The sequence below is a fragment of the Pezoporus wallicus genome, unplaced genomic scaffold (assembly GCF_028554395.1).
Source record: "Pezoporus wallicus isolate ANWC-B61680 ecotype Strahan unplaced genomic scaffold, APGP_CSIRO_Pwel_v1 contig_5696, whole genome shotgun sequence".
In the NCBI taxonomy this organism is placed as follows: domain Eukaryota; kingdom Metazoa; phylum Chordata; class Aves; order Psittaciformes; family Psittacidae; genus Pezoporus; species Pezoporus wallicus.
The window spans coordinates 198,746-342,924 of NW_026642402.1; the positions used below are offsets into that span (position 1 = coordinate 198,746).

The following is a 144,179-nucleotide window of genomic DNA, read 5'->3' on the forward strand; positions in this document are numbered from 1 at the left end:
GCCTTCAGCTGGCTGCTGGTTCAGAAATCTGTTTTATATGCAGCATCTCTGGCAAAGAACACTCAAGATTGTCCCTGTCCATGGCAGGGGTTTGGAACTAGATGATCTTAAGGTCTTCCAACGAAAACCATGCTATGATTCTACGATTAATAAGAAATTAAAAATAAAGGATTCCACCCCTGACAGTGCTCAAGGCAAAGCTGGATGGGGCTTACGGCAACCTGGTCTAGTGGAAGGTGTCCCTGCCTGTGGCAGGGGGTTGGAACTGCTTTAAGCTTTAAGGTCCCTTCCAACCTAAGCTATTCTATGATACCATGAGGTTGCTGGTTGCATCTCTTTGGAGGGGTGAGTGACTGGCTGAGCAGGCAAGTTGAGAATCGGATGCTGGTGAGAAGGTGTTTAGAGGGGGGTAGGGCTGAAGCTGCCTGCTCCCCCAGAGAACGAAAAGCTCATAAAGCCACCGGTTTTGTTACGGTGGAACGACATACTCCCACAATGTCCCCATCAATTCTGCCAACGGCCATGCCGGGGCCTTCCTGCTCCCCCGCTGACTGCCCCACGCGTGGGCCTCACTCCGCTGCCCCGCATTGACACCGGCTACCGGGACCCCGCCGCAGCCCCGCGCCCGGGCGGAGGGCTGGCGCCGTGAATCCGGGTCAGGCGCGGCCGCCGCCTGCCGGGGAGGTACCTTCGGCGAGAGGGCTGCAGGGCCGCCATTGCCCAAATCGCGGGTGGCCGCCACCACACCGCTGGGGCGGGTGAGGGACGCGGGAGGCGGTCCGAGCCCGCCCGGGCCCGGCCCCCGCCCCAAGCGCCGCCGCTGACGGTCGGAGAGGGCCGCGCCGCGCCGCGCAAATCGCGGCGGAGGGTGAGGGGCTGTCGCTTTAGCACGGCCCGCGCCCGCTCAGCGGCAGGACGGCAGCGACGGCCGCCGCGTTCCCGAGATTCCATGGCGGGGCCCGCGCCCCGTGGGCGCCTCTCGCCGTTGCTGCTGCTGCCGGTGCTGCTGCTGCCGTCGGTGCCCGCCGCTGCTTCCCCAGCCCCGGAGGGTCCGTCGTGCCAGGGCGCGTTCGACATGTACTTCGTGCTGGACAAGTACGGGGTGCTCGCGGGGATGGGGTTGGGGTCGCGGTCGCCGCCGCCATCGCTTTTGTTCGCGCCGCGCGACGCTGAGGGGGAAAGCGCGGGATCTGTGGGGAGAGGGAGGGGGGGCATGCCCCGTGCCGGCCGTAAAAACGGGCTAACGGCCGCCACGGGATAACTAACGGGGAACCGGGCGGCTGAGTCACTCAGAAAGTTTGTGTTGTCGGTGGTGTGTGTGTGTCTGTGTGTCTGTGTCTGTGTGTGTCTGAGGTAACTCCACCCGACGCCCAAGGAGATGGTGAAGCTCGCAGCAAGTAGGTTATGTTTTTTGTCCGAAAGTACGCGGGTGGATGTCTGATTTTTGAGTCAGGCCGCATCTGCCACCCTTCCCCCTCCGCAGCTGTTGTGTTACCGTGTTCTTGTGGTGAAGTTCGCGCATAGCGGATCGCCAGCAGCGCGGGGACCCCGGCTGGCCGCAGAAGCTGTGCTGACGGGCCTCACGCGGCTCCTGAGGCTTTCAGTTCTTAATGTACACGTTTTGCAAGACAAACCGCGACAGAAATACGCTGGTGTGGTGCTCACGTACTTGGGAACTGGGGTTTGTGGTAACTAGAAATAATTAGAAAAGCAAATAGCCCCTTATGGTGTAATCTCTCACTGAAATCGTCACGCGTCCTTGCCTGGTTACCTTGAACAAGGCATTACTGATGTGCTTTTTGTTTTCTCTTCAGGTCTGGGAGTGTAGCACAGAACTGGCATGAAATATTTGATTTCGTAAATCAGCTGACAGAAAGATTTGTGAGGTGCGTTTTGTTACTTGTGACATCTGTAGTACAGGCGTATGTTGGGAAAGCCCCTATGGTTTTGTAGTCTCTCACAAACATCCTAAGATTTTGGCTTCTAGCACCCATGTTGCTCAAAATAATGGGAACTTCATTTTCTCATGTTTGGAGCTCAGTATAAAGGTGGTAAATGGGCATCTTTAAATACTTAATCTCTAACATTACTCTCAGATGTGTTGTTTTTTTAAAAACTTTTTCCATGAATTTTTATATAGGTAAATATATGGTACTGGTCAAAAGTGAGTATCATTCAAGCTCCAAGTACAGGATGTTTACGCCATGTTAACCAAATATTTGTTGTATGTATATGTAACCAGCTTTGTACCCCAGTAGCAGTGTTGTCTTGCTGTTGTGAATACTGGCCAACTGCACTCTGTAAAAACAGCTGACGAGTACTGTGACGCAGCATTTTGCTTTAAACACTCCCTCCTCCCCCCAAAATACCCAGATAAAACAAAGGAAGCCCCCCAAAGACAGACTCTGTGGTAGGTTTTCTAAGGAAAATGAAGTGCAGTCGGCAGTTATTATCTTGGCTTGCTAACAAAGAGATACAGTTAGGCTTGCATAATTAAATATTGCTTACATTCATCTTATAAAAAGCAAATCTTCTGTAAACTAAGTGGGTGACTCAAAGTTTTGAAAAGTATTTTGTAAGTTCTATCATAATAATAATAAGAAAGAGCATGAGGATGCCTGAGTCCCTACAGAAAGGGTGGAGCTTGTTAAGTGTAAATCTTTAAGTTCATCATCTTTTATAGCCAGTTGATGCTCTCTTTTGCCCCAGTTGTTGTGTGGTGTTCTGGGGGCATTACCTGAAATAAAGCTATTGAGTTGGCAAGTTAACTTAGCTGACCTGTCACACCAGAGGAGTATCAGAGAGCCAGACAGTCCAACCTACCAGCATCCCGCTTTGCACAACCCCTTCACAGCACAATGGCTCCTGGGCTCTTGTGGGAGCCTGAACTGTTCATCTCCCCCAGTGTTTCCCTCATGGGGCTGCAGTGCTGCTGGAGGCTGAAGAGGCTTTGTCCTGCCTTCAGGCCTTAGTATGCTTCTGGAATTGGGTGTGATATTGTTTGACCTTGCCCTTTCTTAAACTGAAAAGAGGAGTTGCAAGAAGGCGGCCAAGAACCAACTGGTAGCAGTTGCCTTGAGTCCTCACCTAAAGAATTAATGCATGGCAGTGCATCTGCTCTGCAGGTCAACTTGTCTGTAACATGGTTGCAGCAATAGCACTGCATGCCCATCACCTGGGTTCTGAAAGGCCTGTGTTTGGCAGCGCTCTTGGGTCTAATGGGTGTGTTCATAGGATTCTCCTCCATCCTCACAGTGTCTGAGTGCTTGGAGAAGGGGACAGAAATTGGGTGTCTTCTGAAGAGGACTGTTTATTGGTTGCTGCTAAAGATAGATTAGCTAAATGGTAACTTTGAGGTTATTACACAGGGAGAGTTGCATAAGAGAGAGGTAGGGAAGTCTTATGTTACGTGGACTAGGCAGTGATGTAATTGCCAGAGACTGGGTTTTGTTTAGCAATGGCTTGCAGCAACTAAGATACCATTATCAATTTACATTATCATTTAATTTAGAACATCTCAGAGGTTTCTATTCAGAGCTTTAACAGATAGACTGCAAGGCTGGATCTTAAATCCAGCACATGTGCAGTCCTGTGCAGACCTGCCCAGTACTGATATTTCCATGATGTCAATACTTTTAAGTTGCATCATTGACATAAGTCATAATATATTGGAATTGTCATGAATAAAAATTAAAAGTGGGTAGTAGAGATGTTGTTATATCTTACCTTAGGAAAGTTACTGTCTTGGGCTTCTAGAGTATCAGTTCTTGGGCATTTTCCATTGATAGTTGGATACGACTCCTTGTCATCTCATTGGAAGAGACAGGTGGGCTTCTTCAAAAAAAGGTTGAACTCCTTAATAAAATCATTTCATACTGTTTTTCTTTTTATAGTGACTTTTCCCCTGATACTTTTAAGGAAGATGGTCCAAATGTCACAACTGAAGTCAGGCAGAAAGGAATAACAACTCTGCTACTTCATTCTCAAAGCATCTGGGTGAGGGATAGAGGGCAGAAATCCTTTAATTCCTCTCTCCCTTTGGGTTTGCAGTTCAAAAGTATGTTCTTTAGAAGCTGGAGGATAAAGATAATACTAATGTAGCATGAATAAGTGAATGAAATGCTACGCATCTGTACATTTCTTTTCGTTTTCCTAAAATGTATTTTTTTTTTTCTCTTTACCTTTTTTAAAAGCCCCAAGATGAGATTATCATTTATCGTGTTTTCCACCCAGGCGCACGTCATTATGCCATTAACTGGAGACAGGTCAGTACACTGCTTTTTTAATTCTCCCTCTCTCTCCTCCCCCACCAAGAACTCTTATGAAATCAGAGAGACAGTAGAAGATACTGAACAATAACTGATACCTTTAACTGGTGGCCAGCTGTGAAGCCTTTGTTCAGAGCTGGATTTAATTTTGTGAACAAAGCAATGGATAGCCTAGTAATAAAGGAAAGAGAAGAATGACAGGAAATAAACTCTTGATATGAGCTCTGCCACTGATTTGCAGAACAACTGCAAGTAGTGCTTTCATCTCTGTATGACTCCCCATCTTCCTTGGCACAGCAGGAGAAATTATTCTTGCTTTTACTTTCGTAAAGCCCCATCTCTATGTAGGTATTCAGCATTTTTTTGTGTCTAGGTAAAGCACGCAATGGTAAATTAATGTTTCCCAAAGTCTCATATGAGGTAGGTATTTAGTTTTTAACGAATGGTACATAATAGCTAGTACAAGACTTACTGAAGAGACCCGTCTTTGGGAACAGACAAATGCCTCAGGCTACAGAAGTGAAATAGGATGTCTAAAACTCCAATTCTAAGCCCTTCCTGTTTTAACATTTAAAAAAGTGGTCTGATTTAGGAAAAGCCAAGTGTTCACTTCCCCCCATGTGGGCTTGGATACTGACAAGATCATAAGCCATTTTTCTTAATGGCTTGAGAGAGGTCAGGAGAGGACACTAAGCCTGTTCTGAGGACTGCTGAAGTCAATGAGATCCTTTCTCTCCATTTCATTAGGCCTTTAATCCATGTCAGAGGCCTACTCCCTATCAGGACCGAAGAGTAAGCACAGATAGGACACAGACTGCTTGAAATGCATGGGCAGAACTCTGGAGCCCAGTCACAGAAACACAAGCGCTTTTTTCATTGCGTGTCTGTGGCACACTTGAAGCTATTGAGAGGAAAATGTTTTTCTCGGAAGCCTTTTTTAAAGCATAGGGAGAACCTTCTTCAGCTCTAGTGAGTTCCTTTGTGGGACTTTTCTTTAATACAAAGTTTGCCAATGCTTTTGTGAGTGTGGTAGGGAAAGGAAATTACTATTAAGGAGGAATTATAAGGAGAATAAAGAACGAAACATTAGCAATTGTGACCATACATGTGTAGGTAAGAATGGATATGGTAGGAACAGCTGTCCTTCTAAATATTAATGAACTTAACAGGAAAATTTGTTAGAATGTCTAACTCCCATTGTTCCAAACAGAAGACAAGGATGTGAAGTACAGTGCAGTTTTGGGGATGGGTGTGTGTATGTGTGATTATGGGATATTATGGCTTAGGGGTTTTTATGTGCATTTTGGACTTGCAGGGATGTTTTTCCCCTTGACTACTCGCTAATTTCCAGAAGGCAGGAAACCACAATTCATTCCCAGCAGTTAGTTCAAAGTAGGGATCTCTTGTTTTGAAAGCCTTAGGCTTCTGATTGTTTCCACAAAGCTCTTGCTGGTTTTTACTGCGCAATAAAGCTGTGGACATAAAGAAGCTCGCACCATAGAGCCGAAGCACCCAGATTACCAAATATGTTGTGACTGTGAGCAGTGCTATGTGAATAACTCTGGAAACAGAAGACACTGCTAACCACAGTACACACAATGCTATAATAAATACATAGAAAAAAAAAAAACCAACATCCAGAGGACAACACTTCTCACAATGGTTATATTCTATTTTAGAGGTACATGTTTCCCCTGTCAAGTTCAGCTGTAAGCTGTAAACTAAGTGCTAAACAAAGATCAGAGCATTCATATTTGGGGCTCAGTTTTGCTACTAGTTCTGAAAAGCAAGTTGTTTGGAAAAGTGGATACTCTTACAAATGTCATCCAGATGGCACAATGAGGTCTGTGTTCTTTTCTGGCCAGCTGTATGCTGGCCAGCAGAATTCCAGGTGTCTGTAAATCCATTTCTGCAGTGTTTCACTGACATCCCTGGCCAGGAGCAGCCTTGCTGACTTTGCTTCAGTGAAACTCCTGTTGGAGCTAAAGAAAGATTGTATTAATGAGGGTGGAAAAATAGGACACTTGAGTATCTTGCTGTGCTTGTCTGTAGTCTGGTTAGAGATGACTATTCCTCTGTTGTACAGACACATGCGATCTAGCAAGACATGTATTTGAGCCTCAGTCACATGAGCTAACCCTATGCTTCGGTTCAAGAAACTTGCCAAAACACAGCCATCTGCAGAGCGCATGTTCTGCTGAGCGTATGAAGTACAGCAGAGTCAACCACTTAATGTGTTTTCCATCTGGAGCCCATGCAGGAGGCCTAAAGTTTGAAGCAGAATATTTATTATAATGGTACTGAGCCCTGTGTAGTATTTGAGAGATGCAGAAAGCAGGAGCCTCCTCCAAATTCTGCATTTGAGGATGCCAGTGTGCAGAGTTTACTTTCACCAGTACAACAGCTCTGTTGGTCAGGGAAGTAAGCATCCCTCTTTCTGATAAAGAACACCCCCTCCTGATTTATTTCACTAACAACTTTGTGTGTTTTCCTGTTGTGATACTTAGCAGCAAAACCCTAGTACTTGTTTTGTTTGCCTTGGTTAGAGATGAAGTGTGTTGCCTCACAGGCACACAGCCGCATTCCTGACAATAAATATGTGCTCATGGGAATCACAGTTTCCCTGCTAGCACTTATACTCCCAGCACAATGAAAAATGAGTCAAGATTCCAGCACTTCAATAGGTAGAATGCAACATGGAAAAGAAATACAAGACACTGTTCCCCATCCAGAAGAGCTGAGAACACCACTACTTAAAGCTGCATAGATACTGGTGGAGACTCAGTGTTCCATACAAAGCTAAACCTTTACCCAGCTAAGTCAGCATGACTCAAGGCCTATGCAACAACTGGAGCTGGTTCTAACCTCTGCAGCACTAATGTACAAGCACAATTTTTTTTTTTTTTTTTTTAAGAATCAGTCCTCCAGCATGCTTTGCTTTCTAGCAAGTATAAGACTTTCTTTTTACACATTGAAGCTGCATATATTTCCTTTAAGGCAAATGATTGTCCGTTTTTGTTAAGTGTTCTTACTCTCAAAGACAGTATCATGTCACTGAGAAACTAAGGTGGCTTGTGCTGTGTACCTAATCTGCAGTCCTCTTAAATGGAGTGGGATCTACATCCTGCTGTAGTAGAAAGAAGTATTTATTGCCTATCTTCCACTGCCAGCAAGTGCTGGCTGTGGCCCTTTCTACACAAGGAGACAAGGCAATGCCTTAATCAGTAGTTTGACCACTTGGCTGCTGACAGCACTGGTTTTGGGATTGTGTCAATTAAACTTACTTGAAGCGAAAGATAAGACTAAACAATAATGAAAACAGTACCTGTTGAGTTGCTTGCAGCCTGGTGTGACCGAATTTATGCGGAGAAACCTCTCCTGCAAACTGTTGAATAGTTTCCTTGGTGTTAATTCAAACTTGGAAAGGCAAATGGTTACGTTTAGACCTGAAAGCAAATCTGAATTGTGGAGCATGCTCAGGTAAGGAGCATGTTTAATTGCAACAGTTTAATTGGTGTTAAATCGAATTCTTCAGTCGTTTGCAGAGCTGGGCTGCTTTGTTATGTCTCTTTACTAAATGGTCTGTTTACAACTCTAAGTTTAGTTCCACAGTGCCCTGCCTTGAGGAGGCACTGAAGATGTAAGACAAGCTCATTACAGACTTTGGCCTGAGCAGGGTTGGCACAGCCTCCCTGACAGCAAACAGCCTCTGCATCTGTGGTGCAGCAAGGTAGAGCACAGCAGAGTTCCCCAGACAGGTGAGAGCAGTGGGTGCTGCTAGACCTGCCACCAGAACCCCTCCTGACCTCAGCCAGGCCGGGATTACTCCTGCAGCCCCTGCTTATGATCTAGCCAAAAAGAAACCATAGAAGCAAAATGACAGAGAGCTTGTAGCTGTCATTGTGTTTGGCTGGCTGCTGCTGGAAGAAATATCTGAAGTAGCTAGAAAGCTCCATAAAAGAGAGAACAAACAGGGTAGCTATTAAAAATTAGATGCGCCTTTTCTGAAAAGCGAAGATGTGATGCAGCACATATGCTGAGTAGGGAAGAGATATTAAATTTGTACTCCTTCAGCCCAAACACAGACAGGCTGTGAGTTGCTGATTTTGTTTTGCTTTTTCCACCTCCTTCCTTTGTTTGACTTAAACCATGAAGCCAGTGGTCCTTCAGCCTGTATCACTGTTACTAAACTGTATTGCATCCAGACACCCAGACTGAGGTCATGGCTCTGTTATTTCAAGTGGAAAACAGACCTTCTCTGTGGATTTTTGTGGCTACAAAAAATTATTACAGAAACAGGAAAAGGAGACTTTTGAGAGTACTGAAGAGCAGGAACAGGGGCTTCAAAATGCTATAGCTGGTTGATTAAAGAGTCCCATTATCAGAATGATTTAGGCAGACACGACCTCATGTGCCCACCTTCCAAATTGGCTGGGTGTGAGCTTCAGCGTGATTGAACCAGCCTCTCTTGCTGTCTGGTAGGGGTTTTTTGCTGGGGCCCTAAGTCACACACCCACACTGGCGTTGTGACATCCAGACCAGGACTTGCTCGTACTTGACCAGCTTGGAGCTTGGTCGCATCTGGCTGGGCTTATCCAGCCCTAAGGGAAAGAGGTAGTGACTGATTAAACGCAGCTAAAAAATCTTAATGCTGCCAAAGATTTTCCTGGAACCCCTTGTAGGCAGAGGCTTGGAAACACCAGAGATTTCTCTGTGACCAGGTTGCAAGACATTTTAGATAAATAAAACTGAACTGATTGTACAAAAGCTATTTTTGCAAAATGAAATCTGTTTCAGAAAACTGGGACTTCAGTTGCTGCTTGTTTCTTGGCAGCAGAACACTTAACGCCTGTGATGTGCTGCCACTCATTTCTGGCAAGCACTAAGTATGTGATTTATAATCTGTGTTCATACATGATCAGTTTCAAGTTGTTTCTATAGATGCTGAATGTAAAATATTTGGATCAAGCAGATTGTATTATCTTACATAACTTCTTCCCTTCCATATATTCAACACCGTATTTCTCTCTTCCCCTCCCCTCTTGTATCGGTTGATCCTGTGACTGGGAGCTCATTCCAGCTACGGGTCATACTTTGAAACAGAGCTTCTAAACATAGAGGAAGCCTATCAGTGGAACAAATGACTAGTGGGTGGCATTCAGGCCGAGAGGCATATGCATTCTTTCTCATTTTGTATGCCCTAAGGAAAGCTTTCACGCATCCTACAATGTATTTTCCCCTCCTTTTCCTCAACCCTGCTGGTTTACTCTTTATTGCCTATGTTTGTTAGAGTGTTCTATATATTCTGGCCCATTTTTTGTCCCTACTTTGTTTTTACTTATCCTTTACTAGCACAACTTGCTGTGGGCTTCACTGGAAATTTGCTTGCATGAGAACTTGCAGATTTGATTCTTCAGTAAAGTCTCTCTGCCTTTCTCTCCCTGCTTATGCTGATTTCACTTGAAAGAATTCCTTTTGTGCTTCCTTCCAGCTTCTCCAGTCTTAACATCATAGTTCGGTGAGCGGCTTGCAGTCCAAGATGGATTTTTTAAAGGCCTGTGAGAGGTCACGCCACAACCTTATCCTTAAATATAAATGACCTGTGTAAGTGTGACGTCTTGTCAGAGGTCACACAGAAACAGCCAAAAATGTTGACCCCCCCCCCCCCCCCAACGTGTTCATAATCCTGGTCCCTTCCTTAGATACAAGAGGGGTCTTGCAAACGCTGCATCTGCCTGTCGATACTTATTTTGCTAGACTAATTACTGCAATTCTGTGCTACTCCATTGAATACCTGCATATTGACCCAGAAGATTTCTCTAGAAACAGAACTGCTGTTTTAGGGGATTTCTTTTTTAATTGCAGCATGATTGGAAGTGAAGTTGGTTTAATTGAGCAAAGTAGACTTACTACAACAGCATTTCCACTGGGTTATTTAATGCTGAGGCTTTGTCACTTCTTGGCAATACCTACTCTGTCTGAATCAATTTTACTTGATTCTAGCTCTTTGACTCACTGAGGCATACTGTGTTAGTTAGGTCTAAAATATCTGTTACCACAGTGCTGCTTCCGTTGTGAATACAAAATCTGCCTCCACATGGTATCGCAGCTAAATGCTATATTTGCAGAATTGAATTTCGCATCTCCTCTATGACAAAGGCTAATTTTCGCATCAATAAACTAACCTCTTTCCCCACTTCAGATCATGCTAACAATCTCCTACCTTTTTGTTTTCAGGGAGAGAATCAAGAAAGGTCTTAAGGATTTGGAGGAGGTAAAACCAGCAGGTGACACATACATACATGAAGGTTTAAAACAGGTAGGTTTTACTCATCTTCTTGCAATCAGAATATCCCATGTTCTTACCCTTTGGACAGCAGCAGCTATAACCTGTAGCATAAATGGGTTGATTGTATGCCTCAGTCTGTTACACTCAAATCTTTTTGGTTTCCTATGTGGTCCCAAGATTACTCAGATACTATGCAAATCCCATGCAGAAGATTAGCCATCATAGAAAATGGCCATATGGAATTTCTTTGACTTGATCCTTCACAGAGAGAGCAGTTCTTTGTCGTGAATTTAACAGCTAACGCAGCATACCAATTACATGGTAAATAGTCACAGACAGCTTTGTAGGGCTGTGAGCCTTAAAGAGCCTTCTAGAACATGTACTTATGGAGAGTTGACTGCACAGATAAGCGTTTTCAAGACAAATAGTCTTACTTTTAGACTATATTAATTATGGAGTTCCCAACTGCTTGTATTTTATTGAGAATGTACAGTTAAAGGATGCTTTGTGATTTTGCTGAACCACTCAGGCCCTGAAGGTGACGATCTAAGTATTACTGATAAAAAATTAGTTTCTTCCTTTGGCCTATGAAGCCAAATTTGTACCTGTGATATAGGGGCTGAAAAACCAGACAAACACAAGTTGTTGCCGTGTAAAAAAAAACAAACAAACTTAGTTTTAAGCCATTCTTTTTATGTCCTGGAAGCTAATGCCTGGCATTTGAACTCTGGGGAGTAGCACAGGAAACCTTATGGTGGATCTAAAGAGAGGTGATCTTCACAACTCAGAGAGCATCTGTCCTGAAAAAATCAAGTGTTTCCAGGTGTTGATCAGTTGGTGACCCTGGCACTTTGGAAATGGGTTCATGATTTCCTTGTTAGTAGTGAGTTAAAGAGGGGCAGAAGATTGTCACAAGATGGGTTTGAAGATGGGGCTGAGTGTGGTTTCAGATGCTGCACTCATGTAGAAGATGAATCTTGGTTAAAAGCTTAGGTGTAATTTTCAGCTGGATAAATATTTTTTGTTTTCAGGCCAACATGCAAATTGCAAAGCAAGGAGCCTCAAGGTTTTCTAGTATCATCATTGCACTGACAGATGGCAAGCTAGATGGTCTGATTCCCTTGCATGCAGAGAAAGAGGTGAGCACTAGGTGAAAATGCATGTTATATTCTGAAGAGTTTGGGTGTTGCGTCTTGAATGAAAAATTGCTTATTCCTCTGTTTTATTTTGGGACAGGCAAAGAAATCCAGAGAGCTGGGAGCTAGAGTTTACTGTGTTGGTGTCCTTGATTTCATACAAGAACAGGTAAGAGCATTACTAATGTAGATTACTAGGCAGTACCTTGTCACAAGGTTGTATACATCAAAATCAAGTAATTTTACTTGCATTAGGCAGTATAATATCTTCTCTGGCTCAGGAAGCAGACACTCGGATGTGTACCTAGACATAAATAGAATGTGTGGGTGTTGTTTTCATTGCTGAGAAGACCTGTCGGAAATACCCTTGCTAACTAGTAGCTGCCAGCAGGAAAGGATGCTGGCAGAACCCCTTTCATTAAGATGGCAAGTAGATTAAGCTACAAGTGGCATGAACAGAGTAGCTATAGACAAGCTGCAAGCAGTATGTATAACAACAAGGATGAGAAAAAGGAAGAAGGATCCATGTCCTTCATTGATTGAAAGCTCTTCCAGAGTTGCTATGTCCTGATGAAGGCTATAGCTACTCTTGTGAAAGTGACTTGAATGGAGAAGTGTACAAAAGACTTTACTGTAGAAGCTACGTAGAAAGGCTTTTTAATGGAAGATGGAGCAAACAGGGAAGGTAATTCTGGAAAGTTACAAAATCACTGCCAAGGTACAGCTCTAAAAGGTTTCCTTAGTGTGGTGGTTTTGTTAGTTGCAGTATGTTGTAGTAAGTTCTCCCATTTAGAAAAATCAGCTGTGAGGGAGCTCAAAATTTTCTTTCTCTTTGCAGAGTGGATGAGAGTTTGTTTTAGACATTTACATTTTAAGGGTGAAAAGCAGTGGGACAAATTTTATTTGCCAAATGATTCACGTGTTTGAACATGTTTTCTCTCAAAAGCTTGAAAAGATTGCTGACACAAAAGAGCAAGTCTTCCCTGTCACTGGAGGATTCCAGGCACTCAAAGGGATAATCAATTCTGTGAGTATCAGGCAACAAGCTTACCACTTCCTCAAGATTACAGCTTACTCTCCTATTCCACTTACTTTTTCAAGCAGAACTGGTTCATAAAAAGTAATTGAAATATGTTAAGTTCTCTCTTCCTTATCTTAGACATGCAGTTCTGTAAATTAACATTGCCTGCCACCCCTGCACTTACTCATGCTCAGACCTTGCAAGGAGTTTGGGGCTCCATACAAGTGTGGTGAGTTTGAGGGGGATGCATTGAGGAATGACTGGTACAGGTTTAGTCTGAAAAATATCAAGCCTGTTAGGAGAGTTGAGAGCAACAGGTTAAAATCGTTAGGGATGAGAGCACTTCCGGAATTGCCCAAATCTTCATATACAGAGGAGCATTTTAAATACATCCTTCAGTCTTGACTTTAACCACTTGTTTTCCCAGTATGCAGTAGGACTTTCAGTTCCCTTTTTACAACTTGCCATGAGAAACTCCCATGACCATCAAACTGGTTACCCTGATTTGCAAAAAGGGATCAAAACAAAAGGAACATTTTGGTTAGGATCAGTGGCTTGATAGTATTTTAGATAGGTGTCAAGAAGACACCTTTAGTTGTGGGGAGGCAATTTATTTGCCTCATCTTAAACTAAAGATGCGTGTTTTATGCAAGGTTAACAGTGCTCCTGCTGCTGTGTGTAGGCAACATGATGGAATAAAACTTATTGTCAAAAGTCAAGTCAAAAGCAATAATTAAATCCTTTTTCTGAGAGAGATCCCACTATAATTCATTTCTTTTTTTTCTTTTAATAAAGGATATTACTCACATACAGGATATTATACAGTCATGAATTGATCACTTCCCTTGAATAGTGTGGTTTTTTTTGTGGAAGTTAATGTCATAGTGAAACAGCTTATTTTCCTTCTTGTTGCTTGAAATAAATGTAATTTTAGAATCCTCCTTGCACATTCTAAAGGAATATAATCAACCTTTTCATGCAGTGACATTTATTTTCTTGAAAAGAGGGTGCATCCCATGTGGTACTGTCTTTAAAAATCTCTTTCTGTGCCAATTTAAAGGTTTAGAAGTTACTCTGCTAGTGTGAAGTGAAGCAACATTGAAGCCACTAATGATAGATTTATTTATAAGAGCTGAATGTTTAACCTTGATTGATTATGTTATGTTTCCATGGAGACTGCATTTCAAAATGTGTGTGTCAAGACAGAACTAGATAAAGGGCTAAAGACATTTGTGTTCAGAGTTTCCCTTCCAACGGGGGTCACTGACCTGCATATTGGACCTTTCCAAGGTGTCAGGGTTCTCCATTCTGGTTGCTCCAAGAAGAAGCAGCAGGAGTATAATCGCTTAAGGTTTCTGAAGAGCTCAGCTTGAGGAGTCTTAATTCAAACATGCAGAAGATTAGCATAACCTGTGGGTTGTCTTGTTAGCCCCTCATCCAAGGTATTCTAGGGCAGCGTTTGGCTAGTAGCAGTTCCACTCTGACTCTTTTAGACCTCCCAGGAGCTTTCAAGCATCTTCACCTTTTTGTGGAGAGAGTGAGGGAAGCTTTTCTGGTAAGATTTGGCAGATGGTGTTTGCCCAAGCCTCAATCCAGCTTCTTCTGGCTCTTTTGAAAATTCCAAGTGTAAAACTCCAAGATTTGTGGATATTCTAGCTGTACAGCAAGAAAAGACACATAATGGCAGCATTATATAACAGCTTAGCGCTGACATGGACTGTAATGAAAAAGCATACTTCAAATACACTATTCTCTGTGTATTTCTATTGTCTGTTCCTTTAAACTGTGACTGAACTCCTGAATTGTTCAGGGTTTTATTTAATAGAATACAGCTGGAACACATATTCAGCACTTGGCTTACTGCAGATTTCTGTCCATAAAAAGATGTTGTGGCTGTCTTGGGGGTGGGAGGGGAAAGCAGTGGAAAATACTATTTCTGATAAAGGAGAATGAGAAGGCCTTTCTGATAGGAAACATATAAACTGAATTCAGTCTTACATGCATCAGTCTCGTTTGTGGGGATAAAGGATCAAACAAAACCAGTTAGTGCTAGTGACTGAATAGCTCCCAAGAGCTTTTAGAGGCTTGAATACTGTTTACAGCTTTCTGAAAAGCACTGAATCTAAATAGAGTTTCATTTAGCTGTCAAAGCATTTGGAGCAATCCTTTTACTCTTTTCTGGTAAGCACATTAAATGTATTTGTTTGAAGTAGTGAGAAAATGTACCCTGACAATGTCCCTGTTTTACCACAGAATGTGGATAGAAGTATCTATAGATGAAGTTATTTTGCTTGATGGTTGGATTTTTTTTTGTGTCTGTGTGTTTTATGTGTGCTGGCTGTATCACCAACATGAGGTTTTGGTATGCTGTACTTTTAAGTCAATTCTTTTTGAAGGGGTTCTTAGCAATTGTGATGGTTCATTCTCATTTCACTATAAAATTTATAAGCAGGTTTAACTGAACATGAAATACTAGTTTTTCCTTTTTATTCACAATTATAAATCCATTTCAGTTTATAAGTTAGCTAGAGAATACAGGTTTAAAGAGACACTTCATCATAAAAGGGAAAGCTAATTTCAAAAGAGATGAAAATGAAATACATCACAAACATGCAGAAGTATTGCTCAAAGTGTGGTGTCTAAGGCGCAGTTGTGAAACCCTCCATGAACATTTATTGAACATTTCTTGTTCAGAAAAAAATACACCATTTACAGAAATGGAAGCAACCCAACAGTTAAAACCCTCTAGCAAAACTACAACCCATAACTTTTCAGCAGGAATGACTGGAGGAGCTGCTGTAAGCATTTACTTAAGTTTGTCTCTCCTAAACTCAGATAGGAAATCTTCTGGCTGCTGTGTAGTTAATACTTGTAGCAAATTCCAGAAGAGCTGATCAGTTACTTTGTTGATGGAGAAAAACAGTGGGAAGCATAACCATAGAGTATCTGTTAGTACCTGCTTCTGCAGTGTTTAAAGTCTAAGCAATTATTCTGATTTATATTAAACAAAACATATTTAATTGTGGCAGGGGATTAACACTCAGGACAGCTGAGATTAGCAATTAGAGAAAACCTAGCTCAGATGTTGAAAAGCTTACACTGTGTTTTGACCACCTTCTTAGTTCAGATAAAATCCCAGTGAAGCAAGTAAGGATTTAAGCACCACCATGCTGTGTTGTGTTTCTGTTGAGTAACATCAACACATGATTCAAGACTCTGCAGATTTCTGTAAAGAGATGACTGCTTTGTGAAGTTTCGAGCTCTTCTGGCATTACTAATACCTAACTTTATGAAGTAGTAACTAAACAGCAGTGTCAGGGTAAATAAATCTAAGTAGAAGTCTAGAGCTTGGAAGAAAAATGCTGAAGGCAAGTTATTATGCCATGAAGAACAGTTTACTGATGTAGTTTGGCTGATAATTATGGGCAGTATGGCCTCATGAGCAACCCATAGCATTGTGAACTGTAAGGGTTCTGGAATGCATAGTTTTTATCACAGTGTGGCAGTTTAGGGCTATATAAAGAAATGAAACCCATTCTTTTTACCCTTCCTTTTCTATATAAGGTTTATGTTAACTTTTTTTTTAATTTTTATTTTTAAACCCATTTGCTAAAGAACCATTTGGGAATTTGTTGTTTACATTGTTAGTTCCTAGTCCATCTGTCATAACCAAAATAGCACCTTCCTACCTGGCTCTGGGGGATTGTTGGTGAGGCTGCACATCTCTCAATACAAGGATGCTGAGCTGTAAGCAAGCTAAATCAAGAGAACCTCTCTTGCATCTCGCCAGATACCGTCCTAAACCAGTGCTGTAACCAGGAGAAACTGTGAAGACTTTGTGCTTATTAAATAGCTCAGTCAGACTCACTGTTTCCCTAAGGGGTCAGTTTCTGCAGGGCAACTAGAGACTGTAGAGCCAACAGCCTTGAGAGAATTGGGTAATAGCTCAGGCGTTGGGTAACTCTTTCCTATAACTCAGAAACCAGCATAGGACTCCCTGGTGAGGGGAGCAGAAGGTGTTTGTCTTCATAGAAGCAAGAAATGTTGGTATTCCAAACACTGCTCATTTGAACTGTTTCATCACCTGTGAAATAGTGACTGGGAGAATAACAAGAAGCAGCAGCAGTTAAATTAAGGACTGGGAGCCAAGGTGCTGCTACTGCTTGAATCAAACACATGGAGTCTTAAGACATGTACCTTTCCTAAGGCTGAAGTTTCTGTAAAGTTCCTGTAACACTTCACTGCAAATCAGTATGGTGTTTTGTTTCCATTTTTTTCTGCAGTTTTCTCCTGTTTCACCCTCTTCTGTGGCACATTTCTGTGCACGTGGTTTGCACAGCTCAGCAAATCTGAATTGTTTTTATGTGCCACATTCTGAGACACAAAAGCAGTGAAGGATCCCCACTTCCCTTTTGCTTAAGCAAATGCAAGATCTACCGATTTGTGAGTGCCTGGTTGTCTCTGCAGGCAGAATTGGACAAGACTTGCGCCTTTAAAAGTTACACTAATGGAACTCATTTGTATCTAATAATATTATTAGAGTGTGACAGTTCTAAGTAGACTTAAAAACATTTACATGCTGAAGTGAGTTGGCAGAGCTTAATACAGGAAGTTAAAATACATTTTGTACTTAAGAAACCCCACAAAAATCTATCAGATAAGATTACAGGAACTGAATAGATGCAGAACTTGAGAGAGTATGTAGTCAGTTTTAAAAAGTTCAGTCTAGAAGTGTTATATCTTTAAGAAGAATTCTACCTGAGAAGGATTAGAAATAGTATTGCTAAGCTCCCTTTGCTTATTCAGTTTGCAGGTGCTCAGTTTTGAATTGTTCATTCTATTTAAACATACTGGACAAACCCCCCCCCCCCAACACTGATAAAGATGTGCAAGCTGAGCAGTTGCATCACCTAGAGCATTTTAAACTGAAGGTAAATTGTTTCCAAGATGGGGGAGCCCCTCAGGGAAAAACCCTAACCCTTAGCGTAAAGTTGTAGGTTTGGCCAAGAGAAGTTGCAAATTTGTAGATAAGATTGCAACTATCAGAGAATCTTAGTCTCAAACCTTTAGCATAGGTATGGAGAGGCAAGATGCCATAGAACAAGCTACTGATGGTGTGCAGATAGCCCCCCTGCAGCTCTAACTGGGTTGCTGCCTTCAGTGCTGCAGATCTCACTGCAGCAGCAGTGGTCACAACAACTGGAGGAAGAGTGACAGGGTAACTGCAAGGGAAGACATGATGGCAGGAAGGAGCACAGTAATAACACATCAGTAGTTCCTCCCTCAGGCAGAGCTTTTCTCTGACAATGCCTGCACTGAACTGGGTAGCACCCATGGCTGTGTGATACCTTACCCCCCATGATGAGATGTCTCAGTACTTACTCAAGTATCCACCTTCTCTGACCTGGGGAAAAGACACCGCAGTGTTTGCAGGATGTCAGCTCCAATGCTGAAGTGCAGCTACTTAGAACTATCAAATGAGTGTACTTAGAAGCAGCAAAGTTAAACAAAGAATTAAAAGGTTTTAAATTGAAATAGGGGAAGTTCAGGTTAGATACAAGGAAGAAGTTAACTTATGTGAGGGTGGTGAGGCGCTGGCATAGGTTGCCCAAAGAAATGGTGAATGCTCCATCCCTGGCAGTGTTCAAGGCCAGGTTGGACAGAGCCTTGAGCATAAAGAGAGGCTGAGAAAATTTGGGCCGTTCAGCCTGGAGAAGAGAAGCTGCATGGAGACCTCAGAGCAGCCTCCCAGTATCTGAAGGAGGCCTAGAAGGATGCTGGAGAGGGACTCTTCATCAGGGACTGTAGCATAGGACAAGGGGTGATGGGTTTAAAATGAAACAGCGGAAGTTGAAGTTAGATCTAAGGAAGTTCTTTACTGTGAGGGTGATGAGGCACTGACGTAGGTTGCCCAAAGAAGTAAATGCTCCATCCCTGGCAGTTTTCAAGGCCAGGATGGACAGAGCCGTGGGTGACATGGTTTAGTGTGAGGTGTCCCTGCCCATGGCAGGGGGTTGGAGCTGGATGATCTTAAGGTCCTTGCCAACCCAAACCATTCTATGATAAATGCATCCAGGGTTCTTTAAAGAAAATACATTCATAGCATAGCCAGTGGCAGACTTCTGGTAAAGCAGTGTAAGCAGGTAGTGCTGTAAAAATCTTACTGCCTAATTATAAGAATTCTTTCTAGTAAAACTCATGTTGATAGAGGGAAATCTGCTCCGGTTGTAAAGAACAGTCAGGAAATCCTTCTCATATTCAGATTGATTTGTGCAACAGTGAAGGGTATCTACTGAATATCCAGGGGGTTTCTGTGTCAGTTAGATGGTTCCTGTATCAGGCACCATGCATGACAGTGCGTTCCTACCTTTAAGTTATGTGGATGACAACCAGATCATCAGGGACATGTAAAATGTGTGGGGGCAGTGACACACACAGCAGCTCTCAATACCTGACTGGTCACTTCTCATCTCAAATGTGGTGCACGACATTTATACCCTAGTACCTAGCAGACAGAGGGGCCACACAGCTTGTTGATGAGACTGGGTGAAAAGCAGACCTGTACCTGCATGTATTACAGTCTAATAAAGCTCAGCAAGGAGAGGGAATTGACCTGTGTTGGACAGTGAGCTGGTGCCAGAAGAGGGGGAAAAGAACAGAACGTACTGAGTAGTAGTCAGTTATGTTCAGGTAGACAAGAGCTGCCTTCTCTCAAGTGAAGAGGAATTTTAGCCTCAAGGTTTGTAAAACTTACTGCAGGACTTTACAAAAGTGTGTTCCAGCCTTGCTGTCGGTCTGGTGCCTGCTGCATCGGGTAAGCTGTCAGCAGCACTTTTTCAGAAGCAGCAGCACTTCACCCTAGCTTTTGCACTAGGGCGATAAGAGTGAATTATTAAACTCATGAGTCAGTCAACATCTCCAGCTGTTACCTGCTGTAAGCAGCAAGACAGGTCAGCAGAGTTCATAGAGATGGGCTTAACAATGGCAAGTTAGTGCTCCAAGGTTAGACGTTCTGGCAAATGTGCAGTATGTCTAACCAGGAGCGTTTCCTGAGCCTCTTCTAAACTGCTTGTGTGTCAGTGGCCAAGTTGCAAGCAACTTGGTTAATGAGTTGTAACTGGGAACTGTGTTATTTTGAAGTTGTCAACAGGTCTGCCCTGAGCTAGCTCAACTAATGAGAGCTGACTACCTCCCTAGACTACCTTGCTGAGAGTGTGCAGCATCTGCTTCCCCCTTTTTTCTTAAACAGTGTCCCTCGGCTGCAGATTGAGGAAGAGGGTCAGCCAGCTGACTGCACGCTCTTAAGATTTTTCAAGACCAAAATGGGTTTAAACAGTTCATTATCAATTATGCATCAGCTTAATTGGATCATTTCCTGTAGGAAGAAAATATGCTCAGTTTGTGCACTGGGAATCCAGGAAGCAAACTGTTAAACATTTAAGGAGGCTGGGGGAGGAGAAATGCAACAAGTTACCATTAAATGAATTACTCTGTTTAAATCAGTCATCTTCTTTAATCCCCTTGGACGGTCTGATACTCAAGCTGTACTGGGTGCAAGGCTTAGAACGAACGCTGTGCTGTTTTCCGTGTGATTGAGACTGAGTAGGTAGTTTTGGGAATTACTGCATGTAGTTGTTAAAAGGAATCAATGGCCTGGAATAGAATGCTTTCTGCTCTATCCTTCACTGCTGTGCAGCCCTTAATTTGACATTCTCTGACATACTACAAACTATATAATGTTCTCCTGGAGAGCAGAGAGCTTGATAAGCCAGCAACATAACTGACATGGTTCGAGTTTGTGTGAGCATGCATTTACTTGGGGATTTGGATTTGACTTGTCAGGTATCCCTGCATGGCTATCAGTTCTGTTACATAAGGGATGCTCCAAAAGTTGCTTAAAAAGAAGCACTCGCAGCTCCAAATGAAATTTAGTGTTACCTTAGTGATAAGTTTCTTCAAGATGGATTTTCCTTACTAGTAAAAAAAAGAAAAAAAATGTATGAAAGAAAAGAAAGAAAAGAAAGAAAGAAAGAGAGAAAGAAAAGAAAGGAAAGAAAGAAAGGAAAGAAAGAAAGAAAGAAAAGAAAGAAAGGAAAGAAAGAAAGAAAAGAATGATAAATAGCCTAAACAACTTCTGTTAAGGAAAGTAACTGTCTGGATTCCTATTTACATTACTTGATAAGTAATGGGCTTCAAGTTGTTTTTGGTAATTTGGGGGTAAAGGTTCTCATGCTTTTAAAATACACATCTTTGATGATCCACAGTTTTGTCATCTACATTTGTTTTACTCAGTGACTACAAATGAAGTACTGCTCAGACATTGCATAATTATAATATTCCCACTAATCTGACACTGCACCCAGCTTCTCTCTGATGGTTATTTTATTCGAGACCATATGTCTCAGGGATTCTTTCTTTTCATTTAGCTAGGGGACAGGACAGCAACCTTCTCCCCATCCCCTCCCCCCTTGCTCTTTGTGCAAGGCACTGCTGAGCAGCGTCAGGAAGTAGGCTGGACTTGGCAGTAAGTTGCAGTTAAGAGCACAGATGTTTGGCAGCAGAGGTAGCTATTAACTGCTGTAGTTCCCTTGCTGTAACTTTGCTGGAGAGAATCACTGACATGGTGTTTCCTATGAAAGCACATGTTTCATTGCAAGTTATCTTGGTTTGATTGTCTTCTGTCTAGTGTGAGGTGGTTTGTTGCCTCATTGCTTTCTGCACAGATCAGCACTGGGGGAAAAAAATGGAAAAAGGTAGGGGTTGCTTTCACATGAGACACATGATGTGAGACCAGTCCATATATACAGCATGGAATTTAATTTTGCACATGGATCCCATGGGTTTTGTGTTTTGGGATTTTTGTTGTTTTGTTTTTTTTTTTCATACTTTTCTTTTTCATTAAGTTCAGATCCTAATGAGATGGACCTTGGGATACTATCCAAAAGAATGCAAGATTTCACTTTGGAAATAAGTAGTTCACTTCAGGGAGTTTAAACATTGGTTGCTTCATGGAGAAGCTGGCCTGTCTAGAGCCTAAGGGGTGCTTTTGACTTAAAAATCCTGAGTATGATTAAGGGCACAAAAGTGTAAACGCTGAAAACAAGGGCTCTGCTTAGATTAACTTTCTCCTGTAACCTATGCCAGGTTTAAAGTTTACTCTTATCACAATATAAGGGGGCACAGCTCCCACTCAAATAGAAAAACACAGCTCTTGAATGAGAGAAACCTGTAATAATACTAACATACAGATAGCCACAGTTTTTCACCATCACATACTCACTTTCACATGCTGTAACATTCAGCAAATTCAGTGTGAAAAATACTGATCTATTGACAGTGAGCATTTCATTCTCTAAAACAAAATTAGCAAATGAGTTCATTTTAATTAAACACCTCCTCCTTTACTTGCATTTCCTGTTTACTGTCTCAGCAACAATGTGTGTGTATGAAGTTCTGAGTTACAGAAAAAAACCCAACCAAAAATGAGGACTGCAGCTGCCAGTAGTACTTTGAAATGACTGATAGAAAAATAAAAGCACATGGAAACATGGGTTCAGTCCATTCCTAGTTCAGCCAGTTATCACAAAAGAATCATAGAAGCAAAATCATTTCCAGAACTAAACTAACCATCTGTGTGAACTGAGCTTTGATAGGCCCTGCTTGACTTGGGCTGGCCAGACAGGCCACCAGCCCAACCTAGCTCAAAGCTACTAAACAAACACAACTAGAACGCTATTTTCAGTATTCATTCCTCTGAGGAGTTTCACAACTCCATGCTAGGACAAATCTCAAGAATGTATTAATTTACCAGAGAAGGGACTAACTCAAGAGCATTGTTCCACATCCTCCAACAACTCCACACAACCCCAGCCCAGAAACCCTAAACTCCACTTACAACTTCACAGCAACTGTGGTCCACCTAAATAGATTATACAGGTGTGTGGCATTCCCTGATCAGCACTTACTGGGAGGCAAAAGGTGTAGGCAATCCCAGTCAGTAAAGAACCCAGTAAACTTGAGCATCACACTTGGCAATTGCAACAGGTTTTGTCTATGTGCACAGATCCCACTGAGGCTAGTAATGGTAATATAAAGTGCTGTTATGTGATGAGGGCCCTCTCAGACATTGCTTTGAGTTAGCTGTTGCCTGTGCCATTGTCCCTTCCTGCAGCCCTTTTTTCAGTACATTTTATCAAATGAAGTAGCTGTGTTTGGTGGTAACAATTACAAGATTGTGGGTGACTAACTGCAGCATGGTTGCCAGTATGTCTTGATCGAGGGTGAAAGCGAGGAAGATGCAGCATTTTGTGATGCAGGTTTCATGGTTAACTGAGAGGTCCTTGGCACAGTACATGAGGAGAACCACATTCTCTTCACATGTCGCAATATGAACAGTTTTAATTATGTTTGCAGTTTACCGTAGTTCCTGTCTGCTTTCCTCATGGCTGCATTTTGCTCACTAGATGTTGTGTTTAGAGCATCCCTAGAGAAAAGGATGAACCCCACATTTGGAAGGAAGAGAAGAAAGAAAATGGGATGGAAATCCCCATAGAATTTACTGTTAGACTACCATTTAAGGATTTTATTTTAGTGCTGTTTTGCCATCTTTCTGAATTGAGAAGCGCACATTTTGCAGCGAATGTACACATGAATGGCTGGCAATGTATCAATAGGCCATGCTCCAGGCACAAGCCCCTCTGCACTGAGCAGGAGCTACTACTGCTGTGAATGTAGTTTTGCACACAGACTGTCCAAAAAGTGATTATATTGCGCTGACAGCATGATTTGCACATGTCTTGCCATATGTGGGTATAGCAAGTATTTTGTTTTAAAGGTGAACAGGGAAAGGGAAAGGTTCTGGAAAGAGCAAGTTAGAGGCATTTATTTTCTTACAATACATGCACTTCTGTTCACAGAACCACACGCCTTCCTCTGTAAAGAGCCAAGCTGGCCTGATGTGGGATTGGCAGCAGTTCACTGTTATGCTGGTGTTTTTCCTGGGAATCAAACACCTTACATCCAAATATCATTTTCTAGTGTCACAACAGTAGACTTACAAATTGTGATAGTGGTTCAATAGTGAATTCAGCTGTGCTGACGACCAGTCCCAAATCCTGACCTCAGTGTGCAGTTCCGGGGAGGACCAGATGCCACGTGAGTTATGATTTATAGTGCTGACCGCTGCCAAAACCTTCCTAACTGCATACTGGGGCTAAGCAAAACCAAATGGTGCTGGGAAATAACTTGACACTTAGCGTATTTTGTTAATTGTCGATGTACAGTTGGGTTGCTCCATGGCTTGTTGCTGCTGCATTGTTCTCACCGTTTCTTGGAACATGAAATTCATTAAAGTGCTGGAAGGGAAAGTTATTTCAGCCTGCATGTAATGCTGTACCGCATGTACAGCTCTGTTCCACAGTATGTTCTGAGTGCATGGTAGTCAAAATACTTACAAAGCTGCAGTGCTGCTTTACTGTTTCTAGTCCAAGAACCTTTAAGAGGCAGTAGCCAAGGTGAAAAGTGAGTCCACGCAGAGCTGGGCCCAGTGTGTGACAGTTTTAAGAGGTACTGGAAGATGCAGAAGCCATATGTTTTCAATGGGAAGAAATGTTTGCATAAAGCAGGGGCAACATTTATGACAAGGCAAAATTTATAAACAGAGGTGGAGCTTGCAAAGCCTGTAAGCACTAGTGTGCCTTGTATCATCTTGTGGTTTGGCTGCCTTTTTGCTGTTTATTGCAGGGACATCTGCCTTTTCTATGCTAGTGTAATTATTTGTGTAGGTGTATTGTTTCTGAAGCTTAAATCTGACAAAACATGATCCTGTTTTTCAGTTCAGACACATACAGGTCAGAAACCGACAGCATTTCTGTAAAACATCTCTAATAGAATTAAATGTTTTATTAATGACAAAAATGCTAAACCACTTCTTTAGGAAGGGTAGTCAGGCACTGCAGCTCAAGTCAGTGAGTCTACAGCAAGGGAGAATTTGGTTTTGAGTGCCCATGTCTCAGATGCCTTTATTCTGGTAACTTCTGTTTTCAGAAGTATTCCTGAGTGAATAACTTGCATTACTGAGAAGTGCTATGGAAATTGTACAGTATCCATTTGTTTAATAGCTGTAAGATGTGATTTCACCAAAAGCCTTAGAGGCTTCTCTGTCTTCCAGCAGTCCTCAGGAGCTGTGCTGAGCAGTGTGTTCAGCACAGAACATAAGCTGCCTTCGTGTGCTTGTTACTGAGGTAGCTGTTGTAATAACTGTGGAAAACAGCATGACGTTTTTAATCTTAGCTGCTCGGCTGGTGCTACTGCAATATGGCAGTGAAGTAACAAATCCTGTATATGGAGGAGCTACAGAAAAGGGTTTCCTCAGCAGTCTGTTGTTTTGTTGTTTGCTGTTAAACAAGAGGAAGTTTGGGACCTGAATTTCATGTCTCTTTTTTTTTGTTTTTTTTGAGTACAAGAGACTACCTTGAAGAGCAGAACTCTATTTCCTTCTCTTTCCAGCAGCCCCACATAGAATCACAGAATGGTTTGGGTTGGAAAGGACCTTAAGATCACCTAGTTCCAACCCCCAAACGTGTTTCCTAATGTGTTAAACTGACAAGCTTACAGCTGTGTTCATTATGGTTGGACTTGATCTTAAAGGTCTTTTCCAACCTAGTTGATTCTGTGATGTGACCCTCTCCACTTTGATTAGCCTCTGTGTGTAGAACTGGTGTTCTGCACAGCACAGTTCAGTCTCACACTTTGAGGAACTACTCAGAAGATCCGTGTTGTGGTTTAAGCCCCGCTGGTAACTCAGAACCACACAGCTGCTCGCTCACTCCCCCACCTTCTTCCTCCCACTACTCCCAGAGGGATGGGGAGGAGAATTGAAAGAATGTAACTCCCATGGGTTGAGATAAGAACAGTCCAGTAACGAAGGTATAACACAAAACCACTACTGCTGCCACCCATAATAATAATAAGGGAAATAACAAGTGAAGAGAATACAGCTGCTCACCACCCGCTGACTGATACCCAGCCTGACCTGAGCAGCGATGTAGCCCTTCTGGGTAACTGCCCCCAGTTTATGTACTGGGCATGATGTGCTGTGGTATGGAATACCCCTTTGGCTAGTTTGGGTCAGGTGTCTTGTCTCTGCTTCCTCCCGGCTTCTTGTGCCCCTCTCCCTGGCAGAGCATGAGACTCAGTCCTTGGTCAGAGTAAACATTACTTAGCAACAACTAAAAACATTGGTGTTACCAACGTTGTTCCCAGGCTGAAAGTCAAAAACACAGCACTGCACCAGCTACAAAGAAGGAGAAAAATGACTGCTACTGGTGAAAGCAGGACAGTTCTCCACACTTCTTCATTTCTGAAGCTGTAAGAAAACTGAGCACAGGCTAACTGGTTTCAATTCTGTTTTGTACTTGGGTTTTTGGGGAAATGTTTCTTTCTGGGATGGCTAGTGGTTGAGGCTAGAAGAAAAGTCTTTGCGAGCCTGGGAGAGGAGAGCCGTGTATTTGGTGTGGAGCTCTGGTAACAAAATGGATGACACGAACTCTCAGTGCATACTGTTAAACTAAGTGTCTTGGTTTAAGCCCAACTGGTAACTCAGAGCCGCACAGCCGCTTGCTCTCTCTCCCCCACCCCAACTTCTGGAGGACTGGGGAGAAGAATTGAAAGAATGCAAATCCGATGGGTTAAGAACAGTCCAATAACTAAAGTATAATACAAAACTACTACTACTACCACTAATAATTATCATGATAAGGAAAATAACAAGGGGAGAGAATATAAAAATAAGAGGGGAAAGGAAAAAAAAACAATAAACAGAAGTGATGCACAATACCATTGCTCACCACCCGATGACTATCAGCGTGACCTGAGCAGCGATCCAGGCGTTCTGGGTGACTCCCTCCAGTTTACATACTGGGCATGATGTGCTGTGGTATGGAATACCCCTTTGGCTAGTTTGGGTCAGGTGTCCTGTCTCTGCTTCCTCCCGGCTTCTTGTGCCCCTCCTCACTGGCAGAGCATGAGAGACTGAAAAGTCCTGAATTGGGGCAAGCATTACTTAGCAACAACTAAAACACTGGTATGTTACCAGCATTGTTCTCAGAGTAAAGTAAAAAATGCAGCTCTGCACCAGCTACTAAGAAGGAGAAAAATGGCTGCTATCACTGAGCCCAGGGCACTAAGGCAATTTATAGCCTTATTTAAATCTATTTTCTGTCAGCAGACCTGTTTAACTAGCCTATCCAAGGATGGTCTTACATAGTGATCATTCCAACTTGCCTTGTGGGCAGCAGGTTTCTAAATAACGAATTTGCATTTGATTATCCTGAAATGGGAAAGAAAGAGTGTCATACAGTTTTTCATAGAGTTGATTTTGATCTTGCTGACTCTTCAGCCCAAGTTTCCACAGCAAAATAAAGTTTTTAAAAGGAGTGGGAGGGGCTGGTGTGGAGGAGGGAGGTGAAGTTATATACATGTTTTGGTTTCTATGTTGCCATTGTTAAATGTGCTTCTGTCACACAACTGGAGCTCCCTTAAAAGCTGTTACTGTTGGGATGGGTCAGATCCCCCATCTTGGGCTGCAGAAGTGGCAAGGGTACTAGATTTCAGCTGTGCATACATACTGTGTATGAGCCCTGGGCTTACCCCTTTAACTTTGTGGTGAAACACCAGCATCTTGAAAAGGAGAACTTGGATAACTTACATGCAACTTGGAAAATCCTTCATGAGCTGTTGCTAAAAGGTGATTTCAGTGTGGTACTAGAAGGGGTGAAACAGGAACAGCCCTGATCTAGAGATGAGGGCTTACTGAATAATGAAGATGGGTCATGAGGCAACATGGCTAAGATGCTTTCACTTCATTCCTAAAGGGAAGAGATTAGCTTTTTATTGGAATGCAGTGTGCTAGCTTGGAAGAAACAGCTTGCATGGAAAGAGTGAGAAAAAAAAAGAAGATTAAAACAGATAGATAGAAAAAAGTGAGAGCCAGAGCAGGAAAAGAAGAAAGACTCCAAGTTTCTATATATCATTTCAAGATGCAAAAATATGTTCTCCTCTCCCACCTGTGACAGGACAAGTGGTGATTGCTTGGAAAATATTTTCACGTTTGGCATTATGAAAGCTAAATACAAGTTACCATATTGTTGTGAGCCAAATCATTAAGAGTGGTGGCATGTGGTACAGTTAATGGGTTTTGACCCTTTGCACCAATGCTCTGATTTCAAAATCAGAAAAAAATAATCAGTAAATCAGTATTTTATTTTGCACATAATAGTCCTCCTCCCCCTCCCAACCTCTGCCCCAAACTGCATAACATTTCCTCTCTCTACACTGAGCTAAGAATCAAAAAGCTAAGTCCCTTTTAGGAATTGCGATGAGAGCCTCAGCTAATATAAACCGGCCAACTTGGACCTACATTCTTTCCAAAGTTCTCTCTCGCTGTGTCTCATCCAGATGTGTGTGCCTGCAAGGGCTCTCTTTTAAAATACTCCTTAATGTTTATAAATGGGGTTTTAAGGGCTAAAAAAGATGATTTGTGCACAACAGTTTGTGGGGAAACAGGTGATATGGGGAGTGATAAATGAGGCAGGCTATTCTTTTCCTTGGAGCTTGGCATGCTTTTTGTCAGCATAATGACAAATATATTGTTTCTGCTGGGCCTGGATTTCTAGCAGGCCTAGATTGCTGTGGGGCAACAGAAATCACTAGCAGTGATAAATAGACAAAATAAACAAGAGAGATGTACTTAAAGCAGAGAATGAGGAGTTAAGAGTAAGACAGAGTTACATTTACTGACATTCAGCCAGCTCATGAGCAGGCAAAATTCTGGCAAATGGAAATAGAGAGGGGATGAAAACAGGACTTTCCACTATGCACCTGATTGCAAGGGCCTGAATTGATTCCATGCAGTAGTATATATGAATGTCTCCTAAGACCTTTTGAGTTATTACAGGGAAAGCTATCTAGACATCACAAAAGTTTTCTGAGAGAAAAACTTAAAACCATTGGGGAAAAAATAAAATAAAATCACACATTACCATGGAAAGGTAGAAGGAAGTTGTGGATTGTTTATATGTCTAATCCTGAAAATTTAAAGAAACTCATTCCCCTTGAGTTAGCAGAAATCCCATTACCTGCTTAGAGAGGGGGATTAACATTTCTGTCATAGGTGTCACATCTTCCTCCTGGACAACAGTAATAAGCAAGAGACGGGCCCTGCTGTGGGACTGAGATCCTGGCAGTGATATCACCATTACAATCCAGCAGCAGTTGTAGACAGACAAGCTTTGAATGGAAACTGAAGTGGTCTGCAACACCTGGTTGCTATTCATGCCTCTGCTTGACCATGGATAATGTGATCGCTCTGTTTGTAAACAGTAAAATGTGACTTGGCTGAAACTAAGGGTAGCATCTGAGACCTCCAGAAGTACAAATCTGTCAAAGGTGCTAGTACCTCCTTTCTCTTGCATTCCATCCTTTGTATTTCCAAGTCACCTGTAAGAGTGTTGTTTTATCCCAGCCTTTAGGAATCATATTCCTTGACTGATTGGAGAATCAAAGCAGGCTGGTACGGCAGTGAAAAAACCCCCGTCCTACAGACGGCAGCACGTCAAGAGCACTCTGCATTCTTGCTGTGCTTTACAGAGGGCATGATGCCAGTACTTGGAATAATGTGCACTTGGCTTGACATGCAGATTGTTGGAAGACTGCTTTTGACCGGATTAACTTTTGGATCAGGCTCTTTGTGACTAATTTTTGGCTTGAACTTTAGGATTGGGGTTCCTGGAAAATTAGGTTAGGGATCTGAACAGAAATTTAAACACAAATATCAGACATCATTGTTTACAAGACTGCCGTCGATTTAATGAACTGTCCAAATCTTCTGAACTCCTAGGAGACTTGACTGTGCATGTCTGCAGAAGTTCTGCATGGTCAAGGCAATACCCTGCAAAACGAGACTTAGGCTTATCAAACCTGTGGCTATGCACATCTTTCTTCTAGGAACAAGTGTTTGGTTAAATCATATTTCTCACTGAAATAGCACACAGACCTATCTGTGACTTGTTTCCTCCTTTACAATAGGTTTTGAAGCAGTCATGCACTGAGATTTTATATTTGGAGCCATCCAGTGTCTGTGTAGGAGGTGAGTTTCTATAATGTTAAAATAATATTTGATTATTATAGCATGGATTTCCTGAGGTACCTAAAAGAAAACCTTACAGGTCTCTAGAATAAAACATCCGTATTTGAAAAACCCTCAAGGAGTTAAAGAAAGATCAGATCCTTCCCTGTTGCCTCATTTTTGTCCTAGAAGAGGTGTCTTCCAGGGCCTCCTCTCATAGCTTAGGTAATATATGTGGAAGTTTTGTCCACGGGACCTGATGAAATCCATCCGTGGGTCCTGAAGGAGCTGGTGAATGAAGTTGCTAAGCCACTGTCCATCATATTTGAAAAATCATGGCAGTCAGGTGAAGTTCCCGATGACTGGAAAAAGAGAAATATAACCCCCATTTTCAAGAAGGGGAAAATGGATGATCCAGGGAATTACAGGCCAGTCAGTCTCACCTCTGTGCCTGGCAAAATCTTGGAGCAGATTCTCCTGGAAGGCATGCTAAGGCACATGAAAATCAACAAGGTGATTTGTGACAGCCAGCATGGCTTCACTAAGGGGAAATCCTGCCTGACCAATTTGGTGGCCTTCTGTGATGGGGCTACAGAACTGATGGACAGGGGTAGAGCAGTTTATGTCATCTACCTGGACTTGTGCAAAGCATTCGACTCTGAACCACACGACATCCTTGTCTCTAAATTGGAGAGACATCAATTTGATGGGTGGACCACTCGGTGGATAAAGAACTAGTTGGACCAGTCTGGTTCAACATCTTTGTCAGTGACATAGACAGTGGGATTGAGTGCACCTTCAGCAAGTTTGCTGATGACACCAAGCTGTGTGGTTCAGTTGATAATGCTGGAGGGAAGGAATGCCATCCAGAGGGACCTTGACACGCTTGTGAGGTGGGCTGATGCCAGCCTTATGAAGTTTAACCATGCCAAGTGCAAGGTCCTACACCTGGGTCAGAGCAATCCCAGGCACAGCTACTGGCGGGGCAGAAAAGGGATTCAGAGCAACCCTGCAGAGAAGGACTTGGGGGTGTTGGTCGATGAGAAACTTAACATGAGCTGGCAGTGGGTGCTCCCAGCCCAGAAAGCCAACTGTATCCTGGGCTGCATCAAAAGGAGTATGACCAGCAGGTTGAAGGAAGTGATCCTGCTCTTCTGCTCTGCTCTTGTGAGACCTCACTTGGAGTATTGTGTGCAGTTCTGGTGTCCTCAACATAAAAAGGACATGGAACTGTTGGAACAAGTCCAGAGAAGGGCCACGAGGATGATCAGGGGACTGGAGCACCTCCCGTCTGAAGATCGGCTGAGAAAGTTGGGGCTGTTCAGCCTGGAGAAGAGAAGGCTGCGTGGAGACCTCATAGCAGCCTTCCAGTATCTGAAGGGGGCTTGTAAGGATGCTGGGGAGGGACTCTTCACTAGGGACTTAGTGATAGAACAAGGAGTAACGGGTTCAAAATTAAACAGGGGAAGTTTAGATTGTATATAAAGAAGAAGTTCTTTCCTGTTAGGGTGGTGAGGCACTGGAATGGGTTGCCCAGGGAAGTTGTGAATGCTCCATCCCTGGCGGTGTTCAAGGCCAGGTTGGACAAAGCCTTGGGTGACATGGTCTAGTAGTGTGAGGCATCCCTGCCTACGGCAGGCGGGTTGGAACTAGATGATCTAAAGGTCCTTTCCAACCCTAACTATTCTATGATTCTATGTTTCTAAGTTGAGAGGCATTTAACTGGCCCCCTACCCTTAGTCGTGCCCTCATATTCAAAACTATGGAACTTATTCTGTGACACTTGCATACTATCATGGTTTTAAGTTTGAGAATCCTGTTAACATATATGTTCATATAAATACATGACAATATTTCTAAGTGGCCTGATCCTAAGTCTGTGGAGTTTAAGCGGTAAAGCATTTAACTGCATTTTTGTGCAGCGAGGGGAAATACATTTATTAAGTAGAAGAGTTGCACAAAATTTTAAGGGCTGGTCTGCTTTATGGGTTTCACAATCTACACATAAGTTGAGACCAATCCAAATCAGGGAGTTGCAAAACCTCCGTATTTTAATGTTTCTCTAACAACATGGATTGTTTCAATGAAACTCGTGGCCTTGATAAACCAACCATTTTCACTCCTCCTCTGCACAACTCACAAATAGCATGGCCCTTCCACAGCCTCCAGAGAAATAGCACTAAGGAGAAGTGTTTTCTTCATCTGGCACTTGAAGTCGGCCTGAGCCAGGTCTGGGGAGTCATCTAGTTATGAGACCCAGATTTCTCATTTATCACTGAAAGATTGTTTCTTACTGTGCAACTGAGCCCCAGATCCTGTTCACAGTCAGAATTAACCTCCATTTCAGTAGGGCTGCCTCAATGATTAAGATCTGGGAATAAATCTTAAGTTTTCCTATAGTGACCTAACTGATGAATGCAGTACCAAGGGCCACTTACAGAAAAGAGACCTGAGTAAGTTTTAAGCATTACTGTGTTTATTGCAAGCTGTATTGAAATTCTTGCCTAACTTACTGCAGTGCACTAAATTAGTGATTTTGGGTTTTTGCTTTTCTCTCCAGAGGAATTTCAGGTTGTTCTTAGAGGAAGTGGCTTAACTCTTGGAGGCAAAACTGATGGCATTAGTTGTACCTATCAAGTGAATGGAACTACAATTTGTAAGTATTCATGTTTGATATTATCTGCCTTGTTATTTCCCAGTATGTGATTTATTTTGTTTCTCATTACCTCATTTAATTAAAATCCAAAGAGAAAAATATCAAAGTGGAGGAAAACAGGAAAGGCTCTGAGGATTAGTAAAAGGATGCAAGTTATTTCACATCTTGCCTAGTGGCTTGAATTTGCTACTGCTTGCCATAAGCTGTAAACTGTGCCTGGTGTTTGGCAGCCCAGCTGACCATGTGAATTAACCTGGTGATAACTGTCTGGCTTCTGATGTTCAAGTAAGCAGGTATTTGCTGAAGGAAAAAAAATGACCACAGAGTATATCAGCTGAGTGCCCCTTCTTGTAAGAAGGCCCAAGCCAAGACGCAGGCTCTTATCATGATTCCAGAAGGCACTGTTTTGTTACGTTCACCTGCCTTGTTGTCCTGGAGCATCTCTGCCTGCTCTCTCTGGTGTACCAGAGGTATAGCCATTGTGCTGTTTGGTTCAGGGGCTTGGCAGGGTGTGAATGCCCCTCTGTGACATGGAGTTAGTCCTCTTCCTGGAGCTCCTGCAGCAGCACTGAATAAGGCCAAGTCAGAACAGTTGGTACTATTTTGTCCATATCTCACTGGGGAACTTCTACTGAATGGAGTGCTGTAGAAGGTAGAAAAGCTCTAAAAGTAATTGAGAAGTAGAGTGCAGACTATTTTCTTCTTGATCTCTGGTTAAGTAAGTATGCTCATGGGGAATGTAACTTTCAGCAAAAGATTCTGGACTTGGTCTTGTCTTGCTCAGTGCATTAACTCGCCCCAGGGCAGATGAAAAGTCATGCTGGAATTTGGGTTAGTGTCCTTGCACTGCTCTGTTCCCTGAACTGACACAAGGTAGGTGATGGTGAACAAAAAGCCATTAATAGAAACCTCTGCCGTTTTTTTATACTAAGGAATTAAATTGAATGGCTAATATAAGTACATTTTCTTGCTCTAAGTAGTGTCCTTTAGAAGCAAGCCAGACTAGAAAGAAAAAGTCCAACTCATTTTTTCTCTCCCTGCTGTCTGATTTTTATATTTGTCTTAAATTCCTCCCCAGTAGCACATGTGTTTTCCAGTACATTTTCTTCCTCACTTTGGATATCATATATATTTGAACAGACTGCCAATCTCTCCTGCCTGTTAAACATCTAAAATAATTTTGAAGAACAGTAATTCTGGATAAAGGCAACCTGTGTAAAGAACTGCTTGTTTCAATTTCCCTTTAGATGCAATTGTCACCTTCATTTTCCTATGTTAAACTGTAGCTTGCTTACTTTAACTTGTTGCATCAATTAGATTCAAAAAGAGCTACAGTTGCAGCGGGGCAAAATGACTGATGCAGTGATGTATTTATCATCACTCTGGACCTTGCTTACTTGGAGAAGTGGGGAAACAGTCTTAGTTTCAGATGACTAGAAGTCATCTCACACTATCTAGGTTAAACAGCTGAGACATCAGATATCTGACCTGAAGATAATTCAAACTGAAATTTCAACTGAAGTGGCTGGTTTGCAAGTCCTCAGGACTCCTTAGTTCTATTCCTGCTTTGCTCCTGACTTGTTGGTTACCGTGAGCAGTCACTTCTCTACACCCCAGTCTGTCTATTTGGGAAATAAAAGTAATAGCACATATGTTCTTTACATGAGTGTTTTGAGGCTTGCATCAACAAAGTTATATTTGTAGTGGCCTCTGTACCATTCAGGATCTTCTGATGGGGTGCTTTAAGGTACTGCTGGAGATAAGGACCTGTAGAACACAGCTTAAGGAGGGGTTTTGCCATCTTCCATAAGCATCACAAATGTAAACTTCCTCTGTCCTGCTGGTGGGTGCTATTACCAAACTACAAGTATTACCATTATTTAATAATAGTGCTAGCAGCATATACCAAATAGGCTTTCAGTACTTAAAGATTGGTAGGTTGCAGTGCTGTCTGACTTCAGACAGCTGTGCTGCCGAGGAACCCTAGGAAACTGGTATTCTGATGTGCTCCGTGCTACAAGCAAGGGACTCATTGTGGAGAGTGTCTGGAGGAAGCTGTCAAGGATGGGCTGAAATCCAGAGCACAGGCTGTCAGACAGGGAAGTTCACTTGGTTACACCTGCAGGAAAGGAAGAATGGCCAAAGTAATTGTGAAATGTGGGCTGCTGCAGGGCTGAAAATAGTAAGTTGGGCTGTCCCAGTCCACTGAAAACAAGAGGCAACATGCTTCACATTCTGCCACAGATCTATTGTGAAGTATTAGGAGAGTGGCTCTCACTGTGAACATTTCTCAGGCATGGAGCAGGCTACCTAGGCAGCCTTTCACCAGCTTAGATGAGTGTTACTGAAGAATGTCTGGGGCATGCTGCGTTCTTTAAATGACCTTTTAAAATGTTTTCTCATTTATATTTCTAATTTCTCTGACTTTTAAGTCTCTTATAGTTGTACTGCACATGTACATCTGTTTTGCCATCGCAGAAATAACAATTATTGGACAGGATGAAGCCCCAAGTACTTGCTAGCATCTGATGGGAGATTTTCCAACCAGATCTCTGTGCTGCCTTTTTTTGCCCCCCTTGGCTTCAGGAAAGGGTGCTCTAGAGCACACGAAGGGAGGGGAATAGCACACTGATGTATTTGTGTGCATGTTGCAGCATGAAAACACAATCTGTTGTATGGGATCTTGCCAGAGACCTGCTACCACCCACCCAGGTTCTCATCGTCGGCAGTGGACAACAACAAATGTTTAGGGAGTAGTAGAGGAAGGAAACAGTGAAGTGTGATCCTTCCCCTTATAGGTAAGCTTGTTCTGTACAGCTTTGGGCTGGGCTCCTAGCACTTTTGTCTCAGAGCAAGGCTAGAAGAGAGCAGTGGAGCTGGGATGGATGGACAAAAAGGTAAGAAGGGCCATTTGAGCAGTAGCAGGAGGAAGGAGATAGTCCCAAGGAAAGGAAAATTGTTCATGTGTCATTGCATTCTCCTCTACAAAATGCTGGCAGTCTCTCAGAAGAACCCTCACTATATAAGGGCATAACAGAGGGTATTGCATGAGAATGTACTTTCATGTCAGAGTTCCCCTGACTGATAGCTATGGGGCCAGCCTCAGAGCAAACCCCTATTTTGTCAGTTCTTCTGGTTTTAAAAGATGCATTTGGCGTGTTTCTCTTTTTGCATTTATAAGGAACCATTACCAAATGCTGGAAAGGAAACCTGCCAAATGTAGCTGTGGGATAGAAAAATAATCTAGGAAACATACCATTAAGACAAAAACATATGGCAATGTGCTAATCCCTCTTCCCCACCTCACAACTAGCCCCAAATCTAGGCCAAGCAGTCAGTGCACAATATCGCACGTAAGAAAAGCTCATTTATGCTAGCAGCTCCTCCTTCAGCTGCCCCTACATACACCCCTTGTCTGTCTGCCCATTCCCTAAATGCAGGACAGTCATCTCCATATTTATCTGCTCTCACCCCTTAATCAGGAAATAGTCCATGCTTGCAGGGGCAGCTCTAGTATAGAAATTCACTGTCCTGCCATGGGGAAGTTTGGGGGGATGGTTCTGCACACAGGAGCAGGTTTTTTCCCAGCTTATCAAACGCATGAGGTAAAAGAGCTCCCCCCTCTCCTCTTCACAACTGCAGAAAGGGTGTGCTCTGCTGGGCACAGGGTTCCACTAATAAATGCTGTCTAGTTTAAGAGGCTCTACAAGCAGCTAGAGACTCAAATCATGAAGAACACTGGCAAAATAGACATTCCAATCACAATAAAACAGTCCTTGAATATAGTGTGCAGCGTTGGAGCTAACTGGAAGCAAACTGGCGTCCTCCAAATATTAGGAATCCTCTTCCAAAAACCCTGGTGATTCTAGGAAATGGTCTCTAGGAAGAGCATGAGCTGACTTGAGTAAAATCAAGTAAGCAGCATAACATGGTTCACACTCACAGCTAAAGCCAACTCTGGGTTTCTGTTTTCAAGGTTCAGCTACAGAAAAGCAGCAGCTTTATTCCCTGACTTGGCCCTGCTTGCTTGCAAGCTCCAGTCATTTCCAAACCAGTACTGAGAAGGGAAGAGTCTTTACAGCATATGCACACATCAGCTTCTCATTGAAGCAGCACGGTGTATTAAGCTCATGTGATTGTTGATGGATTTTTTTTTTTTTTTTTCAGATGAAAGACCAAAAACCGTGGAATCTGATTTTTTGCTCTGCCCTGCACCAATCCTGTACAAAAGTGGGCAGTAAGTACTTGAATCAAATGTTACCCTCTGTTTTGCTAGAATTAGAGCCATTATTGCTGATGTTAATTGTGGGGGGGTTTGGCTGAATGCAGCCTTTCATTGGGTTTATGTGAGGTGGTTTGTTGTTGCATTTGTTTTTCCCTGATTCTTGTGTTATTTCCCTGGTGTATTTACTAGCTTTGGAGTGGGCTTTAAATAGTCATCTGTGACCAAACTGATTTCGACAGTGTCTTAAAAATGAATATTCAGCCAGTTTATTAAACACTGAAAAGGTCTGGCTTGTCATAAGTTTTATGCAGATTAGCTGTTTTAACAGAGTAGAATATACAGTCTTCTGGATAATCTTTAGGCTCATTGTTAAATAGATTACATTATCACTGACACTTACAAGCTATTATTAAAATTACATGTCAAGATGTGTACCACTGCTCAACATGTAATGAGAACATGAGGCGCTGACATAAAGTTCTGACAGCACTGTGGCTAAATTGCAGCTCTAGTCTCACTGGCCATGGCTGCGCATTACTTCTGGCCCATTGAGAACTAATCCTTCCTTCCTCTTCTCAAATTCAGACATGCCCTGGGCTTTTAAGATCACTTCAACTTCATGATTCCAATTTGTGAAATCAGAAAAGCTAATGAGAAAATTCCATGTTAGATCCTGGCCCTGTAGCAGGGCAAAGGCTTTTGGGCTGTTGACTTTCTCTTAGTTTTGCAACTAGCTCTTCTCAGAGTTATTTGGGATGAGCTTAATACTATTCCAGTAGGAAGCGTAGCGAAAACACACACAGAGAAGACATACATGGAAAGCAGAGGAAGGGCATGAGCTTTTCACACTTAAGTTTTTCCTGATACTCAAGATGCCTTTTACATAGCTACGCAAAATGTCCATCTTGTCTTATGTACAGGAGGACTTTGTTAGACCTGTGTGCCTTTGTATTAAGCAGTGCAGTGGCACTGTTTTTGGTTGAGTTAAGCTGTATGTGGTTGTCTGGCAAGGGCACAAGAGAACTGTAACAAACTGGTGACTTAGCTGAAACACATCAGCACTATGTGCAGCTCTAACAGAACTCAGATTTTGTCATCAGAACCATGTAAATCAGTCAGGTTAAGAACCCCTCCTCAGTGACCTGACCTTGCAACTGAGGAACAGGAGGCAAATTAGGCCCCCAGTATTAAGCACCCCAGGACCTGAAACTGTAAATGGTTTTCCACACACTTTTAATTTGAGGGTATGTAAACAGCCTATCCTGACAAATGAATATGAAACACATGGAATATTTGTATCGATGGAAGTTACATGTTTATACAGATGCAATACTTATGTAATGGAAATTACTTGAACATGCTGCATTTTTCTTACTCTGTGAAGAGCTTGTTTGGCCTGTGAGGCATTACTGAAATAGACTATTCACCATATTGCAATTGCACTGTAGATCAAACATGTGTCTTCTCAGCAGTGTTTGTGAGGAAGGATGCATAAACAATACACATCAAGTTGTACAGGTTCACAGGAAAAAAAAACCCTCACATCTCTTCAGGAGTTAGTATGTGAAATTTACTTCCATTACCTGATACTGAAGTAGCTCTGGCTTTGGCCTAGAGATAAACAGTTTGCTGTGCAGGAGACTGACAGCTATGAGAGATACTTACTTACTTGAACTCCTGACTTTCCATTGGCACAGCTCAGACTATTGCTGGATAACTCCCAGTAATACCTCATGTAGTGGAGCTAATATTAGTCACTAATGTAGGAACAGCTAGTCTGTTCTTTTTCTAGTGCTCTTTTTAGTGGAATTAAGAACAACACAACCGAAGTTGTTAGCTTTGTGACTTCTAAGCCTGCAGCTTAGTTTCTGGTAAAGACTCCTTTAACAGGTTTCATTCTGTTTTTCTAATTGGAGATACTTCTTGTTGACTGATCAATTTGTAGTTTACACATACAGAACAAAAACCCATGCAGAATAGGTAAAATGCCCAAGATGCTGGTTTGGTAAACCCGTGGTCTTCTGCACATAGTTCATTGTGTATTTCTACTTATTTTTCAGCTGCTGGCTGTGTTTAGTTCAGAGCTTGTAAAATGACAGATGTAGATTTAACCAAGCGTTCTTTTCAAAACCCACTTTTTCACAGTACCATGTAGCAGATGCATGGGGTATCCTCAGGTTGTGTGACACCGTAACTATGCTGCTGGTGCCATTTTGGATACTTTCTTATCGAGCCACTTCTGAAGTGCAAAATTACATGGGCTTCTTACAAACCCAGCCCTCTTTAAAAGACCCCTAATCAAGCTAACAGATGGGAATTACTTGGGACTCTTACATGAACAACCTGTGCATTATAAAAAGTGTCAGAAAGTACTGAAATACTTTATAAATACAAGTACCAGGTACACTGCAGAAGGAGCATGAGGAGACAAACGCAAGTTGAATTGCTTTGCTTCATGTACTTTGAGAGATCTCTTATGTATTGTGAGAGGAGGTGGGATGTTACAGCTAAGCTGGTTTAGTAATAAGGACTCAGATTCTACTGCATTGACCATTTGAAAGCCACATTTTTAGAGTCTTGAAGAATATTTGAGAAAATCAGTTCCCCTTTTTAGGGCAGGCTTGAATTTGCTGTCCTGACACAGCACAAAGGAATCAAACTGAATCAGTTTTCTTTGACCTCTTCATTACTTTTGATGTTTCTTGGGTTAGTGTATTTGGGAAAGAAAATGAAGCCCTTGTCTCTTTGGAGAAGCAGTACAGGAAAACAGGTCTATTTCTAGAAGTCTGCATTCTTGTGCTACTTCCCTTTTGTTTTCTTCATTTTGCTCTTAAGTTCCTTGAGTAGACTTTCCAAAAATAGTTCTGTAGGCTTGACTTCACAAACAGATGGCTTGTGTTCCTCCAAGCCAGTGGTAAAAACCCCTCTGCCTTCAGTGGAGAGGCTGTCAGAACAATATGCATTTCCTTACTGAACATTTACAAATTGTGTTTTATTTGATGAGTGGATGACAATAATAAAAGTTTAAACTAGCACAGCAGTGTGCTATTCTACTGAAATATTTGTGGTTGATATTTACATGTCTACTACTACCTACCTCAGTTTGTTTGATCATTACTTTCTCCTTGTATTATCACAGTAAAATTTTGGATTTGCTGGTGCCTACCGAAAAAAACCAATCTGATCTTGTGCAGATGCTCATCTAAACAAAGCAAGAAAGTTTAGGTCTAAGCAAGGTGGGGAATTGTTAAAAGTGCAACAGGCAAAGAATTAACATTGTTCTTAAAATGGTTCAGAGAACTAGAGAGGTTTATTTTTTAATGCAACTACAGTGTCCACCTTCACCTTCCACCTCCACTTGAATTCCAGACAGTGTTTGCTCCAAGATTAGCTCATAAACTGAAGTGAGCCTTTCCACCTCAGTCTAACAAGGTATACAAGCTTCTCAACATGAAACACATTGACTAAGCTGTCCAAGCATCTGTACAGAAAGTTGGTGATGTGTTTCAAATGACCAACAGAAGGGCAAACATCGGGTCAAGTGGGATCGCTCATTTATGTATCACATGGTCTCCATCTCTCACCTGAGTGATATTCTGACCCCATTGCAGTGAATGGCACTTGACTACCTGAGGGGTGCCCTGGGATAAAATTGGGCTGTATCTTCCTCCTTGGACTTGTAAACTTAAGGACTAATAAAGCCAAAAAAGAAAAACCCAAACTTAAGCTCTCAGTTAGTTGAATTTGGAGGCAGATTGTTTGTAGAGATAGTACAGTCTGCATGACTGCTTTTTAATGACCTGATTTGCCCTCAATTCAAATCATGTTGGCTTCAGCTTGCATATATTCCTTCTTACATCCTGTCCAACATGAACAGCTGCTGGCTCTTTTAAGAGCAAAGATTAAATAAGAATTACTTTTTTTTTGTGGTAGAAAGGAAGATGACTACGTTTGTATTCCCAAATCCTGAGTTGCCTCCAGTTTTCAAAGTAGCTGACTGACTTCAAGATCCAGCATGCAGTTCACTTGAAACAAAGCACGCAACAACACGTCTTAACCTGTTAGCCAGCATCATATATTGGTTTTTTTAATGTATTGGTAGTAGTAAGAGCTCCTGGCAATAGCACAAGTTTAGTAGTCACTTTAAATGCTCTTTCTATCCCACATTCATAAAAGGAGTTATTGAAGGAAAAATCAACCTTACTGAGCAAGTCCAATGAGAATATGAACGTAACTGGAGAATCAATAGCTCAGACTCTTGCAAGTGTAAGAAAACTAGGGATTTTTGTCCTAGAAAGAAAGCATAATGGGAAATGATCTCTAGGACTAAGCACATAGCTTTATGTTTTGAAGCTGCAAATGCTTCCTGGAGACATGTTTTTATTTGGCTATTAACCAGATTTCTCACAGGAGGAGCCGTTAAAGTCTTTGTTCTTCTGTTGACAACAGCTGCTTGGCTTGTTTGGCACTCGATTGTGAATGGGATGGCAGCTCAGAGGGAATGCAGAACCACCACCAGCGTTTTGTGGTTTCTGCACTGTCACTTCTCAGGCCTTTACATAGTAATTTTTTGCTGTTGTTGCTTCTGGTTTATAATTTATTTTCTTTTGATCCTGTCTGTACAGCATTGCTATTATCCCTTAGACTTTTGGGATAAAAAGGTGAGGGAAGAAACAAGTAACCTTCTCCTTAATTTATGTAGCACCACCAGGCTTTAAGTAACCTATTTTGGGAATTAGCTTAACACCTATTGCATGCACATGTCTTCCTCTTAAGAAGTTTCTCAGCTTCTCTACAGATGAAATTTTTTTTTTTCTTTTTTTAGGTTCGGTTTCACTTGCAGAAAATCAGTTGTTTTTTTTTCCACAGCAACAAGTCAGTCCTGTAATGTTCAGTAATGCTGTCTGGCTGTTGATGTTTGACTGTTCACATCACCTGCCCTCTGTCTACTTTTGTTTGAGCTAGTGCTAAAACAAGCTCCACTTCTCCCTTTTATACCTTTTCTTGTAGCCTGTGATAGCCTGAATGCAGGCAAGAGCTTTATCATTCTTTAGCCAAAGTTTTGGTAATAAGATTCTAATATTCCAAGTACAGCTTTAGGGCAGAGTTAACTGCTCTGCTTTACGCTGTGGGTCACATGCAGGGCTGAGGGTTGAGGACAATGGGAATTAGCCACAAGCTTCAAGTTAGACATAACTTTGAGAGCATCTCTCAACAGGGGCTAAAGGAAAGCCAAGGCCTGTCTTCTGGAAGAGCTTGTAGTTCTGGTCAGTTGGAGAAGCAGATCTGTAAGCCCAGTTTCACGGGTTCTGACAAAGTGACTTAAAACCAGTTTAAAACAGCACAAGGAAAGTCTATATAAAACATACTCAACTGCAGTTTACAGGATGCACCAAATAGTTCCTGCTCACTACTTCAGGAGCTTTGAACTTTCTTCACAGCAGCTATGCAGGCAAAAGCTAAGACAAGATGAAAGCCCAGGAATTCACACCTAAGCTGTCACTGGCACTGTTGCACTAGGTTTCTGCCTCCCTGGGAAACAATCTCTCAGTACGAAGAGAAAGCACACACGTCATGTTTAGTTCTAGGTGCTTTGAGTGAAGGATGTTTATGTGACAGTGGTTCATGAGTCTCGCTTTCCAGTTTCAAAGTGTCATTTTTATTAATACCAGCACCAGACTTTAGAGGAAGATCATAAACACATGAAAGAAGATGGATGGATTGTGGGTTCTGTCCTGCGGATTACCTCATTTGGTTTCTAGACAGCTACTCCCATTCAAGAGCAGCTGAAAGGTGTTCTACAAAATGGCTGTCAAGGCAGGCTTCTAACAAAGCACCTCCCTGGTCCCCATTAGCCCGAAGATAGAACATATTATGCCTTTGCTCCATCCACTGCTTTTGTGACATGAACCTGGGAGCCAGAAACCTAAAAATCACCTTTACATTTCATATCTTGAGGAAGAAGAGCATGTTACATTGGCTAGCAATGTTTGCAAGGTCATGATGCAGGGAGAAGGCCATGCAAGCGTGGGCATATTCAGGGATATTACAGTACATGCAGAAGCAATTGAAGCCATCCTTTTTCAAATTCAACTTCAAGGAAAAACTTTTTCCACTGTTAATTCCCTTGTTCTTGCCAACACCTGTGTGTCCTTACAGTCTTCCTGCTTCCTCCCATGTGCTAGTGCACTTGCAGTATTAAGAAGCACATAGTGAAGGCAGTTACCTGGAGCACTGCCATTTTCATTAGTGCAGTGATCGGATTTCCTACCTATTTTTTTTCCTGCAGCTTCTTTGTGGGATCTCTTTTTTTTCCCTCCTTTTTCCTGTGGTTGTTAATGACTCTAAAGTAGTAAAAGCAGTGTTAAAGAAGTGATGCTTTGTAAGGTGACTGATACTTAGTATGTTTGAGCAGTTAACTAATGGATAATAATTCTAACCCATTAAGTAGCTAGTTAGTACATTTCGAATAAACGCATCTGGTCCTGTCATGAGTGAAAGTTCTGCCTGCGTGTGAGTGACAGCTGTGATGTTTCCCCAGTGCTCTCCTTTAAATAATTAACTGCATACAGGTGAAGTAGCCTTAGCCAACCAGGCTCCAAGGCAGCTGCATGGTCTCATGGCTGTGGACATGAGCCTCATCTTGTTAGTCTGCTCCAGCTATTTCATTCTCTGGTCTTTCCCATTTCGTAAGCTACATGTAGCTTTAAGAAGCACCCTTTTAAAGAACTTTGGACTCTCTGCTTCTGGTCTGAAAGGCAGTAGCAGCAGTAGTAGTATTTCATACCATCCAAGGGGCAAATAGTTGTGAATTCACCAGCCTTGCAGATTGATCTTTCTTTGCGAAGGGCAGTGCCACCCTGCTGTGTTGTTACTTGGAGCTGGTTGGCTAAGTTTGGAAACAATGTTCTTCTGAAGGAAATAATCATCTCAGGGCAGCCTACTTCTTTATGTAGGCAGTAGCTTCTTTGGCTGTAACAGCTGGCAGTTCTTATCCATTTCAGAAGTGAGAAAAGCTAGTATTAGTTACATGCAGAAGAGAGCATTCTTCCCAGCTATGCTGTCATTTTGATTTCTTCAGATTTTCTCTTTTTGGGATGGGGCTGTTTAAAGGGTTTTCCCCCCTTCCCCAGGCAGAGGAAGGGATTATGTCACTAAATTAAACAGCAGGATATTTTGCAGTAGGCTGATTTGCACAAATGTCAGTTCTTAAAACATGAGACTTGAGTTCTTGCTTACCAGAGGGCAAGGTAAGATTTATTCCTATTTCTGAGGGTCCATGAAATCTGGTTGTTGAATGCCTATTCCTTAGTGGTTAACACGAAGCTGCCATTAGCTCCAGTGATATGCCCTCAGTCTGTGACCTTTGTTTTTTAAGGCATCAACAATAGCACAGCTGCCCTTGCATAGCTGAGATCTCAAACCTGCAATTTGGCATGAGGAACAGAACAAATTGGATAAATATACGTAAACACATTGTGAAGGAAGGGAAAACAGAACAGAATGAACCAGAGCATCATCCTACAAGTTGTTTGATAGGAATGATTTAAGTAGGCATATGGTATAGTTAAATGTGCTTTCGAAAACATTGGCCCGATTCTGCAAGCAAATATGAAATAAATAACCAAATAGAAAGTGAGCTGATAGAGTATCATCAGTTCTCTCAAAGGAGGCATGCGAGTGCCTTTGGAAATGTGTGCTAGTGGGGGCTGGGCGTGAATGATAACCAGATTTACATTCCCACACAAAAAGTGTCATTTACTTATTGTTAACATGACACAGTTGTACTTCTTTCTAACGCTGCAAGCATTAAAAAAACAAGCATGCAATGAGCTAATATTTAGAGGTAAGCTAGCACCAATTTTCAGTTCTCATGAGTTCAGTGTTGTTATAGCAGACGAGCACAGCACTGTACTACCTCTCACAGACCTATTTCCACCCAGCAGTCACACTGCCTACAACACACATATTCCAGAACTCAGAATCACTGCTGTGTTCATCCTGCATTGAGACCTTTTAATGCTGTGGTAGTTAGTAACTCAGTAGCAATTGTAAGTTAAATTTAGCCTTTGTCTCTGCATTTCTTTTACCCCATGGAAAGAAAAATACAAAGTGGCTAAGCTAAGAAACACTTAATGCTTTACTGCAAAAGAAATCTAAACAGAAATAAAGGATGCTCTTCACAGGCTGGATTAGGCTTAATGTTTGTTATAAATATTAACTTCCAAAAATATTTTAGAAATACATTTAGTTTGACACAATTAGATTATAATGGGAACTATTCACAGATGGTAACATCCTCAATGAATTGTATAGGCTAACTGGCTCCTTAGACATACGGATCTGATGTTAAGATCAGTAGTAATTTCTAACGCAGTCCTTCACATTCCTCAATAGGGCACAAAGTGTTCCCAGAGCATTAAGAAAGAGTGCGTGAGCAGAACTAAGTGCTTAATATTATGCAGTGGACATAGTATCCGGAGCTGAATTAATAGACTAATTTAACATAATGATGACATTTCATACCCTGTTACTGCAGGTTCCCATGATGCCATGAGATCGAGCTAACGCACTGCAGGCTCCCAGTTCTTTCAGATTCACTGGCACTTCCCCACATTGAAGCACTCAGGTATCACTGCACTGCTGTCTGTTTGCTGTGGAAAGCAAATATAGGCAGTGTGTTGAATACTCTACTGAGAAAGCTAGATAGTTCTGAGGTAACAAGAGGGGATCCTGAGAAAACTATAGTTTGCATTTATGTCATTGCTAAGCTACATCAAGAAGGAGACAGGGAAGAGTTTGTACTAACTCTTACCAAAGCCCCCAAATCTCTGACCATTTATTGTAACTGCACATTAACAACTGTCCCCAGTACAAATCCCATCATCTTGAATGGTGTGTGAACCTTGGCACAGTGGAACCACACTGCATATTTGGCAGGCAAGCTTGTAAACCTGTTCCAGGGAAACTCATGTTCTTTATGCAGCTGGAGCTTTTGATATAGGAAAAGCAACAAACCCAGAAGCATGGACTTGAAATGCCTTCCTGCGTGGCTTTGTGTGGCCTCCTCCTGCTCCATAGATGTATTCCTAGATGCAGAGAGTCACATTTGTGGTCCTGGAGTGTTTGTTAATGGAGAACAGGGGAAAGGATACCCTGTGCTTTGGTGGTGAGAATTTGTGGGTGAGGATTCTGTACTGTAGTGACAGGACAATAGGTAACAGGTTTAAACTTGAACAGGGAAAGTTCAGGTTAGATATAAGGAAGAAGTTCTTTACTGTGAAGGTGGTGAGGCACTGACACAGGTAGGCCAAAGAAGTGGTGAATGCTCCATCCCTGGCTATGTTCAAGGCCAGGTTGGACAGAGCCTTGGATGACATTGTCTGGTGTGAGGTCTCCCTGCCCATGGCAGGGGGTTGGAACTAAATGATCTGAAGGCTCTTTCCAACCCAAACCATTCTGTGATTCTATGGTTCTATAAGGTTAGCTGTATCCCTAGCAAATAATGGCCAACAATTCAAACTTAGGCTGGTCAAATGTAACCCCTGTGTCCATACAGAGAGGCTAAAGCAGACCCCACTGAGAACATCAGAGTCCTGCAGCCATCTCTCCTACCATGTACGTGAGCATGAGTTGTATCACAGTATCACAGTATCACAGTATGCTAGAGATTGGAAGGGACCTCAAAAGATCATCTAGTCCAATCCCCCTGCCGGAGCAGGAACACCTAGATAATGTTACACAGGAATGTGTCCAGGCGAGTTTTGAATGTCTCCAGGGAAGGAGACTCCACAACCTCCCTGGGCAGTCTGTTCCAGTGTTCTGTCACCCTCACTGAGAAGAAGTTTCTTCTCAAGTTTAAGTGGAACCTCTTGTGTTCCAGTTTGTACCCATCACCCCTTGTCCTATCATTGTTTGCCACTGAGTAGAGCCTGGCTCCATCCTCGTGACACTCCCCCTGTATATATTTATATACACTAATAAGGTCACCCCTCAGTCTCCTCTTCTCCAAACTATAGAGACCCAGCTCCCTCAGTCTTTCCTCATAAGGGAGATGCTCCACTCCCTTAATCATCTTAGCTGCCCTGCACTGGAGTCTCTCCAGCAGGTCCCTGTCCTTCTTGAACTGAGGGGCCCAGAACTGGACACAATATTCCAGATGGGGTCTCACCAGGGCAGAGTAGAGGGGAAGGAGGACCTCTCTCGACCTACTAACCACCCCCTTCTAATACACCCCCGGATGCCATTGGCCTTCTTGGCCACAAGGGCACAGTGTTGGCTCATGGTCATCCTGTCATCCACTAGGACCCCCAGGTCCCTCTCCCCTACACTGCTCTCTAACAGATCGTTCCCCAACCTATACTGGAACCTGGGGTTGTTCCTGCCCAGATGCAGGACTCTACACTTTCCCTTGTTATATTTCATCAAGTTATTCCCTGCCCAACTCTCCAGCCTGTCCAGGTCTCGCTGGATGGCAGCACAGCCTTCTGGCGTGTCAGCCACTCCTCCCAGCTTAGTGTCATCAGCAAACTTGCTGATAGCACACTCAATTCCCTCTTCTAAATCATTGATGAATATATTAACTAATACTGGTCCCAGTACTGACCCTTGAGGCACTCCACTAGTTACAGGCCTCCAACTAGACTCCGCCCCATAGACTACAACTCTCTGGCTTCTCTCCTTCAGCCAGTTCACAGTCCACCTCACTACCTGATCATCCAGACCACACTTCCTCAATTTAGCTGTGAGGATGCTGTGGGAGACTGTGTCAAATGCTTTGCTGAAGTCAAGGTAGACCACATCCACCGCTCTGCCATCATCCATCCTCCGTGTTATTTCCTCATAAAAGGCTAAGAGATTGGTCAAGCATGATTTCCCCTTGGTGAAGCCATGTTGACTGCCCCTCATAACCCTCTTATCCTTGATATGCCTTAAGATGTCACCAAGGTTAAGGTGTTCCATCATTTTCCCAGGGATGGAGGTGAGGCTGACCGGTCTATAGTTAGCCGGGTCCTCCTTCTTGCCCTTTTTGAAGACTGGAGTGACATTTGCTTTCCTCCAGTCCTCAGGCACCTCTCCCGTTTCCCAAGACTTGGTAAAGATGATGGAGTGGTCTAGCAATGACTTCCACCAGTTCCCTCAGCACCTGCGGGTGCATCCCATCTGGACCCATGGATTTATGGATGTCCAGATTGCTCAACTGGTCTCTAACCCATTCCTCATCGACTAAGGCACACCGCTCCGTTGACCTGACTTCATCTAAGGTCTATGGGGTACCGGGCTCTTCAGGACTGCCTGCAGCAGAGTAGACAGAGACAAAGAAGGCATTCAGTAACTCTGCCATCTCTGTATCTTCTGTCACCAGGGCACCCATCCCATTCATCAGTGGACCTACATTGCCTCTGGTGTTAGTTTTATCTGCCATGTATTTGAAAAAGCTCTTTTTGCTGTCCTATTGACCCTTCTCACCAGGTTTAATTCTAAGGAGGCCTTAGTCATCCTAGCTGCCTTCCTACATCCTCTAGCAGGAGCCTTGTATTCCTCCCAAGTGGCCAGCCCCTCCTTCCATGACCTGTAAACTCTCCTCTTCCACTTGAGCATACCCAGCAATTCCCTATTTAGCCACGCAGGTCTCCTGGACCTCTTCCTTGACTTCCTACGTGTCGGGATGCTCTGATCTTGAGCTCGGAAAAAGCAGTCCTTGAATGCTAACCAACTATCTTGGGCCCCTTTACCTTCAAGCAGCCTTGCCCATGGGATTTCCCCTAGCAATTGCTTGAAAAGGCCAAAGTTTGCCCTGCTAAAGTTCAGGGTTGCAATTCTACTTGGTATTCTACTGGTCCTACCACACAAGATCCTGAATTCCACCATCTTGTGGTCACTGCAACCAAGGCAGCCCTCAACCCTTACTGCTTCGACCAGACCCTCCTTGTTAGTGAGGATGAGATCCAGCAGCGCTCCTCTCCTGGTTGGCTCATCCACCATTTGCGTGAGGAAGTTATCATCCATACACTGGAGGAACCTCCTGGACTGCGGCTGGGTTGCCGAGTGGTCCTTCCAGCAAACATCAGGGAAGTTAAAATCCCCCACGACAATCACAGCTTGTGACTGTGAGGCTGCTCTCAGCTGCCTGTAGAAGGCCTCGTAAACTTCCTCACCCTGATCTGGTGGTCTGTAACAGACACCCACAACAGTATCCCCCCTGCCAGCCTGCCCCTTAATTCTCACCCACAGACTCTCAACTCGCTCGTCATCTGTCCCTGGACAGAACTCGGTGCATTGTAGCTGCTCCCGCACATAAAGAGCAAACCCACCACCCTGCCTGGTTGGCCTGTCTTTCCTGAAAAGGACATAGCCCTCCATGACTATATTCCAGTCATGTGAGCTGTCCCACCACGTCTCTGTAATTGCCACCAGATCATAGTCTCCTGACTTAACACAGGTTTCCAACTCCTCCTGCTTATTTCCCATGCTGCGCGCATTGGTGTACAGACATTCCAGGGAGCGAGCTGAGCACACCGATTTCACCCTAGGATTATAGGAGGCCTCCCAGTCTTCATCAATTCTGGAGTGCTGCCCCACTGGGGCAAGCCCAGCTACAACCCCATCCCCCTTCGAAACTAGTTTAAAGCTCTCCAAATGAGCCCTGCTAATTCGTGCCCCAGCATCCTTTTGCCTCTGTGAGATAAACCTTTCCCACTTGTCATTGTCCAGACTGGTGCCCTATAAAACCAGCTGTTATCAAAGAATCCAAAGCCCTGCCTGTAGCACCACTCTCGAAGCCAATCGTTTATGGACTGAATATTCCCATTCCATCCCACATCATCAGTGGAAGATGGAAGGAGTGAGGAGAAGATCGCTTGAGCCCCAGACTCTTTCACCATCCGCCCCAAGGCCCTGTAGTCTTTCTTCATCCCCCTCAGACTGCGGGAAGCAGCTTCCCCCTCACCTGTCTGGAAGATCAGCAGCAGGTAGTAGTCTGTCTATCCCTGGTGTGCTACTACCCCTGCTTTTCAGCCTTCATGCAGGGAATGAGGGGTGGAATGGCAGAGCCTGCCTCAGTCTACCTCCAGAGATGAGGTGGGTATTGTTTGGCAACTAAGTTTTTCCTTTGACCTCTAAACCACAAAATACTTGCACTGAATGACACATCCAGCTGTATTTGCTTCTGCTGTGAACAAGGGTGAATATATCTGCCTTAAAAACCTGAACGTGATATTGTCAGTCACAGCATGTTCCAGTTTCCCTGACCTTACAGTAACCATCAGAACAAAGCATGGTCATGGTGGCACCCCTTTGTACTGCCAGGCTATTGTGTAGGGGATAGTAAATTACACAAGGGTGAAGTGATAGGCATGCAAATAATTACACTTAGATTGGTAGTTCTGCCAACCCCCTTTCCCACCCATTCCTGCTTTCCCAGTGAGTGATTTCTGTTGACATGTAGATGTATACAAACACACAGGTGCATTCTTTATGTATAGGTACATTTAGAACACATACGCTTACTTCTGGCTTTCCAATATTAACTGTGTAGTATACCTATATATTCATTTATGGAGATAGTTTTTTAAGGGAAAACATCCTTTTAAATACTAGCTGTATTTTCTTCCTTCCTACTATGTACAGCGTTTTAGCTATTTTAATGCTGGCACTCAATTCTGAAATACCTTTGTCACCGGAATTTTAGTAACTTTTTGAGCAGTTGCCAGTTTAATTTTCAGTGTGTGAAAATTGAAGGTAAATTATTTATTACTTCCAGCAAATGCCTTTCGCAATTTTATTTAATTTTTTCATCTTTTTTAATGGCTCATAAAATGGCAGCCTTTCATTGGGTACTCATAAAGTAAGGAGCAAATGAATACTTTGCTAATAGGTTATTGTGGATTGAAATGTCAGCTGTATTTCACAGCTTTAGACCAGAGCTGGAGTTACATATGGCTTTGGGCCATGGTCCTCTTCTGTAACAATACAGCAGCAGTGGGCATAAAGGAAGGAAAGAATTGCAATTGTTTGGTCTTCTCAAGTTACATTTTTTGGTAAATTATTTATTAGAATAGCCAGTGGGCGGTGGCTGATGTAGTTTAAAGTTGCAAGACTCTTGTGGTTAACTTTGGTCATAAAAAAGAACATCTTTTAAAAGTTTTTTTTTGTCAGACTAGGTTTTCCACGATTGATTCGCATCCAAGAAGTGATATTTCACAGACAGCATTTAGGAAAATCCTTTCGGCATTGAGCAAGGGCTATTAACTGTAAATAAAGCCCACAGACAATGAAATAGCTTTTAAAGTACAGACCACTAGAAAATTGCGTATTAGACCTGTGGTACATAAAAAGCAAGAGAGTGTGTGGGTAGCTGCACAGTGTGTTAATTACACATGCTTGTTAGCTCTGTTTGCCATCTCTTTGATTGCCCTTTACTCAAGCACTGTGTTAGCAGTGATCAGAAGGTAGGAACGAGTGTCATGCCTAAAAGCCTTAAGTAGCTTCTGGATGTGGGTACTGCTGTGTTCTGGAAGAACAGTGTGGAGGACTGCCCTTGCCTTTCCTTGGAGGCTTGTTCCCACAGCTGTGTTTTTCAAGTCAGGCAGAGAGAAGCTGGTCGACTCCTTGTGTTCTGGAGTGTAACTGCAAGAAGGCCTGAACCAGCCTCCGGTATCAGAACCTCTGGGTCTGCTTCCCCTTCTTGTGTGCACAGCATGGGAACACCACACCATGACCCATGTAGCATGTGTCAGGCAGCAGAGGTGAGGTGTTAGCTGGGCACTGAAGGGTGTCTTCCTGGGTTGCTATAGCAACATCAACATTTACATTTCCAGATTATTTGTGAGTTTTATCTGGGGTTGACTTGAGGAGATACTCTGTTCTTGCAGCTTGCAAGAACTTGACATTTGGTTTTGTTCTGTGCGGATATGAAATACGTATCACTCTAACCCTCCCTTGCGAAATAGGGTTGTGTCAGAATGTCTGTTGTACCTTAGGGACAGTCTGCCCTTCTGTGTATAGTTGTGCCTTTTATGTCACCAGGTTCTATGAAACAGAGCCCAACAAGCGTTCAAACATGGGCCTCACATGGGCAGCTAGTGCCTGTGGAGACATTTCTGAAGCATTTCTGACCCACTCCAACAGGAAGACTGAAGGTACGATCTTATGACTGGCTGACCAAAACCTGTGCTGCGCTTTCCCTCATGAGCTTAAGCCTATAGTGAAAAATTACTGCAGCCTCATAAGCCTTTAAATGGTTTTCCTCCAGTCTATAGAAGAAACGGCCCCCAAGATTTCCGAGCATTAGCTGTGACATGGGCTGGTTCAGCTGTTGGCTGATTTGAGCTTTTCTGATGGAACCCAGCACTTGTGAAATACAGTCACCAGTGGGAAATGAAGGTGCCCAAAAAATAGAATCACTGCTGGATGTTATTTTATTTTCAAAATATTTGAGGTTTATGCAAGAGTACTGAGCTAAAAGCCTCACACATGTAGACAGTTAGTAGTAAATGATAGATGTATTTATGTAGATGTCTTTCTTGTGGATGTTTGTGAATGAGCGAGTGGAAGAAATAGGACACCTAGTTTTTGGAACTCCAAATTTGAAGGGGTAGTGTTTCTATGAATTAGCAGCACGCGTAGCCCATCAAACAGGTGGATGCTAAGGAAATGAAAAAACGTGTTTCTTATCCCTTACAGACATGACAGTTTCAGGAAGGGACTGATTTTGTATGTTGACAGCTTCACCCTTTTGAGGATGAGGTAATTATCTGTCTGAGTTCACTTCTGTGGCTACTAGAACTGAGGGAGTATGATCAGCTCCTAGGAAATAGCTCATCCCTGCAGCAGTGTATCAGCATGGAAGCTGATAGGGAAACTGGTTGTTCTGTATTTGCTCTGATAGCTGATGTGCTTGCTCAGTGAGCCTGTTGCTTGGGATATTTGTCAGACAGCCTGACAGCTAAAGGTTTGCGGAATGCAAAGCTCCACAGAGCTGAGGTGGCAGGTGGCACCAGGGACTGGAAACCTACAGAATCCAATGAGCAGTGGGCCTGCTTCTCATTCAGACACTTGTGGTGTTGATGCCCTTTTCTGGGTATGGCCAGAATGGTGTACAGAGGTGTTGCTGTGAATGAGTATCAGATCTGTAGACCACACTGGAAGTAGAGTCAGGCCCAGGGGGCAACAGGAGCTTGCTCCATGGTACCTCCTAAAAATATGGGTATGCTCCCCATTTTAGCAACCATCTCAAGAACTGGCCTTCAAGAACCAGCCTGAGCAGACTTCACGGTAATCATAGAATCATAGAATGGTTTGGGTTGGAAAGGACCTTAAGATCATCCAGTTCCAAACCCCTGCCATGGGCAGGGATGACTCACAGTAGAACATGTCGCCCAAGGCTCTCCATCCTGGCCTTGAACACTGCCAGGGATGGAGTATTTACCGCTTCTTTGGGCAACCTGTGCCAGTGCCTCATCACCCTCACAATAAAGAACTTCTTCCTTAGATCTAACTTCAGCTTCCCCTGTTTCATTTTAAACCCATCACCCCTTGTCCTATGCTACAGTCCCTGATGAAGAGTCCTTCTCCAGAGTCCTTCTAGGCCTCCTTCAGATACTGGGAGGCTGCTCTGAGGTCTCCACACAGCCTTCTCCAGGCTGAACAGCCCCAATTTTCTTAGCCTCTCTTCATACGGGAGGTGCTCCAGGCCCTGATCATCCTTGTGGCCTCCTCTGGACTTGCTCCAACAGCTCCTTCTTATGTTGAAGACATCAGAACTGCACACAGTACTCCCAGTGGGGTGTCACAAGAGCAGACCACACCTGAAGTACTGTTCAGTTAATGGCAAGTTTCTTCCTGGTCAGTTGTGCCGGACTGAGATTTCTGTGGCACTTCTGAGCATCTGTTTTCACCAGCTCATGCACTCTAAAAGCAATTGTTTATTTGTCATGTGCCTGATGCCTGACTGTGGCTGTGTTCTGACACTAAAGAAAAGAGCTGAGTTGTGTCCCAGGGACCACACCTGCTCAGCACACCACCCCTCTGGGACTGGGGCAGGTCACATAAGAGAATAGATTACAGATGTCCATACACCCTTTTCTCCTAAATCCAAGGGGAAATACTTAGATAAGTGAATAGAGCTGGAATGCAGCACTCAGGCTTAGACAGCACATCATCCAAGCAAATATTTTTGCTGGGGCTGGAATTAAAAGCTGCTTTTTCTAGTAGAAGACAGAAGTCTTCTGTAGTGTTTCATCCATATGTGTTTCAGGTTCCCATTTTGCTCAATTTGCTAGCAAAGACCATCTAAAAAGATAGTTTCTTTTCATAATAATTAAGTGGACAGACGTTGCATGCTGCAGCCAGGACTTGTTGAGCTCACAGTGGCAAATAGACTATCAGCTACAGAACACTCCTAGAAAAAGCCTCATTCAGCTGTTACACACAAAGGCAAGAGAGAACTGCCCCTAAAAATTGAAGAAAATAGTATGTATTGAAGCAGGAGAATGTAGTTTGGTGCACAACACAGGGAAAGTAAAAGAAAAAAGGGTGACTTTTTCTTCAAGGTTTAATGCGTAAGAGGGAAACGGTGTGAGAAGTTTAACAGGGTTGACTGTTAAGGCTTGAAAGCTGGGCTTTTTCTAAGGCAGCCAAGAAACTCCAACACCTAAGTCACAGGTCCAGGAATTCGCAGGGTACGCTGTCTGTCTCACACACTGAAGCAGTTAGTGTGAAAGGCAGTACTTCAGCGAGTTAGAGCACCCACCTCCAGATTAAGGCATGGTGGCACGTAGATTTTTGCTGACAAACCAGTCAAGGTGTGGAGGACATCCTGGAGGGGATGGGAAGCATTGCTGCAAAAAGCGGGAGTTTGTTTCCTGAAGAGCTGTATGGGTATGTGGAAAGAGGGTATGTGGAAACATGCTTCTATGAATATCTGTTTGAAATAATTTCCATTATCATTCTAGTGGACTTAGCAGTTTGGTTGGTTGTTTTTTGGGGTTTTTTTGGTAGTGTTTGTTATACAGGAAAATGAAACATAAACGTGAATTAAACATGAAATTAAACATCATCAGGGACTGTAGTGATGGGACAAGTGGTGATGGGTTTAAAATGAAACAGGTTAAATATAAGTAAGAAGTTCTTTACTGTTAGAGTGGTGAGGCACTGGCATGGGCTACCCAAAGAAGTGGTGAATGCTCCACCCCTGACAGTGTTGAAGGCCAGGCTGGACAGAGCCTTGGGTGACACAGTCTAGTGTAAGGTGTCCCTGCCCATGGCAGGGAGTTGGAACTGGATGATGTTAAGGTCCTTTCCAACCCAAACCATTCTATGATTCTATGAGTAGCATTTAGTGATACTGGTAGGATAGTGAGAACAGGCCTCAACAGCTATTTACTTCTCTTCTGAGCTCTCAGATGTGTTTTGTTTCCTAGTAGCTCAGATGAAAAACATGTGATGCCGAGTAGATGACATTTCAGATATAGTACCTGCTAGTGCTGGCAGCAGCACTCAGCCACTGATGCACCCTCCCTTTCAATCACATAGGTTTGGGACTGGTAATGGCACATTGCACAGATCAGCAAACTGCTGGAGGGTAAAAAACCTGGTGAACGATGCTAGAAGATATTGCTGACTGACAAGAAGAACACACATGGGTCAGAGGCAAGGTTGATATTGCCAGGCAGCAAAAAGGATTTGCTTGGATAGCAGAAAAAAATCCCATGGGAGATAGAAGATTCATATTCATTTCTTATTTTTGTTTTTTTATATGAAATGGGGAAAAAGCAAGCATCTGAATGTGTTTTGGAAATTTGGCCTCAGTAGCTGGCAGCAGTTCTGGTCAGATGTTACTGGCCAAATCTAGCAGTTCTTCACTGCTGCAAAGGCACAATTATTTTTTCTTTCAGTGAGAGTTTTGTCCAACAATAGACTACAGAAATAGTTCCAACAAAAGGTAAAAGAGCTGAGGAAAAGGCTACAATGTATTTAGACACAGTTAAAATAGGATTGGAGATCAAGTCAAGCAGAGGGTACATAAAAAACTAAGTTCTTAAAGAATGTGATATGTTAATTTAAAAATCAAAATTGGGTGGTGGACTATCTGTGGATTTAGAGCAGTTGGAAGGGTTCTTCCCATGAAAGCAGGCTCTGAACCATCAGTGCCATCCCAGCTACGGCACACACCATTACTTCAGAAAGTTCAAAGTAGAAGGGCTGAACAGCTTTTATGTTCAGGAAACTTGGAGCACTGTGTGCAGTTCTGATGTCTTCAACAGAAGGGCATGGTGCTGTTGGAGCAAGTCCAGAGGAAGCCACGAGGATGATCAGGGGCTGGAGCACCTCCTGTATGAAGAGAGGCTAAGAAAATTGGGGCTGTTCCACCTGGAGAAGGGAAGCTGCGTGGAGACCTCATAGCAGCCTTCCAGTATCTGAAGGAGGCCTAGAAGGATGCTGGGGAGGGACTCTTCATCAGGGACTGTAGTGATAGGACAAGGGGTGATGGGTTCAAACTGAAACAGGGAGTTCAGGTTAGATATAAAGAAGAGGTTCTTTATTGTGAGGGTGGTGAGGCACTGGAACAGGTTGCCTAAAGAAGTGGTGAATGCTCCACCCCTGTCAGTGTTCAAGGCCAGGTTGGACAGAGCCGTGGGCGTGGGCAACATGTTCTACTGTGAGTCATCCCTGCCCATGGCAGGGGTTTGGAACTGGATGATCTTAAGGTCCTTTCCAACCCAAACCATTCTGTGATGCTATGATTCTATGAAATGTGATCGCAGTAAATGCCCTTGCTCAGGAGTAACCGCTTTTGGAACTTCGTGCACAGCCTGTGGAATGTTTCTCTGAGTCTTGCTTTAAAAAAACAAGGCTAACAGGGGAAAAGAAAACATTTAAGAGATTAATCTTTCCTCTCTAAATTTGTGCTTAACTGAAAAGTTGCTATCCAAAACTATATGTGTGTGCTGTGGATTCCTCAGTATTTATGGACTGAATTCTGTTACTCCCTTTCATCTTGAGACATGCTATGATTCTGTGCTTGAGTTACACCCAGTTATAGGTGATGCAGTGCTTTTACCTGGGTGCAGAAGGATGTGACCCCAGGCCAGCAGAGTGAGTCACATCACTGTAACTGGGCTGTAGGTTAGCGACTTGAAAGCTTGGTATGATATGCTTATGGTGCACACATCTCCAGAAGGCTGAAGAGTTTAAACGAACACATTTCCTCAGGGACACTTGTCAGGATCTGGGCTTTCAACATCACAGCGTGTGCTTAAGTCCTTTATCCAGAAACGGTACAGCATGAGATTGTCCTGCACTGCAATCAGGAGGGTTCTTCAGCCTAAGTCAAGCAAAGTTGTTGTGCTTAAATTTCCCACAGCACTTCTCATTGAAATGGCAAAGCAAAACATGGGAAAAAGCACCAAGTGTAAAAAAAAATTCATCACCAACAAAAGTTTGGGTATAGTTTGCTTTATTTAGTGTGCTGGAAGGGAACTGAATTAATTTTTTATTTTTATCTGTTCTGATTCACTTATTCCAACAATAGTTAGAAATAAATGAGAGTTATTCTTTCTGTTAGATCAATTATTCATAACACAGATCATTTAAAAATTAGTTTAGCAGACACAGCTTGCTTCATTTTTACTAAAACTGAAAAAAGAAATTAGCCAAATTAGTTAAAATAGCTTTGAACTCCATATTGACAAAAGCATTTGTGCCAGAATAAAAATTCATGACATATAAGAATGGTATAAATGATTAATCATGTTATTAGTTCATGGATATCTATATTTTTATTTAATTACATCTATGCATAATATAAACTGTCTGAATCTTGGGAATCCAAGCCAGAGAAGCTGAAGAGTCATCTTATATTTAACATGCACCATGTGTTGTTTTCTTCTAAGGTTAATTTGTAAAATGTAAATCACATACTATTTGTAAGCAGTGTTGGAGTACTATTTATAGAAAGTCTTGACCATTTATAATTATCTGACATTTTTATCCATAATGTCTGCTATGACTAAAGAGTTGCTTATGGAACAGACAAAACAGTGTTATTTTTACAGCTGAACTTCATTTGATTTGATGTAAAACTTTTCAGAGTAATTTATGCCCCATAAAGTAGTGAAGGGTTTTTCTGTACTCTGATAGTTATCTATCAAGCAGACTATTTCCCAGTAGGATTCAACACAGTACCCTGTTGTGGTTTAAAACCAGTCAGGCAGCTCGTTCACTCACTCCCCCCCTTCTTTCCCTCCCCCTACTCCCAGAGGGACGGAGAGGAGAATCGAAAAGAATGCAGCTCCCAAGGGCTGAGATAAGAACAGTTTAGTAACTGAGGTATAACACAAATCACTGCTGCCACCACCAATAATAACAATGATAAAGGAAATAACAAGGGAAGAGAATACATCACCTCATCACCAGCCAACCGATAACTCTGCCCCCCCGCCCCACCAAGCACTGACCCATACCTCCTCCAACCCTGCAGACTCCCAGCCCTTCCGGCTAACTCCCAGTTACATCCTGGGCATGACGTGCTGTGGTATGGAACACCTCTTTGGCTAGCTTGGGTCAGGTGTCCTGTCTCTGCTTCCTCCCGGCTTCCCCTCCTCCCTGGCAGAGCATGAGGCTCACAAAGTCCTTGACCAAACCAAAACATCCTTGTTATCAGCTCTGTTCCCGAGCTGAAAGTCAAAACACTGCACTGCACCAGCTACCAAGAAGGAGAAAAATGACTGCTACTGCTGAACCCAGGACAACCCAAAACTATTTTCTGAATGCCCCAAGGTCCAACCCTGTAGCAGCCAAGTCACTCCTGATATCTAGAGCAGCTCAATTCCCATTTCCTCTCTTGGAAAATGTTCTTTGTTGAACACAGTCTGTATGGACAAGTGCCTCTGTAGCATGTATGTGTTGTTACTGACTGCTTTATGGCTACTGATTCTTGGTTTTCTCTTTCTTTCTTTACAGAACTCTGGAAGTGTTGGTGAGTTTGAGTGAAGGGCAATCTTTCATGTCCAGCTCATTAACAATCACAGCTTCAGAGTGTGTAAGTAAGCGGATAACATCAGTCAGTCTAAAATCCTGAAATCCAGTTTCTCTTTTGGCTTTACCATTGCACAACTTCTCAGTGCAGAGAACCTCAGCGCATGGCAAGTCCTGGTGGACATCTGGAGCACCCAACTACAAATACACCTGTGCAGACACATATAGAATAGACAGAATTCTATTGATACCTGAGTTCTTAATGTGTAGTGCTCACATATATGTATGTCCTAAGATGCTTTCTCTGTATTTTGACACACGCTTAGAATCTGTTTTATAACACACAACAAAGGGTTTTCAGCTAGTTCTCTGATGAAGCATGTGTGTATGTGGGGGTTACAGACAAGATTTTTTCCTGTAGTTATAGAAAACAATTCCCTTAACTCTTCCCATTAAGCTGGAAAACGGATTTATTTTAGGAAGATCTTTTTTTTGCAGGACCCTATGTAAGTGAAGCATTGCTATACGTATCATATGAGACTTCCTAATAACACACAAAAGCCATGTCTCATGGGGCAGGCTTGGAGTTTTACCTTTGCCTTCTGATGTAGGCTCTAAGGGTTTCTCCTCTCACTGATGTTGCATGTGTTCTGCTAGCTGCTTCAGGGGTTGCTGATTTAGACCATCTGCAGAACAGTTTAAATAGAGGAAAAGCCCTGGAAATCTCCTCTCCCAGGGTACTTCAGCTGGCTCTGGCTGTGAGATCCAAGTAGTGTCTGTGTGTTTGTGGTCTGGGCAGGGCTTGTATTTTTCTGGAGCTTGGGAATTGTATTTTGCTAAATATATTACAACAAATGACTTTAGCACAATGTGCAGCTGAGGCTTTCAAAATATTGGGAAGCTTCCATGCCATCAGAGATTTGCTCACTTTAACAGTAATCATTTGGTAAGAGCCAGGTGTGAGACAGTCACCTCGGGTCCTGTTCCAGCACAGTCCACTTCCGACATGCTGTGGGATCAGTGGGAGCAGGCTGAAGCTGAGTAGACAGGACCTTCAGACTTCAGCCTGGTATTGAAGGTGGTTATAATCCTATGGGAGGATACTAATGCCACGTAACTTTACATACCTGACTTTGATGCCCAGATATGGAGTGCAGGCTCTCAACTCTGTTAATTAGAGGAGATAGTCTTTGTCAAAGCACAGGCTGGAGCACTTAAATTTAGCCTAGGCTTAAGGTAGTGTGAACATCTGGCTATGTTTTCTCATAGGCTTAGAGAGAAGTTAACAACAGCTTCTAGGATAAACCACATACTTAGCAGTCAGTGACTTTCCTAATGTAATATATCCAATTTCTTACCTCACATTCCCGCTGTCTGTTAATTTCCTGTCTCTTCTGTATTATGTAGGCAAGAGAGGTGAAATGTTTGCAGTTTGACACCAGACCACTACGTAGGGCTGGAGGTTTGGAAAGCGTGCTGTGCATGGATACCCTGTTTCTTGAAATCTCTCTCATTTAATAATTGACTTGACTGCAGTTTTTCTGTCAGGCACAGAACATACAGAACAGTACCTGCTGCTCATTAGCATATATTCTTCCAACAGTATTTGGTCACAGAATCATAAAATCAAAGATTGGTTTGGGTTGTAAAGCACCTTAAAAATATCCAGTTCCAAACCCCTGCTATGGGCAGAGACACCTCACACTAGACCATTTTGCTCAAGGCTCTGTCCAGCCTGGCCTTGAACACTGCCAGGTGTGGAGCTTCACCACCCTCACAGTAAGGAACCTCTTCCTTATATCTATCCTGAAGTTTCCCTGTTTCAGTTTAAACCCATCATCCCTTGTCCTGTCACGACAGTCCCAGATAATGAGTTCCTCTCCAGCATCCTTGTAGACCCCCTGCAGATACTGGAAGGCTGCTCTGAGATCTCCACCTTATTGCTCGTAGGTAATTAACCTAAGAGAAAAAATGAGATTTTTCTTCTGTTCATTTAAAACCTAAATACTTTTGTAACTGTAGAGATCCGAGTCATGTCAGTTCAGCCCTTCAGTTACAGGAAGAAAGCCTGAATGAATTGAGAGCTGAAGAAACACATACTACCCGAATCACATTTCTCTGTTTAAAGGCTCTATCATTCAAAAGCATTTCAATCTTACCCCAAAACATGCTGAAGCAGCCTCTCGACATGGTAATGTAAGGCCAGTACAGTCACAGGAGGATGCTGGAAACTAGCAGAGGGCTGTTTTTATCTAAGTCCATTTCCAGTCTGTCCCTGTGCCCCCTTAAAAATGGCTAGGATTGCAGAGATAGGTAAAAACAAAGCATCGATGCAAAAGCACCCTACCACACTGCTGGGTCTTCCCTTTGCTGTGCTGTCTCAGTCAGAAGTTTTCACTAACAGGAAACACAAAGAGTGCAGATGTGCATTGACAAAAAAAAATTGTTGTACTTCTGTTCACCCTCTTTTTATTTTTTTCTTTGCCTTTCATACACGTTGCAGCAAAGACAGCTCCACACAAGAGAGCTGCTGTTTCCATAGTAGCAGATGGGCAACTGCAAAAAATGGGTCATTGCTGGAATTGTTCCACTGATTCTGATAGCTGAGCAGCTGATGGCTGGTTGGTGTAGATGAGTTATAAGTTATAGCCTCCCCTAGCAAACACACGGTGCTGCAGTGAAAACAAACAAAAGATATGTGGCATCTAGGCACTGTGGCACACATCCCACCTGCTTCTCGTAAACATGTATGAGTCACTGCATCTACGTGTACTTACTGTAGAATCACAGAATCCCATACTCGTTTGGGTTGCATAGGAACTTAAAATAATCCAGTTCCAACTCCCTGCCACAGGCAAGGACACCTTCCACTAGCAACTTCCAGGTTGTTCCAGGCGCTGTTGAAGCTGACTCTGAACACTACCAGGGATAGAACATTGATCACTTCCTTGGGCAACCTGTTCTAAACTTGGAACAAAGCTCAGTTTCACCTTCCAGTTGTAATGGTGTATCTCCAGTACAACCTCTTTCACTTTGACAGGACTACTCACACTGTATACCAGCCTTAGTGACTTCAACTTTGTTTTCTATCACAAGTCTTCGTGGAAAAGGAAAATTCAAAAATTACTAAGAAGAAAGCTTCAAATTCTCTTAGTTTAAAAAAATTAGCTTCCTTTCCTTTTTCCTCACCTGAAGTCTAAACAACTTCTCTTTTCCCAAGGCCACTGTTGCACTGTTTTCTGCACGTTGTACTAAACCAGCACAGCAGCACGAAACACCCAAGTGTAAGAATAAAAGCACCTACAGGATGTGGTTTTGAGGTGGTGGGAGATGGGCTGCTCATGTCTTTACTAAAAGCACTATTGCTGGAAACAGTAACACTTGGTCAGAAAATCTCAGGATGGTGGGTTCAGGTTCAAACAGCACTACTACAGATATTCAGTGTGCTGTATATAGAATCATAGAATGGTTTGGGTTGGACAGGACCTTAAGATAATATAGTTCCAACCCCCCAGCCATGGGCAGGGAAGCCTCACACTAGACCGTGTTGGCCCTATGCAGTGTGAATGCCCCAGGTGTGTGGGCAATAAGCATAATAGCCTTATATGTGTATTGTTAGGAGAGATTCCTTAAAATTCCACCCACCAATCCATACAGACCTGTGTTGTCACAGAAAGAAGAGGAAGGTACCTCTCATCACAGACTCAGGAGGAGTCTTACTTTGTTTGTGTCCAGCAACAGCTCATTTCTTAGCAGTTAGTGTACACTTTGTTTTCTTCAAGTTGGGCCTTACTCATTTGGGATTTTTATCATTCAGTACGAAGCTGTTTTGGAGTGAATGGGAATACTGGCAGCAGTTGTTTGCAACATCCACTGACACTGTCTTTCTGCTTTCTTCTCAGTCTAGTGGAGTAGCAGCTCTTGTTGCTGTTCTTGTGTTGTTACTGTTAGTGGCACTCGCTCTGCTCTGGTGGTTCTGGCCCCTCTGCTGCAAAGTGGTGAGTAAAGACTGTTGGAAACTGTCAATGCATGTCTGACTCATGATGATAACTCATAGGGAAACTCAGGCTGGGAAACACAGATACCATGGGAAACAGGTTTATTAACAGGAGAGCTACATGTGACATATGCTGTCTATTGAGGGAGTTTTCTGTCATTAGCAATACACACTAAATGGAAGAACAGATCAACTTCAACGCTGAGGGCTGCACTCTTAGCAGTGCTTCTGGCTTTCTGAGACTTGCACGCAGGGAAACCAGCACCAGCATGCTGCTGTGATGCTCATTGGCTTTCTACTGAGTAAGCACATGTTCTATTTCTGTAAAAGTCTTTCATAAAAGCCTTTTATTATTTGGAAGTTGTTTGCCATAGTGGTATGAAGATGTTACCCTGAAATCGATATTTTAGAAGTACTAGCACTTAAAATTGATATTTGTAATCCATTAAGGGCTCTCAAGGTAGAAATCCCTTATTGTCTTAATAATCCTTTGCATACATTGAATCTCTCTTCATCAGAGTGCATGTTTATTATTCATCCAGTTCAATGACAGTGCTGAGGACTTGGGGAATGGAGATTGCTTCCAGGATGTTAACTGCACTCCTTGTCTTGTCTTGGGCTTGTCTTGGGGACAGCAGAAGAACCCGTTTCTGATTCTCACCTGACCATGCTGAAACGCTTGGGTGCGGTCTGTCAGACCTCAGGCTATCCTAGGGCAAGAAATCCTCAGCTCCCATCTGCATCCTCATGGTCTGGGGTTTCTGTGTCCTCTATGAACTCATCTCTAATAAGAAGACTCTCTTCTGTCTCATTCTTCAAAGTACAGCCCCATCACAAATCTCAGGAGTTTGCCTGTTAGCTATTTTACTTCAACTTTGTTTTCTATCATGAGTCTTCTGTAGAAAAGGGAAATTCAAAATCACTAAGAAGAAAGCTTCCAATTTTCTTTATTTAAAGTAATTAGGTAACCTTAACTCATAGGACCATCTTCACACTTCTTAGTTTCTATACTTTCCAAATGTAGAAAGCAGCTACAAATAGGCTAGTTTGTCAGAGCTCTCAGTACAACTTACCTCGCCTTAGTAGGGGTTGTCACTAGCTGAATATGACTGTCAGAACATAATCCGTGTGTCTACAATTTATGTTAGCCCAGAATAAGTCTTTTGCATCTGGAAGTGCAGTTGATCACACCATACTCAGTTGTGCATTCAGTTTTCCTCATCTGCCAAGTGGATGTTTGAGGGTTTTTTTCAGCATCAAGTTTACACATGCAGTGAAAAAAATCCAAATACTCTTCATATTGGTCAGTGTTCAGAAGTGTCCTGGGTTCAGCAGTAGCAGTCATGTTTTTCCTTTGTGTTAACTGGTGCAGTGCTGTGTTTTGACTTCTAGCTCGAGAACAGTGTTGGTGAAGCCGATGTTTTCGGTTGTTGCTGAGTGATGTTTACCCTGACCAAGGACTCTGTGAGGCTCATGCTCTGCTAGGGAGGAGGGGAAGCCGTGAGGAAGCAGAGACGGGGCGCCTGACCCGGGCTAGCTGGGGAGGTATTCCATACCACAGCACGTCATGCCCGGGGTAGGGGGGTAACTGGGAGTTACCCGGAAGGACAGGGGCTTCTGGGTGGAACTCGCTTTCTTGGCCGGTGGTATCGTATTCTCTTCCCTTGTTATTTTCCCTTATCATTGTTTTAGCTGATAGTAGCGGTGGTGATTTGTTGCTGGACTGTTCTTGTCTCAACCCATAGGAGTTGCACTCTCTCGATCCTCCTCCCCGTTCCTCCGGGAGCGGGGAAGAGGAGAGCCCCGGTGCGGGGGGGGGGGGGAGGGAGACGGACACGGACCTCGATTGTTGTCAGCTCGGCACCACTCACTGGGAGTGAGTGAACAACTTACCTGACTGGGTTTAAACCACAACAAGAAGTCAATGCTTGTCAGTGGTCAGTTCTCATGCTGTAGTACAACCTCATATACTGTGCATTTTCCTTTCATTACGGTAAGAAGTGACTGCAGTATCTCATCCTCTTGAGAGGAGGAATTCTCTTCCCAGTGGTGACTCTGTAATGACATCAGTAAGGTGCTTTCTGGATTTTTTGATGTTCAAGCCCTACATTAAAAAAAAAGGTCAGATCTATAGTTCTGCAGGTTAATTTCCAGTCCTTTTGGTAGTTATGCTAGTGTAATACATTAAAATGTTAGCTGCACCAGCCTATGCCTGTTACAAGTGAAAAGAGTTCAGTTTATATTACAGGTATACATCAACACATGTGCAGAGCTCTGGAGGGGTATCTCAGATAGGACCCAATTCATGGGAAGAGATGCCCTTTATAACCAATTACAGAGTGAAGATCCTACATTGGGTGCCGAGGATGCACTGTGGCATTAAGGCAGGGTTCTTTCTGGACTGGTCTCTTGTGTGGAGATACATCTCCACAAAGCAGCACTGAGCTGTGAGAAAACATCCCTTGGTTCTCACTCACCTTGGGTTTAAGTCTGTTCCTTTCTGATGCATACTTTAAGGGATGGTAACTTACCTGAGTATCTTTCCTGGATATAGTGTTTGATACAGGAGTAATTGGCTATTTCTGGGGACGTCTTGATCTATGGATGATTGGTAAATTATTACTAAGAAGCAGCCTGACTTCTGTGGGCCCAATAAAGCCACAGCACTTTAAATGTTAGTGCCCTCTGGTGTCTTCGCCCCACCTCTTATGGATATTATTTGTTTCTTTGAAAAGGAAAGGTAATTTTAGACTCACTGCTACAACAGTACTGAGTTCCAAACCCATATATTCTTGCACTGAACTCTTTTCCTTTCCTTGTGTTTTGATGTCTGTTTCCTCCATCCATTATACCATTCCTCCATTCTTCTCCCTCTCTTCTGCACCTGAGGTTCTCACAGTACATGTTACTGCCAATTCTGGCTATGCAGCTTTGGGTTTTGGTGATGGTGTCCTTGATGAGAGGCAGCAAATCAGGCACAGGCAGGACCTTCTCTGACTCTGCTTCCCTGGCAGAGTGCAGCGTCTAGTTTTGTGGGACAAAGAATAGGAGCAAAGGAGAAAGCAGCAGCCCTCAAGCCTTGTAAACTTCCCATGCTTCAGAATCAAATGGGAGAGAGGGAGGCAAAAGGTGTCCTGGACAGAACACAGTGAGTGTCTGGAGCCACATGAGCAAGTAATCCCTTCCACAGTAAGCCTCAGCTGATTTAGGCACTCCATTCTTGCTGGGCCTCAGTCCTGACTGTGTTCCTCGCTGTAAGGTCAATGTTGGGGTAGGTGGACTCCTTTTCCTTGTTCTTCCTCCCTCCCACCCTTTTTTTTTTTTTTTTAAAGCAGTTTACTGTTGACAGTTCTTTCACTCTTCTTCCCTCAATATCAGAGCATATGATCGCATCAAGCTGGCTTCAGGCTCTGGTGCTGACATTTCCTAATGCCCACATCACGCGAACATTTGAAAAGTGTTAATGAGCAGATCAAAGGGACTGTTGCCTGAAGCAACTAACTTTTTTTTCTTTCTTTAAGAAATCAGCTCTCCTCCAAACTCAGTTCTTCATTCTTTGCAACTAAATAAATGAGATGCAGCCTTTCATGGTGATGATGATGCTGATAAGCCAAAACAAAATTAGGAAGTGAACCCTCGCTACCTGGGGTTAATAAGACAGCAGCATTATTCAGTCTTCCCTATTTAAACCATCTGAATCAAGTTCAGGGAAAGGTAATTTGCAGTATTAAGATCTCCAGTATGTGCAGTTTCATGCTACATTTGCATTCTTTTCTGCCAAAGCTGCATCAGTTCCTTGGATTTCTGTTTCTTAAAAATGGCTTTCTACTAAAAAATGGCTTAAAAGTGGCTTTCTACTGATTTCACTTGAAATATCACTCAAGACTGAAAATAATCTTTGTGTGTGTGCGTGTGAGAGAGAGGGAATGTGTGAGGAGCCTGTAGAAACATAAGGATGCAGGCATTTGCATTCCACTTCTGTCAGCAGGGGTGAGTATCTGCTACTCAAAGCAGACTATTTTCTCACACCACTGTCACATTTAAAACAAGTTTCATTTTCTGAAGCTATTAGAAATAGCAGCTAATTAATGTATTGGTTAGCTTCAAGCCAAGTGTACCCTGTAACTTCAGGGAGCTTAGCAGCTGGCACAGGATTAGATCCTTCATTTACAGAATCAAACTGCCACTGACTTGGCTCTTTTGAAGCCCAGCGAGGTATACCTGTAGTTCTTCTTGGTTCACTGGGGTAGAAATGTTGATTCCGTAAATATCAGTATGCACAGGGCCCAAGAAAACTTTAGTATGTGCCACAAAGAAGTTTGTCTTTGCTTGGGGGAGATGGCAAAACTTCAGAATTGTTGAACTGTAGAAAGTGGAGTGATAATACCATTTAATGCATATTTATATATGCATATAATACCATTTAATGCATATTTCTATAAAGCCACAAGCTAGCTAGGCCTTCCCCCTGTACAAGCTTGCAGTCTTGGCAGCAAAATCCATTTTTTGAGCTAATCATTAGAGATGGGCAAAAGGGAAATAGGAATGTGAATTAAAGAAGATAAGGTGACCCTTAATACACTGAAATACTGCTTTACCATTTCCAGTCTTTTAATTGCTTTCAGTGAGAATTAAATATCTTCATGCCCTGGAAAACCTTGCTCAGCATCCAAGTATCTCACAGAATCTGTCCTGTGATCCCTCTGTGTTGTTTGCTCTTGTAAAATGAGGGCAGTAATTCCAAGCTAGTTCTCAGGAATGTTTCGCTGATTAAATAATCCATTTCTGTTAAGTAACATGAAAATTCCTGATGGGTGGAAAGAAAAAGTTTTCAGCACTAATTCATGAAAAGTAATGTCTGACATCATAGCAGCAAAGGATGCCTGGTTAAAATCCATAGTTGGCTTTTCAGTCCACTCCAAGTGCTCTGAGCTTGCTTGACAAACAGTTAAGTATCTCAAACCTGAAGTGCTATGGAAAAATATTTCTAGGGGTGCTGTAACTTCCCTTATTTGACATAATTCCTGTATCCAGCGCTAAAAGTCCACAGGCAGTAACTAGTGACTATCTTGGTAGCACTGTGTCTTGAAATGGAAATCAAGAAGGAAAACTCTTGATTATTGGTCAAGAAAAGTACATTTCTTTTATGTATGAGGCTATGCATCTCTGCAGTGACATTATTTATCATGGACATTGGTGGTCATGTTTATGTAATACTAAGGCATAGCTGAAACAGACTCCTTGATACTCATGGGGCATTTTTTAGTCATTACTATACAAAAGCCGAGTGCAAAAGATGACTTGACATCACTAGAATACTTTTTAGCTCACAAATCTGCTTTTTCTGTTGAAGAATGGCTGGCATTCACTTTTCATCTGAATTCATCCTCTTCCCCTCTCTATTCTGCTTGGTGGATTCCTATCAGTAGCAAGGAACTCCCTGAGATGTACAGTATGTATGTGAGAAAGAGAACAGGAAGAAACTATAGGTAGAGGTTTAAATATAGCTGTAAGTAAATTATCCTAAGAGCAGGTCTTATCCAGAAGCCATTTGAGAAGCCTCATGACTCTCCCTGCTGCTGGCAGGAGTGCCACACTGAACAGTCAAGGAGCTACACACTTGAAATGATTAGATCTCAAATGTGAGATCTGTGGAAACACTCTAAACGTCTAGAAGTGAAGCCTGACCTACTAGCAGGCATTTCACACTTATCATTCCGCCAGAAATTATTCAGTAGCATGGCACAAGGAAGCCGGCATCTTGGCCCCAGATTAATCAAGACCTCACATAGACCTTATAATGCTTTTCTTTCCAGGCTTGCTAATGAACTCCATAGAGTTTAATCACTGGCTATTACTTTGAATGACTGAATCCTGTCCGATCAGGAAGCAAAGTGGCAGACACGTATGCCCAAAGAGTGTCTGCCAGTCAATGGATGTTATTTTCTATTAGATGGATGGTGTTAATTTCCAGAAGGCCTTGGTAATCGATACCCAAGGGACTTGGCAGCAGCAGTTGCCAGTTTGCAAACAGATATAGGGGACTCAGATGGAAACAGTTCACTCTTAAAATTTTCTGTTGGGTTTTGGATGCTGTCAATGCAGTTTCTTATGCTTTTGTATGTTTGGCTCTTTCAGGTCATCAAAGATCCCCCTCCGTCTCCACCAGCTCCCAAAGAGGTATGGTATGATGGTGCTTCGCTCATCACACTGCTTAACACCACACCACTCTGTGCTTTCCTGTGTTCTGTGACTTCAGCTCTTTGTCCTAGCTGCTTCGGAAGAAAGAACTACCCTGTGGGAAGCCTTAAGATGAGAACAGGATGGCTAAAGTCCAAATCTCTGTTCTGCCTCACTCATCTCAGTGTGGCATGAATTAAGGCCAAATTCACAGAAATATCTAGAGGCTTTATCCCAGTATAGCTGAACGTTATTTTTCCCATTCTGGAGCGAAAACAGAAAGACTGACAAGCTCTTGTTATAACAATCAAAAGACTCCTGTATGACTTAAAGAGCATTTTCCCACAGCTTTGCCATTCTAGACACTGAACAAGCCTTACAAGGGAATTTCTCTCCCTCTTACGGGCAATAATGTGCTAGAGGATGTTCTGGTGTCTTCAGTATTTTTCCCCCTTGGTCTTGATTTAGATGATTGCTTGAGCATAATCAAGCATACTCTGACAGTTAGGTCCATGATGAGGCACACTTGACTGAGCTGAGGCAGCCAAGAGCAAGTTTGACAAAGGCTGGCTTAGGAAACTGTGTAACCTTTATCTGCAGATCTGCTGAACACCGTCTGTTGAATCCAAACGTGTAGGCCTGATGATCTGTCTCGCGGAAGACATTATATTTTCTGTAGAAGAAGCCACTCCAAATTCTTCTCTTTGTGTATGTTTTGCTTATTTTTATTTGTGGAAAGGAAAAGGATGAAGCAAATAAATGACTGCCAGTAGAACGCACAGATTCTTCATTTGGACTTCACTGATGGTCACCACCAATGCTTTTGTCATGCGAAATACTAGAAGTACTTCCAAACATGACCAGATTTTGTTTGGAAGTTGCTGAACCCTTGGGAAAGTTAAATATCTGAACTTTCACACCTGACACGAGAAAACTTACTCTCTGTGGACTTTAGTGAAATATAGTTAAAAAGACAGTTAGTGGGGAAAGAAAAAATTATCTTTTGAAGTAAATGTTGTTTGAATTTATTGACAGGAAGAAGAACAAGAGCCCTTGCCTACCAAGAAATGGCCCACAGTAGATGCTTCTTACTATGGTGGACGAGGAGTTGGAGGAATTAAAAGGATGGAGGTTTGTGCAATGGGGAGATGCCAATTCACTGACACACAAGCTCTCTGAGGCTACAAGTGGTGGACACACAGACTTTCAAAGTGTACTGGAAATACAAGGGCATAATATGTACTTCCTTCCAGTGACGTAAGCCTTGAAAACTCTTTTACTGTATCAAACAATTTTGACCTTGCCTATGAAAGAACAGCTTTCAGTAATTCCATTTGACTGGAACTTTAAATAGCTGCCTGAAGACATGCTCTTTCCATCGAGCTAATGAGAAAGAGAGAGTGAGAGCCTTTTCTCAATGTTTTGGAAGAAATTACAGTGAAACATAAGTCCTCCAACTGCAGGCCAGCCAAATGAGCTGACAATGGTGATGCGAAGGAGAGGCTTGATCCCAAAGGAGCTCAGAGCGACAACAGTGCCTGTCTTTGAAGAGACACGATAGCATCATGTTAATTAAAACAGAATGAAAAATGTGCATCCTTATGGGCACGTCCTTATGTCAGATTTTATAGTCAAGTCAGCCTTTATGGCATTTGCAAAGCAGTTTTCTGCAGCTTTTAACTTCATTCTCCATCTGAAATACCCACCTAGGTCATATTGATGTATCTTGATGAAACTTTAAAGGTATCGGCCTAAGAGTCAGCCTTGCTTGAGTTCTTTTTAAATGCAGCAGAAGAACGTGCAAGTTTAAGGTTGTGCTGCTTAGATGTGTTTCCTTCAGCAGTTCATCATTGCTAATTTAGAAGTGATACAGATTCTAGAAAAAGAAAACATTCTGTGCAGTTCTTTTCAGAGACAAACTAGATCATACTTTCCAAATTAAAGAATGCAAGTCTGGATTTTCAATGGGAGCTGTGATGAAGCTCTGGGAGGGGTTCCAGGGTTTAAATCATTACAGTTTGTAAATGGGATCTTGCACAATGAAACAAAAACCTGTTAGATAGCTGGTGAGCACAAGTAACATCGGTACTATCAAGAAATCCTTGTTCATCATGTGGGAAAAATACAGTATTTCCTCTTCAGAGTGGAGATCAAAAAGTAATGATGAGGTTAGAAAACTTGATCTGTGTGAGGAATTGTGTGCAGGACTAAGGGCTAAAGATGTAAACCAACTGAAACTGCTGATAAGGCAATAATGGGCTCTTGAAGGGAACTGCATTCTTGGGAGCTGTGTCTGTGTCCTTCTATGGGACCCAAGAATAGTAACCCAAGAGATTCAGAGCAGCCCTGCAGAGAAGGACTTGGGGGTGTTGGTCGATGAGAAAATGAAGATGAGACAGCAGTGTGCACTCGCAGCCCAGAAAGCCAACTGTATCCTGGGCTGCATCAAAAGGAGTGCGACCAGCAGCTTGAAGGAGGTGATCTTGCCCCTCTACTCTGCTCTTCTGAGACCTCACCTGGAGCACTGTGTACAGTTCTGGTGTCCTCAGCATAAAAAGGACATGGAACTGTTGGAACAAGTCCAGAGAAGGGCCACGAGGATGATCAGGGGACTGGAGCACCTCCTGTCTGAGAATAGGCTGAGATAGGCTGAGAATGTTGGGGCTGTTCAGCCTGGAGGAGAGAAGGCTGCATGGAGACCTCATAGCAGCCTTCCAGTATCTGAAGGGGGCCTATAGGGATGCTGGGGAGGGACTCTTCATTAGGGACTGTAGTGATAGGACAAGGGGTAATGAGTTAAAACTTAAACAGGGGAAGTTTAGATTGGATATAAGGAGGAAATTTTTTCCTGTTAGGGTGGTGAGGCACTGGAATAGGTTGCCCAGGGAAGTTGTGGATGCTCCGTCCCTGGCAGTGTTCAAGACCAGGTTGGACAGAGCCTTGGTTTAGTGTGAGGTGTCCCTGCCTGTGGCAGGGGGGTTGGAACTAGATGATCTTAAGGTCCTTTCCAACCCTAACCATTCTATGATTCTATGATTCTAACAAATTGTGGGGTTGGGTGTCACATCGTGAACACCTGAGCATTTGAGTATGGAGCTTTACTTCTGTCCTGTTTCACTCCTGCCTTCCCCAGTAGCTTCACCCATTTGCGACAGTCCAGCATGTAGCCAGCATTGTTCACTCTTCGTAGATCTGCCTTTTGGCGTTACTTTAAAAGTTTATGATGACATTTCTAGCCCCACCTATTACAGGCAGTCAGTTTTTATGTGAAAGTTGTGTCGTCATACTCCACAAATCCTGGGTTCTTTTGGGTGAAGTCACTTTATTCCAAAGGATAAGGTCATCTTAGCAGCAAGGAATCCACCATCTTTCTCTAAATGATTTTAACAGTGTTTAAAATAGTTTTTTTAACAGCCTCGTAAAAAACACCATAAAAGTACCATTGATCACTGTGCAAGACACAGATGCATTTTAATGAGGCAGCAGGGCCTACTTGGACATGAAAGCCCATTCTAATATTGCAGAGAGTGGATTCCCCAATGAGGAGAAGAAATTAAATAGCAAGCCAAACAGTAAGGTCCAAAATAACAGAAAGGTCCAAAAGAATCCCCCTCCTGAGAAACAATGGTGTGTTTTACCAAGGTGAGTTACAATATTACAGACCAAATTAAGCTCTGTTGTAGTTTGCTACTCTCACTCTTTATACTGAGATTACATGGGAAAAACACACTTCCTGGTGGTGATAAAATGACAAAATTTTCCTCCAGAGTATTTCATTTTTCTGAAAGGGCCTAGACTCTGGCATGCCTACATATTTTCTGCACTTTCTCTGTCAGCACGTTGTGCGTATGGTGCTGATGAGGATGAAGTCAGGCTGCTTCCTTCTCCCATTCTATGCCATACTTATCCCAGCACATTACAGAGTGTCCCTAGGAGGACCTGGAGAAGTCTTCCCACTCCCTCTGGGCAGCAGAAGGAGGACCAGGGGCATGTCTTCTTCCTGGTGAGCAAAACTGTTTTGCATCCCTTGGCAGTGGGACAGTTGTTGCACCCCAGTTCTTCTGCCTACTTTTCAAGTGCTTGAACTGGCAGGTAGCAAGAAAGAACTGATACGCACCTACTAAGCAGCGTGCAGTGATGCTCCTAATGCTTTCCTTCAGGGTGGAAGGTCAGTCTTGTCTGACTTTTCTTACTTAGGTTCTTCTCTCTTCATGCCAGGAGATCCCTGAGAAAAAGGAGTATGCTGGTGAGGTCCTGCAGGAACCTGTTTTCCACTAAGTTTCTTGACTCATCAGCGTGTCACATTTACCCAGGATGTAATGTCAGAATTTGATTTCCTGAGTTTAGGTCTGTCAGGTCCTCCTTACAGGCTACATTGTAGCAGATGGCATGATTTAGGAAGTCTTGCACTGAAAATTAATCCAGGCCATTTTTACCAAGAACTTCCAAACACCAGGCATAGCTTTTAGATGCTCTTTTTGGGTCACAAAGTAACAGTCTTATCTAGGTTTGCTGCTTTGTACAGTACAGCAGACATCCTTGCTCAAATTGCTTCACAGTGTTTCCAATGAGAAGATGAAATAATATTACTGTAGTAAGACAAATCATCTCTCTTAGAGGGAAGTTTGGTTTGTTGGTTTGGTTTTTTTTTTCCTGTATTTCCTCTTTACAGCATAATAAGTACAACCTTTTATGGAAATGGAAATAAATGCTTGTCTTACCAAGGGCAATAACCCGGGTGTCCTTTCTCTTTGAACTCTTTGTATATATTCTGTATACTTAGGGCAGTGATAAAATATACATTGCTACATGTTTTACATTAACTTACCATGCATGTTAGACTACTTTATCTGCATTTGCTCCAGTATGTATCTTCATGCAGGACTACTTGAAACCTGAGTAGTTTCAAGGAGCTTCTGCTAAAACCTGCTCAAGTATTGCCTTCTATTTAATTGGGGTTCTCAACAAACATGCTGTGTTAGGAAATCTGGGGTGACAAAGATCTAGGCTGTCATCAGTGCCAGGTTAAGGTCTGGTATTGTAAGATAAATCTGAACTAGAAATAATACCTTTACATCATTAATTAGATGATTTCCTGTCTCCTATACAGCCTGTCTGCATGGTACAGTTGAATTCTCTTTCAGTATTTCTCTTGCCTTTTCACTACTGAGAGTGCCTGAATGAAGAGGGAACATTTTCCTCAGTACCTCCCCTCTTATTTATTCAGAACTTCTTCCAAATTTAAATGTTTTCAATTACTTCTGTTATTTGCAACAGTTCCCTTGTCCACTGCATACAGCACCTTCACATCTGAACTCTGGCTTTCCTTAGGTTCGCTGGGGTGATAAAGGATCCACTGAAGAAGGGGCTAGATTAGAAAAAGCAAAAAATGCTGTGGTGAAACTCCCAGAAGAACCAGAAGAACCTTTTTATCCAAAGCCACCTAGACCAAAGCCTACCTCACCAGCCATTCAGGAGAAGTGGTATACGCCAATTAAGGTAATCTTTGCAGTCTTCAATATAAGAGAATTCTGTGCTAAAGGCTGGATTCTGCCTTACCAGTCTTTTGCATGCTGAAGCGTAGATTATTTTTCAAGTATTCACATCCAAGTGAAATGTACTATTCTCAAAGCAAACACCTACTCAGGATGAATAGCAAGAACAGTTTTTAGCCCTAAATACACTGCGTCATTAATGCCACATTCTGTTTTCCTTTTCCTGGTAAGAGTACTAAAATCTGTGAGGCCTTTGTTGGCATTTGGTCTATCTCAGTGTTCAAGGCTGGGTTAGACAGAGCCTTGGGTGACATGGTCTAGTGTGAGGCGTCCCTGCCAATGGCAGAGGGGTTGGAACTAGATGATCCTAAGGTCCTTTCCAGCCCAAACCATTTTATGATTCTGTGATTCTGTAACTAAGCCTAACACGCCACCTTTTGTAGCTGTTTTAAACACACTTACCAAGAAAACCATGCAACCAAGAAAAGCAAAAGATTATATAAAACAATATAATGCAAAAAGTCTGATAAACAAGTGAAACATAATAAATGGCATAAAATAAAGATACTGATTTCCGTAGGTGCTGTGAGTTGTGTAAGAGCAGACAATACATGGGTTTACCTGGGAGTATGGATGTTCTGCCTTCACAGCTGTATACCACATCCCTGGCAGTTCGAAAGCTGCTTGAGAACAACCAACCTGCTGTATACATGCTGTAAGAACAAATACATTGATGTGAGAGAAACCTCAGATGGACACATGGCAATTCAGCCCAAAATATTGGTAAATAAACATATTACTTCTAGATGGCTCAGAAGTAAATGTGGGTTAGGTCACAGCCACTGCAGGACAGATAAGAGCACAGTACCTGCCATTCATTCACTGATGCAGCCACATGGTGTAGGTGACATAGCTGAAATCTGTCTGGCCCTAGGGAACTGGTGCTCAGTGCTGCCAGTACATTTCTCCATGGAGCAACGTGGATGGTAACTTAGCAGGTGTGCTCTCCATTGACTGATTTTGTTGTACTGAAAGTCGTGTTGCTCTGTTGCCACAGGGTCGACTCGATGCACTGTGGGCACTGTTACGAAGACAGTATGACAGAGTCTCTTTGATGCGACCACAGCAAGGAGATGAGGTTTGTGTGTGGTGTGTGTATCTGCTATGGTTAGCATGTCGCAGCCAGGCTTTAGCACCTGCTGAACGCTGGCAATCTTGTGACATTAAATAAGGAAAGCACTGCAGCCGAAAGAATGGCACAACAGGAAATATAAAGCATGGGGGAAACAAAGGGCATTGAGAAATGCATCACCCCAGCCCCAAGATATTGCAGAAACATAGATCTCCTGAAAGCAGAGTGAAGGACTCTTTACTTTGTGTGTGTTCAGCTAGAAAACAAAAACATGGCACACACTTCATTCAGTGTAAACTTTCTGTAACAAATACCAAGTCTTTCTTAGAACCAGCTATTTAGAGTAGAGGCTGGCAATCAGAACACTAAAACCACATCAAATTGAAGTGACCATCTGACTTCCATGTAGTCTGCTTCTCATAGCCTTGCACTTCCGTACCAGAGGCAACTTTCACGGAAAGGAAGAGGTAAGGAAACCTTTTCCTCAGACAATCCTTTCTTCTTCACCTGTGACCCATGAAAAAGTGGCCTCCACTACAAAGGCTGCTATGACTGGGAAGCAGAGTTGTTACTTGAACCTTTTATAGTGAAACTACATTGTGTATTTCTGGTTGTTATTCCTCACAAGAGTATTATTTTAAATCTTAGCATTCATCTGAGGAACTGATTTATCTTCAAAATATTTCTGTCCTCCTAGGACCATTTAGCTTCCTGTTGCACATCTGAAGAGACACAAGAGCAAATGATTTCCTGTAAATGAGATGGCCCTGGATGGGTGTTGACAGGTCAGGTTCTTTCATAGAGCAGTAGCGTGCAAGAACACTATTTCTGCAACATACACCATAAGGGTGACATGAAACTAATTAGAGGGGTTAAAAGGAGTGTGTTACCTTTGGGAGAATGAGAGGTAAATCGGTGCTTGCATTTTTTAATTTGGATGTAGTTTGGTACTGTTCTAAAGAAGGAAAAGGGGAGACTGAATTAAGACTGGTGTTGAAAGAAGCAGAATGTCAGAGTGCAATGCTGGAAATAGCATAGTCAAATACTTGTGTTAGCATTCTAGTTGTTAATGTTGGAAAGTTACCATTTGCACAAACCATGCATGTTACATGTAGCAGAATTAACAACAACAAATCTACATGAAAAATAAACAGTACAATACAGCTTAACAGGTAAAAATCAATGTAAATAGGAACATAGAACTGTTGCATGACCAGGCTAAAGATTTTTCAGCCAGGCCTTATTTTAAGGATTTCTGACTGTTAAGACAGGTAGGTACCTTAAAAGTTACCTGCCAGGGAAGCCTTTGCTGAGCCACCATGGAGTCAGGCATAACACCTTCTCAGAACTTGACAGTAAGACACTGATCCACATCCTGTTTTCTGAAAACAGAGAAGTAGCTCACTCATCATCAGTTTCCTCACTAAAAAAGGAGTAGCATTTGTAGTGATGAATAAAGGCTGAACAAATGGTTGTTAAGGTGTGACACAGGGCACTGTGAGAGTGCAATTTGTGTCTAGTATGATATTTTTTATCTTGGGGAGTGTGTGTGTGTGTGTGTGTGTGTGTGTGTGTGTGTACTCTGTTTACTGTTTCCTGCCTTGCTAGTCAGAGATCTCATGGTGTACCCTGGTGGATTTAAGTCAGTGAATAGCCAAGCAGTCACACGTATGTACAGTGAGACACACACAGATGTAGTTATGTCAGAAAAACTGTTACGGTGAACAGCAGCCACATAGTTGTTTTGCTTTGTTGTCTTTCTGTTATGGCTTAAGAACTTGGTAGTTGCCACTCGTAGAAGAATTCACTGCTGAATTTAAGTCCTTTATCAAGTAATTGAAATTTAGGCATGAGGTATCAAAGATCAAAGCAGAGTGAGCCGTTTCTTCCTTCTCCTTCTCCTCTCCTCTGCCACCTCTGCCACACTGCCAGGTGATGCTGAAGGTGGCCTAGTTTGAGGACTGAGCACTCTCGCTTTGATTGTGGAAGGAAGTCCTTGGAGTGATCCATTTTTCAGCTAACAATCCGTGAGATTAGGGAAGCTTGTGCAGGTGTGAGCTAGCAGGTTGTCACTGACATCTGTTCTGAGTGGAGGCACAGGTCCTCGGCAGCCTGCAGCGAGGTTGCAGGACTGTCAACAGATGTAGTTAAGAGTGGCAGAACAGTTTTGGTCTCACATTTGCCGCCTGGGGGCTGAAACACTAAAGGTAGAGTGGGGGTGGACACAGCTGTGCTCCCAAACATGCCTCAGGCACAAATGAAGAGATCCAATATAGTTTGACTCTGTTGTGGTGGAGAGATGAGGACAGAGAGCCACTTCAGAGACAACTTTGCACTACAACATCTGCTGCCAAGTTTCCAGGGAGTGACAGGGGACAGCAGGTACAGATCGAAGTCCCCACATAAACAGCCTCCATTAAGCCATGAACTCTTTTGAAGGGCTCCCATCAAACATCATTGGGGAGTCCGCAATGGGAGATTTTGTTTTCAAGCCATGTTTTGTTTTCTGCACTAACAAGCTAATTTATAAATGATGCATTACCCTGTGTTCATACTCCTGTCTGTACTTCCTTTTGTTATTAAAGGGGGAGAAAAGAGGGAGCCACAGTAGTGTTGGGGTACTTTGATAAAACAGTTAACTGTTTGAGGATCTTATCTGAGATTGTGGCAACCTTCAATGTGCAATGTCGCATACAGCCAGGAAGCAGAGTGGAATGCGCACGCCATTGCCTCTTCCAGGGAATCATTACTGCATGAGAACAGACCTTGGCACAGGTTCTCAATGCTAACATTGGGAACTGGTCTTTTCTCCAAATCCTGGTGTTTGTTTTCTGATTCATAGCTTAGCACCTAAAGGTAATCATCAGGTCTCTTCAAATTTGTTATCTGACCATGTTGCTTTGTGCAGTTTGATAGTAGCTGAGATTCTGATCCTGTGCATGTTAATACACACAATTTTCCTTTAAGTCCACAAAAAGCCTATGGCACTTATATTTAAAATGTTGCCCTATCAATATGCAAGTATGTGGGACTGGTAAAAGGGAAAAAACATCAGTAGCTAATCACAGAAGAATTTCTATAATAGAATTAGAGAATAGCTTTTTAATGTTACAAAATGGCCTAATAAAAAGGAGGACACTTAATTTTAAACCTGTTTATTACCATTTGCCTGCTTGAAAGATTCTTTCGTAGTAATGGCTGCAGAATTAATACAAACAAGTGTTTAAACTCATGTTACTTTGTGAGCATATCTATGTTACACAAATGAATTATACTCTGCATTGTGACTTGGTTAGCACCACACAATTCACAGTTAGAAACACTTTGTCAGTATTCTGTTCTCTGAGACGAATCCCATGTTACTGTTCCCTTTGTGATTCTTTGGTAATTCCTAAACTTGGCACAGGCAGGAAATACTAAATCATTAATTGTTAGAAGGCTGAGGCTGTAAGTGCCTTACAACTGAGAACAAACACTCCATAACGGCAGTGCCATCATCCCCCTTTGCAGCAGAGTTGCCCCTCAGCCAGCACACTGCTGTCTTGCCTAAGGGGGGTAACGGGAACAGGAATGAGACTAATGGTGGCAGCATTTTTTAGTTTACTTCTGTATTCTCTAAACCCAGAACTATTTGTCCATTCTCTAACCAAGGGGGACCTCCTTGAAGAAAATGAAGGTGATTTGGCTCCTTTTTTAGCACTGCAGGTTGCTGAAATGCATAGAGAAATAACAAGTTACAGTTAGAGAAAGGTTACTGGGGCTGCTTAGAAGTAGTACGTGTTTTGGCTTAAAATTAAACTGCACTAGCAGTAATTCAAACTACAGTATAAGACTCAGTTCAATGGATCTTCTCCTTCAATGATAGTATACCCATTGAGCAAAGCATTTAAGGTCCTTTCCAACCCAAACCATTCCATGATTCTATGATTTTATGATTTTTATGAAAACCAATTGTCCCTTGGCATGCCTAAAAGCACTGCAATTCTTACCCCCCCTCCAAGCTATACTAACAAATTATTTGGCAATACAGTTTTTATTAGTATCTGTTTCACTGGGTATGATTTAAAAAGGAAAAAAAAATTTGTTTTTTTGATTCCTCAAACATCTTTTTCACGGTGTGGAGTACACTAAAAGCCGTTATAGTTAGTAGCTACCTGGCTGCGAATGAAGAGGGGGCAGTGTGTGTGTAACCAAACCTGGTTGTAAAGCACAGCTCCCAGCTTGAGCACAGCCCTTCTGCAGTTGATGTTCATGATGAGCATCTTATTAGTCCAGTTTAGGAAGAGAACTTAGTTTCAGCTTAGGCAGCGAGAAGCAAGCTGACAGGTTCATGTAGTTGCTCCTCTCCAGAAGAGATGTGGGAGCTTTAACTGTCTTGGGCGCACAGATTTATTGAGTAGTCCGATGCTCCTAACCAGATTAGTTCCTTTTCCATTAAGTGCTGAAAGTAGGGCAGCTGTCCGAGCGGCTGGTTGTAAATTCGATAATGTCTGCTGTGTTAATCTGTAGGCTTTTCAGATGAAGAAGGCAGCAGATAACAGGATTAGTTTCACGACCCAGGGTTTTCACAGCCCGAGACTCGGGCATAAGGGGATAGAGGATGACTTCTGTCATTAATCTTAATTGATTGCCAAGAGATTTTAAATTGTGTTATTAATTAGGAAGGTCCTTAACACACTGTCTACATATCAACATCAGATGCTCTTTTGGGACTTTTGGGACATATGGCCTATCTTATATTTACATTCACACAATTTACACATACATACATTTCGGTATGAAGAAATTCTTATATGTATATATGCATACAAATGGCTGTGGGAGCACTTGCATGTGCAGAAGCAGCACTCTCTCTTAGGCAAAACATAATGAAAGTGAAAAACCTGCTTCGAACAAAGGTTACATTTCCATACAAGAAACGTGTATACCTCTATTTAGGGTGATATGTATATTAATCCATTTTGGTTATAGATGCCATTTATCTTGATTACCTTTGATTTGCAGATTTAAATCATGTTTAACACAAGCACAGCACATGTCTCTGTGCCTCTGGCCATTCAGACACAAATCATGACTAGAAATGTTACCTTTTTATCTTTCCCAGTTTTGGTGAGTTAATGGTCGGGCCTTCACTTTTCAGTTTTCTTATTTTTAAACAAGTTCCTGCTGGACAGGCAGTACAAGTAGAGGTGCATCTTTCTATAGCTGCAGCTACCTAACTGTGTGATAAATCCCAGTAACATTTAACAAAGTCCTGACTGCAGGAGAAAATACTAAATTATGATTTGAGCATATAAACTAAGCAAGAAAACTCTGTGATAGAGTTGCGGCATTTGGATTTTGTTCAGATTCAAACTATACTACACATTTTTGCAGTCTTTCCTTTCTTTACAGAAGATTACTTATATGATTAATCCTAAGTATGGAGATCAGTACAAATACTTTGTATAAACAGAGATGAGTGATGATGGAAATCAACAGACCAGAAACTAGAGAGTTTCTGGGATGGGAAACTTGGTAACAGAATGATGTGGAAAGAAATAGGTTAGTTTTCCTTTGACTTCCCTGGGCTCCAGTTCTCTAACCAACAGTAGAAAACATCTTGAAAAGACTGTTTTTAGAGTTTTATGTGTCAGTGTCACTTGCAGGTAGCTGTGGCAGCCCACACCTCAAGGAGGTTCCCTCAGGGTGGACTTTTTATAAGCTTGTGCTAAACTGGAGCTCATCGAGTTCAGAGTATGTTTAAATACGCCCACCCAGGTACCCACTGTACCAGTGCAAAGGCTTTAAAGCAGTTGTACATGATAATCACTGCCTACATGCAGATTTTTTCATGAGCTTTAATACAGTATTCTCAAAAAGAAGGTGAGGTCAGGGTACTGTTCCCATGGCTTGACATTGATTGCATAGCTCATGCAGAATCAAGGCATGAAGAGGAAGGTTAGAAGTTGAGAAGGCCTATAGCACATATGCTGCTGAATGGGACAGTTGTATATTATAGGTGGACAGTGGGGAGAAAAAAGAAGAATAATAATCAAAAATTATATTTATTGCTTCTGATCTTTTTCCTGTGTTCCAATAATTCAAAATTATTTCTGTTGTGAAATTAATTTTTCAATGTCCAGGTCCATTTATTGGTTTAAACTGAAACAGGGGAAGTTCAGGTTGGATCTAAGGAGGAAGTTCTTTACTGTGAGGGTGGTGAGGCACTGGCACAGGTTGCCCAAAGAAGTGGTGAATGCTCCATCCCTGGTAGTGCTCAAGGCCAGGTTGGACAGAGCCTTGGGTGACAGGGTCTATTGGAAGGCATCCCTGCCCATAGCAGAAGATTGGAACTAGATGATCTTTAGGTCCTTTCCAACCCAAACCATTCTGTGATTTTATGAAAGCCAAGCTCTCCCCAGCATTACAAATGGTAGCACATCTCTACAGAAATCCTGCTTATTGCCGCCAAGAACAACTGCTCATCTTAGGAGAGAGAGGGTTCATTGTAGGGCATATCCTCGCATCAGGACTGCTTCCACCTCTGTCCCAGTTCCTCCTTGTTGCCTCTTTCTGGTTCCATTCCTCAGCTAGCTCCATTTGCCATCACCACAGGAGAGCTTTGAGTGGCTTTCTTAAACCTAGAATATCTATCACAGTTGAGAAGATTATTTATTCTATTTCATTAACAAAATGACATCTACAAAGGCTTCTGCCCACTAATAGGCAGTTGGAGTCTCAGACAGTTGATGGGAATGACCTTTGTGCAGTCATTTTTCCATAATGACACTTGGGGTGAGGCCTGACAACCAATCTGCCATGCATTAGTTGCAGACAGTGGTTCCCTTTGGTCACACGATAGGGATGGACCCCAAGCAGATGGTCAGAGATCATAGCTGGCTAATGAATTTGATGGGCATTTTATTAGGATTATGATGACAACTAAGTAAGACTTTTTCCCTCCGATAACAGCATTTCTAATAGAACAAAAAGAAAGGTGTGCAGAGGAACAGGAGAACGCAATGGACCATGTTTCTGGTTGTCCTGGTTTCAGCTGAGGCCCAGCAAATTCTCCCACCAGGCAGCAGCAGAGGCTGGTTTGGGCACAGAGCTTGTGTCTGCTGTTGTGGCTGGGTCTTGCAGAGACTCAGGCTTCAGCTGCCTCTCTTTCCTGATGGATCCCTGGGGAAATGGTGGGCTTCCTCTTCCCCAAGGCAAAGCATAGAGGCCAACTACCTCAGTTCTGTGGTGTAAACAAACTTCCCTTTCCTCTGGCTATGATAAATGCACACCCCATCCAAACGATTGTAAAGTCACCCAAAACCCAGGAAAAAGATTGTGAGAAATGACTGGTAATCTCTTTTTTTTTTTTTTTCTTTTTCCCAGTAAATGCTCTGATGCAGTGTTCTCTGTGCTTTAGTCAAACATTACTTTCACTGGAGATCACTCAGTAAAGCTAGTTGAGCAGCAGTGAAATGGCTGGTAGAAGGAAATACGTAACAGCAACAGGAAATGGTGCTCTGTGGTCACTACAGCTTCTGGTCGATGGTCTCTCTCCCCAGTTGTGGTTCACTGGCTGTCCTCCACCTTCTGGAGTAACCTACCACTTGTGACACTATTACTACGGAATTGACATACGCAGTAGCAAAAGCAGCAGGAGATTTCTATTTTCCTATTTGCAGAAAGTTACACTATACGCATATGCTTAACCTTCTTAGACTTGTAGTAAAATGGTGGTGGTTGGTAAGAGAGGAGTGCTCACTTCCCTTTTGGCATGAGTGGTGTCATAGTGTCAGTCCAGCCGTAAATCAGAACCACGTAGTCTCCCTCTCACTCCACCCCTTCCTCCCCGCCCCCTCTTCCAGAGGGATGGGGAGGAGAATTGAAAGAATGTAACTCCCATGGGCTGAGATAAGAACAGTCCAGTAACTAAGTTATAACACAGACCACTACTGCTGCCACCAATGATAATAAAGATAAGAGAAAATAACAAGGGAAGAGAATACAACTGCTCACACCTGCTGACCGATACCCAGCCCAACCCCATCAGTGATCTAGCCCTTCTGGGTAACTGCCCCCAGTTTATATACTGGGCATGACGTGCTGTGGTATGGAATACCCCTTTGGCTAGTTTGGGTCAGGTGTCCTATCTCTGCTTCCTCCCAGGTTCCCCTTCTCCCTGGCAGAGCATGAAACCCAGAAAGTCCTTGGTCAGAGTAAACATTACTTAGCAACAACTGAAAACATTGGTGTTATCAGCGCTGTTCCCAGGCTGAAAGTCAAAAACATAGCTCTGCACTAGCTACTAAGAAGGAGAAAAATGACTGCTACTGCTGAACGCAGGACAGGTGGATACAGATCTGTTTGTTTTGGTGATAAGTTTAGTCATGCATGTTTTAAGGTTTTGAGGCTGATATTTTCAGATGTGCTACTCAAATCTATTTTTAGAATTCTTCATGCTGTTTGTGAAGAGCATGCATTAGGATTTTAAAGAACTGCTTTGGGAAGCTATTATCAGATATTAATTATTGAACACTATACCTTCTGGAAAAGTTGTTTTATCACTGGAAAGTGACCTTGTTAGAAGAAGCAGAGGGAAAGAGAGGTGTATAGTGCCTCCTGAGATCAAGTTGAGTGATGCATATCAAGAGGAGACACTAAAGATTTATTGTCTGTGGCAAAAGAAACACAAATCTCTGCTTGTGAAGTGTTTTTGACATCATACACCATAAAGAGAGATTGGATACTCTAGGCTAAAAAGCACTTCACTGAAAGTAAGTAACAGACACTTTCCCAGCGCTGATTTTATTAAGCCGTCTGACTGCATGGCAGTGTAGCCTACCTCGTCCTGAGAATTTGGTGGGAGCTGAGTCAAGCCGGTTGTGTGATAAAAGGCAGCTGAATATTCCTAAGAGAGGATACAGAGAATTTACCTAACTAAAAGGAAATGTAAAGGAAAAAAAAATCTGTGTCTGTTTTTTTGTTTAGTTTTGTTTTGTCTTTTTCAGGTTTACAGTTTAGTGAACAAAACCCTCACTGCAGCCTTTCACAGCTGCTGTTAGAGAAGACGCAGGGAAAGTGCAAGTGGCAGCACTGCTCAGGAAGATCGCACAAACTGTACTGCTGTGACATTTGTGACATTCTCCATTATATAGCAAAAGCTATCTTTGCGGTTCCCCTTTAACATGTACTGAAAAAGCATAGATCCCTTTTGACCTTGGTGATTGCTGGTACAAATTCTTACTGTGTGTCAGCCACACCACTTGGGGAAGTCCAACATCAGCATTATTTGGAAGCCTTACATGGACATTTACTTTCATCACCTCACCCTGGCCTTCTCCTGGAAGCTTCTTATTTTCACAGATGTTTGTGCAGAACTGTGCTTGGCTTGCAGTAATTATACCTGTTTGGAGTGTTCCCACTGCTCAGTCAGCTGGAGTTGTTTAAAAAAACAAGGTAAATAGGAACTCAGTTTAAAACAAAAGCTGGGGAAAAACGACCACTCAAACTCATCTCTCACTTGGGTTGGACAGCAAGCATTATGGCCAGAGAGCCTTTAGATAAATCATAATTACATACACATGCAGATACATCAGCTAGGCCTAGGTGCACAATTAGGCACCTAATTATGTTGAAAATGCAATTGCACACTTAGCTAAAATAACCACACTCCCTGGGAAGCCATCCTGTTGTTCCTGTCCTGTCTGCAGCACGGCTTCAGCCTGGTTTTACTGTGGGAATGGAGAGGACAGGACCCTCAGTTCAGCTGGGAAGGAGCCCAGTGCCTTTTCCACCAAAGCAGACGTTCAGAGGTGCCAGGCTGCTTGCACGTGTCAGGGAAGATGTAGCCAGGTAGAAAGAGATGTTACGATGTTGCCTTGGAAAGGACAGTCTGCAGCAAGAGGCAACTCTGGAGGCCATGCTCCGTTATCGGTGTTCTCCAGGTATCATCAGTACATAAGAAACCAGGCTGCGCTGAGCTGATGTCTTGTGGGACTGTTTGTTTTTGAGGAATTGGATGTGGGGTCATCAGAGGGTATCGTGAGAAAAGAGGAATCAGTAGTTCCCAGCATCTTTGTCATTGGGCCATCTTGGCATTTATTGAACTGTTGTTTTTTTTTTTTCTCTTTCTGCTACAGCTTCCTTCCTTCCTTCCTTCCTTCCTTCCTTCCTTCCTTCCTTCCTTCCTTCCTTCCTTCCTTCCTTCCTTCCTTCCCTTCCCTTCCCTTCCCTTCCTCCTTCCTTCCTTCCCTCCCTCCTTCCTTCCCTCCTTCCCTCCCTCCTTCCTTCCTTCCTGTTTACAAGAACACTGTCACAATTCACTATTCAGGGACACCATTTTCTTTTTGGAAATCTCTTATCTGAGGATGTTGATGATCTGCTCAGGGCCTAATTGTTCAGCCACTACTTTGAAACCAGAGAATCATAGAATCGTAGGGGTGGAAAGGACATTAAGATCATCCAGTTCCAACCCCCTGCCATGGGCAAGAGCACCTCACACTAGACCATGTCACCCAAGGCTCTGTCCAACCTGGCCTTGAACACTAACAGGGATGGAGCATTCACCACTTCTCTGGGCAACCTGTGCCAGCCCTTCACCACCCTCACAATAAAGAACTTCTTCCTTAGATCTGACCTGAACTTCCCCTGTTTCAGTTTGAACCCATCACCCCTTTTACTATTGCTAGAGTCCCTGACGAAGAGTCCCTCTCTAGCATCCTGGTAGCCCTCCTTCAGATACTGGAAGGATGCTCTGAGGTCTTCACACAGCTTTTCATCTCCAGGCTGAGCCTGGAGGTGAACAGCGCCAACTTTCTCATCCTGTCTTCAGACAGGAGGTGCTCCAGCCCCTGATCATCCTCGTGGCCTCCTCTGGACTTGCTCCAATAGCTCAATGTCCTTATGTTGAGGACATCAGAACTGCACACAGATGACTTCTCACTGGCAAGACTTGTGTGTGAGACTTTGCATGTTCAAAGGAATAGTGTGTGAACTGGGAGGTGAGGCTGGAAAGCGTGTGTGTGTGCTGGGGGAGGCTGTTCATGACTTAATAAATCCATCTCAGCTTCACAGTCAGTTCTTCAGAAGCCTCTCACAAGTATGACATTACAGCAGTGTATTAATGCCTAGACCTCCAAAGGTGGGTGCAGAATAGCGGGAGCCCCATGGTACTACCTAAGGCACAGGAAGGCATGACACCCAGCCTGCCTACCTGGCAGCTGACAGCAAGAGCTATCCAAGCACTGTTTGATCATCCTGCTTGAGACAGAGATCACCATGGCAGAGCAGGACCTTTAGAGCAATAATGCCAAAAGCCATAGGTGAGTTACAGCACTTAATTTTACCTTGTAAAAGGATAGCAAGGTGACCAGAATTTCAAAGTTAGGCATTCACTGAACTACCTTAAAAGTTCAGAAGGAAAAAAGCTAGATCCTCATAAGGCTGAATGTTTCTGTACACAGATACATGCACACACAAACCCAGGCTTGCCTCTTAAGGACAAGAAAAGCAGGGCTGAGCGTGCAAGTGCCTGGAGGTGAATCCACAGCACGGCCCTGGGGCCCAGCCAGGGCAGGGAGCATTGCAGTGGCAGTCAAAGACAGGAAAGATTTCTCCAGCAGTGGTGGATATGCTAAATGTGTTTAAGAGCTTAGCAGCCTATTGAAATTAAACTGCAAATGCATTGTGCCAACATTTCCTATCATCTGCCAAAAGGCCTGTGAACTGCCTTTTCCAGCTACCACTGTGCTCGCCTTCTCTGCTATCTGCCAAACACAAACCTGCCCTCCGTTTCCCTCACCAAAATTCTTTAACTGCATCATTTACCACGGAAAATGAAGATGATTTTGCTTGTGTTTAAATATATAGATTAAATTTTTCCCCCTGTTCTAATCCTTAAATTGCACAGATCCCTGCCTGTGAATTAAGTCACCTCAGGTGGTATAACCCTGCTGTGACTGCATCATGCCTTGGGTTCAGCACAGGACAGGTGTTCTCACATCCTTCTCTTCTCAGGATTCCTCATCATGTGTTAGTAATCTCTGTTACAGACGAAAATGAGGCATGGTATTTTCTTATTGTCACCGTCAAGTCTGCAGTGATTTATTCCTATCCAGTGTGTAACTGAATTAAGATCTTAATTAGGCTTATGCCACTTTTTTCTTCTTTTAAATAAGATACAGCCAAACCACTTATCTATAGGAAGGAGTAAGAAAGAGGTAAAGAGCAGAAACAGTTTTTTCTGATCTGTACTTGCAGTACTGAAGCCTTAGTTAAGAACATCCTCTCAAAGGGATATCCAAGGTTATTTTTATTTTCTTTTTTATTAAAGATAAGAATTTATTCCTCCCATAAACTTTAAGCCTGCTATGCAATTACATGCTATGTCTATGTTACATCCCTGGCTGTTGTGATTTCAACAGCTTGCAGCCACTATGGTGTTGTGCCTGGGCACAGGGCTCCAGTGAAAAGCCAGAACTTAGCCATATGCCATGACTTGGTCATCAGCACCATCAGTTTGCTAGTGAGCTCCTATCCAGTCTCTTCCCAGAGTAAATGTAACACATTAACAGGAGTGCTCTTGTACAGGAAACCTCAGTAATTCACAGAAATGTTTTTCCTGAGTGTTTCCTGGTGTTATTTTCACACCTGGCTTTCTAGAATTCTTATTTAACTTATAAGACACCAGGAAATGGATGCTACATGGCAGCAGTGAGGTTTTTATGCCTGTAGCAAACACTGCTTCCCTCTAAACCAATATATCATAGTTAAATGGATAATTAGTGGTGGTTTTGGCTGGTGGTACTGTACAGATGTCTGTCCTAGCTTTGCAACTCCAATCTTTAGGTGGAAAGGGTGAGCCTCTATGTGCTTCCCCTAATCTATCCCTTCTCCTTCCCACTCACGTTTCACACACAACAAATGTTACACAGATTACAGGAGTTTCCCCCAGCAAATTAAAAGTTTGTACTAAACTCTCCTGAAATAGCAAATGATGCCATCAGGGAAGTGTAAATCCTTAACTTCTAGCAGTGAAAGGGGTTTTGTTTGGTCTGCTTTCAGCATTACCCATTTCTTTTCCTCTTGCCTCAACCTGCCTCTTCAAAGGCTACATCTGTGTGGAAATGTGTAAGCTGGCTTTTCTGGGGACACCACAGCTGGGGCAGTGTCCCCCTCTGCAGGGTGCAACCCTTTCAGGCTTTCGACTTTCCATGGTCTGTGTTTAGCCAAAGCTCTTTATATGCTTTGTGTTGTGTATAGGGGTAGGATTTCAATCCATGTTAAATTCTAATGTTTATAGAATCATCAAATCATAGAATGGTTTCAGTTGGAAAGGACCTTAAGATCATCCAGTTCCAGGCCCCTGCCATGGGCAGCGATGCCTCACACTAGACCATGTCACCCAAGGCTCTGTCCAGCCTGGCCTTGAGCACTGCCAGAGATGGAGCATTTACCACTTCTTTGGACAACCTGTTCCAGTGCCTTACCACCTTCACAGTAAAGAACTTCTTCCTTGTACCTAACCTGAACTTCCCCTGTTTCACTTTAAACCCATCACCCCTTGTCTTATTGCTAGAGTCTCTGATGAAGAGTCCCTCTCCAGCATCCTTGTAGACCCCCTTGGTCTGTAATCTAATTTCCTAATTCCTCTTTGTTGCAGAAGCGAGCTTCTGCAGCTTCCTTAGTCTTTACAAAATATACTATAGTAATAAATAAAACTTTTATTAATGAGTCTTAGGAAGAAACTCCATCCTCCTGAGTGCACGCTCCATGCCCTACCCTATGGAAGCATGAAGCACTCCTTTCATTTCAGTCACCTGTTTACTGAGAAGCCAGTCTTTTGTAGTCATAACTAAATGTACTTCTTTCCACATTAACCTCATTATTTGAGTTCAGTCTGTGCTATCCTTTGGGAGAGAAGGAGCTCTGGCATGCAACTGTTCCAGTGTCCAGCTGGCAGACTTCCAAACACGCAACCCAGCTCTGGTCTGACAGCTCTCCCCAGCTAGGCTGACACTCTGTCCTTAGCCCAGCCTCTTGTGCACAGGTACTGCAGCACGTATGGTACCTACCACCACGTGCTTTGCTGCAGCTCTGCAGGAATGGCAGGGGAGGTGAGAAGGGTGGGAGGGATTCTGCTCCAGCTCCAGCCTGATGTGCTGCCACTTGGGGACACACTCTGTCCCACAGCATGTGTGGAAGAGAAGCAGCCGTCACAAGAAATTCAACCTAGTCTGAAGGAGAATGTCCTTCACTGGCAAGTGCAGTAGCTTTTGAGATTTTCAAAAGGGTTTATGGGATGCAAAGCGCTTCAGTGGGACTTGGGAGACTTTAAGTTCTTCTGCAAATCTCTTGCTTAACATTCGCATGTTGACATTTTCCACTTATAGGGCTCTTTGGCATTAATTTATAATGCTGCAATGGTTGGATTGCTGTTTTAAAAAGACTTTTGAAAACAGGTTTGGATAAGTACAGAGATTGAGCACATTCCAACTTCTGTTAGTTTTTGTTTGGTTGTGGGTGGTTTTTTTTTGTTTTTTTTTTTTATAGCTAGATTTTACAGATGTGTTTCCTAACTAAATTTTTATCTCTTTTCACATATTTTAGTGAGTATGGTATGATACTTGCAATATTCTGTGTGCCTTCCTATGTTAATAGTGTATTAATATAGAGTCATAATGTCATAGAATGGTTTGGGTTGGTAAGGACCTTAAGATCATCCAGTTCCAACCCCCTGCCAGTGGCAGGGACACCTCACACTAGACCATGTCTCCCAAGGCTCTGTCCAGCCTGGCCTTGAACATAGCCCCACTGACTTCAACAGTCAAGGAAAAAACCTCACCTCACTTCTCTTCTGTTTAGCTGAAGCATCCTGTTCACATCATTCTCAGAGTTTATACCTTTCAAGATTATGGGAGCAAAAAGCTTATGCTGTTGGGTTGGCCACTCCAGCAAGTCAAGAGCATGTACTAGCATGCGGCTGTAGCCAAGCTGTGGCGCTCTCTCTTGAAAGGGACAATACCAGCAGTGTTCTGTCTTAGTCCAGCTTAAGTGACAGCAGTGGGGCTTGAATTTTTGCACTGGCATCCTAATTGTGATTCACACGCTGAACCCATGGTCGGTTTGCAAAGGGGTAATTAGAAATGAGGACTTCTAGACAAGCAAAGTGAACAACAGATAGGGCTGTTCATTTCAGTAGGGCCTCCACATGCAAATGATTGATAGACTGGCTCCATTAAGTTCTGTTACAACTGGTACAAGACCCCTTATCAACATGCCTGGGGCATTTTAAAATGTGAAAAATAATTTAGCTTGAATCAGCCCTTTACTAACTGCAGCTAATACATATAAGGCAGTTTAAGATGGTTCCCAAAGTTGTCTTTACTAATTTCACTACACTTGTTTGAAAATAGAATTTGAAATGGGCAATTACAATAAAGAAACTTTTATTTTTTCAAGTGAACTTTTTTTTAAAGTTTGTAATTTAACAGTTTAGTCTTTTATTATGGTTTCAGCTAGAAATAGCTGTCATCCTCAGTGATAGAATCTACAAAAGGCACCAGTCTACCCATACTGCAGTTAAATTCCTGCTGAAGTGTGCGTGTGCCTCCAGCTTTGGAAGGTAATTGTGCACACCTCATTGCTCTTTACTTCTAAATGTTGTTGTGGTCATTTACCAGGTAATTTCAGAGACAAGTTCTAAATTACCAGTGATTTCGAAAAGTTTAAAACATTCACACCTAGCTAGAGGATGCCTCCTCCCCTCAATGGCAAATTAAATAGTCCTAAAACAGAAGTGCATGCTTGGGAGCAGTGCTCACCATTCACTCCACTGAGTAACAGCAGCAGTCACTGACTTCATGTTTGTATTGCAAACAAAGGCCTGCTCATTTCCTAAATTCACCAATTAGACTGACCACAGGGTTGTTAAATCTGAGCTCCATTTAAATGCACTGTACCACTTCCCTACTTTTAAACAAGGATCTTTTTGTGGGGATTGTTGGTTTTCTTTTTACTAAGTAACAAAATTAAATACTTCAGTCTTGAAATAGACTGGGAGGATGGCTGCTGTTTCTTTCACATCCCTTAAAACCTTTTCTCCTCCTCTCACTGAGATTTCTGAGTGTCTCTTCACGCAGGGAGAAAGGAGTAGGCTCAGGGCAGAGCCACCCTACACTGCATGACACACACACCCACCCCCCAAAACCTAGGCTGAGTTTATATAAAATAATGGTGGCATATATAAGATAATTGGTAGCTCTTTGGTTCACATTCCAGTGCTGCAAGGTGGGTCACGCATGCTGCTCTGGCTGTGCGGCCCAGGTCTGTGCTGCATTCCAGTTGTGGCCTGTGTAAGCAATGAGTGCTTCTATATACACAGAAGCAGAAGAACAATTGGAAAACCCATGTTTTCCAGCAAGGGAAGTGACAAGAGGTGTTGTTTTGGTCAAAGGTAGGAACCTACACATTTGGCAGCCAATAGTCTTTTTTCATCTGTACTAGAGCAGTTTGTTAGTACAGGCCAGTTTAAGCATTATCCAAGTATTCAAGGGCCAATTCCTAAATAAAGTGTAGGGGCTTCCTTCCTTCATTACTAACCTGCCAACCCTAGCACCACCTGGGAATGGCTATAGCATCGTAGAATAATGGAATGGTTCAGGTTGGAAAGGACCTTAAGATCGTCCAGTTCCAGCCCCCTGCCATGAGCAGGGACGCCTCCCTCTGTCCAGCCTGGCCTTGGGTGGAGCATTCACCACTTCTTTGGGCAACTTGTGCCAGTGCCTCACCGCCCTCATAGTAAAGAACTTCTTCCTTAGGTCTAACCTGAACTTTCCCTGTTTCAGTTTGAACTCATTACCCCTTGTCCTATCACTACAGTCCCTGATGAAGAGTCCCCCTCTGGCACCCTTGTAGGCCCCCTTCAGATACTGGAAGGCTGCTATGAGATCTCCACTCAGCTTCTCTTCTCCAGCCTGAAAAGCCCCAATTTTCTCAGCCTGTCTTGATAGAGGAGGTGCTCCAGCCCCCTGATCATCCTTGTGGCCTCCTCCTCTGGACTTGCTTCAACAGTTCCATGTCCTTTTTTATGTTGAGAACACCGTAACTTCATACAGAGCTCCAAGCTCTGACAAGCCTTATATATGCTGCAAATGAAGAACCAGATGCTAGCTCATTCCACAGCTCCTAAAAGTTAGTTTCACTGACTGAAATTGTCCTCAGGGGTGTTTCCCTGCAGTGTGTTGTGGTCTTTTTTTTTTCAGTCAGCTGCTAGTTTTTTAAGTATAGCATACATTTAACATAGAACATATAGAAAGAAAGAAAAAAATCTTGAATTACAAATATTACATTCTTATTAGAAAAAGATTCCACAGTGTGAAATTGGTCATTCAGAACAAAACTAAAGAAATAGTATATAGAAACATTTACAAAACTAGTTCTAGTTATTATCTTATATATATCCTGATGGAAACCTGAAGTAAGGCTGCTGCTGGGAGCCTCAGTCCTCCTGCTACAGAAACACCACAGCAAAAGGCAGCCCATAGAGATTCTGGCTATGCCATTAGTTTAACTATAAATTGCTATAAAGTACCTTTGGTGAAAGGGGACATGCTGCACATATGTCAGTTGCAAACAGTTCCACTACACAGTATCAGATCTCAGTATAACCATGCTATGAATGGGCTGTGCATCAAACAGGCGCAAAACAAACTGTTCTGTCTGAGAGGGTCTACTGGAAGGTCAGCCTCATCTCAAGGAACACTTTACAAGTAATAGAGTGGGTACTGTCTAGGCAAACACAAAGATGCTTCTTTGTGTTCTTCTTTGGAACAGAACCCTTGATTCATCAGCCTTGGCAGGAACTGTGTTCAGCTTGGAGGTGGCTCCTTACCCCCTCTACTCTTTCTCTAATGCAGGTTAGGCTGAATTAAGCACGTCAGCTTTTCTGACAGACTGACATTGTACTGATTTAATTAAAGTAATTTTTAAGCCAGATAATTCTCTTTTAAATTCTTAGCAGACAGTTATGTTCAATTTAAGAACTCTTTCATTTGTATTTATATCTGCTCTTTTGTATTTTATACCTACCTCCTTAGGACAAATTGGTCCAAACTGCTGTCACCTAAGAGTATGCACAAAACTTATTTTTCTTGGGTTCAATGAAACTGATCTGAAACTAAAAAGACCATAGAATGAGGAAATCTTTGCTTTTAGTTCACAGTCTCTTAAATTACCAGATTCTATTCATCTGGACAAGGGTGCTGCAGAGCTCGGAGCGCTGTCTCTGGGTACTGCCTGTTGGTCTGTGTCCAGCGTGGGCAGACCTGGATCATGATACTCTCCTTGGCTTTGCCAGGAATTCCCTTCCCTGTGTTAGTGTTCAGCCTTTCCATGTCTCCAGATACAGAGCTGTACAGTTCAGAGGCCTTTCTCCTTAGGCTACCTGGGCCTGGCTAGGCAGCAATCCTCCAACGAGGTTACTGTGCTGCTGCTTATCAGTGCTCTCACTTGCAGCTCTTCGTTTATTATGACAAACAATGCAGCAGACAATTAAAAACTAGTAACAGAAGCAAATGCTCACCTCTTCCTTTAGCTATAGGGAAGAAACCATAGGAGGCTATTTCACACCTAAGTTTCTTTGAGCAGCAGATGACTGAATAGGAAGCAAAATGCCAAACCCAGTAGGATGACATCTGCATTCCTATATGCAATCAATATCCTAAATAACCTTCAATACAAGCTGACAGATTAAAGGCATCATTCGGTCCAAACTTTTTCTGAGCAAACTGTAACAAGATGCAATGGAAGGTGACCATCACCAATGCAAAACTGTCCTTCAGTAGGTTTATCTGTTAGGTCCTGCCAGTTTGTCTTTGGTCTAGAACACAAGGGCAGGGAGAATTTATCTGAATACCACAACAGGATGAAGCAGCTCATATTTAGAGAAAAGGACTAAGAAGGGACATGGCAGATTCATCAGCAGTTGAAATGAGGGACATCAGTGCAAGTGTCTGTGCTCCCCACTGCATCTTCCACTTTGAGATCTGTTAGTGCCAGCAGCAAACATAAAGCTCTAGGTACCATCCTTACTATGTCTCTTCCTCCTCCCCCCTTTCTTTCTCTTTCTCTCTCCCTCTTTTTTTTTTAGTGCACTTCCAGATAAATGCCAATCATTTGGCCAGGGCTAACTCACAGAAGGTACAGCAGGCACAGATGGTACTAATGCATAAATGTAATCTAGCAAAAGTATGCCAACACCAACCCAGAAAAGGTTCCAAGTAACTGCAGTGCACTTACAGGAATACAGTGATTGGCAAGGTGAAAGCTGAGATTTGCAAGAGCTTACTGTTCCCAAATCAACAATAGAAATTTTACAGCAAATGAGCATATTTATTTCTTAATTTAGAAAATGCACTTAATACCAAGATCTCCTTGCATATGTATAATAAAGGCTTACTAAAAGCCAAATGCATTATACAGGTTATACTGATTTTAGTAAAATAAGGGAGAAAGGTGAAGATGGAAACTGGAAACCAGAACCAAATCCAGCACCATACACCCACTCCCCTGTGTTTCTCTGGAGAGTTCCTGCGAGGAAAGATGGGCAGTGCAGGGGGACTTGTAAGTCAAGTGATACAGCGACTGAAGCTAATCCCATGGGAGTGTCTTTCCAGACCATACCTGCCCTATTCTTCCTCAGGATTCAGAGCCTAAAAACATCCACACCAAATCCTTTTTCCACTAGTAGCTGGTAATGTACACTTAGGAGAAATGTTCAGGCAAGAAGACAAACGCAGCTTGACAGGGTCCCTATGGGACACTTCTCCCAGCTTCTGGAGAACATGAGATCTCCTCTAAGGACATCTGCTGCAGCATGTCCAATGAGAAAAGGTATTTCAGAGAGCACAGACTTCACCCCACATTCCCCTGTCCACAGGGAAGAAAAGTACCACTTTTTCAGTACTCAGATACTATCTCCTTGCTGTGTACACATCCTAGAGGCTGCCAGCACCATGGGTGCCTGGCCAGCTGCTTGGTAGTACTGAAAACGAGCCTGCAATAGACACCCCCCTGTCATACAATCTGAGGACCAGCTTCTAATCTTATTCCCATGAGCTTTATGCTGCTGACTTTAAAAGAACTGTTCCTGATTTCCAGCAAGACACAGGAGATCAGAAGCAGTGCTTAAAAAATCAAGAGAAGCTGGTGTGACGCTAGTATGAATTGTTTGCAAATGGCTTGCTAAGGTTAAGTAAGGAGAGTATTTCTAGCTGTCAAGACAATCCAGGACAAAACTGACCTCTTGGCAAAGAAATACTACAGAAACATGCTGCATGTGTGCTACCCATTCTGTCTTGCTTGCTGTCATTACTTCTTGCAAGAGGAGAGCTCTCACTCTGCTGGCTACTGACCAGTACTCACCTGCTGTCAAGTAAGAGCTTTGCTATTCAAGGGCTGCTCTGACCTTTGCCTGCTATGAGTAGCTACTACAAGTAGCTACAAAGCACTATGTCCCCTAGCAGCATCTCTTCTGTGGTCTGTAATGTTCAGATGTGAAATTAAGCTTTAGTTTTTTCTGCAGGGGGGCAGGCATGGAACCCTCACTTCTAACCGTTTGTATTCCTGGACAGAGACAATAACTCCTACTTCAAAGGCTAGACAGATGTAGAAATCCACCCTGGCATTTCATCTTGGTCCCCATTGATTAGCATTAGAAATCAGCACTTGTTATTATAAGGGACGGGTTGCAGCCATGTACAGTGGCTAGGGTTTCAACCAGCAGTCATGCTAGCAACAACCACCATAAATTAGCACTGTCTGAAATATGCCTGATGTACAATTAATAGACATCCTTGCTAACTGAGAGCAAGGCAGACTGACAAAGACACACATGAATATAAATCAGACAGCTCCACAACTTCTCTCTCATAACCCAGGAGGTCTAAATCAGATGTAGAGCAGGCCACGTAATAGATCCTGTGGTCATTTTAATGATGGTGTTGTGTGAGGGTTTGGCTTTCAGAAAGGATTTGGGCCTTCATCCATTGTTGGGAATTCTGGAGCTGCCACTTCTAACACTGCTCTAAAAGGAGAGCTTTTGTTGGCTAGGGGGCGGAGGAAGGAGGGGGGAGGGAGATGTCCAAGTATCTGTGAAGTTTATGGCTACTGATCCATTTGAATTAAAAGAGAAGCCTGATGATATGCTGTGGGGTTTTGTCTGCAGGAAACAGAGCTGACTCAGTGATGTATACTCCTTGCACCATGGGTTGAGGGGTGGGGGAGAGGTTTGTCACCCAAGCTTGTTCCTGGCCCCAGTGGTCAGGGTCTTTAATGCTGAATTCTTTCCCACTGTGAAGGATCCAGTGGTGAGTAAGGCTGTGAAGGATTTGGCTGGTGAAGTGACAGCTGAATCACAGTGGCATCTGGAGGGTTGCCACATGCAGTGGTCCCTGCGGGCCTCTGTTTTGCTGTCTGCAGGGCTCTGTTTTGCTGTCTGCAGAGCCATCACCATCAGAGACAGAGCTGCACCCTCACACCGTGCTGGGGCCTTTTAGTCTTCCTCCTGATAACCCACTTAAACACTATCTACATCTTCAAATTCATATTTTCCCATAGAATTATAGAATGGTTAGGGTTGGAAAGGACCTTAAGATCATCCAGTTCCAACCCCCTGCCATGGGCAGGGATGCCTCACACTAGACCATGTAGCCCAAGGCTCTGTCCAGCCTGGCCTTGAACACTGACAGGGATGGACCACTTCTTTGGGCAACCTGTGCCAGTATCTTACCACCCTCACAGTAAAGAGCTTCTTTAGATCTAGCTTCAACTTCCCCTCTTTTTGGTTTGAACCCATCACCCTTTGTCCTATCACTAGAGTCCCTGATGAAGTGTCCCTCTGTAGCATCCTGGTAGGCCCCCTTCAGATACTGGAAGGCTGCTCTGAGGTCCACGCAGCCTTCTCTTCTCCAGGCTGAACAGCCCCACTTTCTCAGCCTGTCTTCATACAGGAGGTGCTCCAGCCCCTGATCATCCTTGTGGCCTCCTCTGGACTTGCTCCAACAGTTCCGTGCCCTTCTTGTTTTGAGGACACCAGAACTGCACACAGTGCTCCAAGTATAGTCTCATGAGAGCAGAGTAGTGGGGCAGGATCACCTCCTTCCACCTGCTGGTCACTCTCCTTTTGATGTAGCCCAGGATACAGTTGGTTTCTGGGCCAAGTGGAATTTTTTCCTCCCAATAGCTGTGTCATAATTATTTTTAAATCATTTACATAGCATCCTACAGTCTGGGGTGGCTTCTCTCTTTACACATAATTATCATACGCCAGTCAGATACCACAAAATCTTAATGGGCCAGGTTTTTGGATGGGGTAGAAATGCTACGTTACTGCTCTGTCACAACCTAGAACACAGCCCCAGGATGACTTAAAGACCTTAGAGCTGTGGAGTGTCTGCTTCTTGTACTCATGAGCCATCTGAAGATGCTAGCATCTCTTCAAAAAAGCCCAGTTAGAGAAGTCTGTTGAGAAAAGGAGACAGCGAAGTATTGCTAAAGGAGGGAGATTTTAGGAGGGGCTTGAAGGGTGGTCATGGTGGAGGAGAAAAGTAGTTTGAAAAGAACATTTCTTCTGACAGTTACAGTTTATCTGTTGATATCTCTTATTTCAGAGAAAGACAAATTGCATTATTCTCCCTTGGAGCAGCTGCACAGAGGGGAGCAAGGAAGAATAATAGAGATGTCTGACTTTGCTTTAGAGATGCCATCTCTAGAAACTGTAAATTTCTGATCATATTGGTATTTTTAGCTGAAAATGACCCCAAAGGGCCAGATTTTGATGTTTGTTGGTCTTAGTGGGTTTAGAATTGTGCTGTTTCTGACTTTACAAGGCTTTAAATGTGATGCATCTAGTAGCATTTTCTCTCTCTTTTCTTCCTAAAAAAGATGTAGAGGACTCAAGGAGTCATTTAGGATGCTCACATGAGGAAACCACTTAAGATTAGGCCTGATACCAGTTTGGCTGGAGTGTCCCATAACACACAAGGGATTCCCAGTAATACTTATTCCTGACAAGGATTCATCCCACAGTTCTAAGAGAGTTCAAAGAGCTAGGAGGACAATTCTCAAGAGAAAACTCCTCTCCTGTTCCACACCCCAGAGAAAACTCAGGAAGAGTTCTTGAAGCTTCACCTGGAAATGAGTTTTAGAATCTCACCACCCCAGTTTGTCTCCTGAGGAGAGGGAGCTCTCTCAGTGACAGCCCAGCCTACCACTGGGGATGACGGGAGAAGTGGTGTCCTGGTTCTTGCACCCACGTGAGCAATTGAGTGCCAATATGGGGTTAGGTGTAATGGGGGATGGCTGTCAGCACAGGGATCACTTTCCCTCTGGCAGTGAGAACAAGCTGGATCTGCCTTCCAAGGCATGATTAGACCTGAAGGAGAAAAGCCCTCCATTGGCAGGTGCCTGCAATGGGGAAACAAGATCGTGTCCTTCAGGAAAAAAAGGGTCAAACCTTGCCAGGCCGTGGAGGCAGCAGCAGTGTGTGTGAGGGAGGCTTATTGCCAAGGGGTCAGATTGAGAGCGTTCCAGAGAACCTGTGCTAGAGAAACAGGGACACTCCAGGCCATTTCCACATCCTTTCCTTTTGCATAAGCAATGTTTGCCTTGTATGAGGAAAACAACAAACTCCTGCCCTCTAGAGACAGGAGACCTCCAGCTCTGCTGAATAAAATATTTGCCACAACCTGCTTTTGAAGCAGATGCTACAAATGCATACAGTTTTATTCTCCCCTCAGGCCCACACAACTGGCTTAGCAGCTCATTGGGCTCTCCACTCCCAGACCTGGAAGGCCAACTCACAGGAGGGGCAGCTTGTCACAACCACTCTATTTCAAGGCAGTAGTCTATTTCCAGAACTGCTGAATAAAGCAGTCACAGAAAATTTGGCAAAGGAAGATAAATCCCTCCCTTCCTCATTACCAAAACCTGTCTAGGCAGGACAGCAAATGCTTGTGCTAGCTGAGCACTTGCTTGCTTTCCCTTCCCTGGCTGCCTGCATGCCTCTGCAACCCACTCATAATCTCATCTTTCTTGGAAAACCAGGCTCCCTGGCATGTCAATGACAGTGACTTGGAATTTCAAAGGTGGTAAAACAGTGTTTTAAGTCTGTCCCTGCATCTTTGCTCTCCACTACCAGGAGTCTTGGCAGAATAATTCCTCGCAGTGCCACACAGGATACCGAGCTACCAAATCCCTTCAGTACTGGGTAAACATGTACTTCAAAGATTTTGCTCACTGTAGCAACTGTGCCGAAATGTCCATATGTCCAGTTACAAAATAAGCGTTATTACTGAGGTGAAAAGCTGCTGTTAATAGCATTTTCTCAAAGCCTTCAGTGTTACTAAAAATACAACAGATAATACCTCTTGACTCCTCGCTGCGGTGCACCCAGTGTTTTCATTTACATCTAAGCCAAGTGCCCCCAAAGCAGACAGCAAGCCCTGCCAGATGACATAGCAACACTTGATAGATGTGTGTAGGGAATGTTTGCTCCCAACCTTTAGCAAACCACATCAACACAAGATCTGCACTTGAGAAAACCCAGCACACCAGAACTTACAATGGTGTTCATCAGTAGTGACCTCCTATACATATCAATGGGTTTAAGATACCCAGAGGGTTTCCCACCACAAATGAATACTTATTGCATATATTTATATGAAGTTGAAAGCCTGACGCTGATGGCTACAATTGAGCTGTATATTTTCGTGTAAGAAATACTTGTCTGCAGCAGCAGCAGGCTCTTGGCCATCCATGACATATTTTATGTATTTACAAAGCATCATTAAAATAAATATTTTTAACCTATTACTGACAGTTTTGTTTTGTGGGCCTCTGTAATACAGTGCAGAAAGAGAGGAACTACCTTTTAAAAGAAATTAGTCCTGTCCTCCTGCTCTTCACTTGCTTACAAGTCCAGCATGACCAAGGAACAAACAGGGGCTACCAAGTCAGACTTGGCTCCTGAGGCACCTGTAATAGTGCTGGCACATGTAAGTTCCTCTAAGCAGTCTTTTTCTGAGGCAGATGATGGCAGGCTTGGTTGTGAAACTCCTGTTCTTCAAATTCAGATGTTGTGACTTGTGAAAGTTCACCTACAGGGCCACTAAGATAGCTCCCAACGATCATAAAGTTAATGCACAGATGCTGAGGAGGCTTATTTACACAAATATGAGGACAATAAACAAGTTCTGTGCCTTTCCACTTAGGTCAGATTACCTGCAAATACTACTGGAGTGAAAAAAAAAAAAAGATCATTCTTAGGGTAAAAATATATAATGCCATTCATCTGTAGTTTCTTTCTTTCTATTGTGTTGTTACTTTAGGGCGATTTTGAGCCCATCCGATCATTGTTTTGGGGGTTCAGAGCTTATCTCACCTCTGTCAGTGACATTTCATTCATCAGTTAAGTAATTTTGAGGAGAAAGCCTACTTGGACAAGCCCTAGAAATGGTCCTGATGTCTGCGTCAGTAGTGATGGGCTCTGAGGCAATAACACCAGTTCAGATCATTCCTCTAAGAGATTCATTGCTGATTTATTCTGTGAAAAATGATACCTCCAGTAGTCTACAGCACTGCAAGTCATCTTTTCCCAGGTGCTAAATGTCTACCACCACAGTGTGGGGGAGGGATGCCAAGTGAGAGTTGCTTTGGGATGTCACATGGTGATGGCACATAGTGAGACATGGTCATGGAGACCCATCACAGGGGGGAAGGCCTTGAGCAGTAATGTGACATGAGCAAAGACAGGAAATTCTGACAACTTAGAATGGGGTTTGCTGAGGTTTTATGGGAAGATCAACCTGAAATGAAAACCAGGCATCTGCAGAGATGGGGCTTGAGCTCTAAGATCTAGGTTTCTGTTAGCAGGGGTGTAAAGCCAGTTCCAAGTTCTTACCACATTCTGAGCTGCTTGGGTCTCTGAGACAAAGGATTACCTGATGGCCAGTTTGAATCTCTGAGCACTGCTTAGAGCTGCACAGGACATGGGTGGGTTAGCAAACCCTCTCTGAAGTAAGCATATAAATCACCTTTTTTAATATATATATGAAATATGTATATATAAACTTAACTTCAGTTGTATGCTCCAGCTTGTCAACATACATTTATGAGGTGAGCATAATATTATAATGGTTATAGCAGTGAAATACATCCTGAGCCAGGGAGCTAGTAAAGACGAGCATGGGTGTTAATGCCAGTGGAATTCTAATGCCCAGGAGATGGGGCAAGGTGACATTACCTCCAGTTAATGTTGCTTTTGATGGCTACAGTGAGGGGAGATCCCTGAGAACCCTTTCTGATGGCTGTAGACAGCAGGGCATGAGCTGCTGCCCTGTTCCAGTCACTGGTACCAGCTCTGCTGTGGGATTCTTTCAGTAAGGAAAGAGCTCCTTCCTGTTCAGCCCTTGTTGCAGGGTGCTAAGGTCCAGCCTCTCAGCACCTGGTTTGAGTCACTGGCAGTTTTATTCCATTAAAAGGAGCTTTTATTGTTAAAACTGCATGAGTGTGTGGGTCAGGAGCTTGGGAAGGAGTTCATTATCCCCGGTAAGTGTTATACTAGGAGTTAATGATCTCAGAGAGGTTTGGGAAGCAGGAAATTGCCTGTTCCCTTGCATTAGCAAAGGAGAAAAAGTTTGCACAGGCCTCCTTTACTGAAAGGGCTACAGGGAAGAATTCCATACACTCATCTTAGATTCCTTATAGAGAGGCAGATGGCTGGTTGGGCAACAAGGAAAATAAGAGTAAGAAGAAAGAGAACCAGGTAAACCAGGTTCTCATCTGGTAATCCAGACTGCACCAACAGTCTCAGCAGCCTGTTGCGAGGAGCTGTTGTGAGAATACAGCTTCCTGCTTCCTGGTGAGCAGCTAACCCAGGCTCATGGCAGTGCACCCATCACAGAGATGAAAGATGCTCTGATAATGCTATGGAGACACAGCCAACACTAATGACATTGCTAAATACATGTCTCAGGAGTGACATTATTCTAGAGCCCTCCTCTTCCTCCTGGCTCTGTGGGCACTGATCAGTTGGGCTGGAGGGCACAGAGCTCACATGTTCCATGTAACTGACACACCCCCAAAGGATATATTCTCTTTATGGGATTATTGCAGCTGGGAGTAGAAGCACACAATCCTCAGCTTCTGCTGGTATGTCAGAGACAGACAGTGGAGGATCTTGATCGTTCAAGGTCAAAGTGAGCCAATCTTTGACAACATTGTGTATTATAGGCGGTAATGGGCAACATGGTCTAGTGTGAGGCATCCCTGCCCATGGCAGGGGGTTGGGACTGGATGATCTTAAGGTCCTTTCCAACCCAAACCATTTTATGATTCTGTCTAATACAGCTGTTCTGGACAGAGCTGTAAGTGCTCCTTTGGAAAATGTGGTTATTCTTACCACTCTGAAGTTGGATGCTGAACAATTCAGCCCTGTACAAGGAACTTTTTCCTACACGTACAATTATGTCACATGTTAAAGAAATTAAGTCACACACAAGGACAAGGTATGGATGGGCTGTTACAAGTACCTGACAGTGCAGTGCAAGCTGAGTGGCTGGGTATCACCACATCCCATCTCACACTCCTTGGGGTGCCCTTTCTGAATTGCTGAAAAATACTGCAAGTGAGACCAAACTACCAAAGAAAAGAATAGCCAGGACAGTGAGTGGAAGGTAATAATATATTAAAAGCTGCTTCTTTAGATCAGTGACCACCCAGCAGCAGCCAGCTGCTTAAAAGCTAAGTGAATGATTCAAAGTCCTGTCTGAGTTGTCCTTTCAACTTTCTGTGTCATATGGGTGTCAGTTCATAGGTAGCCTGAGCCTACTGGCTTAGTAGCATTTGGAGAAAAGCTGTGATGAAGGATCCACAGCCTCACAGGAGATAGATCATGTCTCACCATGACCCTTGTGACAGCCAGAAGTTGAAGTTCAAGGTTTTAGGTAAGAGAACCCCAGTCCCTTAAATTACATCCTTTCAGACAAGTACACAACACAGTAAAGAAGAGCACAGCCCATATATCCCTATCTCTGTATTTGTCTCTCCTGGGAGGGGATTTTTTCTACTGACCCTGGTGTATGGAGACAGCTCCGGTATTTCACACAGAGCTCAGGGAATGCTTGTATAACCCATTGTTTAATTACACTAGTCCTAAACCACTAATTTAGTCCAATTTTGTACAGACTACATGTTGGTATTGTTAAGGTTTATGATCCAGTGATTTACAAGGCATGATACATCAGATTTCAAATTGGTTGTATTGACTGTTTAATTGAATGCGGGGACATGAGGGCAATATTAGTGCAAACTTGTGGATCACAGCAGTGCTGTGATGGTGGTAATTCACTGGTGTCATCAGTTACACAGTACAAGCATGTTGAAGATGTGAAGGCCAGAACCAGACTGATGAACTTAAATAGTGCTTCTGTTTAACTACGCAGTCCTTTTTGTTGAGATTAATCAGAAGAAAAATGTAATATTCAGTTTCTAAAGGCTGGTCTTAATGATGAAATAGCTATCGCTACATAGGAGGTTTTCAGTTCATTAGAGGAACGAATTGACTTACACACTGTGCATCTTCTTCTCAAAACCACCTTGCATGAAGACAGTGATACTGGTTGCACCTACTTCATATTGGTTTGATCCTTAGGAAATAAAAGTTAGTCTTTTTATCTTCTGCCTACTTCAGTTTGCCCTTCTAGAATGTGAATGGTTTAAAAGCTCACTTAAATTACTTATAGTGTATGTGTTATTACCTGTTACTGTCTGGTACGGACAGTGGTTGGATAGCTGGTATTTCTTAGGTGCTCTCAGATTCTCCTGTTAATGGTGTTTTGTCTGCCTGACAACACACAATTCCTTCTTTGTCTCCTTCCTCCCCTTTAAGTCCTCGAGTAAGGAGTTTGGGCCAGAGACCATGGGAGATGAGTGGGGAACCAGAATGGGAATTGTTCATTTAAGGCTCTCCTCTGTCCTTGCTATGTCTGGAGCCACTCATCCTGGAAACAGAAACCCTGTAAAGCCAGCATTTAGGGGAAAGGTTTATGCACATGAAACCAACTATGGAAAGTACCTCCTATATGAAGACAGGCTGAGAAAATCAGGGCATTTCAGCCTGGAGAAGAGAAGCTGTGTGGAGACCTCAGAGCTTTATTCCAGTATCTGAAGGGGGCCTACCAGGATGCCGGAGAGGGACTCTTCATCAGGGACTGTAGCAACAGGACAAGGGCTGACGGGTTCAAACTGAAACAGGGGAAGCTGAAGTTAGATCTAAAGAAGTTCTTTACTATGAGAGTAGTGAGGCACTGGCACAGGTTGCCCAAAGAAGTGGTGAATGCTCCATCCCTGGCAGTGTTCAAGGCCAGGTTGGACAGAGCCTTGGGTGACATGGTCTAGTGTGAAGGCGTCCCTGCCCATGACAGGGGGTTTGGAGCTGGATGATCCTAAGGCCCTTTCCATCCAAACCATTCTATGATTCTGTAAGCATACTGAGAGAGAGCCTTGCTGGTAGACATAGATATTTTTTTCCTAAGAAATACTAATATAAAAGGTATAGATGGTAACTGTGCAAGTTAAGACTTAAACTGCAAGAGTGGAGAGAGCTCAAAGCCCTGTACTTTGGCTTGAAAGCTATTTCTGAATGCACTTCATGTGTAGGTATTGTGAACTCAGGCACCCTGTCACATCCCATTACCTAAATGTAAAAGCCGTTCTCTCCTTTGTCGTCGTCCTGTATTTGCTGTTCCATTAATGACATGGCAGTGTTCCCTACCTTCTCATTAATTAGCACTTTCAGTGTATTTTCCAAGATCCTGATTTCAGCTCTGTCCTCTCTGAGCATCACACCGCACACAAAAAATGGCTGCTTACACAGAAGGCTTTGTTTCATTTGAAATCTGTCACCTTCCAGTGTTCTTAAATAAGTAAAGGTAGAAGGAGTCGCCAGTACAGAAATTCACAGAGGTTCTAGCACAACCTGATCATACATCACATCTACTGACTAACCTCATGCCTGCGGGGAGGGTCAGAGTGGACCTGACTCCACTTCTGGTAGAAAGGAAGAAAAGATGTATCACAGAAATATCTCCCCAAAAGCTTACTAGAGTGTGGCAGAGAAGACGTGTAGAACAAAATACAGTGTCTTTTTCTTAATTCTAGTGAAAGCCATGACCTGTAACTACTAAGACATCACCTTTAAGTTATATTTTAAGGCTTAACAATTTTTCAATTTATTTCGGAACAGGTTTACTTTTCCTTTCCTCATTAATCCCCCTTCTATTGTTAAAAAGTCATCTACCACACTCATGGTCAGCCTTTAGAAGATGATGGACACTCCAAAACTGTAGGGCACTTACGACAGGGCACCTGGACAGCAGAGCAGGACTCCGTGCTACAGGCCTGCATGTGCCAGACCTTATCTTTGATTCCAGGGATTATTTCAGACCTCAGGTAAAGTACTGAGCCACTAGATAAGTAATAGCCCAACACCAAAATAAGTAATAGCCCAAAACTCCTCTGAACTCAGGCACTGGTAGCTACCATTAAAGAACAGTGAGAGAGCCACAAACAAAAGTAGAAATGTTGTATCAATGAGTAAATTGTAATATCAACGAAAGCAGACAGGAACTACTGGAATTCCTCACTACCTGTTTTCTGCCAGGGTTTTGCAGTCTTGATTTTCCATTGTGGCATTACCTTGGGTGTGAACATCCTTACTGTCAGGGTTCATTTAACATCGACTCTGTTGTCACAAGTGCTCAAGCTGCACAGCATTTCTGTATTTTATGCTCCAGAAACACTTTGCTTCTACCACAGAACTCATTTTAATATGTTTAATTAAAAAAAAAAAAACCTTCACAAAAACACAAGCAAATGAAAAGGTGCATAAAGATGTCCAGGCCTTCAAAGGAACCTCTTGGCACTAGTGATCTCTTCTGCATTAATTATATGGATGGTAGCAGCCAGAAGTTACTACGATTACAGCACCCATTCACTAGTTTTAATTATTATACATGTGACAGAAGCAGAATTAGGAGTAGGGTGTTAGGAAAAGAACTGCCCTGATCAGAAAACTGCCCCTTCCATGCCAGTCATGTGCAAGTGCCAAGACTTGCCTGAATAATGCCAAATAGCACTGTGTACCATCACTCTCCCTGTTAACCAAAGCATTTAGGTTTTTACATTATAACACCAGGTTGAATAAATAAATAACTAGAAGGAATATGAAATTCAGCCCTAATTACTTTTGATAATTCCATAATCTCCGAGCTTTAAGAAGAAAGCAGTAATTTTCCCTGAACCACCTGTCTTTGAAAAGAAACAAGGATTCAAAGCATAACCACAGCTGCCTGTTCTGGTTTACTTGGCTTCATCTTTGACAGTTCTAAATTGCTTCACAGACACAGCAATTTCAAAGTTCTTAAGTAGGAATCAAAGGGACAGAGAACAAAAAACACACTTGTTTTTTTTCCTTTTAAGGGACTTGCACATGAAATCCCTCTAAAGTATGTGAAACCTGCAGCCCTACATGCCTTTGTGGACGTCTGAAGAGTGCAGAGATAGCCACTGCTACTGCAGACCCAGTTAAGGAGTCATGGCTTCTCACAGGCCACTGGGGTAGGATTCTGTGTTCCAAGGCCCACTCCATGGAGACTTTGTGATCCATGGAGAACCTCACACCAGAACATGCAGTACCAGCCAGCATGCACTCATTGTCCCACACACACTGTCATGTCTTGAAGAATGGCTTTCTCCAAAGGTGGAGAGGTCCCCCATCACAGAGCTCTTCCCATCCCAGAGAGAAAAGGTGCTAGGTCCCGCTGCTGTGCCCAGGAGAGCTGTTGAACAAGAGGAGCTGTGCTCTCGGGAGCACACCCTACCTCAAAAACTCTCTATCACTTTAGGCATTTAAATAAGCCACTTGCAATTTTCAGGCTTTATCCAAATGAATAAAAAGGGCTCATGATTTTTGCTATTGGATTTGTTCCATTCATCTACACCAAAAGCTGTCAAGATTTATCTGGGCCTGTTTATGGGAGAATGGTATTTACTTGAGAATAACATCAGGAGAAACCACTTTTCATTTTGGTGCACAGCAATTTTAAGGTGCGTAAGAACGGAGTTTATAGATGCAGAGCTCAGGATATTGCTAATAAAACACTGTTTCCAATCAGCAGCAGCTCTGCTAACTAACAGTCACGTTCCTCTGTGTACCGTGTGAGGGTTTGGCTCATGGGGAGATCTGTGGGGAGAATCTGCCTTTGCCAGGATCTTTCTTTACCATGGTTAGAAAGGTTTGAGTTTGCTCACTGCAGTTACTGAGATTTTGTAAATGAGCCTCACAGAAGACGTGAGAGCATTCAAAATGTGCTTTCCTAACATTGTAAATTTGTGAGTCAAATGTAGTGCCTCACTCTGGATAATTTCCATTAAATCTTAAAGGGTTTTGCATGGATATGTTATTTGCACAAACACTGGAATTTAAATTACAGCTATCTAATATTCAGCATTCAAACATCTCAGTTGCATGTATTACTCCACCAGTAAGAGCTTCTCTTCTCTTTTCCCCCCATCAGGGCCGATGTATCAACTTCACCCGAGTTCAGTCTCAGTAGAGGAGGAGAAGAAGGTGTCAGGAGGAAAGATGGCCACATTGCCACTTTTCAACTGAGCAGAGAGAACTAAGCATTTGCTCACCGCATTCCTTGGACCACCTTCAAGCCCAACCCATAAGGCTTCCATGTTCCCCATGCAGGAGTGGCATCACTGTACAAGCTCCTGCACTTCACCCCAGCATGTCGATGCTCTGTGACTGGCAAGTGCCAAGCAATGAAGCCTTGACTTGCAATGCCCATGCTTCTCCAGAACACACAAGGGAGGGAACACAGACACCAAAGATGATCATGTTTTTCTAGTTTTGTTATTTTATGTTTTTTTTCTTAAGGACTACATATTCTCAGGATGCAATGTGCTTTTAGCAATGATGCTGAGTTTCTCCAGTGCAGAGAAGGCACGTGGTATTTAAACAGGGACTACTAGCTAAGGGCAGGGTTAAAACCTCCTACCAGGCTAAGCAAGAGCTGAGTGCCTCACAGCCATGTCAGATCACAAACCCTTGCGAGCGAGTCTCCATCGCATTGTGCCTTACAGGAACCTTCTGACTGGAAATCTTGTCACTCTAACACTGAAAAGTGCACACGCATGACAAAATGTAGACAGGGTGCCTCGAGGTATTGGTAGCAAGCAAGACTTTGCCCTTTAGTTTTTGAAGACACCTTTCTTTCATTATGCACCCGGGACAGGGAGAAAATTAATAGAGCGTTATTCCATGGGAAGACAGCCTGTAACCAGGGATCTTGAGCGCAGTTTGAGGGACTGATGCTTCAAGACCTTGACACTGGGGCTGGTGGTTTTTCCCCCCTTTCCTGCATTCACAGTTCAGTAGCGCATAAAATATCATCATCTATAAACGTACCTAGCAGTCCTAGAGCTTAGCTGTTTTTAATCTTTTCTTAGATTAAAAAAAGCAGTAGCCACTAAACTGGTATCTCAGGGTTCTCCCCCCACCCCCAAATCTCCAAGGGCTCTTCAGCGACACAAGCCAGCAACTCTCTTTGCATGAGAATTTCAAAGTTTAATTAATATAATTAAAGGCAACAGCAAGCAGCAGCCTGTGAAGATTTTGCTCATCTTTTTTATGCCTTTTGACATTGAATGACCTATTACTGTATGTGCATTACTGGGTTTTCAAGGGGGCACTGAGCACTGGTTAGGATTCAGCAGTGGAAAAAAGACCTTCTTCCATCGATGGAGAAATTAAATGTAGGGGATGCCGGCTATCAGAAACCATTGACAATGTATGTATTCTAATTTTTTAGAAAAACCAGTGTCGTGTCACGTCGACGATGCCAAATTATGTTAGAGTGAGCGGAAACACTGTGGGGGAGGAAGGAGGGAGCAGCTGAAGAAAAAGGCTCAAATGATCCAGTCACTTTCGATACTGTACTTCAGATGCAGAATGGATATTCGAGTCGAAACCTGACAAAGCGCGCCCGCTTTGATGGGAACTGGTATAGACAATGACCAGTGGCTGGGTCAGTGGGATGTCTCTCTGTGAGCAGGGAGGCTTATCAAATGACACTAAAAATAAGTTCAGCAACCGTCACGTTGGAGGGGAAAAGGCGAACATTTCACATTTGGTGGGCACAAATGCGCGCAAGATGGAAAGAGCAATGTGAAGCATCGTGGTCTAATTTTCTCCTTTGTGCTACTCTTTGGAATTGCAAGGGACAGAAATAAGTCTCTTGGTTGATGTCCGAATTTGTGGCACTGCTCAAAGAAGCCTTTACATGTATCCACTCGCTTACCTCTTTTGCTTGACTTTATTTATGTCACTGGTAGCCTCATCATCAACAGCCATTTGTGCACATAAGACTATAAATAAAATTATTAGCTAAGTTTAAGCATTATTTCCTCTTCTTCCTCTCCACCTAGCCTCCTATCCTCATTTTGCCAGGTCACCCTCAATACCAGCTCCAACAGACCACTACCCTGCCCAACACCGGCTGATAACAGCAGGTACCATTAGTCACATTCACAGGTCAATCCAGTGCCCACAGATATGGCTCATCCTTCCTCTCCCTCATGAAACTGCACCTTTGATCCCACCAGCTGTTGGCTGGGGACAGTGCAGCCTACTTGCATAAAAGAGGTTGGTTTCATCCATGATGCCCAACCATCCACAAGTCTTTGGATTGTTTCAAGCCACCTCTGTGTTCCTTCCAGCTGCACTCAAGATGGAGAACCAAACTGGGCAGGTTTGCTAGGACACAAGTGAGTTTCTGTACCACTCCTCCAGATACCGAGGCAGCAGAAACAGCCTATTATCAGACACTAAGTTAAAACCCTGCTGCCTCTTACTTACCTTCCCTCCATTTGTCATGCAGACACAACACTTGCTGTGAGCTAAGGCTGGAATTGGCAGCCTGCATTTTGAGCAGCGTGTTGTTCAACAGGAATCATAGAATCAGCCAAGTTGGAAAAGACCTTTAAGATCATCAAGTCCAACCATTCCCCCAGCACTGCCAAGGCCACCACTAAACCATGCAACTGAGGGCCTCATCTATATAGCTTGTGAACACTTTCAGGAATGGTAACTCCACCATTCCCTGGGCAGCCTGTTCCAATGCCTGAGCACCCTTTTGGGGAAGAAATTGTTCCCAATATCCAATCTAAACCTGCAGATGAAGAGGATTTCTTCCTCTCACATGTATCTGCTGTCTCTCAAAAGAATATTTGTAACTAGGAGAGACAGAGAAATAGAAATCCACACATCATCCTTTGTCCTCTCTAGCTGTCTAGCCATGTTCATTAAAAACTGGAACCCGCAATTTTTCACAGAGCGGCTGATACAAAACCATATTTCAGGTATCTGCACTGATTTTCCCATCTAATTGGCATGGTAGTACAGCATGTTATACTTCTTATTTAGATGAAGATAATAACCTAATAGTTTCATTATTGCACAGCGTGGAGTATGTCACAAATAACTGGGGGGTGGGGGGGAGTGGGGGGGGGGGCAAGAGGCACAAGGGAAATAATACTGTAAAACCCACTGATGCAAAATGACACAAAGTGGGACTTCTTGGCACAAGAGTTCAAAAGCATGATGGGTTCAAACTGAAACAGGGAAAGTTCAGGTTAGCACTGAGGAAGAAGTTCTTTACTATGGAAGTGGTGAGGCACTGGAATGGGTTGCTCAAAGAAGTGGTGAATGCTCCATCCCTGGCAGTGTTCAAGGCCAGGTTGGACAGAGCCTTGGGTGACATGGCCTAGTGGGAGGCATCCCTGCCCATGGCAGGGGTTGGAACTGGATGATCTTAAGGTTCTTTCTAACCCAAACCATTCTGTGATTCTATGATTCTATGCTCAAGCAAACCTCCATCGGTAAGTTCAGCAGAGTATGTTCCTTGCATGTGTTCAAACTCTGGGGGTCTCCTTACAGAAAGATCATGTCCTGACAACACTGCTGGGATCTGTTTTAGCCAGCATAAGAAAAGTGAGTCTCCTGAAAAAATAACTGAGCACAGAAGTCATCCGGAAAGCATTCTACATGTATAAATCCCACAGTCCAAAACGACTCTTAGCAAGATGTGTGGTCATTGGTATCTATTTCCATGTCAAAAAGAGCCTTAAAATACAGGTGACAGAGCAACTACAGGCACTGGGTGATGAGACCCTTTGCATGCCAAACCCAGTTAGGAATCCTCTGGTTTTTAAAAAGTGCCCTAAACCTGAGACTCTGGTTTGGTCTCTAGAGACTTTACACTGAGAAGTACAACTCGCTTGGGTGAGGGGGTTCTGTGTTGTAAAGCACAAAGATTAACATAGAACAAAGAATAAAATCCCCATGGATATGTACAAATGCCCTGTAAAGTGGCACCAAGAGCCGCATTTCTCCCCAGGAGCATCTTGTTTCACATCCCTGCCGATGGCCTGTATTGGAAGTGCTCATGGCCAGGTTGGATGGGGCTTTGAGCAACCTGGTCTAGTGGAAGGTGTCCCTGCCCATGGCAGGGGGTTGGAACTGGATGAGATTAAGGTGCCTTCTAACACAAACCATTCTATAGGATTCTATGATTGCTTAGACCCTGAACTTTCATTTGCTCTATCGCTGAACCCCAAGTTCTGCCTCAGTGGTATGCACAGTCACACCTCGTGCACAAAGGCAGCGTGGATGTGCAACAAAAGGGGAATTAATTCCAGGGAAGCAAGTATTAGTTCCAGGAGACTAGAAATCTAAAAGGCTTCTCACACAGATGCCACCAGCTACACTGAAACCTGGTTCTGTGGCAGGGTAGTGGCTTAACACTCCATTCCCCAGTAACCTGGGATGTCTGCAAGCTCCTCAAACACGACTCAGTCTGCAGGAGACACAAACACCACTCTAGAAGAATCTCTCAATTCTGAAGGGATTTACTGATGCTCCTTTTTATTTGATCATGTGGAGAAACAGAGCACACACCTCACTACCTATGAGAGTATCACCAGCAGCAAAAGCACACTGGTGAAAATGTTTGTTTTTTTTTTTTTCTCTAAAGAGTGATGGACCAACTGGACAAAAATACTACCAGCCAGTCCTTGCAGAGGCGCTGTTACCACCAAGATAAGGCAGGGAACAGGAGACATGAGGATACCCTAAATGTAACAAGGATGGTTTTATTTGTTTGCATTTTGATAATTGCAGAAATTAATTGGTGAGGGGGTGTTTAAAGGCCAAAGAGAACATTATTTTTTAACTGTCTCAGTAAATGGCAAGTCTTATTCACATCCCTGCCCCATGATGTGATAGACTCCGAGTACACCATTATCCAACCTCTTAGAAATCCGTGGTGACACAGGGCTGCCCTGGTAAGTGTTTTCACTTTTAAGTGTGTCCTTACAATTCAAATCATGTTGACATACTTAAGGGAGAAAAAAAATGCAAGTTGAAATCCCCACATAGGATAGGTTTTACCTTTGCTTTTCCTCCCTGCATGTGGCAAGGGAGCAGGGGAGAAGGAAGACACATAACAATAACCTCATATGTGAGTGCAATAGCGAGGGATGCACCTTGTTCGAGCCACCTTCCCTGCATGTACATACCATCAGGCAGGAAAACACACAGATTTTCCAGGAGCCTATCCACTTGGTGTAACAGGAAGGTTAAAGATTCCTTACAAGTCAGAATTTTCAGCCTGACACTACCAGCAGAAATAAGCAGGTCACCCACTGCTGGAGCCAAGGTGGGGTGTTACAGAAGAGCAGCATTCCATTTCAGACCTCTAACAGAGAGGCTTTGCCATTCATCTTCAGCAAAGAGAAGAGGATCCAGCCCAAGGAGCTGGATTTGGAATTGACACCACCAAACTGGCAAGCCCCAGATGTCAAAGGAGGCAGACGCACCATACAGAGGACAAACTAATGCAGGGAGAAACACTGATCAGGATTACAGCAAGCAAGTACTGCATTTGCAAATGAGTATCTTCTAAATATCTCTTGTGCCATTGCAAAATGACTTAATGTCAAAATCTCTAGTAAGAGCCTTATCAGACCTGGCATGTACTATTTTACTTCACAAATCTGTTTTGCATTGGCTCAATTAAAATTGTTATATATTTTTGGGTCTCGTGTAGGTGCCATCTGTTTAACAGTACAAGGAGGTCCTGTGATACACTTGTAAATTCTCTGCTGCAATAATTTTTTTTTTATATATAATGGCGGACTTTGGATACAAGAAACTGCCCATACTCAGTGATTTTTTATGGTTTTGGCAGTAAACTTACAACGATTCTTACCATGTCACAAGGATGGCTCTGCAGCTGATGGAAAACCAAAGAACTGATCTATATGTTTGCACCAGAGTCATGTTATTTATTTCATACTTAATTTTTTCACTTCCTTGTTTTGTAAATGAGCTTGTTTTCCCAAGCCGGAGGATTGCTGTCAGCTGGTTTCCTACGTCTGCAGCCACAGCCTTCAGCAGAACTGCTTGCATCACACATTGACATCTTCACCCAAGTAACCATTAGTACAAAGATTTGTAGGACCAGGAAACAGAACTAAAACATTTCTTTACACTTTGGGGTCTTTTTAGCTCTTACTGTTATGTCACAGGAACTGAAATGCTGTTCCTAAATCACAGTGAACTACAACAAAACCCCAAGGCCAACTCACTAGTTGCTTTTCCTTTAAAAAAATACAGCCTCAAAATCTGCTGCTAAATTCTGCAATATGTTGCAGCAGGAAAGTATTTTCAATGACAATACTGCAGCTTGTTCTTAAGTCCTCAGTGTTGCTCTACAGTCAAGAGAGGGATGACAGATTTAAGAACAGAATTTGTATGTGCAGAACTGCTTTTTTCCATATGTGGTCAAACACTTCAGCCACCTGCACAGCTGCTTTAGGATGCTCAGCAGGACTGTCCTGCAGTGGATATCAGCAGAAAGAGAATGGCTCATTGTATCGTAGTACCTCAGACGGACTGTAGTACCTTTGCCACCTCAGGTGATGCTCGTTTTCCCTCTCACATTCCCTTCACACTCACCAAGGATTATCTTGCTCAAGTGTGGCACAGAGCAGAGCTCTCCACAGTAACTAGAATGAAAGATGAAAACTTGTTTCTAACACCTCCTTCTTGTAGGATACCTTTATAGGAAAATGGATGTACCCAAAGTACCCTTCTTGTCTGTTTCTGGGCTTTACGATAACTGGCATCAACCATGGAGAGGTTCCTCCTTGGCCAAACATGTGCTTTAGCCTTACTCAAGACCCCAGCAGCCAAGGATCACATCAGCTGAGTGAGCACCAGCTACGTCCCATACTCCCATGGATAACTGATGGCACATTGAAACCTGTCTGCTCTGGCTGCAGTGCCAGAGCTCAGCCTCTCATCTACCAGACATCAGAATGCCACAGCAAGGAGCCTGTACCACCACAACACACTGGCACAAGAGCAGTGAAGGCAGCAGCCCAAGATGCCTTCACTCCTTCCAACACCCTTTCCATGTTATCCATGCCCTCAGCAATTCCAGCTGCTCAGGGCATTGTCAACACCCAGAATACAACGTGTCTGTTGACAGAACTGCAAAATGCTGATTAAATTATGTGCCTTAAGCCAACCTGGGTAGAGAAAATTAATTGAACTGCATAACTGACGGGTTCAGTGTTACCTTGTTGGAACGGGGAGGCTGGGCTATGTAATGCTTGATGTCCTTTTATTTGATTAGGCAAATTAGGAAACAACAGTGTGAAATGCATTATTGTACTAATATGATGTCCAAAATGCGAATCTCATTAGAGCTCTGGCCTTGATGCTTTTTTATTTGTTTCTCTGTAAGCTGAGGGAGAATAAGTAAGCCAGAAACACACATTTTTGGAATTACAGTGAAACTGCTCAGTACTAAACATCATATTCTGTACAGACTTTAGTCACTGCCATCAATAAAGGGCATTTCTAAGCTTTGGAGAAATTTAGTGCAAAATGTACCAGAAATGGAGGATACACAGTGTAGATGAGGTTGGAGCCAGGTGTTATCTACTGATAAGTAAGTTCACTGAGAGCTGAAAGCTGGCCTGGAGAACAGGGTCTCTGTGGGGAAGACCCCATGGCAGTGGGGCACTGGAACTCCCCAAAGGAGGAGAGATTTGTGTGCAGAACGCGAATGTGTTCTGCAAAACTCACCTTGTGTATTAAAGCTATCTGGGGAGAAAGAGGGAGGAGAGAAGCAGGGATGATGGCCTGAGACAACAGCAGGCTCTTCTGGGGAAGGTTGGAATTCAAGGTCACTCTGGAATACTGGGGGAGAGCAAACATATGGCGTAAAGGTAAAACAACACTACATTTCATCTGTAAAAGGGTTTTATGAGAAGAGCCAGTTCAGGTATCAGTTGGTAAAGGGTCACTTCACAATATAGCCCTTTCAAATTGCAGTTCAAACTTGGAATTAATTATCCTTTCACTGTCTTGGGTTTTCTTTTCTTCTTTGCTTCACATTAACTGCAGCTGAAATGATTTTAAAGCAATGATCTTGAACATCATGTCCTTCAGCTGGCCCTGCAAATCCATTTTCTATGGAAAATCTCCTTTCTTTTCCAAGATTTCTGTGAGTGTATAAGTGTATAAGGCTCATTGAGGCTCTGGTTGTCTATGGGTGTCAGATGCTCCAGTAATACCCAGGTGCCTGCCTGCTGGACTGGCTCCAATATACTTTATTAGCATGAAGAGGCCAACTGGAAAGCATGTTTAACTCCTTTGGCTTTCAAGGATCCAGCAACTGGGGGATGCAGTGGGCTGGGAGCACTTAGTACCTCATTTGCCCTGCACAGGGGAGGCCCAACAGGCTCTAAAAGCAGAAAGAGAGCAACAGTTCAGAGTTCTCCCCTCCGTTCCCCATGCTGTGACCAGGGGACGGGAGTGGACATATGAACCCTTACCTTGGGGATGAATTACTCCTTGGATGTTGCAGCTATGGCTCCATGTCTATGAATCCAAAGAAAACACTTTGTGCTGCCAAAGCATTAGATAGTCTGGTAATAGAGAATTAGGGAAGAGCTGGCAAGTGTGAGGTTTCCTGTCACTGGGATCTCAAACATGAGATCCCAGAGATGACTGTGGAGAAGAGCAAAAGGAAGTTTTGCCCTCTGCAGAACAGGGTCCAGAACCCTCAGCAGTTAAAAGGGGAAGAGAGAGGGAAAGCTATTAGCTCTGCATTCCCCCTGAAAGGAAATTCAGAGTCACTGTAAGACCAGGGAGATAAATTAGGTGCCAAGGAAAAGCTCGCGCAGTGTTGCTGCAGTGCTCTAGCTAACCAAGCTTCTTCTATCAATTATGTCCTCCCCAGTCCCCAGAGGTGCCCCAGTTCTGATTCTGATTCAGGGCCAAGAGCCAGGCAGATGCCTCCTGGGAAGCATTGGCTGAGCCCATGGACCTCCACCTCTGCCGCTACCATCCAGAGGTGCTGTGATAAAACTGGAACCATTCACAGTGTTCGTTCTCCTGCCAGGAGAGGACTGTATCAGAGAGGTTTACTTGACTGGGACCCGGTAGTCTTTAAGGTGAGTTGCCCAGACAGGCCAACAGTCAGTAAATTCACATTGGGTGGTGTCTCCTAACAGCCTTGCGTACCAGCAGCAACATCCACTGCCATCATCTCACAAGGTCATGCTCACTGAGCTGTCCAAGATCAGGCCTTCTTCTCCCAGATTGGCCCAAACTGCATTTCACTCCTCTCCCTCCTAGGGATGGGGCTGTGCCCTCTGGCATAAACCACATCTAGAGGAACTTGTGCACCTGCACAGAGTGGAAGAGGACTTTCTAAAGCAGCTGATCTGGTTAACTCCGTCACCCAGATGTTGTGTTCGGGGTGACTGGTGGCACCAGCTGACCTTCTCATTCAGCCCCAAACACACCCATGGCTCGGCATTCACCAACAAAACATTTGCAGAGCAGTAGGACTCCCCTTTTGTTTATATTTGTTTCCCACTGTGTAGCTGCTTCAGCCAGCAGCTGAAGTTTAAACAGGACTGGCTTAAAAGGTAAACATTTCTAACAGCTTTCTCATCAACTATATTAAATACAGTCATAAAAAAAAAAAAAGCCCCACAATATTTTCTGTATTTGCTGAAGGATGATGTCCTCCTTGCCTTAAGCGTGTGCCAGATTACTCATAAACCTGGACCATATGCCACTGCAATTTACTGATGGGCCCAAGCTGTTTTGGTGGATACAAAATCCGAGGGGATTAGGGAGGCTCGATCCATGCTGAAAACAGAACAGCGGCAGTGGGGCAGCTGCTTGCTCTCTTTGCTCAGTCTCAATTTAGGTCAGTAGCCATGGACCGCCCAAATGCAGTGCTCTGGAGTGGGGCTGTGTCATGCCCAGACACATGGGGGACCAGCCCAAGCCCAGGACCCAGCACCCACCCCCACTGCATAAAATCACAGAATGGTTTGGGTTGGAAAGGACCTTAAGATCATCCAGTTCCAACCCCCTCCCATGGGCAGGGACACCTCACACTAGACCATATCACCCAAGGCTCTGTCCAAACTGGCCTTGAACACTGCCAGGGATGGAGCATTCACCACTTCTTTGGGTAGCCTGTGCCAGTGCCTCACCACCTCACAGGAAAGAACTTCTTACTTATATCTAACCTGAACTTCCCCTGTTTCAGTTCGAACCCATCACCCCTTTTACTACCACTACAGTCCCTGATGAAGAGTCCCTCCCCAGCATCCTTGTAGGCCCCCTTCAGATACTGGAAGGCTGCTATGAGGTCTCCACGCAGCCTTCCTTTCTCTAGGCTGAACAGCCCCAACTTTCTCAGCCTGTCTTCATATGGGAGGTGCTCCAGCCCCTGATCATCCTTGTGGCTTCCTCTGGACTTGCTCCAACAGTTCCATGTCCTTTTTATGCGGAGGACACCAGAACTGCACACAATACTCCAAGTGAGGTCTCACGAGAGCAGAGTAGAGGGGCAGGATCACCTCCTTCGACCTGCTGATCACGCTCCTTTTGATGCAGCCCAGGATATGGTTGGCTTTCTGGGCTGTGAGTGCACACTGAAGCTGGCTCATGTTCATTTTCTCATTGACCAAAACTCCCAAGTCCTTCTCTGCAGGGCTGCTCTGAATCATTCTATGATTCTGTGATTCTGTTATTCTATATATATGTTCCTCGGCCTGCAGGGGGGTCTGCTTTTCAAGAAAAGAAGGAGGCAGCTCAAGTGCCTGAAACAGGGCCCTCTCTGGGTAGAAGTTACGCATTGCAGTGGTGCTCCCTGTTAGGCAGCGCAATCTCTCAGCTGTGGGCCTTGGCTTCTCCCTAAGGAGACTGATACTCCCATGAAACATCAAGCGACATAAATCATAGAATCAACAATGTTGGAAAAGATCATCAAGTCCAACCTTTACCCCAGCACTGCCAAGACCACCACTAAACCATGTCACTGAGGGCCTCGTCTACACAGCTTGTGAACACTTCCATGGACAGTGACTACACCACTGTCCTGGGCAGCCTGTTCCAATTCCTGACCACCTTTTCAGGGAAGAAATTGTTCCCAGTATCCTGTCTAAAACTCCCCTGGTGCAACTTGAGGCTGTTTCCTCTTGTCCTATCACTTTTTACTTGGAGACTAATCCTCACCTCACTACAACCTCCTTTCAAGGAAATCCTATTTAACGTCTAGTAGTACACACAGTTCAGTTGGAGCAAGCAGCTACATATTAAACAACTTCACTAAATTAATGCAATCTCTTTCCCCTCCACATTATTTTAAATTTCTTCTTTCCCAAGGAAAAGGACAAACACCTCCATGTATTTCTCCTCCTCTTGCCAGGAAACCTGGGCCCCATGGTGCTGCATCCCATATTGCTCCTATGTCTTCACGGATGTTAAAATCCCTTTTTATCATCTGGCAAAGCAGAGAGTGTACCCAGCTCTGTGACACTGGGATGGACTGCCAGGAAGTAAGGACACCAATGCGTAACTGGAAAGATATTTATCTGTCCTCCTCAAGTTTCTCTGTCACTCCTGCATCTCAAGTGTGACCCCAACACTCTTCCGCCTGCTCTCCTGGCCAGGGGAGCCCACTACTGCTCTTGCTTGGTGTGTCCAGATGTGCAACGCAGATGGGGCTTGCAGAAAGGGACATGGTCTGGCTGACGATAATTGTTTACAACTTTTATTAAGCCCATTTTCATTTTCTAATTATTATAATAGCTCCAGGAAACATCGCCCATGGACTTTTAAGTGCTTGATGTTTGTGTGTTCAAATGAAAGCTGTGGAATGATCCTGTGCTCAGTGCCACATGGTCACACAAAGCGATGGAGATGCTAAATAGTTTTAAAAAATTTATAGTTTACAAGATCTATGTCCCATCTGTAGCAATACAGTAGCTCCCAAATGCACTAGATTTCACTACATTAACAACACCTCTTAAAAACAATTGGCTTAACTCCACAGGGTGGTTTCATAATGACCTGAGAAGCGCATTGCAACATATACGCACGTTGAAGATTAACATTGTTCAGATCAAATGCTACCAAAGCAAATTAACTCTTCTTCCAAACCAAGTGCTCTTCTACTTCCAAGTAACTCATTGCTGTTCAAAGCATTAATCCCATTAATAGAGAGAATGACGTTCCTTCTGGCAACTCTGCCGAAGCTCATCCCCAGCACCGAAGCTATGACAACAACAAAAACCTGTGGAGTTTCAAGTGTAGTATCTAAAGAATGGTTAATCCTGAGGGTGAGATTACTACTGACTTTTCCTTCCCTTCTCTCCCCAGAGACGTTCTCTGCTACGAGGCAAAAACACACAAACTGTGCCCAACTTGAAAATTGATTTTGGGATGCAAGCCAGACCAGATGGTTAGGAAAGCTAAATACTGCTGATTTATTTCTTACCCTTTACAAAGCAATATTAGAGACAATGGACCTTATCAGAACAAACGAGAATAAACATGAGGATGCAGACTCAATAGAGAATTAACAATCAAAGCTACCAAATTCCATTATGCTATGATTAATTCTGATTTTGTGCAAGTATTAAGCAGCAGCAAATGCGTAGCTTTATCTAATGAATCCAGTGCCAAACAAGACCACCTTTCAGTTAGTGCTCTGTGACAACTTCCTGTGGCTCTAAATGCTGCTTCGGAAGTTACAAGGGCTTTGCTCACAGTGCCCATGGTCACAGCCAGCTCAGGACACTGGGATGTGGTGGGTACTGAAGAGCTTCTGCAGCTCTGGCCTGTGCCTCGTGTGCCTCAGTTTCCCCATCCCCAACCCATCATAACTGACATGCCCACTGCAGAGAGATACAAGACGTGAGACACCTTTATTGCTTTGAAACCGCCTTGTGGTGCTCCTTGTAAACAGCTTACATTAATCACTTAACAAATGTTTACCACTGGCTTCTATCACCCCCAGGTTCAACCACCTCTGCAGAGCCATGATTCAGTGCCAGTTAACTGCTGCCGGCAAAAAGAGGAAATGGGCTTCCTGATGGCAATGCTTTAAAGCCCGGTAGTTGCGCATTGCAGCTGAAATGGGATGTAATAGATTTAGCCCTGTTGTGCTTCATTTACCAGAGCTAACGCACACAGTAAAAGTTTGGTTTATACTCTGGTGCTGCCATGCATGAATATCTCATTATCACTTAAAAGACCTTTTATTTTTATTGAGACCTGTAACAGCATTGTGCTGTGTTAATTACAGCCACGTAACACAAGTGCAGGGAGGTTTCTTTCCTTCCTTTGTACCCCCATAATGAAAACTGAGGGGGCCTGTGCATGTGTTGGTATTTAAGCTGGCATGTTTTATTCCATTCAGGCTGCAGTTAATAGGGATGGGGAAAACCACCTGCACTATGATTTCTGCTATGGCAAGAAACATCTCTTACAGTCCTTCTGATTAAGGACCAGGCTGCTGCAGTGTGCCCCCCCCCCCCCCGCCTTTGGCTTGGGCAGGGTCTCACCACTCTCCCACAGCTCACAAGATGTATGTAAGATGCACTTGATGTGGGTGTGACCTTTCGGACAAAAGGAAAGGAGGACAAGGGCTGGCAGGTCAGCAACTGAGCAAAGACAGGCACAGAATGCCCAGGATTCGGTAACAGCATAAAATGAGAGGTTTCTAAAGTGCCCTCCTTGGTTTGGAAGTGGGATTAGATCTATTTTAGGACATCCTTCTGTGCTGGACATCCTGGTATCGGGAAGCCAGGCTGCTGCAGTCCTTCATGTCAGACTCATCAGTGGTGAGACCACAGAGGTGACATCATGTCCTAAAATATTACTGGCAGAAAAAAAACAGCACATTATTATATCCTGCCTTTCAAAGAAGTGGTTCCCCATTTTGGGGAATGGGCACCATTGCCCATTGGCAACATGCCATGTGTTGCTGGCTTCATGATGGTTTCTTAGGGAGGCTAGGATCTTTGTCAAGACCTTGCTGAAAGCTGGGACCTTGCTTCTCCTTCATCTCCATGCAGCTGTTTTCCACCTCTGTGCAAAAGGACTTCTCTGAACACAGCTTATCTGCTCATAGACTCCGCAAGGTCATACTTCCCAGCTTTCCCGTAACATCCTTAAAGCAGAACCAAAAGAGAAAGGAGCAACTGAGGGGGAAAGGAAGACATTTAAGGAGTTCTTGCAAATGGTACACATTTTTTTTACTTGTGAAGAGCTGAAGGCTAACTAAAAAAGGGACAAGAAAGAAGCACTGAGGAAGGAAATCCAAACCCAGAGAAAGATGGAGGCAGCAGATGTATTGAAATACCAGCACATGAACAATCTGGATACTTGTTAGGTAACATAATCCTCCAACCCAGATGTCTTTTACAAAGCTGAATCCTTAAAAAACACTCAGTGTCTTTTTTTTTTCCCTTTCATGAACAATCATGTTTTGGAAACCTCCACCCTGGAAGTTGCTCACACTGTGAATGCTCCCAGTGAGTCAGGGCTGCACGCACTGACCTTTGGAAACCCTCTGCACAACCATGCACTCGCTGCAATGACGCCAGTGAAAACGGACGTAAAACATCCTGCTTTAATGGTCTTAAGGCTCAGATCCAACCTGAACAGCTGCAATGCTACAGGGCAAGAGGGAATGTCTTTAAACTGACAGAGATTGAGATGGGATCTTAGGAAGAAATTGTTCCCTGTGAGAGTTGTGAGGCACTGGCACAAGTTGTCCAGAGACATTGTGGCTGCCCCATCCCTGGCAGTGTTCAAGGCCAGGATGGACAGGGCTTGGAGCAACCTGCTCTAGTGGAAGATGTCCCTCCCTATGGCAGAGGGTTGGAACTGGATGAGCTTTAAGGTCCCTTCCAACCCAAACCAGGCTGTGATTCTATGATTCTATGACTTTTAGCCCCAAAAACCAGTTTTCCAGATTTGCACACAAAAGAGAAAGAGATGAGCAGTGGCTTGTCCTGTGCCTTCTTCACCCATCAGAAAGGATTGCACTTCTCCAGATATACAAAATTATCCCCGAAAAGTTCATGCAAAGGTTTTCAGCTCAAGCCAGCAGTGAGCAAGGGGACAGCTTCACTCATCCACAGATCTGTAAAGGACTCTCTGATCTGGACAGCAAAACAGGAACATTCTTTACTGCTTCTCAGACTCTTTCAGGCATTTTATTGCTCTCCTGTCCACCGTGACTAGTGACTAAGTTGCACTGCTATGCACACTTCATTTTCTCCAGTTTGGGTTCTTTAACAGGTGTCTCCTAAGAGCTGAGTAAGGTCTGAGCTGCCATTTGACTCTGCCTGACCTCTTCTTTCCTTCTTCACTTTCAAGCTCCCGTCATCAGAAGGGCTTTCTAAATCTTCTCTGCTCCTGCATGGGTCTTCAGTGTGGGGTACTGGGCTACATGATGTGGCCAAAAAGCAGTTACTGCCTCTATTTTCATGGGGCAGGCTCCTAACCTGGCAGAACTGGGCTGCCCAGGGCAGTGTAAGAGATCCTCCTGGTCTGATCTCAGAAGATCGAAACAAAAAGCTTTGGCAAACCCCATTCACATTATAGAGGAAACATGATCCCTTGCAGTCTGCTCGAGGTTAGACTGCTCAGTAGAAGTGCACTGCTTCTAACTACTGCACTCATTCAAGTACAAGGTCTAGGCTGCAACATCCTGGCCCTGACAACACCTAATGAGCTATACATAATGTACTTAATGTAACTTCACCTTTGCAGCACTCCCAGCCCAGAGCCTGCACAGCTTCTTTACTGCTTATTCAGGCCAGCAAGGCAACATTCCTGAAACTTCTCCAAGTTTGCTGGACTCATAGTTTGGCTCTGAGTTTGTACTGACCTGCAGCTACAGCAACGAGTTTGAAGCCAGATCTTTGATTAACCAGAAAGATGGCATCCCCCTACACATCTCTTCTGTATGTGGTTTTGTGCAGCAGTTACTTCATCTAGTGTCACTTCCAATTTACACTCAGAAACCTGCCTCCAGACCCATGCTTTGCATTTTGCAGTGTACAAAAAACTTGACAGGGGACATAAACACCTGCCTTTGTGTGCCTTTGTGATCTGTGGTCAGTAAAGCTCAGGAGATATGATTCTGGCAATACATGCTGTTGGCTTGACTGCAGAAAACTGCTGGTTGAGAAGTTCAGCGTTTTTTGACTCTTCAAAGGGAACAGCATAGCTCTTAAAGCTGTACATGTACAATGCCTAGATGGGAGGCAATGGAATTTCTCCCTAGCCTTTAGGAAAAGCCAAATCCAACTCACACCATATGAAAGTCGCTGCTCTTAAAGTTGGTGCCAAGCCACTGAGAAACTGTACTGGGAATTGCACTCTGAGCACTGCTGTGGAGATGTTTTGTGAACTGGAAGCCAACAGTACTTCTAGAAGGGGAACTCTATCAATAAAACAGAACATAGGTGTGCTTCTTGGCCTTTGACAACAACTGATTCCATAGTAATCATTGCAGAATAACACATCACCCCACTGGTGCCCTCCTGGCTGTATTCAGAGCCTTCAGCTCACCTTACTATTAGTGAAGTGCAAAACACCTTCACTCTGAACTGTTGACATGACAGGGCTGCCCTGTGGCTGTTCATTTTATCTGTTACAGCTCATCTTCCATTCAGTCCTGCACCAAATCAGATCAGTGATGACGCAGGCATGGTTTTCCCCTCTCTGCTGCTAGCATCACAGAATATGGCTCCATAGGAGAGCAATATTCTGCTGTCTGCATCACCTTACAAAGTGCAAAGGCACATCTAACAGCTGAGGCTTGTTCCATGTTGCCTCTTAGCTCATGAGAGGCAGCCTGTGAGCTGCAGACCTTTCTTTCCTCCCAGCTTGTGAGACTGGACAAATCAACCCCTCCTTGAGAGGCAGCAGGAAATGGGAAACAAAACTTACTGCATCTGCTGTGCAGTGTTACATGATGATATGGAAGTGGTGCAACATAGCTGGCCACACTTAACAAGCTTCTTTCTGCCTGGAGTGCACAGGCATGTCTCTTGGGGAAGGGGTCATGTCTTCTTAATCCCACCTCCCACCTCCTCCTGTGGCAGGGAGCACGCTCTCCTTCATCCTGCTGCAGGGGAAGGGGGCTGGATGAGACACGATGGCAGACAGACATTACACAGCTGGCTCTGGGTTTTTCTTTGGCCCTGACAACACACTAATGTTCATGCTCTCTCCTTTCCAAGAGTTTGTGTAATGAGAGCTGCACGATTAAGCCCATAAACTTGGAGCTCTAGCCTGATTACACATGGAAAGAGAGCACTTAAAACCAGAGCCCAACAAGAGAAAAAACCCCACCAAAAGAGTTGAAGATGCATTCAGAACAAATGAAAACAATGCTGGCTGCAGTCCTAGAGCCTGAGAGCTCCTGGCTGGGATGCTCTGGTACATGTGCATCTCACTTTGAGGAGGTGTTTGATGACTCAGCCTCCCTGACCATGGCAGGGGGGTTGGAACTGAATGATCTTAAGGTCCTTTCCAACTCAAACCATTCTGTGATTCTGTGACTCAGGTCACTGTGGTGCTGGTGGGCAGCTGTGGCTGTAGCTCTTGGTGACTTGGGCTCAGCAGGTACCGACAGGCACAGACAGGGCTGTGTGACTGACCAAAGTGAACAGGGACATCGTATTTCCCTTCAGTGTGGTCAGAAGCTGAGCCAAAGCCTGCCATGGGAGACAAAATGCAACTGGAATTTGAGTGATGCCTCTGCATGGATGAGGGGAAGAAAGCAGCGGCACCCTAATGTGAAACTACACAAAACTAGGGAAAGCAGTCACCGATATAATGTCCAGTCAAACGTCAGGCAACTGTCTGGAAAGCACAACTCACAAGGCTATGGGATGCTGCAACCCAGAGATGGGTCTCAACACCACCAAAACTCCTTTTGGGAGCCTACACTGGTTTCCAGTTCCATACTGCAGCTTTAGCTGACCTCTTCTCTATCACACTCCCACATCACAGCACTTGACATCCTGCAAACCCCAGTTCTATGCCCATGAAGGATGATGCTCTGTTATACTTGCAGTTACGGGTAATGTGAGAATGAAGGAACATGCAGAAGGGGAAGGGACTTGACAGTAAAAATCGTGCCCCATGCCTGGAAACTAGCAAGATCCAAGTTTAAACTGACCCCCTGCAGCAGAGAATTGAGTGGCTGAGAGCTTTCTTGTTGGACAATCCTGCCCCATTCGGGTTGCTGCTCAACAAAAGGGATGAGCTTTGTCCTTTTGAGACAAGCAGCAGCATTTCCTAAAGAAATAATAAGGTAGCCATGCCTGAGCATCACAGATGAGGTATGATGAGCACCAGCCAGAGTCCTGCAGAGAATCACAGGTTTTCCAAGTGGCTCTTCACACTCCAACAAACTCAAACGCTTGCAGCCCTGGGGCTCAGGTTGCACACATTCAGGGGACTGTGTCAGGACACAATGACTACATTCATCCTTGCTCCTATGACTTCTGGAGAGCAGGCAGAAGCAGACTGGTTGCTTGCATCACTAACAGTCCCCTTACCACTCCTGAATGACAAACATATCATCAGGACTGCAACACTGACAGCTCTCCTTTGGCTGCAAGTCCCCTTCAAGGAGGAAGCCATGTGAAATGATGGGAGATGCTGAGAGTGGGACACTGGAGCCAGCCAAGATGTCAGGGCTGGAAGGAGGTAGACCCAGGCACTGTGCATGCATGACCAGTGATCTGTGGGTGTCAGCTTCTCAAGGTCCTCACACTTGGCAGCCACTGCTCCCTGCCCTGTCTGTGCAGACACAGAGGGAGGTGCCAGAAACACTTCCCATCCTGGATGTGTTTCAGATGGTGAGGGGAAGGCGAAGAGCTAGGCAGCTTATGAGCCACTGTGGTTTTCACCCAAGAATCCAGTCTGGTGCCACCTTATCCTATGCAAGAAACTTGCTTATTAAAGTAGCATCAAGTTTATAAACTATTTTCAGCCATTTGACACTGATTTGGTGTGTGTGTGTGTGTGTTTTGGAGAACAAGTCTGATGAGGAACGGCTGAGGGAACTGGGGGGGTTTAGTCTGGGGGACAGAAGGCTCAGAGGGGACCTTACTGCACTTTGTAACAACCTGGAAGGAGGTTGTAGTGAGGTGAGAGTTGGTCTCTTCTCTTAAGTAACAAACGATAGGACAAGAGGTAATGGCATCAAGCTGCACCAAGGGAGGTTTAACTGGATATTAGGTACAATTTCTTCAATGAGAGGGTGGTCAGACATTGGAACAGGCTGCCCAGGGAAAGGTGGAGTCACTGTCCCTGGAAGTGTTCTCAACCCTTGTAGAGGCCCCCAGTGACATGGCTTAGTGGTGGTCTTGGCAGTGCTGGGGTAATGGTTGGACTTGATGATCTTAAAAATCTTTTCCAACATAGCTGATTCTATTATTCTATTATTTTGTCAACTAGGAGTCAGTAATAGCATTAGATGAGGGGGTTCTGAAGTGCCCTCCTATCCACTCACTCTCTGGGCAATTCTGACCTTTGGCAGAATCTGTGTTTTACTTTGACTGCGTCCCTTGGCCAGGGGAGCATGGCAAGGTGTGTGGGTATGCTGCAGAAGCGTCAGTATTATGTTAGGCTACTAATAGCTACAAGCTTTTTCTTCTTTTATACTTGAAAAAATGTGAAAAGAAACCCCGAAGAAACCTCCAAGTACCTTAAACAAAACCCTGCAATTCAGTGCTTTACTAAAGAGAGAGGAAGCTGAGCTTTCTTCCCCTGATTGCAAATCTGAATTTAAAAGTGATGGTGTTTACAATCTTTTACTGTTTTCCTTCACTAGGACAGTTCTGAATATAAACAAAAATTATCAACAAGATGATATGCTACCATTTGTAAGTATTATAAATACTGGTCTAGTGTGAGGTGCCCCTGCCCATGGCAGGGGGTTGGAACTAAACGATCTTGCGGTCCTTTCCAACCCAAACCATTCCATGATTCTATCTGCTACAGTGAATAAATGCAGCAGGAACTCAACAAGGAAGGTTTGGGAAGCATGGAGAAAACAGACCCCAGCAATGACAATGGTGGAAACAAACCAGCAAAATTCTATTGTGAGCTATAAACCTAAAGACAAGGGAGTTACACACAGCACTACTACCCTCTCTGCTCTTCAGCAGCAGTAACCACACCACAAGGCATTGCTAACAGGCACACCTGAGAGCAGAAAGGCAGCACAACTACTTTAAGTGTGATTTGTTAGAACCATAGGGCACCTCCGTCCATCAGCACATCACCCCAGTGCACGGATATTCACTTTCTGTAACTGTCCTGTGTCTTTTTTCTTGGCTTTGGCACCACCAAATGCTTCTCCACTCGACAGCTTTGCATAACAATAGGCTGCACGCAAATGAACTCATTCACAAGAGTAAAAAAAAAAAAAAAAGGTCAAAAAAGGCACATTTGCACTTGCTGTAACATGGTTCTCAGCTGGAAGGGACCCGGATCTAGCATCCTTTCCCCCACGGCCATTGCAAAAGCCGTTTTACACTCCTGCAGTAGCCAACTAGTCATATATTTCAACAATCCTCCTCTCCAAAACTGCAGGAGACACATTGTTCTCTAAGGGAAATGTGAATCTCGATCCTACATCCTAATTAGGTGGATATCTATTGGAACGCCTGAGAGGGGACAAGGCATGCTTGTCGCCTGTTTCCTGTTTAAGCCACACACTTGGTGACAAAGAGTATTTTCCACTGCAAAGGTCAGGATCAAGGAAGCTGTCTCCATCACTAGAAACTCTTTTTTAAACCCAATCAAATGCAAGGTAAGGACCACTGGCTCCGGGAAGCAAGCTGGGATCCTTAAAACAACGTGGACTGCTCAGCGAATGTTATTGCAGATGTTATTGCCACCCAGATATAAATATGTACATGGGCTATCATTTTCTTGTAACAAACAGTAAAAGCTATCTTGGTGACAGTGAGGCAGTGCTGGAGAAAGGGGGACTTTATCACCTACCTATGACTATGTTTCCCAAGCAACCTTCTCACCAATCCGGAGCTCGGTGTGATCATTAGTTCCTGCACATGCCAGCAATGAAATTGTCCCTTAAAGTAAATCATTCAAGGATTTTTATAATCTGAAATAAAATGTTCTAATATTTTTTTCCTAAGTTTTCCAGGTTTAAGGTTTTAATCTTTTATTATTTATTGTACAGCAGTTGTGAAGGGCATGATGAGAAGCCCTGTGTAAATAGCTGTTGTTGGAGGATCAGCGCGTGACAATGCTGCATGTAAGAAATTAATGATTCCTTTTCTTTTTCTTATTTTCCTTATTCTGTTCCTGATTTCTTTATTATTCCTTATTCTCTCTGAGGGTTTTCAAACACACACAGTACCTGTAAGAGTAAAACAAAACAAACTAAGCTGCACTGTGGCTCCTGCATATTTTCCTACCCTGTGGCTGAAGTTGCTGATAAATATTCCCTAGAAATGGCACTGGAGGAGGAGAAGGACACATATATTTTCTTTTCTTCCCTCCCACTCAGAGCATCAAATTCACAAGGCGACAATTTCCTCCTGTTTGAGATGCAGAGTATTCCCCTATTTTTGTACTCTCTAGGATTTATTGCTCTCTTTAACTATTGCAGATGCAATTTAACCTTTGCTATCTTTACCTCTGGTCCCGCTAGAGAATTAATGGACAAAATACTGGTCATTCTCTTAGCTGTGGGCTTAAAAATAATCCTCTTTCAGTAGAAAAAGACATCAAATATCTCATTAGACCAATAGCACTAGCAGGCACAATCCATCCTAGAGTATCAAAAAAATTTATGTTACGCGTCTTTCTACCTAAATTCCCTGACACCTGGAACTCAGAGAGGGAATGTTCTGGTGCGAGTCCATTGCTGAACTGATGGTCCTTTATCTCCAGAGCATGCTTTGAGGTCTTTGTCCTGCTCCAGTCAACCAGGCTTGGGCAAGAGTAAGGTCAGAGCTGCATACAGAGGTCTTCTCAGCTTACTGCAGCACCTGACTTGCATATTATGGATTGTGACTAAAACATCAGATTTGGCCCTTTATTTCTAGGTATCACATTTTTATTCATATAGCCCTTCTTGTCCAGTACTTCACATGAGATGTGTAATGCCATGTAGGACAGAGGCTCTCCTTGCTACACCTACTTGTACTTGATTTTATAAAGCAACTGTAATACCTTGGCGGCTCAATCATATAAAAATACTCACAAAAGTAGCCTGCTTCTCATGAACAGCTCACACAACTAAGTGCTTTTAGGATCTGTCCCACTGTGGCTTTTAGATCTTTCTGAGTAAACCGCCATTCTCAAAGCAAGGCAGCTTGAAGCATCTCCACCCTTCTCTGTTCTGTGCCCTTCACAACTTTTTTTATCTGCTTGACTGTATGTCCTACATTAGGACCAACTCCATACAGCAGTGAGGACATATAATTCATCCCAAATGATCAAGGATAATTATATGCTTAAAGAGCAATATGCAGAGGTTCTCCTACAGATAATTAAGGAGAAAGCTCACAGTTCACCCATGTGGGAAGTTAGCCAGGAAGTGCAGACATACTTTGGGAATTCATCCATTATTTATAATCTGCAGTGTCTTGTCAAAAACCTTAAATGAGAAGTTAAAGCTTTAACACATTCTGCAGCATACTGCCAGGCCATCGCCTCCCATTAGTTTTTAACTAACATTCCCATTGCGCCAGATCCATCACAAGGTTTCGTGGCACCTGCTTCAACTCGCTGGACCTTGGCTCAAGAAAACTCTGTATCAGCACCATCGCCACCCTGAACCTGGGGTTGTGCCAGATGTATGTGAACACATGAGGGCTTTGCTCTGGGTCTCAACCTCACATGAATTTTACCACTACTGGGCAAGGACCATGCCAACCACTGGAGCAGTCAGTGGCCAGACAGCTGCTTACGGCCAGCATAGAGTCATAGAATCACAGAATGGTTTGGGTTGGAAAGGACCTTAAGATCATCCAGTTCCAACTCCCTGCCATAGGCAGGGACACCTCACACTAGACCATGTCGCCCAAGGCTCTGTCCAAACTGGCCTTGAACACTGCCAGGGATGGAGCATTTACCACTTCTTTGAGCAACCTGTTCCAGTGCCTCACCGCCCTCACAGTAAGGAACTTGTTCCTTATATCTAACCTGAACTTCCCCTGTCTCAGTTTGAATCCATCACCCCTTGTCCTATCGCTACAGTCCCTGATGAAGAGTCCCTTTCCAGCATCTTTGTAGGCCCCCTTCAGATACTGGAAGGCAGATATGAGGTCTCCACACAGCTTCTCTTCTCCAGGCTGAACAGCCCCAGTTTTCTCAGCTTGTGTTTGTACTGGAGGTGCTCCCATATGAAGTCACAGTCCTACATACCCAACTGAACTGGGGACACTCAAACCCATATACCACTGGTGACAACACAGTGTGTTGTTGGTACTGCAATGCTGTCATTTGTTTCCTTTTGGAAACAACCTCCCATTTGATCTCTTTGTATTAAAAATGTGCAATAACACCAGGGTGTCACTTCCCCTGCGGAAGGATCCTACAGTATTTCAATTAAAATATCTCATCTTTTAGACCCTTTTTTTTTCTTTGCTGGAAACCCCTACACTTCCATTCAGAGCTGAGGCACAAAACCCAATTAGCTATTAATTGAGGCATGTTAAAATTCATTAACTCTGCTTATGAAGCTTAAGCTATAATTAACTGTCTTCCCAGGCTTTTGTTCTTTAATCTCCAGGTAGAAGGAGCCCCTGTTACTCAGTAAGCTGAGGCACAACCCTACCAGCTCTCCAGCGGGCTGGGGTGACAACATGACACTTACACCAGTGGTGACTTCCAAAGTTAATGCTATTGACCCATCAGCTCCTGATGACCCCGTGCTATGAGTGAACTCGAGCATGTTTTGAAACACTAAGAACACAAAAAAACCTGATGGAATTATTTCAAACACGCCCCCTGTCCTGCAGTCTCATACTGCGCACAGCTCCTGCCTTCCAGATTCGCCTCTGCAGCAATTTTCATTTTAAAGAGCTGCCGAAAAAGCAGCTCAAGGCAAATTCTAGTTTCAAATATGAAACAGCATGAAGACAACCTTTATTTTAAAGCAAAATGAAAGCAGAAATTAACTTACATGTCAAGTTCCAAGGCTTAATATGGCAGCACTCACTCTGGCATTTACATAAATTTCTGCTGCATTTCCGCTCACTCACTATATGGATGCCCAGCATGAGGAGGAAATCAGCTGAAAACTAACCTGCATAAAAACTGCCTTTTCCCAAATGGGACTGCTTTTGGGGTGGAATTACAAGAACAGTTCAGTGAAAGTGACTTCCTGCTTCTACCATGAACTGCCTTGGCAGAATGGAAATATTTTGGACTTTAACCTGGAGATGGTAGATTCTGTATCTATAAGCAGCATCAGTGAAAGAAGAACATAAGGAAAGAGAGTAACTGAAAAGAAAAAGGGGATTCCTTGTGCTTCCCATCCAGGGGATGGGGCAGGTCAGAACAGGAGGCAACAGAGCCAGGACTCTGTTCCCACTCATTCCTCTTCCCCCCTCATTTCCACAATGTGCCAGCCTACACATTGGAGCTGGCACAGAGGGAAGGCAGCTGGTGCCAGGAAACAAGTCTGGTGCAGATTATTTCCCTGCTGGAGGAATGAGGAAGCCGTAGAGACACTGGGAGTTGCAATATGGTCACCAACCCCATTCCTGCTGCAATGCAATCACGTGCTGCTGCTGCTCACAGGCTCAACCATCTGCAGGACCAAGGAACAGCGAGACCATATGACTGATGTTCCCAGGCTCCAGCAAAGCTTCTGGAGTTACATGAATATCTGCATGAGCTCCATGAGCTCATCCAGTTGCAAGGGCACTCAAGATAACAGTCTGGAGACAGTCGAGGCAAGGACCATTTCCTGCTTCTGGAGCCAGAAGTAGCAGGAGCAAAGGAAAATGAAGCTGGACATCAGAGAACAGTCAAAACACAATGCAATGTTTGCAGCAACCATGTAGGTGAGGCCCTCACTGGCATGGTTTAGTGGTGGCATTGGCAGTGCTGGGACTTGATGGTTGGACTTGCTGATCTTAAAGGTCTTTTCCAACCTGGCTTATTCTATGATTCTATGATCCTGTATGCACACTGTAATTTGCCATGCTATTTCACCTACAGAACATGTGGACACCATGTATCTGCCCACACAGATGGGTCTTCAAAAAGTTACCCTGCACCTCTGTCATGGTATGGCATCAGCGACTGCAACTCTGCCTTTGAGGGGTGGAACCTCTTAGTACATTAGTCTCTGGAGCCAGCTCCATCAGACATACCAGCTTACCTGTACACTGTTCCCTGGCTTTCTCTCTCCGGGGCTGGTGAGCTCATGCCATGGATCCTTGGAGGACACTTTGCCCACTGCTTGTCTCTGGAGGGCAGAAGCTCAAGCAGCAGCTTCAGACCCCACAGAAAGGCTGTCTGAAGGCACCACTTGGACAGAGACTGTCTGTCGGGCAAAGTCAGTGCAGTGGGCTGCTTATTTGTCTTGCCAACTGACTTAGCAGCAGCACTGATGGATTCATTTTTCATTGTGGAGGAGCCAGAGAAGCAAACAGAGCTTTTGTGAAAGCCCAGAAAAAAAAATTGCTGTGACCTTGCACAATTTTTTACGTGCCTCCGTATCAATCATGCATGTCTTGTCCTCGTAAGCTGGAAAAGTAGCTCTAATACTAATATTGATGATGCTGTCAAGCCTTCACAATAGGTGTCTGACAGCACCAATGTAAGCCAGAGATATGGATAGTTTGGGCAATCAATAGCTTGAGAAAAGTCTCATCTGGAAACTGCCATTCAGCGTAAGTGCAGAAAAGACTATGAAATGTTTTTCCTCCTTCCTTTTCTAATCCTGGAAGGATGAGCAGGAAGTCACCTACCTTGAACTCCACTAGCAAGATGCTTGTTTTCACAAGAGAGGACCAGAAAAACTAAGCCCTGTTGGGTACCAAGGAGCAAAAGGAGTTGAACATTTGCAGCTCTCTGGTGTGAGAAGAGCTGAAAAGAAAGTAGAGGATGGCAACCATCCTGGTGGATGTCCACCTTCGAGCCTGGGAGTGCTGCGGTGAGCTCCCTCGCCACTGCTGGGCTGTAAGCTTACAGCTCACCCCACCGAGAAGCCCATCTCTGCTCTAAACCCAGGTGTCTTCATTACTCTATCAAAATATTAATTGCCTTGTTAGAAGATCAATATTTGTTTTGCCAAGAGCAAAGAATAATGCAAACAGTACTGCCTAAAATCATGACTGTTATTTAGATCAGAGCTGAGAGCCACCCTCCGATCCTGTGCCAAAACTGGAAGAAAATGAAATGTATTTTGAGCTGGTGAAATGCAACAGCTACAGAGGCACAGAGAATGAACCCCTTTGTTTATCAACAAAACCCAGCAAGCCAACAGCAGCACCAAACACTCCACTTCTCCCTCTGCAGCCAGCGTCCTGCAGAGGCTGAGGAATGCTTGTTTCCAGAAAGAAAGAAGTTTTCTGGTTTGCTTCTTTGTGAAAGCAGTGACCCAAAACCTCTGTCATTAGTAATAATAATTAAAAGGTGCAGTAAGAGGGAGTGTATGGATGATTGACACTAAAAGAAACATTCTCATTAATTTATTACAGAGTTTTTAGCTTTGTTTCATTAGGACATGCCTGTTGGAGGCCATTTAGGATTCTGGGGATATTTCTGTACTTGAAGCTCCCTCAGTATTGTCAGGAAGAAGGAAGACAAGAAAGATCTGCTGGCTGGCTTGCAGCTGTGTCTGTGCAGGCACAAAGTTATCCTTTTGCCAGTCTTCTAGCCAAGAAGCTGGGCCCTGACCCGCTGTGCAGCCACCTCAGTATCATCCTCTGACATTTCCAGTCTCACAAAAATACCAGTGTGACCCTGAAGAGGGGAGACAACAGGCTGTCTTGAAAGCAGCCTTCTTTCCGTGGCATCTAGATACCTCAATCCTTTCTACTGCCTGACTCCTTTGCAACTATTGGTCTGTCTGATTTCCCTGGTTGCCCCTTACCCAGGACCAGCCCAAAAGAAGAAGGAAACGCTTCTGGCAGACCCCTTGGCTCCGTAAGGGTGGTTCCACAGGCAGACATATGAAGTTAAGGGGAAAGAATTTTAGAGTTGGAAACTAAGTTGTTCTAATGAACTTTCAGGTATGCTCTGAGGTACGCGAGAGTCTTGCAATGTTTAGAGGGTGCCTACAAGAAAGCTGGAGAGGGACTTTTGGCAAGGGCCTGTAGGGACAGGGCAAGGGAAATGGCTTTAAACTGACAGAGGGGAGATTGAGATGAGATGTTAGGCAGAAGTTCTTCCCTGTGAGGGCAGTGAGACACTGGCACAGGTTGCCCAGAGAAGCTGTGGTTGCCCCATCCCTGGCAGTGTTCAAGGGCAGGTAAGATGGGGCTTGGAGCAACTTGCTCTAGTGGAAGGTGTCCCTGCCCATGGCAGGGGGTTGGAACTGGGTGAGCTTTAAGGTCCCTTTCAACCCAAACCATTCTATGTATGTCAAAAGAAGTTGTGTGAGATTTCCTTTAATTTCTTAGCATGCACAATCTGTGACCTTCCTGTGCTTTCATGTGATGAGCAGCAGGCTTTGCTCCTATCCACACTTCTCTTCTAATGGTACTCAAGGCTCAGGTCTTTCATCAGATACCATCCACATGGCATTATAAGGGTTAATGGTAATGCCACACGGCATGATAATGCCACACGGCATTATTCAGGGTTAACCACCCTGGATGGTTAAAGCAAATCAATCTAGGCTGATAAACCCAGGAATCTGCTCAAGCGCCACTCTGCAAAGATTGATTCCTGCCTCCCTTTGGCCTGTCACAGTGTCACTGCACCCAGGCATTTGCTTGTGTTTCCAACTGCAATGTAAAGAACTTTCTACCTTCTGCTAACACTCACCATGCAACTAACAAGCTTATACAGTAAGGGATCTTTCATTAATTTAAAGTACTATCTAATGCACACATTTGTATTTCATCAGAGTGAAAGTGCCACCAGTCTTCCAAGTGCATGCAGTCACCCACATTTTAAATAGCAAAATAAACAGAGAAGACTCACATATCCTAGATTACTGTGCATCTAAAGTATTCTACTTCAACCACAAACAACTGTAATAGCATGCTTCTTTTCATACCCGAAGATCTTTCTCATTATCAGACTAAAAATGCTGGGTAGAAAACTGGGATGAATCTCTGCGGAAAGGCAGAGGGTTGCTCCAGGCAGGTATAAGCACGTCTCACCAGCACATTATCACTATGTAACTGGGATGTTTATGGAAGTGTGTTTGGAGCTGTTCTAAAGCTCTGGGGTGCAGGGTCTACCTACTGGCTGACCTGATGCCAGCAAATACATGGAGCCCTTGACACTTGACCCGAAGCGCAAGCTGACCAGATTTATGGAAGCAAGCGGGTTCCTGATATTACAAGTTTCCCCATAGAGCAAAAAAGAATTATCACATCTGAAGAGGGCCTACAAGGATGCTGGAGAGGGACTCTTCATCAGGGACTGTAGCAACAGGACAAGGGGTGGGTTTAAACTGAAACAGGGGAAGTTCAGGCTAGATATAAGGAAGAAGTTCTTTATTGTGAGGGTGGTGAGGCACTGGCACTGGCTGCCCAGAGAAGTGGTGAATGCTCCATCCCTGGCAGTGTTCAAAGCCAGATTGGACAGAGCCTTGGGTGACATGGTCTAGGGTGAGGCGTCCCTATCCATGGCAGGGGGTTGGAATTGGATGATCTTAAGGTCCTTTCCAACCATAACTGGTCTGTGATTCTAAGCCAACACTGTGGCCCCATCTTGCAGCTAACAGCCTGGCAGTTGGGCACCTGTAGATCCAGGGCCAGGCAAGAAATTCATGGTTTATGACCAGAATCTAAAGCTGATTTTATTGGAAGCTTTTATACTTGTAGGTTTGAGTAGTTTTTATAGAGAGGGGCTCTGAAAACTGCCATAAAATTTAGCCTTGGGGGTTATGATCACATTTGTATCTTTCCCAAACTTAGATAAATAAAGGCGACAGTTTTTACTGTGGAAGCTTAAAAGGTTAGAGTAGTATTTGGTCTGTGATGAACCTGTTATAGATATGATGTTGTAAGAATTTATTCTTAAATATCAATAAAAAAATCAACAACATTTCTGATAAAGCAACGGTGATTAGAAAAGCACTGTCGAGGAGGTGGTGGCATTGCTAGTGGCTTCCTTTCTGCTAAAATAACCCTTTATTACATTTTGATCACTAGAAACAGTTAAATGATTTGCATTCTATCGGAGGAGAAACCTTTCCAATGACAATGCACTGTGGTGTCCTGTTGTGAGATCCACCTCTCTCCTGATTTTGTGGTGAACTGATACAACCCCCCTTTACAAGGAACTGGCAGCTCATGCAATTATGTATTTTCTCATTATGCTTTATGCTTTTGGGAAGAGAAAATGAGAAATGCTACTTGTGTTTAATGTAGCACATGCCAGGCTAAGAATATGGAAGGTCTCTGTGCCTTTGGCCCCATGACAGCCCTGAAGTCTCACTAACAAGCCCTGCAGCTGCTGCTTGTACCCTGGTTTCTTGCTGATGCTTTTGAATGTCCTGTGGTTCTTACATCTGCCCTTTGCCCAGTGTTGAGCTTACTTTAAGTTCTTGCCTGTACAATAGCCCTGTGTGACTCAGAACATTAAAGAATCAGTTGTACCACAAGAATACTCCCCCCATTTCTCACAGGAGAGGGTCATCCTGTTGAAAGAGGACAAGTCAGGAGCTGCAGAGATCCTGGTCCCTCTGAAAAGCCACCAGGGTCCCTGCTCCTTCTGGCTCCTCCCTCCCTCTCATCCCTCTTTCTCATCACCCTTTCCCCATCCGTGCAAGCATACCCATTGCCAGTTCCTCCCCGACAATCATCAGTGAAAGGAGCGCAAAAAACAAACACAGTTCCAGCTGCACTTTATACTGGTTAAAATGGGCATTGAAACTTGTCTCTGGAGAGTGAGGCAAACCACAGTGGTGGGGCTCTTGAGCAGAATTAACACACTTGCAAACATGGAACAGATTGTGTGTAAAGTGAACACTTGAACACTGGAAAACAGCAGGGATTGAACCCACTCTCTTTCCTCAAGCACAACCATATTAGGATTTCAAATTTCAATCAAAAACAGGGATCAGATTTCAATCAAAACAGCTATAATCTCATTTGTTGCAGATAGGATGACTAATTACTGAGGAAAGCTTCCTCAAAGCAAGCACAGAGCACAGCATGCGGCACTGCGGGACTCCAAGAGCTGCATCAGCACAGGAACACCCCACTCATCCCAGCATCCGTGAAGGTGTTCCAGAGGAGTCAGGCAGATTAAACCCTTCTCAAGGCCCTAGTGGAGTTACCTGGCCTTGACCAGCATCAAAATAAAACTTTTTGCCCACAAAGTTGTTAACAGAACAAATTGGACACCTTTGCTCAAAAATTACACATATTCAAACAAGTACAATGAATTAGTGCTATGCGTAATCGGCAATAGGCACAAGGCAAAATGAAAATATCCAAAATTACACAGTACAGCAAAAACACAGGGTGAGGCAGGAAAAGAAGCCCCTTCTAAAACCTATTTATTTTAAAAATCTCCCCCTCACTTACCTTAATTTCCTCATCAAAAAGACGTCCAAAGCAGAATCGTGTGTTCAGCCGTCAAGAAAACATGGATTTCACACAATGCCATTTGGAATCCAAATATTTGCATCTGCTTGCAGTACTTTATTCAGGCTTTATAATAATCACCCTTTCATCTGACCCACTGTTGCCCCGTACATAAGATCTGATATCTCTTACTTTACCGTACAATATTCCTCTCAGTTGTGCCTTGTACAGCAGGGTGATCATGTCAGGCTGTGCCAGGTCCTTAGGGATGTAGCTGATCTGGGCCTGAGGTGCTGGAATAACCCTGAAAAATTGATGTGCAGGCTTGAGCCAATCACAATAAAAGGCTAAAACATTTCATGATCAAAACCTTTCCACTCAGTGACAAACATAGCTGCAGTTCACCCTTTGGTGCTAATTAGAGTAATAAATTTTGAGCCACTGAGGGCAGCACAAAAGTTCTCTTTCCACATTTCCAGTAGTGTCCATCCCTTTGCCTCTACCTTTCCATCCCTTATGCCAGGGTTTCTTAGAAGGGAAGGCCTGAAGAAACCAACCTGTGCTCTGCTGTGTATTTGCAGAGTGCCTGCTCTCTGGGCGTCCAGGCACCGTGCTGATACAACTAACACGTACCAGGGCATTTTGTGACTGGTGACTGGCTTTTAAGCAATTAATTAACATTCGCACCCTACAAAACACTTCCACATACGCCCAAGCCCCACTGACACCCAAGTTAAACATTTGCCGAAGCACTTGGTCAAATAATAAAGATTCCCCCAAAGTTTTATTTAGGTTCCATTCATAAGTGATTCAATAGAGAAAGCTACTGGGGAGGTGCCCTTTCAAAACACAGCCACCTGAAAAAAAACAGTTTCTTTAGAGCAATTGAATGTTATGAGACTTTAGAACAGCAAATCCATTATGATTTTCCCTCTTTGCCTCAGGAGGAACTAAGGTCTTACTAAAGCTGTGATATCCACATCAACTTAAATCACTGTTGACTGGGATAAGCAAGAGGCTGCAGGCACCCCTTAAGGATTTGTCCTTACAGAGGTTTCTTTCTTCTCCTCCTTCCAACAAGACATTCCTCCTGTTTCCAAACCTCACGTTTGTCTGGCCAGCAAAGAGTCACAGCAACACATGCATTCAGTTTGAGAATCACCACCCACATAGCAAGCAAGGAAAAGGAAAAACTGACATCTAAAAAGCTCATACAAACTACCATGACTGAGTATTACCCTAAGTATTACCAAGGGAGTTACAGGTAATGTTTTTGTTAAGAACCTTACCCTGTGCTCAGTATTTCTGAGTGAAGGAAATAAGTTTAAAACATCATGTAATTCACTTGTACTAATTGCCTCTTTAGGTCTTGCTACAGTTACTAACACCTAATTGTTTGGACATAAGGCTCTTTTAAAGAGTCACTGAAAATGAAACAAAGTCCCATCCCAGGCCCAAATTACAAAATAGAAACGGTAAGGCAAAGAAATATGGGCTGGAAATCGCCACCTCGCACAGTAGCATTTTTCCAAGCAGGTGTCTGTGGCAGGACAAGCCATTTCAGTTTGTCCTCCTGAAGACTTCTTTTTTCCTTGGCCAACATGATCTAGTGTCCCTGCCCATGGCAGGGGGGTGGAACTAGATGATCTTCGGTCCTTTCCAACCTCAACCATTCTATGATTCTATTCCAGCACAAGTGAATATGCTCCACGCTGGAAGGATACAAAGGAATGTCCTAGAGGAGCCCCCAAGCCTTTTTGCTCCTTAGCACTATCCCTGATTCATTTCAGAGTTATTTCCTCCCCCACAATCAGACTCATGAAGCATACACTGGGGTATAAAGTGACTATGAGGCACAATCGTGCCGCAGAGACCCCTTCATTTGCAGGAAGCTGTTGGGATCACAGTGATCCCAGCCCAGCTGTTGGGCAATCCTGGTCTCATTCCCTCACACAGGGTGTGCAGATAAGGTGATTGTTGTGGTTTAAGCCCAGCCAGAAACTCAGAACCATGAAAGCTTCAAGGAAGACTTTTTGCCAGTGTATATCTATTGTTACAGGTTGGCATCTCCAAAGACAGAGGAGAGGGTGCCAAGTTTATTACTGCCCAAGTTTTATAATTTACAGCCTGCCTGACTGAAGGCTGAAAACACAGCAATTTTGCAGGGTAATTCTGGGAAGTAACCATCCTGCAGCACCAATTATTAAAACCACTAGCACACATTAAAGCTATAAAGATTAAAAAGATAGCACACTTGCCATGAAATATGAATGAAATCATGTAATATGCATTACATACCCACGCACGGCCAGCCGCGGGTGCTTCAACACAGCTCTGCGGAAGAGCAGTAAGCCCCAGGTCTCCCATCAGCCTGCATTTGCCAGAGCCCAGGAACTGTCATGCAAAATAAACACAGATGTGTTCCAAGCCCTGACTACAGCTTCCAGGCGATGGCCAGGAAAAGAGATTGCGTTAAGGAAAGTGCCTCCCAGTGCAAGTCCCTGCACAAGGCTGGATGTACTATACTTACCCTAGCTGGGAAACATCCTCCTGCTGCTGTTCATTTGGTTTGCTGTTTTTCAACCATGTCCTGGACTGCATCAAAAGGAGTGTGACCAGCAGGTCGAAGGAGGTGATCCTGCCCCTCTACTCTGCTCTCGTGGGACCTCACTTGGAGTATTGTGTGCAGTTCTGGTGTCCTCAACATAAGAAGGACATAGAACTGTTAAAACAATTCCAGAGGAGGGCCACGAGGATGATCAGGGAACTGGAGCACTTCCTGTATGAAGACTGGCTGGGAAAATGGGCTTGCTCAGCCTGGGGAAGAGAAGCTGCGTGGAGACCTCATAGCAGCCTTCCAGTATCTGAAGGGGGCCTATAAGGATGCTGGAGAGGGACTCTTCATCAGGGACTGTAGCGGTAGGACAAGGGGTAACGGGTTAAAACTGAGACAGGGGAAGTTCAGGTTAGATACAAGGAAGAAGTTCTTTACTGTGAGGGTGGTGAGGCACTGGCACAGGTTGCTCAAAGAAGTGATGAATGCTCCATCCCTGGCAGTGTTCAAGGTCAGGCTGGTTAGAGCCTTGGGCGACATGGTTTAGTGTGAGGTGTCCCTGCCCCTGGCAGGGAGTTGGAAGTAAATGATCTTAAGGTTCTTTCCAATCCCAGTCTATGATTGTATGATTCTTTGTGGGGTTTCCTCACTGCTGTGTCTTGAACCCTTCAAATCTTGAACCATTCAAATGGCTCCCTGTGCTGGTTGGCTTGGCACACTTTGGTGACACAGGCACTCTGCTCATGTTTCACAAAGGCCAGAGTTTATTACCTCCCCAGGCCTTGCTGGGCTTTTTTATTAAAGTTGTTCTCCTCTTCTTCCTCATTCTTTCCCTTGAGCAGTGAATCATTTTCTCTCATGCCACACATAGGAACACCTCTCAGTTTCTCTAACTACTGTGTGCCACTCCCCACAGCACCGCCCAGGCACACACACACCTGTACCAGCATATGCGCCCATGCACAAAGGCACCTCTCAACAAATAATGCCCAGTTTTAATATTTTTCTAGATAAAAGTACGGTCATTTTTTCCTGATAGAGCTGGGATATGTCTTGGGCAGGAATAAAGTTCAACTGTAGTTGAGGCCTAGATGAGACCCAGTTCTGAATCCAGATGAAGGAAGGTCATGTGAAGATGTTTCAATGAACTGCTGAAGGCAGAGAGCAACAAAAAGTGGAAGTTTTGTCTACCTTGCTCCAGAAACAGCAAACAGAATGGAATGAATCCTACTGAACACAGAAATCCAGCCAGGTCACTTACATGATGAGGAACCCATCTGACTCACCAGAAACTATCTGCAGCTCCCTAAGAAGCAAACTCTGTAAGCCCCAGTTTCTTCACCCAAGTTCTATGAGTCAGAAGGCCATTTCTGTCTGGGACTCCAAAAAGACCCTAATACAGTTTAAAACCACACTCAATCTGGGTAGGGGTTGCAAACTTGTGCCCTACAAGAATGCTTTTAATAAGCTACTGCAGGAAGGGTGCTTTCCTCAAGACAGTACTTGTTTTGCTGCATTCAGCTTCCTGAATTAGTAAAAGCCTGGGAGAACACAAGAGTGAGCTACACAGCTACTTAACACTTGAAAGAGAAGCATAAGGAAAGATTAATTGCTATCCTCCCAGCCCATGGCCATGGCAGAGGTCAAAGAAACCCTTCCTCATCAACATCCCTTCTGGAAAGAAGGCCCTTCCACAGGGTGTGAGCTGGTACCACTCTATCAGAAGAAAAGTCCATGAAGTAAGTCATAAGTAAGTCACTTGGAAAAGTCCATGAAGCTTGGACTCAGCCAAGCTAGGACAGTCTTTTCTAAGGCTGCTGCCAATAAAATACTGTCTTTACTGTTCTGACTGAAGTCAGCAGTAAAATTGGTGCTGGTATAGTCTCATTTACCTATCAAAGTAAACCCAAACATTCTCTTACAGAAAACTTAAGTGTGTTTATGTTTTCATCAAGACACTGTTTCAAACATGGCATCTATAGAAATGCTAACAAACAGCCCTTAGGCAAAACCTAAGGGTGTGGAAAGACAAGGAAAGAAATTCAGTTTGCAAGTCTGCAAAGGAAACAACATCAACTTCTTACATGAAATCTTTTTTAATTTAAATTTACCTCTTTACTGAGACATATAAAGAAGCTGCCTTCTCTCAGGTCCTTACCAGGCAGGAAGGTAGGGAGGATACCTTACTGACTGTCCCATCAGCAAAGGCAGATCCATTTCTACTATACTGTGATGCTCCCTTGAAAGTTAAGCCAGTTTCCTCTTGCACCAAACCCAAACCAGATTATGCTGGTATATGAAAAGCACATGTAGTGGCTGCAGACTGCATCTGTCCTAGCAACCTCCTGGTTACCTGCCTATGTCAAGTTGTTGGTGGTGGTGGTTTTGCCATGATTCCTCACATGGGGTCCAGCCACGGCCCTGTGAATGCATCCAAAACAGACAGTTCTTGGCCATGAAGAACTTCTATTTTGACATGACACACAACTGCTCTGGTTGCTTTACACCTGCACTGTCTTCCAAGCAGTAGAACTGCTGAAGTAGCAGAAGCTGGCATGAGCAACTTCTGCTAGTTGCTACTTACACTGACCCTGTTGCAGACTTAAACAAGGTAAACCCACTAAACTTATCAATTTGTCCTTTTTCTGCCACTGTTGGCCATCCCTTAGCCACACAACCCCATCTCTGTGTTTTCCACATGTTCTTGCTTCAGCTAAGACTGCAGGACAGAGCTGTTCATTGTCTTCTAGTATCTTCTTTCAGAGTTTATATTTGGTACATTGCTGCTCCCTTGATTTACTGACCCTTTACTTAAAACCTCTCAGGATTTGAAGGTTTGAGCTGTCCAAGATGCTCTTCGCAGTCATGCCTCCCAAACACACACACATTCTACCT

At 43.6% G+C, this 144,179-nt stretch overlaps 1 protein-coding gene across 2 annotated transcripts; it reads left to right on the top strand.

The window, feature by feature from the left end:
• The first annotated feature begins 785 nt into the window (after positions 1–785).
• On the top strand, positions 786–109,998 carry ANTXR2 (ANTXR cell adhesion molecule 2). 2 transcript variants are annotated; one of them, XM_057429883.1, is made up of 17 exons: positions 786–1,095; positions 1,815–1,886; positions 4,194–4,265; positions 10,506–10,587; positions 11,589–11,696; positions 11,794–11,862; positions 12,640–12,720; positions 29,800–29,860; positions 32,400–32,495; positions 36,663–36,732; positions 58,684–58,762; positions 62,601–62,696; positions 68,834–68,875; positions 69,911–70,006; positions 74,207–74,374; positions 75,428–75,508; positions 108,118–109,998. In XM_057429883.1, exons 1-17 carry the CDS (start codon positions 950–952, stop codon positions 108,154–108,156), a joined length of 1,458 nt encoding a protein of 485 aa, XP_057285866.1. In that variant the 5' UTR covers positions 786–949; the 3' UTR covers positions 108,157–109,998. The 2 variants fall into 2 exon arrangements, with proteins under 2 accessions (XP_057285866.1, XP_057285867.1); XM_057429884.1 differs by lacking the exon at positions 786–1,095 and adding an exon at positions 1,352–1,612.
• The last annotated feature ends 34,181 nt before the right edge of the window (positions 109,999–144,179 follow it).

Excerpts from the sequence above, each read along its gene's own strand:
- ANTXR2 (XM_057429883.1), top strand. The coding sequence starts at position 950 with ATGGCGGGGCCCGCGCCCCGTGGGCGCCTCTCGCCGTTGCTGCTGCTG. Across the intron at positions 36,733-58,683 it reads ATCCTGTACAAAAGTGGGCA|AACTCTGGAAGTGTTGGTGA; the intron begins GTAAGTACTTGA and ends CTTTCTTTACAG. Across the intron at positions 70,007-74,206 it reads GAGGAATTAAAAGGATGGAG|GTTCGCTGGGGTGATAAAGG; the intron begins GTTTGTGCAATG and ends GGCTTTCCTTAG.